Source organism: Halichoerus grypus, chromosome 2, assembly GCF_964656455.1.
Source record: "Halichoerus grypus chromosome 2, mHalGry1.hap1.1, whole genome shotgun sequence".
Lineage (NCBI taxonomy): Eukaryota > Metazoa > Chordata > Mammalia > Carnivora > Phocidae > Halichoerus > Halichoerus grypus.
In genome coordinates, this window is record NC_135713.1 from 198,130,097 (window position 1) to 198,273,240 (window position 143,144).

The following is a 143,144-nucleotide window of genomic DNA, read 5'->3' on the forward strand; positions in this document are numbered from 1 at the left end:
TTTTAAGACTGGGGAAACTGAGGCTCAGGGAGATTAAGTCAATTGCCAGAGATGGCAGAGCCTGCAACCAAACTCAGATTTATCTGCCTGCAGGGTTTTCTTCTCATAACATGACTGGGCCTGCTCAATGCTATCGAATTCCCTCTCCTCCCTGCCAGCTCAGGGTTCAGTTTATTAGCCCTTCTTTGTACTGACAACGGTGAAATCCTATATGACTGAAGCTCTGTCTTTAATCCCTTGTTCCACCCATCCCTGGCAAAACGCCAGTGATCACCAAGTGGGGGCAGTGGGGGGGAGGAGACACTTTCCTTCTGCATTTCCCTCCTATAGGCCTGATCAGCCCTTTCTGATGGTGCCTATTCTGCTTCCGACTTTCTGAAAGCAGGAGTAACCATAACTGAGTAACAGACATATACTGATGAGCAGGACCCTTATCAGCCTGGTGGATTTAGGGGAGCAGATGGCCACCTAAGGCAGTGCTGTCCCACAGAAATGCAACATATGCCATATATGTAATGAACATTTTTCTAATAGCTATATTTAAAAGATAAAAAACATAACACACACACCAAACACAAAAATAAATAAAAAGTAAAAAAGATGAAATTAATTTTAATAATATTTAAACCCAATATATCCAAAAGATTACCATTTCAACCTGGAATCCGTATAAAAATTATTGAGATACTTGTATATATTTTTTGTGTTAGGTGTTAAATCCACTGTATTTTCACATACAGTGCTAGAGCTATGTATCTTGTGAATACAACAGGTACCCCTCACAAGGATACGTGTTCTCCAAGGGCCTTCTTTATTCATTTAGCGACTTTTTGTCTAAAACTGTCTCCTGCTCCCCCTTTCTTCCTCTACGGACAGATACCCCGATGGGAAAAAATGGCTTCTCCCCCCTCGAATCCGAATCATCCTTGATGAGTGGTTTTTGCAGGCAGTTGAGATTTCTCGTGTGGTCACAGAGGGGGTGCGCCTATCTGCACCCTTTGTACTTGTCACCATGCCAGGTCAGGCGTCATGATGGGGGGGGGGCAGTTCAGGTTCTAGAAGCACCCTGACGAGTCCTTTTCAGTGTCTCGGGCCCACAGCGATGGCGTGGCCTCCATTGACCACAGCACCTCCGGAGCGGAGAGCAGCCCGATCAGCCAAGCAGACACTCGGCAGAGCTCGGACTTCCTGGACCGGATGGCGGGCCTGAGCCCGGAGACCGGCGAGGAGAAGGCCGGACACAGGATGCACTGCCGGGAGTGCGCATCCTGGGCACTCGCCCGCCCTCGGCCCGCGGCGCAGCTGCGGCAGATCCGCCGGGGCCGCCGCGTCCTCCGGGGCCTGGAAACGGCAGGAATCTCCCCGCCCCGGCCCCGCGTCCTCCCCCTGCAGGGGCCGCGGGGCGGAGTCGCCCACCTGTCATCCGAGACGCCCCACGTGGGTCGGCCCGGCTAGGGGGTTGGGGGTTGAAAAGGGAGGGAGAAAAGGCAGAGGCGGCGAGCGAGGCCGGAGTGAGAGTGGGGCTGAGTGAGGAGTGGAGGCGAGGGACCGAGGAGAGAGGGGAGCTCCTGAAAGCCGCACCGAGAAGGGGCGAAGAGCAGAAGGAAGAATAAAGGGGACCTGCGGCGTCCAGGGAGGAACAGGTAAGGGGGGCAGGTGAACGGAAGGAGGGGAGCGCCGGGCTGGAGAGAGTGGGGAAAGGAGAGAAGGCGGGCGAGAGGAAAGGCCTGCAAATAAGGGACGAGGTTAGATGGAAAGAAGAGCGGAAGAGCGATTCTAGGGCGTGGAGGGGCGAGGGTCTTCAGGGAGGGGCGAGGGTCTTCAGGGAGGGGCGGAAGGGGAACCCGGGCCGCAGTGCCTTTAAGGTTGCCAAGGCGACGGCTCTGGCCAGAGCGAGGCGCATTGACGTCAGCAGCCGAGCGCTGATTGGTTGCGGCCGGGACGTTTCCGGTGGAGCCGCCGCTGAGCCGCTATCGCAGAGTAGAGCCGGGCTGGGAGGGAAGCGCCGGGAGAGCTCAGCTAGCCGCAGCCTCGCCCCCGCCGCTCCGTGTCCGCCGCCGCCCGTCCCTAGGTGAGTGGGGTCGGTGGGGAGCCCCGACGCGCCCGGCTTCGCCGCCCCGCCGCCCGTTTGAGGGCGCTGGACCGATCCAAGATGGCGTCACGGGGAGCGACCTGCTGGGGGACGGCCGCACCCCCTGCCCCTCCCCGGCCCCGGCGGGCGCCTCCCCGCAGGCCTCACGCCCCGGGCCGCGCCCCCGGCCCAGAGTCTGCGGCTCCGAGGCCCCCAGGCCGCCGGGGCTGCTCCCGTGCCGGGCTCACCGGCCGCCCTGGCCGTGCGCGCTCCGCGGCGCCCGGGTCCCCGGCCCTCCGCGGCCATCGCGCCCCTGCCGCCTCCGCACCCGCGCGCCGCGGCCTTTTCGCTCGCCCTCCCCCATTTCCTGAAGGACATCAGTTGGATTTTACTGGAATCCGCCATCGTTTTCCCCAGCATTTCTGGCTGATCTTGAGACTCGGCAGTTGTCGTCGTTTTTCTTTCTAGTATTTCCTTGTCATCTCCAGCAGTGGCTTTCCCTCTCCTTCGTGGGATTCCACCCCCACCCCCATGATTTTAGCCTGGCTTCTAAATTTTTTTGTCCCTTTTCACCTCCCCTTTCCCGATCCCCGCCCCCCCTTCCTCCGTCTTTTCGCCACCATTGTGGCCTTCCGACTAGAGTAGGATGGAGGGAGGATAGGCCTCCCTTCTTCATTTTGTAGCCGTGACTGTGGCATGAGTGAAGTGAAGGGCACTCTCTTGTCCTTCCTCTTGAAAATAAGTACGTGGTACCTATTAACCCCTGCAGCGCAGTGCTGGTGTGATACCAGACAACTACTTTGATTCTCAAGAGATCGGTCTTTCTAACAGGAGAGAAAAGAGAACACTTGCTCGGGATCACCCGAAGGAGGTGTTCCTGGCTGGTCTGAGGGGCTGCGGTCTGAATCAGCGCGTTTCTCAAAAGTGTGTTAAGTATTTCCTCGCGTGTCATCCCTTTGAAACTGAATTTTTTTTTATCACAACTGAATTTACAAAAGAAAAAAATCTGAGTGTTTCCTTATGAGTATACAATGCAGTGGAAGTTTCAAAGTAGTTAAATAATTTTTTGGGTGGGGGTAGAAGCTAAATTGTTGGGCTCTTTAGTTTTAAGAACAAGTACGGAGTTAATCTAGGTATATTCGATTAAAAATACTAAGACAACATGTTAAGTTTGGATTAAGGGGTTCACATGATGACCGCGTTAATCTTGGGGCATTTTTGTTCATGTGCTGCCTTAAAAACAGCAGTGTGTTCTTTTTCATGCATTATTTTGTTTCAAACAAAGAGCCAGTTTCACTTCTTAGACACAGTTCTCTCATTTCTACCAGCTGAAGACCTGATCTTTGAATGATTTCTCTGATCAGTTGAATACATGTACTGGTATTCCCGAAATATGTCTGAATATTTTGAAACATAAAAGATCTGATTTATCATTGTTCTTGGTGGCCTTTGGTATTTTTTGAAATGCAGAAAATTATACTGAAGTGGATTATCAGTTCATATGATTGTCTGACCTGGAAAAGTGGCTGTTATAAATCCAAAGTAAATGAACTTTTTTTTTTTTTGGATTGTATATTTCTGAAGTAGCATGATTCTTTTTCTGTGGATTTTAATTTATGTGCTTGTCAGGGAGCTACAAACTTTCTCATGGTCTGTTAGTCTGTTATTGACCTTTATCATGGAAGTTGTCAAAACAGAATGAGTAACAGTGTAGCACTTTGGCTTTTGACTCTGGTATTTCTTTTTTCTTTCAAATTTACAATTCCATCTCTGATTTTGAGTGCATTATCTTTGGAAAAGATTGATTTGTATTGAATTCAGTTGGGGAGGGGAGAGCACCTCACTTTTATTTTCTAATCTTAATTGCTTTTAATAATTAGAAGTTGGAAGGAAAATAATTTATGACTTGTTAAATTATTAAGCTTTTAATTCCGAGGTAAAGTCAGCTGCTCACTATTATATTTCTACTTATTTTACTTTACATCAAGGTAGTTTGAATCCTCTAAAATTGATTAAATGCAGTTTATCTATTGAATCTTCATGTAAGTTTAAAATTTAACCTGTTTTAGCATTTTTCTATCCAGCTGAAGAAATGTTTTGACATTTACCTGTCCAAATCTTTTATGATTTACTTGGTAAGGTTTTTTTGTTTGTTTTGTTTTCATTTATTTATTTTTTTCTGTTAAGGATTTTTTTTCTCTTACCAGTGTGTTGGTGTGCTGTTATTTAGGGCTGGAATTTTATAGAAGAGTCTGGAACAAAAGGCTGCTTTTAAAAGTCATTTGGGGTTCCTTTTGTGTTTTTAAATTTTTTGATTACGCTAGTAGTTGGCTGATCAGATCCTTTGCTCCAGTGGTTTGCTGGGTGACAGTAGGTCACTCCCCCAGGATAGGAGTTACGTATAGGGAATGTCAGATGTTCTTCATTGTGCTTACTTGCTTTCACTTAGAGCCAACTTGTGTGCCCTTGTAATTCTCGGTCCTGTTTACCATTTACACACTTCCCACGTCATCATGATTTATTTTGCAGGGGGAGAACTGAATGAAATTCCCGTAAGGGCCTGACTCCTCAGCAGTTCGCCTCTGCAGGGGATAGTGGCTCATACTTCCTCCCAGGAGGTCAGGTTCTTGCCTTTTACTGTTGCTGGTGCAGAACCTAAATGAAACACTTCTTTGGGAGAATGCTATTTTCCTACATATTTTATTTCTGAGCCCCCACTTCCCTGTCTGAAAAAAAAAAAAATCTACCTAGGAAAAAAAAAAAACCTTGTGAATCAGTTGCCTGATGAATTTATTAAGTCAAAGGCCAAATTGGCATTTGCTCTTTATAGTTTCCAGAAGCATACGTGTGGTTTTTTCCTCGTAGACAACCATGGCGTCTGGCAGCACTGCCACCAGTGAGGAGGAGCGCAGCCTCCGGGAATGCGAGCTCTATGTCCAGAAGCACAACATTCAGGCGCTGCTCAAGGATTCTATTGTGCAGTTGTGCACTGCTCGACCCGAGAGACCCATGGCATTCCTCAGGGAATACTTCGAGAGGCTGGAGAAGGTAAAGATAAATGTGGGGAGGAGATGACCCTGACCATTGTTAAGTGTAATGCTGTAGAATGTCGCTAATTTGTACCATTTGGAAGAAAAGGAATTCTGACCGAATAGGAAATCTAAAACAGAATTTCAAAAAAGAAATGCAGTGAAGGCATTTATAGTAATTTTTAACTTTGTCATCAGGAGAATTTATCAGAAAACAAACTCATATGCTAAGTTTAGTTGGGTAACAGAGGGCTTCTACACATAGTTCCTTGTAACTTTTAATCCATAAAAATGATTAACTAATTAGATACGGCTGATCAGAAGTAGCAGTTGTATGACAAGAGAAATCCTTAAGTACTTGAAAGCAGTTAATTCTTTCGTCTTCCTCAACAAAACAAGTAAACTTGATAAACCTTATCTCACCTTTTAAAACCAATGTAGTGAAGCATTTGAGTCTAGCTTCTGAGTGATCTATCAGAAGTTCTGAATTAGAGATGTCCATATTAGTACAGATACTAATATATCTCAGATGAGTTCACTATAAAGCGGAGATACTAACTCAGATTGATGGTTGTCAGAATTTTACTTTATTTACAGTTTCAGTCAGGATGTGTTTCCTCTTGAAAAAAAATTAATTCATTAGTTTTTATTCTTTTGTTCATCCTCATTGTGTGTATGTTACTGTGACCTAAGCATATGGTGTATGCTTTTCTAAGCAAAAAGATAGTCAAGGACAATGCTTCAATTTCACTTCCCTTAAGAAATGATGAATGAGAAAGTCTGGAACATTAAATGTTTTGAGTACTTTGATTTGTTTTTGTAAATCAACGAGATGAATTTACAGGTTTTCTTATGTGTATTGAAGTTTGATGTGGTTCATAATGATTATGAGCCAATTGGGAGGCATTTCTTGGTTATATGATCATTAATTATCTAGTTACATAATAGAAATATTTGTAATACATCCCATTTGTTTGGAAAATCTTTTAAGTAGCATACTTTATTACTAAAAGAATCTGTTTATACTAGGATTCAAAAAATGTTTGGTTAGCACAATGATCAGACATTTCCTACTGTTTTCTTGAAAAGCTGTTAAAATTGGTGTTTAGTACTATGATTAAAATAATTAACAACAACAAAAAACAACTCTCCACCTCCCATGAAAGTAGCCTTGCTGTCTTAGAATTGGGGTAGAAAGTCTGGTTTTCTCCTTTTTAAGCAATTTGCAAATAGTTTGTGAAATCCTGTAGAGCCAGGCTGCCATGGGCCTTCCTTGTTTTGAAATAAAGTGCGTTCCTGGAGATCTGGTTCTGAAATGGGTCACTGTAAGGTGATCCCTCTTCGCTTCGGACATCAATAGAAACCATCAGATGAGGGAATGAAGTGGATGAGACATTAAGTGTGTGTCTTTTTATAGGGAGTGTTGAATGTGTGGTGCTAGTTTCAAAGCCTGGGCTTACTGTAGCACTGTTTAAGCACTAACCAACAGGGAAAGCAAGAAATCATTATTCACATAGTTTTTTTTGCACGTGGGATTTTTAGATTTAATGTGTTTTGTTTGGCTTCTCTACCTCTTAACAAAAGTCATAGCTTAACCTACTCTTTCCTGTAACTCAAGGGTCTTGATTCACTTGCATACATTCCTTTAGCTAGGGTTGACTATAGATATCTGGGCTTTCAAGCAACCAAATTTTCAGCTTTTCAGTGGATCATTGTTCTGTACGTTAGGTGTTAGGTTTATATGTCTGAAAAGATACAATCACGTTCTTGTCATCTCCTTTCCTGTGTTAACCATGGGTCATGTTTCGGGTACCCTCAGCTACTCAATAAGAAATGTGCCAAAAAAGTCATAGTTGGTCCATTGAAAGCGTCTGCATTTTGCTTCAGACTGTCTCCTGGAATTTAAGTCCTCATTTCTGCATATATTTATTAGTACCTTGCCTGTCTGGTGGAGGAATTTTAATAGCTGTGTCCATTGTCTCCTGTGTGCTGGATACTGTCTGAAGCACTTTGCATACACACATACTCATTATTTCAAATGTGTGAGGTAGGTGATTATCACCGTTGTAAGAGGTAGCAGGTAAAACTAAGAAATGAAGTAATGTGGCTGTGGTCTTGCAATGTACTAGTTAGATTTTGTTGTGGCAGCATACAACCCCCCCAATTTCAGTGGCTTACTCCACATACAACCCCCACAATTTCAGTGGCTTACTCCACATACAACCCCCACAATTTCAGTGGCTCACTACAAAAGACCTTATTTCTCTATCATGTGCAGCTCTTCTGGGCTCAGCCCATCCTGCCTTCTTGACTCCACAGGTCTTGTTCCGGGGCTGAGTGGAAGGAGCAGTCACTATATAGAGCACGCTGTTGTCAAGGCAGGGAAGGACCAGAAGCTTGGGGGGCAGACCATAAGAGTGGACACAGTATGGCATGTCCGCTTACATTCCATGGCCAAGGCAAGTCCTATGGCCAAGCCTCAAGTCCATTTGGTTGGAAGTTTATTTCACCTACAGGGACGAGTGGAATGGCAAGGGCAGGGAGGGAACAGGTGATTGTTGAGAACATGGTAAGTGATTGGCCAGGGCGGTGTGAACTTAGAATTCCAGAACTGAAGGAGTGCTGGTAGCCAGTAAGTAGACCAGGAGGGTTTGTTTGGGTTTTTTTTGCTTTTGTTTTAATAAATGGGACAACTGAAGAGGGAAGAGACTGACAGCAGAATGACAACAAGAAAAAGGATATAAAAATGTATCATAATCTGTACTAGAATGTGATCTCTGTTAATGGCTCTGAGTGGTCAAGATTAGGTTATATTTGATTGCTGTTTAAAGAGAATCCATGAAACTGTTACAAATCAACATGCTTTTAGTACTTGAAAATTATCTTAAAAACTCATTTAGATGTAGTTCCAAATCAGATGTTATTTGTGTAATTTTTCATGAAATTTTTACGAAATGCCAATGACTGATTTTGGGGGGTGGAATGTGTTTTACTTATGGTCTTAAACTAAATTTGGGGAGACTTGAGTTTTATAGTTCTGTGTTAGTATGAAATAGGAAAACCTTACTGGTTATTGGAATTACCAGAAGGAAAATAAAGTAAGTTTTCTGAAAAATGTATTTTTAAAATATTGGTTACATATTTGCACATGGTTCATAATTTTACAGGTACAAAAGGGTATGACAATAAAATATAATGAAATATATGAAATATACTGCATTTCCTATGTAAATATGTGGTTAACATAGCATATAATATATAAGGCATTTTATATATGTAAAAATTATACATTATTAAGTAATAATGTATAAAATATTTTAAAAAGTCTCCCACTCCATTGTCTTCCTTGAATGCAGCCAGTTTTCCATAGATAATATAAAGGCGTTTACCTACAGATTCAATTATAAAAGAGCTTCTTATTTTCCAACAGGTGCATGGCATTCCATTGTATGGATAGACTCTTAATTTATTTAATCACTCCACTGAGGATCATTTTGTTTCCATTGTTTTACTATTATAAACAATGATACAATGAATAATTTTGTATATATCACAAAGTTTTGTATGTTAGATCCCATATATGCATATCTTGGAATAAATTTCCAGAAGTAGAATTACTGGATTATTTGGTCAAGAAGTAAATGCAGGGGTGCCTGGTGCCTGGGTGGCTCAGTTGGTTAAGTGCCTTCGGCTCAGGTCATGATCCCAGGGTCCTGGGATTGAGTCCCGCATTGGGCTTCCTCATTAGTGGAGAGCCTGCTTCTCCCTCTCCCTCTGCCTCCTCCCCCGCCCCCTCCCCCCCCCCCACTTTTGGGCACGCCATCTCTATCAAATAAATAAATAAAATATCTTTTAAAAAAAAGTAAATGCATTTGTAATTAAGTAGACAAATTATATTAGAATTGTTTTTATTATATTTTTTTGTTGTGGTTTCTTTTTCTTAATTTGAAAATTAGAAAATCCGGAGAAATGAGAAAAATAAATCCAGACCTTCCCTCCAGAAAAGAAAAAAAATCAGGCATGATTCTACTAATAGAAATTAACATCGTTAATACCTTAATGGTTATCCTCCTAGACTTTGTTGCTGCATTTATAAGTTCTTTTATTTGTCTTAATGCCAAAAGCAGGGCTAGCAGGGCTAAGTACCATGCAGGAGAAAAAGTAGGTATCTCTTTAATTTCTTTTTTTATTAAGTTTTTTTTTTAAAGACTATTAGAGAGAGAGAGAGCGCACAAACCAGGGGAGGGGCAGAGGGAACCAAACTTGTGGCTGAGCAGGGAGCCCACATGAGGGGCTCAACCTCACAACCTGGAGATCATGACCAGAGCCAATACCAAGAGTCTGAGGCTTAACCTGACTGAGCACCCAAGCACCCCTTCTTTTAATTAGAAAGAAATTTAAAATTTCTTTTTTATCAAAAAATTTTCTGAAATTATCAGTGAATCCTAATGAGTTCATTTAGAATTTGAAAGATGGTTTAGAAAAATACTGGGGAATGAGTCAAACGAATATGAGTGTTGTAGAGAACACATTCTTATTTATATCAGGCATAATAACTCATTCTTCACTGCAGAGCTAAGAGGAATTTCTCTCTAAGCCCTGGATCTGAAAAATAAGAATGTTAAAGAGTTTATTTCAGTTTTTATATGAATTGGTTTAATGAGTTTTTACAAACAAGTAAACTTTCTTGGTTTTAATTTTGGCGTAAACCCTGATAATAAAGAAGGCTTCTAGCTCTGCTGGGAGAAGTATTTTTAGATCTGATCTTAAGATTTTATTTATTTGACAGAGAGAGACACAGCGAGAGAGGGAACACAAGCAGGGGGAGTGGGAGAGGGAGAAGCAGGCTCCCCATGGAGCAGGGAGCCCGATGCGGGGCTCGATCCCAGGACCCTGGGATCATGACCTGAGCCGAAGGCAGATGCTTAACGACTGAGCCACCCAAGTGCCCCGTTAGATCTGATCTTATTTAAATTCTTGGTTACCATCACATCATTTTGTTATTTGTTTCTGTCTGAGACTCCAGCTAGAATATGAATTCCTCAGGCTTAGGACCCTTTCCTGTTAGTTTTGACACTGTCTTTTCCTAGCATAGACTTGACATGGCAGATCTAGAGATACTTACTGAATTAATGAAATAATACGGTAACCTAGACATTTGTGTATTGCTTTGCTGTACCTGTGTGATTATTTCTAGGTAACATTCTTTTGATGTGTGTGTGTGTGTGGGGGGGGGGGTCTTCATGCTATCTCTAGTAGCATACAAAAACCCCAGGATTTTGTTTTGCAGTTTTATTACTGTTGTGTGCATTACAAAGCATTGTTGTCAATGTATTACCATAACAAGTATCTAATTTTTCATTTGTGGGTTGTGTCTGTATTAATGGCTTTTGCTCATTAATAAGTATAGTATCTGTTATTGTCTGAGGAAACATTATAGTCTTTTCAGAGTATTTCTTTTCAAACTTGACTCCTTTTTTTTGCATTTGGAATTGGCATTTCCCCCTTTCACATTGGTAATAGAGGAAGAGTTTTGAAGTGATGGAGATTGGTTCTCACTGGGATATGAGCATACCAAATTTATATCCTGAAGGATCTCATTTTATAAAATGATAATTTTTTTCAGGAGGAGGCAAAACAGATTCAGAATCTGCAGAAAGCAAGTTCCCGTGCAGATTCGAGGGAGGATGAAATCTCTCCTCCTCCCCCCAACCCAGTGGTTAAGGGCCGGAGGCGACGAGGTGCTATCAGTGCTGAAGTCTACACGGAGGAAGATGCTGCATCATATGTTAGAAAGGTAGTCTTGTCACCTATGCATTGGGGCAGTGTGTTCAGGACCCACGTGGTAGTCGGCCGGCCTCTGTGGATGAGTGCATGTACCATTTTGCAGAGTAAAACACTGACAGGATGGATTGTACTTCATCCTGTACAGGTCTTGGGTACTGGAGAAACAGGTTTTCTGTAATAAGATGCCATCAGAGGAAGTAACTAACAGTGATTGTAAAATAGTGACTGTATTTGGAGGGGGTTTCCTTTCCATGTTGTGTTGCAGTAGAAGAAGCAGGCAGTACTCTTTTTTTCTTTTGAATCATGGTTTGTTTTTTGACATCCTAGAATTCATGTTGTGACTTTTAACCTTTTATCCTATAAGCTTCATCCTTTTGACTCTTCCTTAGAGTTAGCCTGCCATTTTGAGTTATGCTATTAGACCAAAGGGGGAAGAGAATTGTCCTGGCAAGAGGCTTGTGAAGTTAGTAGTACATAATCACAGTTTAAAAAATGACTATCATAAAATGCTTAGTTTTGCCTCAGAATAATGACCTTAGTTAAGGTGTTGATGGTTTGTTTCTTTAGTTGTTGACTGGAAACCAAATACCAGCCTTTAAATACAGGCTTGGTTGTAGGCAAGGGGATTAATTAGCCAATATTTATTGAGTACTTTGTATATCAAAGATATTACAAGTGTGTTGTGTTAAATACTTAACACAAAGCAGTCTTGTTTAAATACCGTAATCTATCTAGACATTTAATTGAAATGCATGTTCAAACATGATCTGCTTTTCGTTTATGGACTTGTTATTGGACCTTCTATTCTTTTCTAGGTTATACCAAAAGATTATAAGACTATGGCTGCTTTGGCCAAAGCCATTGAAAAGAACGTGCTCTTTTCACATCTTGACGATAATGAGAGAAGGTAGGTACAGGTTCTTTGTTACACTGTTATTTCACTACAGTTGTGGCCCCAAACTAGTTTCATCATTGTTGCAAGTTTTAAGACTCTTAATAATTGTTCACCTGTGGACAGTCCAGGCTGAAAATCTGGGAGCTTTAAGTCTAAAGTTAATGTTTGAAATCTATAGAAGACGCACATGAGATGTAACTCAAGGCCTTCTGTCTCTTGCAGTGATATTTTTGATGCCATGTTTCCGGTTTCCTTTATTGCTGGAGAGACTGTTATTCAGCAAGGTAAAGGCTGCTGCCTCTGGGTTCTGTAGTACTGTGGGAATGTAGGATTTCTCTATTGAAGTTTGTTTTCCTCTTCCAGTCTACCATTTTCTTCTGTTATAATATGATTGGATTTTCCTATTTCTTTGAGTATAGTTGACAAACAATGTTATATTAGTTTCAGGTGTGCAACTTAGTGGTTTGACAAATTTATACATTATCTATGTTCACCATATTTGTAGTATCATCTGTTCCTTTATCGCTGTTACAGTATTGTTGGTTGTATTCCTTATGCTGTGTCTTTTATTCCTATGATTCATTCATTCTGTAACTAGAAGCCTGTACCTCCCACTCCCCTTCACTCATTTTGCCCAACTCCCCACCTCCTTTCCCTTCTGGCAACCATCAGTTTGTTCTCTGTATTTATAGGTCTGATTCTGCTTTTCGATTGTTTATTCATTTGTGTGTGTGTGGTTTTGCTTTTCTTTTTTTTTAGGTTCCACTTATGAGTGGAATCATATGGTATTTGTCTTTCTCACAGTCTGACTTAGTTCACTTAGCATAATACCTTTTGGGTCCATCCATGTTGTTTCATGTGGCACCATCTCGTCCTTTTTATGGCTGTGTAATGTTCCACTGTGTATGTACACCAAGTTTTCCTCATCCATTCATCTGTTGATGGCCACTTTGGTTACTTCCATATCTTGGCTATCGTAAACAGTGCTACAGTAAACATAGGGGTGCATATGTCTTTTCAAATTAGTGTTTTCATTTTTTTCTGGTTAATACCTGATAGTGGGATCATTGGATCATATGGTAGTTCTATTTTTAATTTTTTGAGAAACTTACATACGTTTTTCCACAGTGGCTGTGGCAGTTCACGTTCCCACCAACAGTGCGATGAGGATTCCTTTCTCTCTGCATCCTCGCCAGCACTTTGTGTTTCTTGTCATTTTGATTTTAGCTATTATAACTGGTGTTAGGTGATATCTCACTGTGGTTTCGATTTGTATTTCCCTGATGATTAGTGATGTTGAACATCTTTTCATGTGCCTGTTGGTCATGTATATATCTTTGGAAAAATGTCTATTCCGATCCCCTGCCCCATTTTTTAATCAGATTATGTTTTTTTTGGTGTTGAGTTGTGTAAGTTCTTAATATATTTCAGATATTAACCCTTTATTGGATATATGATTTGCACATATCTTCTCCTATTCAGTAGATTGTTTTTTTGTTAATGGCTTCCTTTGCTGTGCAGAAACTTTTTATTTTGATGTAGTCCCCTGCTTTAGGAGACATATCTAGAAAAATTTTGCTATAGCCAGTGTTAGAGAAATTACTGCCTTGTTCTTTTACAGGATTTTTATGGTTTCAGGTCTCACATTTAGGTCTTTAATCCGTTTTGTGTTTATATTTGTGTATGGTGTAAGAAAGTGGTCCAGTTTCATTCTTTTCCATGTAGATGTCCTGTTTTCCCAGCACCATTTGTTGAAGAACCTGTCTTTTCCTCAGTATATATTCTTGCTTCTTTTGTCATAGGTTAATTGACCATATACTTGCAGGTTTTTTTCTGGGTTCTCTCTTGTGTTCCATTGATAGAACAGAAGAATCCATTTTCTGTACCGTACCGTTTGGATCACTTCAGCTTTGTAGTATATCTTAGAATCTATCTGGTATTGTGATACCTCCAGCTTTGTTATTCTTTCTTAGGATTGCTTTGGTTATTTGGGGTCTTCTGTGGTTCCATACAAATTTTAGTATTATTTGTTCTAGTTTTGTGAAAAATACTGTTGGTATTTTGATAGGCATTGTATTGAGGCTATAGATTGCCTTGGGTAGTAGGGACGGTTTAACAACATTAACTCTTTCAGTCTGTGAACATGAAATATCTTTCCATTTGTTTTTGTCATCTTCAATTTCGTTCATTAGTGTTTTATAGTTTTGGAGTACAGATCTATCACCTCTTTGATTTATTCCTTGTATTTTATTCTTTATTGGTGCAATTGTAAATAGTGTTTTTTAAATTTCTCTTCCTGCTTTGTTATTAGTGTATAGAAATGCTATTTATTTCTGGCTTTTATTTTGTATCCTGCCACTTTACTGAATTCATTTATTACTTCTAATAGTTTTTTGTTGGAATCTTAAAGATTTTCTATGTATAATATTGTGTCATCTGCAAATAGTGACAGTTTAAACTTCTTTACCAATATGGATGTCTCATTTCTTTTTCTTGTCTGATTGCTGTGGCTAGGACTTCCGGTACTATGTTGAATAAAAGTGGTGAGAGTGGACATCCTTGTCTTGTTCCTGACCTTAGAGGGAAAGCTCTCAGTTTTTCACCATTGAATATGTTAGCTTAGCTGTGGGTTTTCGTATATGGCCTTTACTATATTGAGGTATATTCCCTGTGAAGTTCATACCTCCTCAAACTATTCCAAAAAATAGAAGAGGAAGAAAAGCTTCCAAATATATGCTATAAGGCCAGCATTATCCTGATACCAAAACCAGACAAAGACACCACAAAAAAAGAGAACTACAGGCCAGTCTCAGAACATAGATGCAGAAATCCTAAACAAAATATTAGCATTCAACAATCCATTAAAAAGATCATTCACCACAATCAGGTGGGATTTATTCTGGGGATGCAAGGATGGTTCAAAATTCACAAGTCAATCAACATCATACACCACATCAGCAAAATGGTAAAAGTTGTATGATCAACCTAAGTGATCCTGTTTCTTTCTTAAGTTAAAATCCTTTGAGCTAAAAGGTACACTTTCCCTAAAGGACTACTACTTTTCTAGTATCTGATACAGTTTTGTTTATAGTAACTCTTAAAAAATATTCTTACATTTTAATTTTGTTTGTTGTGTGGGATTTCAGAACCATATGTATTTCATATATCCCTTATATTGATTATTAAACACTTACAAAGTAAAATAAAGTAGGAAGTAGCAAAGCATTTGCATTCTTAATCATACAGCCCATCTGTTTGTAAGGTTCTGTGCCTTCTCCTGATTCTTAACCTTTTTGCCCTGTATATAGACACGGATCTAACCTTATATGGGTCCCCCCCCCCCCGCCACCTTGTAAAATTTATTCTTGAATATTTTCATTATGGGTCTCCACAATCCATGTATTTTCCAGGTTAGTGACAGTCTGATTATTTTGTTACTTACTCTTTGAGTTGTTTCTTGTTTTGTTGTTACAAATGATGTAGCAGTTAATATCTTTGTACACATGTAGCTTTTTTTTTCCCCCAGAGATACTCTTCACTATGAGATGACTAAAAAAATTGATCAGTTTTATGGCTTTAAAAATATATTGCTGGACTTTTTTTCCCTGAAAGGTTGTGTTAATTTATAAAAACATGTATTTTAATGTATAAAATAAATTTATTTACTATTTTACATTAATTTGGTAGTTCTGATATATGTTTCTTTAATTTCTGTTGTACATCTAACATTTTTACTCTCTTTTAGGTGATGAAGGGGATAACTTCTATGTGATTGATCAAGGAGAGATGGATGTAAGATTTAATGATAGCAAAAATATATTGGTAATCGTAGAAGTTAATGTGTTGATATTTATTACTGTTAAAGAGTTTTTGAAGGGCTTATATAACCCTTGTATGTCAAATTCTATCAACATCTTTTGCTAAATATTTTAATGACACAGAGAAACTTTAAACTACTGAAGACAATTTCTTTAGCTAGACATTAAAATTTTTTTTTTTTTTTTTTTGAGAGAGAGCGTGCATGCGTGCTTGAGAGTGGCAGGAGGAGGAGGGGCAGAGGGAGAGAGAGAATCTTAAGCAGACTCCATGCCCAGTGTGGAGCCTGATGCGGAGCTCTGTCTCACAACCCTGAGGTTGTGACCTGACCAGAAATCAAGAGTCAGATGTTTAACCAACAGCCACCCAGGCGCCCCTTGGTTTAAATCTTGCTGGAGTCACGGTTGAGGCGTGTGTGTGTGTGCTGTGTGGTAAGACAGATGGAAGGGAGAGGCTCAGTCCTACGTGGTCATTAGCTCTGAGACTTGATGTAGCTTTCTTGATTCTGTGAGTCTTGTTTACAAGTGAAATGCGGATAATAACAGCATTGCTGCCCCAGGATTATTAGACAGTTCAGTGTCTTCTGCAGGGGAGATGCTTAGCATAGTACATGACACGACACTCTGTGAATGTACATGGTTGTTAATGCTGTTTACCTTCTTGCCCTGATCATCCCTATGGGAACATTTTTCTTGTAATTAAATCGGGTAAATCACAGACACTGGGTTTTTTTAACTCACTGTCAGACAGCAACTGTTTTGCTCTGCTTTGTAAAAACATACTCTATTTTTTGAAACAAAATTCAGGATTCTGCCCCCTTAGAAAGGTTGGGGAGTTTTTAATAGTTGTATGTTGTGTATGTGGAAAAAACTGATTCTTTGTCATTTGTGTTTTAGGTCTACGTCAACAGTGAATGGGCAACCAGTGTTGGGGAAGGAGGGAGCTTTGGGGAGCTTGCTTTGATCTATGGGACACCCAGGGCAGCGACTGTCAAGGCAAAGACGAACGTGAAACTGTGGGGCATTGACCGAGACAGCTATAGAAGAATCCTCATGGTGAGACGGCATGGCTTTGGGAGTGCGATTTAGGATTTCAGTCTGTGTGACTGATGTTTGAGTAGTGTCACCAGATCTTGTAGAACAAACATCCGGCCAGAGAAGGCGTGGGAGACAAATGTGGTGTGTGTGTAATGGTTAGCTCATGTTCGGAAGTCTGTCCGTTTGCTGATCTTCACTTACTTTATCTTTACACTTGAGGTGGCTTGATAGATGCTACTCGTAAGTGCACTAAGTGACTTAAAGCCATTCAGAAGTAATCCACTTCTCTAAACTGCAAGTGGGTTAAGTAGTGCAAATGTCCCCTTTCACTGAAGGAATAAACAAAATAATAAAACCATTGGAACGTTCTGCTGATACAGTGAGACTTTTTGAGAACTTTGTGACAGATTTATAGAGTAGCTTTAGATGTTTAAGTGCCAGCTAATGGCATTAGTCATCTTGAATGATTTCCATAAATTTGTACAGCGCCTGTCTGGCTATTTGACAATATGCAGTTGGATGTACTTTGAATATTTTCTGTATCTGGGGGATGTGTATGTATAGATAAGTATATATGTGCGTGTAAGGGTATTATAGAGGACTGTGTTTCCCTCTCGCCTTCCCTCAGATATATTTAACAAACCTTACAGATAAGACAGCTTGGTTAGGTTTGGGGCTAATGGCACTGTTTTTGGTGGGAGGTCTAGAAGTGGTAGCAGCTTTATTTCCTTCCTTCTGTGGAGAATTGGGGTTGTGGGGAAGAACCCTGGGCTGGAAGTATATTCAGCTATAGTCACACATGTAACTTGGCTGTTTTTTGTTTTTTTTTTGAGAACTGAGTATTTATATAGCATTTCACTAATTGGTGGTATTAGGCACCTTCTTTGCCCTATGCCTGGTGTTATACTTTGTTTTTTTTTGAGGAGGGGTGGGAAGGGGAAGGGAGAAGCAGAGAGAGAATCCCAAGCAGGCTGCATGCCCAGCACACAGAGCCTGACCTGGGGCTCGTTCTCACAACCCCAACATCATGACCTGAACCAAAATCAGGAGTCGGACTCTTAAGTGAGACACCCAGGTCCCCCAGCTTGGTGTTACTTTTAAGAATGAGTTACACAGCTTTTTATTTAGCTGAACAGAGGGTTTACCGTCACCGACCTGAAGAAAAATAATCATGTATCAAGAAGCAGCAGCAAGTGTTGACTTTTTTTTGTTTACTTAACACTTAGTATTTTTATTCCACAGCATTATGTGATAATTACACATTTTTGAGATGACTTTTATTTTTTTCATTTATAGGGAAGCACTCTGAGAAAGCGGAAGATGTATGAGGAGTTTCTTAGTAAAGTCTCTATTTTAGGTGAGTTTTGGAAGATTGCACAGAGAATCATTAAATTGAAGTGTTGGTGATAGTTAAGGAAAACCTGTTGCATTTCATAAAAACTGCTCTGGTTATTAACTCGCTTTTTTTTTTTTTGCTAATAGTAATTAAAAACACGTGGGATACAAAGTTGAAATTTGACTAAGTTAGAAGTAATTTTACAGTATATTTAATTTGCTAGTATGTGACAGACCTCTTAACTAGAAATGGTGGACCTGAGAAAAGCTTCCTGGAACTATGCGCTCCTCATTCCTCTGGGGGAAACAGAAAGGCTGAAAGTGTCCTCCTTTGACAGTGGACATTGGTAGTCATCCCCCTGTGATGTCTGTCTCTGTTGCTCTGTTGGTGAGTTTATTGGTTCAGGACAGTGAGTGTTGCCAAAAATGCCTTTTCTCTGTAGAAAGATTAGGTGTCATTTTCTGGCTTTCTTTGAAAAAGTGCTAGAAGTTTGGTAAAGTTTAGAGTAAAGCAGGTTAACTTGAGATAGTCGTGTGTATTTTGTTTTGTGGCCTTACAATATTGTTACAACCTGTTCTTCCCTGGGAGGAAGGGTGTGGTGATTCTTAAGTAATAGTCTTCTGCCATTGTTAGAGCTAATGGACTTTTTCCCTTATTTTTCCTTTCTCTGGAAGGATTACATTTACTTAGTGACTTGGGTTTTAGTTTGGCCTTTGGGAACTAATATTGTCTAGTTCTCCTTGTTGGTTTCGTAAATAAATTCAACTTAGGATTTAAATAGATAAGTTATTTCTATGAACCTTTGGAATAGTACGGTTGGTAACACTATGAGTTTTGGGTCTTGTAAGTTTGATTTGCATTGATGGTGTTCATTAGGAAGACTTAATGATTACATTTTTTTACTCCTTTACCATTGAGTGCAGTTGATAATTAACATGGCCACTGGACTACTGAAGTAAGGATCTAAGGGTTATCTGTAAATAATAGGAAGATCTTGCTGAGACTTGAGGTAATTGAAGAGAGGTGCCGTGTTTAATCTGTAACATTAGAATATTGAATGGGCATGGCTATTTGATTCTCTTTATAGTTTTGTTTTGACATTTTTAGCATTGATAGTTAATGTAGAGAAATTCTTTTGATTCTTGCCTTTCAGAATCTCTGGACAAGTGGGAACGTCTCACGGTAGCTGATGCATTGGAACCCGTTCAGTTTGAAGATGGGCAGAAGATTGTGGTGCAGGGAGAGCCAGGGGATGAGTTCTTCATTATTTTAGAGGTAAAGGCAACTGTGTTTGATGCTATTAAAAAAAAAATTGTATAGCATAAGAGAGAAAAAAGGGCCTAACTCTGATTTATAGTTTGATTTTTTTTAAGAATACCTGACAGTTTTATTTGAAAATTATCTTTCACTTTGAAATGGTGCCATTTGGTTTTCTGCCAGGTCACCACATTTTATTTATTTTTTAATTTTTTAAAAGATTTTATTTATTTTTTTGAGAGAGTGAGAGAGAGAATGAGCAGGGGGGAGGGGCGGAGGGAGAGGGAGAAGCAGACTCCCTGCTGAGCAGGGAGCCCAATGTAGGGCTCCATCCCAGGACCCTGGGATCATGACCTGAGCCGAAGGCAGACGCTTAACGACTGAGCTACCCAGGTGCCCAGGCCAGCACATTTTAAATGAGTTTGAGTCAGAATTCTGGAAGGGCTATTCATGAAGTAATAGCCAAATTCTGGCCTACTCAGTCCTTACGCAAGCCGAATGAAACTCAGTCATTTAGCATAACTTAATGGTTCTGTACCATCCTTGTTAAAATCATGTCTGGACTATTTGGCAAACAAGGATTAAAAGCGAGTACTAAATTCTAGCCATTACTATGTTTGTTTGTTTTTATATTTGCCAAATTTTAGTTTCTGAAACTAAAAGTTTTCCATAATCTTTTTTTTTTTTTTAAACATATAATGTATTATTTGTTTCAGAGGTACAGGTCTGTGATTCAACAGTCTTACACAATTCACAGCGCTCACCATAGCACATACCCTCCCCAATGTCTATCACCCAGCCACCCCATCCCTCCCACCCCCCACGCCAGCAACCCTCAGTTTGTTTCCTGAGATTAAGAATTCTTCATATCAGTGAGGTCATATGATACATGTCTTTCTCTGATTGACTTATTTTGCTCAGCATAACACTGTTACTATGGTTTATATCTTCACAATTCATGGAAATGTAGAACATACTCTTGCCTGCCAAGCAGAGCCAAAGAGCAGATTTTCTATGAAAGTGGCTCAGTAGATGCTAATTGGATAATTCAGGAGTCGAGGGACTCTTTCTCTGAAGGGCCAGTTGGTAAGTCATCGAGGCTTTTGTGAACCATAGGGTTTCTGTTGCAAAGACTCAGCTCTTGCCATAGTGCAAAAGCGACATAGACAGTGTATAAGTGAATGGGTGTGTTGTTCCTGTAATGTTTTATTTATAAAAACCGACAGTGAGCTTGGGTCTGGCCCTCTGGCTGCAGTTTGCTCACTTGAGTGTGAGCCCTCTAGGTTCCTCAGTGCGATGAGGAGACCCTCCCAGTGGGGGCTGCTGGGTAGATGGGGCTTGACGCTCATGCTGTGGCTCTTCTCAGTCATCTTTTATATGGGCGGGAGGATTGAAATCACTGCTAAATCCTTTTTTTTTTTTTTTTTTTTAAACAAAGTAGTCCAAATTGTGTTGGATGTTTAAAATGTCACCGTGGATTTGAAAGTATTTGTTTTGCCGTTCGGTGATTCTGTGACAGGGCTCGGCTGCTGTGCTCCAGCGTCGGTCAGAAAACGAAGAGTTTGTTGAAGTGGGAAGACTGGGGCCTTCTGATTATTTTGGTATGTGGATTTCCTTGAAATAAATACGTAGCTTAAGGCGCCTTTCAGTGAGATAGCATAGTTGTTCTTAATTTTGTCTTTCTCCCTAAGTTTATTTTTTAATTGTAGTCTTTTTGGCTCTCAGAGAGTGTGAGATTTTGGAGCGCCTGCCTTTACCCTGTTAATAATCAAGTTACTGGTTGTCTTCTCTCAGTTTTGTTTTTTTTTTTAAATGCACGTGTGGCCTGTCTTAAGTTACTGAGTTATTAAGACAAATAAATCTTGTTTTCTCATTGCTGTCAGAAGTGCACCCCCGTGCATGCGTTTCCCATCGATGCTCACCCCGCCTCGTGTGTCCCCCCCTCCCTAGGTGAAATCGCACTCCTGATGAACCGCCCTCGCGCCGCCACGGTGGTGGCTCGTGGCCCTCTGAAGTGCGTGAAGCTGGACCGGCCCAGGTTCGAACGCGTTCTCGGCCCGTGCTCAGATATCCTCAAACGGAACATCCAGCAGTACAACAGTTTTGTGTCGCTGTCCGTCTGAGATCTGCCTCCTGTGCCTCCCTTTTCTCCTCCCCGCCGTCCGGGCTTCACCCCTGCAGACTGCTTTCTCTTCCTGTTCGCAGCGCCACGTGGCCGCTGGTACCGCAGCTTCTCGTCTGTTTATATTAAAAGTCGCTTTCATTGCACCGTTTTTAATTTGGAGCATTGACCGAATGCTCATACACAGTTAAATAAATAGAAAGAGTTCTGTGGAGACTTTGCTGTTACTGCTTCTCTCTGTGCAGTGTTAGTGTTCAGCCTAGGCAGTGCGTGCCCTGCTTCCTGGTGAGGGCGCAGCCCTGCACCACGTGAATTTCCGTAGAGTAACGGTGTAACAGTGCAAGATTTGTTTTTTTAAGTGACATAATTTTCCAGTTACCATAAGCATATTTTAGACTGTGGCCGTATATGCTGTGTTTCTTTATAGAATAAATGATTTCTCATTAAGCTCTGAGGATTAGGAAAAACAGATCTAGAAAAATCTTAGTATAGTAGAAAGACATCTGCCTGTGTTTAAACTAGTTTAAGGGTGGAAAAATGCCCATTTTTGCTAGTTCTTGGATGGATAATGATCTTTTGAGTTTTGTTTTTTTTTTTTTCTTCCCTCTTAACCAGAATTTTTTCAAGCTCATCCGCCTGGTTTTGTTTGTATCTTGTTTAGTAGTGTTTCCTCCAATTCTGAAACGTGTGGGTGTGGCTACCTGTACCCGCCTTTGGAGTTTGAAACCAAATCATAGACTGCAAATGCTGAGTTCTGATTTAACTACATCTGCCTCAGCTCAGAGGTTCTGATTAGACCTTTATTTATCCAGCTAGTGCCAAATACTGATCACCAGATGCTGAATTGGGAATTAGAATTTGAGGTCTACACTCTTGGTAGTTCACTTAGAGCTTTTGGCTAAATGTACGACGTCCTTCACTTGGCTCCGGGATTCTCTCCTGTGCTCCAACGCTGCCTGCAGGAGGTTGGGTTTGCTGGGAGTAGACAGGATAGATGGAACGGACGTCCCCAGTAGAAGAGTGGAGGCGATGTTGGTGAAGGAGAGATACCAGGGGGACAAAGCTCAGTGTTGGGGACTCTGTCCCACTAACTTCCTTGGGACATGAGATTTGGGAAGAAGTGTTTACTTTGGTTTCACCTTTTTCCCTTCTTTTTACGTCAACTAGAATTGGGGGTGGGGTGGGGGTGGGGTCGGGCATGTCTGTGCTGTTTCGGTGGTCTAAAAGGCTGTCCTGCTGAAAAGGTCTGCTTTTCTGTTTAGCATTTATTTTCTCTGGCAAACTTTTTTGTTTTTTTTAAAGTAAACTTGTGTTTTGAGTCTTAATTGTTTTTCAGTATTTTCCAGCCTTATCCTTCTATGTTACATTATTCCATGTGCACCAATGATACCCAGCAGTTTATTTGTATTATGGTTGATTTTTTTTTTTTTTAAACGAAATTTCACAGTTCTGTAACGTTAGGCACTTTTATTTTCATTGTGATTTATATATAATGTAGGGTTCTGTTTGGGAGTGACTGCAAGCATTTTTCCATCTGTGTGCAACTGGCTCTGATTATTAATCCCCTCTCCTACCCTTTCCCAGGTAATTTAAATTGGTCACGGTAGATTTGTGTCATAGATTTGAACAGTTTTTAGGTTGTTACTAAGTTTGGAGTTTAGATCTGGGAAAGAGGTTTTATTTACACTTTAGTGTGAGATAGCCACCTTATTACAAATTTTTTTATTTTTCAAAATAATCTATATTAAATGAGGGTTTACTGATCTGTATTTTGTGTTTAGCTACCTTTTTCTATTTAAAAAATTAAAAATAAAAGTTACGTTCTTATTAGCTTAAAGCTTGATTTGATCTTTGTTTAAATGCCAAAACTGTACTTAAATGAATTATTTAGAATGCCACAAATTTGCACAGTTTTCATATATGTATATAATCACGTTCATGTATATTTAGATACATATAACACTTTCTAAATGAGTTTTGCTCTTAAGTCATTTGGCTTGCTGTTTACTCCCTTTTGTAGTTTTTAATCTAAGGGATTTTAAGTCTCAATTTAAAAATTATCACATTTAAAGCTTTCTCTTTGTGCAATCTGAGTATATGTGAGAAATCATAATTGGCATAATTTGTCTTAGTTGATATTCAGGGCTTTGGAAGTCATTATTTCTGGGCGTGGTAAGTGAATTTAAGAGATCTACTGCTCTAGAAAGTATAGATGGCCAAAGGACCATTTTGTATCGTTTCCTGGTTACTAGTCTAATTATACTGTGTGTGCTAATATACTCTATTCTTTTTGTTATAGATTGTCTTAACAGTAGGTCAAGTAATAAAAAAAAGATTAAATAATTTAAATCCTTAAATGAATCAGTTTTTCTTCCCCTTCTCCTTTCCTTGTCTTCTTCCCCCTCTCCCCCAGAAACTTTTAATCTGGTGGGCAAGAATGAAAATCGAGAGTGAATTATGGGCTTAGTGTTTTGAAAGAATAATGTTTGTTTTCAGTGTTTTCCAATCCATTCCAAAGAATGAATCTCAAATCCTTACTTGAAGCATGATTGAGTTGAAGCAGATCTGTTTACTGAGTAGTGGAAGGAAAAGATTCAATCAAAAGCCAAAAGAGTTCCTTTTTTATTCGAGACAGACTGGATCTCTGGTCTTGGAACTTTCCCAGACTTCATGGGAAATGTCATTTCTGGATCAGCATACTCTCTGGTTTAAATTTAATACATGTCTTTGGGTATTTAGGTATGCTTACTTATGTATATTTTACATTCATAAAGTCTTACTTCTGATATTCCTCAGATTTCTGAGATGATTAAGTTGTACTCATTAGTTTATTGGTATTAATTCCTTCATATCCAGTGAAGTTGGAGATGTGTCATATTCTGGAACATTCTTTAATTTGTGCTGCTTTGTAACCGATGCACTTTGTCCGGATTCAGTAGCCCCTTCCCTCAGCCCGCTGAAGGGGAACATTCAGAGTCACCACAGAGTTAACGGAGGAGAACTTCCTTGGATTGACTGTACTGGTTCTAGTTTCGTTCTCCTTCTAGAACTCTGGCTCATGTGGAATTGTCTTTTGTTTTTTAATGACTTAAATATTGACATTTTATTATTTATTTATTTTTAAATATTGACATTTTAAAATTGAAGTAGCATGATGTTCATTTTCTTAATACTGCTTTATCTACACAGTCACGAATTAATAACTGAACCTTTTTGTATTTTTGTTCGGCCCCGGCAGCGTGTTTCTAGATGGGCTAGAACAGCATCGAGAGGCGGTGGCCAGATCACCAGTTAATGTGTCCCCCAAAGTAGCCATCATACTGCTGCCAGGAAAGGCTGCAGATAGGAGACTCTAAAAGGGCGAGTCTTAAACCTCTCCCTTTAACCCTGTGGCGCTTTCACATAGAAATCAGTATTGTTGTGTACATTTAATGTTAAAATTTAACATTAACTTCAGAGCTGTGACTTCATCCTGAGTCGGCCTAAAACTCAAACCAATGAGCCGTCATTTTTTCGTTGTGTGCAAGTTCTGCCAATTTAACTTAAGTAGCTTTGTGATTCTCAAAGTCACCACTAGATGGAGAGCTTTTGTTTTATCATCTTGGTGAATGTCAAAGGCGTTAACAGTCGGTCCTCGTTATTCATGGTGTTGTATTTGCGAATTTTGTGAATTTGCCTACCTGCTAAAATTTATGAGTAACCCCCAAGTCAGTACTCGGAGCACTTTCCCTGTCCTTCCCGGACATGAGCAGAGTGGCAAAGGCTTCGATTGTCCCGACGTGCGCGTGCCCCGCGGGGCTTGAACGAAGCGCCGCTCTGCCTTGTGGTCCCGGCTGTCCGGCTGCCCTCCCGTGTCCGTGTCCGCCTCGCGGTCTGTCCGGTGCTGCTCCGGCATTTTTGTGCTTTCTCTGGGTGATTTCAGTACTTAAAATGGCCCCCAAGTGTAGTGCTAAAGTGCTGGCGAGTGTTCCTAAGGTCGAGGAGGCTGTGATGTGTGTCTTGTAGAGAAAATAAGTGTATTAAGTAGCTTCTTTAAGGCGCATGAGTTACGTTGGCCACATGAGTTCAGTGTTCTTAACAGTGCCTACCATGGTGTCTACACCATAACACGTCAGACAAGATTACGTATTGATTTATTTACAAAAATGTTGCAACTAGAGGCTCCCGGGAACCTCAACCCTCTATTTCCTCCGGGCGCAAATGGTTCCGTCTCCACTGATTTGGTGTCCGTGGTGACTTTACAAAACTACCACGAGTAAGAGAACCAGCTGCACCTTTTACAGTCTTCAGACTCAGATTGTCCTCCTGGCTTTTGGGCAGGCAAAACCGAATTCCTTCAAACCCCTTTCCCTACCAATTTTTGTACGGACAATTCCCTTTCCTTTTTTTCATTTTTCATTCCATTGTCAGTAGTAACGTGAAACATTTTTATAAAGAGAATTTTTATGTGATGGGAAGATGAACGGTGGTCCAAAATGGACATGTTGGAAGAACCTGACAGTTAAAGGAGTCTTTTGTTCTCTGGTATTTTTGACAAATGATAGAGTTTTAGTCTTTGCATTAGTGAAAAAATAATGGGGTGTTTTAAGTAAAAAATTAGGTAACTTGGTACTTTACGTATTGTGGTCATACTCCATTCTATTACTCTTGGTAAAATACACCACAGTGTTTAGTCCATTTGAAAACCAGCGCATTGTCCTAGAAGTGGCCGGTTTGAGACGGAGCTGTGGCTTACCTTCCTCAGGCTCAGGGCTTTGACACCCAGACCATTCTGTGCTGTTCCTTGAACATCTTTGCCTGAATATTTTTCTGCCACTCCTGTGTGCAATTACCAAAGACAGTAGTGTCTCGAAGTGGGAGACTGTTCATGAAGTGGGAAGCCCTGAGCAGCGCTAGAGCCTGCGGGTGATGAAGTCTCTGGGGGAATTCGGTTCTACTAAGGGGTTGAGTTTTTCTAAACCAACTTAACTTCACAGACTGATTGAAGTACTGTTGGGTTTTTGTATGACAGTGGAAAGAACACTTGGGAGTAGGTTTAAATCATTAAGTTGTGTGATTTTGTGAGACCATTTTTTTCTGTGTACCTTGGAGGTAAGGGATTCTCTGTGTGTGTTCGAGAGGCTGGGAAACCTGTCCACTGACTGTCACCTGGGAAGAGCTTCGTGAGTGGCCCTGATGTTATTGTCCCGGAGACTGAGGCTCAGGGGTACGTAATGCGCCAGGGATGTGGGGTACCAGGTGGGTCAGAAAGACCCGTGTCACTTGTCAGGGCTTGGACGACCTCTCTGCTGTCTGACCTGGCAGCCGACAACTTCTTTCGAACCGCCCCCCCCCCCCCACACACTTCTAGAATGTGAGCCTCTGGCCCCTATCGGGGAAGTGGATGTGCTGAGATCGGTCATTTGTACTTGTTGACTGGCTCATCACTCCATAGTATGAATACATTCCTATGATTTGGGTTTTCAGACACGAATTACAGAATAAGAAACAAAGCCTCCCATGAAAGGTGTCTCGGATGTTGGCAGTCAGTAGAGAGAAGGCTGAGGGGATGGGATCCCTGATGCATCCATTTTTAAGGGAGGCTTCAAAAGTCAACTTGAGGGGACCCCTGGGTGGCTCAGTTGGTTAAACGTCTGCCTTCGGCTCAGGTCATGATCCCAGGGTCCTGGGATGGAGCCCCACATCAGGCTCCCTGCTCAGCGGGGAGCCTGCTTCTCCCTTTCCCCCGCCCCTCCCCCCCTGCTCGTGTGCTCTCTCTCTCTCTTGCTCACTCTCAAATAAATCTTAAAAAAAAAAAGTCAACTTGATTTGAGTCCTTTTTTGATAAAGCAGTGAGGGGAGGGGCATCTAGAGTGTCAGGCCTCTTCAGAGAGCCTCCTGCTTTTGGGGGCGGGTGGGCGACAGTCCTGGGCCCTTATGGGAAAGAGGATTGTGGTGGGTGGGCAGTGGGAGGCCCTGGCTTTTCTCCTGCCCAAGTCCAGGTTCACGCACCTGCTAGGCCCATTCCCCTGCTGTTCCACCTTCAAGACTACACTGGTTTTCCCTTCAGTACAATTCCTTCTCTTGTTGCTGAGGGCTAAATCTGACATACTTGATGTTATTTTGGTTGGTATTTAAATACTCTTCAGATTGAAAACATCCCTTTTCAGATATTCTGAGCAAATTCCTCTGTTATTTTTACCCTTTGTAATAACGTTTCCAAGAAATTACTTTTGGAATGGTCAATAAGGGATTACTGTGTTCAGTTGAGCCACAGTGACTGGGACAGAAATAGAAGGTGTGAAGTCTACTTTGAACCAGTTTGAGGGCTACCATGTTTAGATTTTTTTTTTTCCTTTTTTTTGGTCTGCTCCTGAGATGCCAGATGTTTTAACTGGATCAGAAGTGATCCTTGTAGATATAATAAGGATCTGGAGGTCAGCTAGGTGTCCATTGGTGTCCTTTAATTTTATTTGTTCTACTCTTTCCTGGGACAAGGCTCCCAAACCTTCCAAGCCCGACTCCTAATCCAGATTTCCCGGTGGGCTCAGGAGGTGGTCTGTGGCCTTGCTGAAGCAGTGCTCTCTGGGAAGGGCGGGGCCAAGGAGGTCCACTAGAGAAGCCGTGCACCAAGGAAGAAAGTTCAGTGGATCCCTCTTCTTTCGCTCTTGTGGAATCATCCCAGTGCCCTACCTCTTTCAGAGCTCATGACCCAGCCCCTCCAGCCTCGACGGGGATGCGAGGAAGCAGTGGTCCGCTCCCAAGTCCGCCTCTGGCTCCAGGGGTAGTTCCTGAAATCTGGCTTCATCCAGCCCTTAGCTTGTCAAGTTAGCCTGGCTAGAGTCTGGGGCGGACTGTTCCGCTGGGTCGGTGGCTATGACACTCTGCTCTCCGTGGGCCTCCACGCACCCCTCCACTGTCTGTAGGATGATTTGGAGTCTCCGGTCCAGGGCCAGGAGGTGGGGCTCGGTGAGGATGGGGCTGAGCTGGTCTTCTAGCAAAGACTCCCGCATCACGTCACTGAGTCTGTAGTCGGCCTGGGCCAGCAGCTGCAGGTGCAAAAGCGTTTTCTTTTTTATCCTGGAAGGACAGAATATAGGAGGCAAATAGGTAAATGCGAAGAGAAAAGCTTGCCTGAACCTCTTTCCCCACAAACAGCTGTCGTAGGTGATGTTCTGGGAGCCTTCTCCCCCAGTGTCTTCTCAAGCACGTGTTAATGAAAACCAGGGAAAAGGAACTAAGTGACCGTTAATGACATCTGAAGGAGATTTAAAGCCACCAAGAGAAGTTTCTGGTAGGTGAAATGATGAAGAGTTTTGCCATCTCAAAAGCCATAGGTACCCTCAGCCTCTAAGTTGTTTCTTGCCAACTTTATATTTCTCTGGGTCAGACTCTTAGAGGGATGGAAATGGGGTGGATTTTGATTGCTTTTTATGTGAGAATCTGACTTGCACTCAGATGTGTAAGCAGCTTAATTGTCTGACTTGTCATCAACAGCCCCTGCCTCGCCTACTCGGGGAGAGGGAGGGCTGGAGGGAGGCATGTTTAAATGAACCTAAGAAGCGGATGAAGAACATGCTTTGCTCAGTTTTCCAGCTGGAAATGAATGAGGTGGTTTTGCTAGGCGTGCATCCCGCGTTTCTAGTTAGCTCTGGAAACTGCAGCTGAGCAGGCGGACCATTTCACCAGCCTGGCTTCGACACCAGAGAGGTATGGAAGTGGGTTAGACATTCTCTAGAGCTTGGTGGCCACACAGAGTCCACGTACTTCCTTTCAATCTGACATGAGTTTATAGGACTTTGTAAGGATTTTATTTCTATTTTTTTAAAGATTTGTTTATTTTTGAGCGAGGAGGGGCAGAGGGAGAGAGAGTCTTAAGCAGACTGTGCGCGGAGCCCGACCTGGGACTTGATCCCACGACCCCGAGATCACGACCTGAGCCAAAACCAAGAGTCGGACATTCGACTGGCTGTGCCACCCAGGCACCCTAGGGATTTTATTTTTAAGGAATCTCTACACCCAACGTGGGGCTCGGACCCACGACCCTGAGATCAAGAGTCGCGTATTCTGCTGACTGAGCCAGCCAGGCGCCCCCAGTTTATGGGACTTTAATTAGGATTTTACTTAGATGGTGAGCAAGTCATATTTATGAGCTTCTCTGAGTGCTGAGCGAAGCAGAGATCTGATTAGCCGTGTCCAAGACTGTCAGACTCTGCAAGGATGAGCTCTTCTCTGAGTGGGTTAAAGATCAAAGTTAGTGACTGATCGGTTTAAAAGACGAGGTCCTCATTCATCCTGTGCGGACAGATGCAAAAGGGAGGCATTGCTGGGGAAAATTTGTCGGTGGACAAGAAATGAGGTCATTCCTGTCCCCCTACGCACCGGGGTCCTAGACCAGTGAACACTAGGACCTTCTGAGCTTGGTTGCAAGTGGGATGAAGGGTCACAATTGCCACCTGCCCTGGAGCTGGGAGCTCACCTGCAACACTGGGACAGCGGCGACAGGATGGAGAGTTCGTCCTGGGAGTGTCGTCCAAACCTGGAAGGGGGGACGGGCTTTCAGGGTGACCCTCCCCACACCTCCCTCCTAATGGTTTCCACTCTCCTCTACCTCAGCCTTGTTCTGACAGCCCGGGGTAAAATGCCCGGGATCAGCTCCCAAAAGCCTCTGTGCAAAGGGGTTACGACCAAGCATCATTCATTCATTCATTCGTTTGTTCATTTGTTCATTCATTCATTCATTCCCTAACTACAGAGGGCCAGACACTGAGGATGAGCCATGCACTCTGCCTCCAGAACTGAACCACTTAGGAGGAGAATCCAGCGTTACTTAGCAAAGATTGGGAGAAAAAGGAAATGGAACAAGGAGGGCAGGGCGACCGGGAACGTGACCGTGGAAGGGCCTCATTCTCAGGGGGCCTCTGGTTGGCCCTGAGCGGCCGCACCCGGGGCCACGGCGGGGACAGCGATGTTGGGACACTTACCCTCTGGCATTGTCAAGGTGAATGAGGAACCCATCGTCCCCAAATTTGGTGAACATCTCATAATGGTGCCGGTCCATATTTCCTGCAAAGGAGGGCAGGTGCTTCTGACCTCTGCGTCCTCCCCGGGCCTGGGGGGCCTGATCGCAGCTGAGTCAGGAGTCCGAACCCAGGGCCCCACACTGTTTCCCATGGTTATTAGTGACAGTGCAGGGGGAGAGGGGGGCTAAGTGAGCACACAAACCCTCATGTGGGTGGGTTGCACACCGTGTGCCCGCCTTCTGAGTGAGGTCCTCTCTAAAGAGGGGAGCATGTTGTCAGCCTCTGTCCTCTGGGACCTCCACCACTTCCGAGGCTCTGGGCCGTGTGAGGTTCCTCAGGCCTCACGGGCCAGGCTCCAGCTCATTGCCCAAGGTCACGGCGAATCCCAGCCCCACAGCAGAGGCCGCTGCCGCCAAGCGCCCGAGCGCGGGGACGGGGACGGGGACCCACCTATCAGGAAGTCGAAGATGGCCATGTCGATGATGTTGAGGAGACGGCTGCTGCTGTTGTACGGGTAGATCTGCTTCACGGTGTCGCAGTAAAGCGGATTGACCTCCCACCTGAGGGGAGAAGAAATCCTGGGGCTGGAAAAGCCAAGATGGCAAGGAGTTGGGGGCCCTCCTCCCACCTCCCCGCGCCCCCCTCCCCAAGATCCCTGCCTCCCGATCCCAACTCTGGGGCCTTGGCTTCCCGGGGTTTACTCGGGTTGGGCAGGTGTCGCTCTTGCGGGCTCCTCATGTGCTCTGTATGACAGCGAGTGCACCGCGGTGTTCTCATAATCTGCCTACTCGTCTGACCGCCCGCCTAGGCCGGGGGAGCCTGTGTCTTTCATTCCTGTACCCCTAGCACGTAGGACGCTCTTTGTAACAATACATGAACCAAAGGGGGGAGAACGGGCACAGCTGGCCCCAGGATCGATCTGAGATCAGGAAATAATTGGGGTTTGGGGGTCCAAGAGCCAGGCTGGTGGCAAGGCCTTGGTGCGGGGAGGCAGCCACTCCCAGGAACCAGACGGCAGGGCCGTGGGCATGGCATCGTGGCCAGGGGGCCAACTCACTCCTCTTTTCCTGCCAGCGAGTAGGAGCGGATCCAGGGGTTGGGCACCGACAGCCTGGGGGCCAGGTTGAGAGAAGGCAGGAACGCGGACAGGGAGCCTTCCAGCAGGTGCGGGTTGCCACACACGGCGTATTCGGTCTTGCACATGTACGGGCACTTGGCAAAGAAACACACGTTGCTGGCTGGAGGGCACGGGAGGAGAGAGAGAAGGAATAAGGAGGCAGTGCCCTGTTCCTGATCCGCCCCCCCAGGAAAATCCCCCAGGAGGGAAGGGAAAGCCTCAACTCACAGCCTGGGCAGAGGCAGCAAGAAGACGAAAATATTGCTTTCCCAGATGTCGGGCCTTGTGAGTGCTCTTAAACTGAGCATCCCGGGCACTGATTTTTCAAATGTCTCAGAGCAGAGAAAGTGTGGGCCCCAACCTCGCTGCCTCCCACCCAGATGATGAGAATGCTCTTTGCTCGCATGGGTAATATCTGAGTCCAGGGAGGCTGGCATTGTCGTTCACGCCCACCCAGGCTACTTGGCATTTCACCTACGACCCTTTCCCATCCCCAGTTCATCTGGTGTGATGCTTGGGTGGGCCGGGATGGGAGAGTCCGATGGCAGCATATACCCCTCCCAATGAGGGCCGGCAGGCGCTCAGACCACTGGGAACGCATCGGCGGCCACAGGGGCCGACCCTCCTACACCCAAAAACATAGCTCGGGCCAGTACTCTACCTGGAGAGACGAAGAAAACACTCTGCAGGATTTCATTCTTGGTGACCTCTAGGATTTCCTTGGTGACATTGACTAGCCTCCCCACTGTGGGTGGCACCCGTCGGAAGTCCAGAATCCTGGAGGAGAGAAAGCCCTGTTCACGTCTGGGGGATTGTCAGGGGGTCGGATGGTCGCCCCTTAGAAACGGGCGGGCGTTCCTGACCACGTGCAGCCCAGGGCACTCTGCAGTACTGAGCTGACCACAACCAGGGCAAACCTGTGTCTAAGGGGGTGGGAGAAGGCTTGGCAAAAGACTCCTGATTCCAGCAAGCCTCCTGGGCAAGCCTTCCCACAGTCCAAGCTATGTTCTAGGTCAGAGCTTTTCATATGTTACTGGGCATGTGAATGACCTGGGCTCTCGTTCACATGCAGGCTCTCTTTCAGCAGGTCCAGGGTGAGCCCGAGCTTCCGGATTTCTGAAGAGCTCCCGGGGTGGGGCCCCGGCTGCCAGTCCGTAGAACACACCTTGAGTAGCCACGATGGGCCAATGGGAGAGGAGGAAGTTTAGGCATGTGCTTTCACCTTTGGGTGAAATGGGATACATGGGAGTGGATGCATTCTCCCCGTTTCCAGTCAGGAAACTAGAGTGAAGGGCAAGGTCAGGTCCAAGGTGGCAGCCTGAGCAGCCTGGCAGGGTGGTTAGTTTTCTTTCTAGGTCATTCTTTTTACTACATTAGAGGCCTTGTGTTTTTCAAATGTGGGGTTGAACAGGAGATGTGTTGAGTTCAAAGGCATCACTGAGGTTCGTGAGGAAGACAGGATGCCGGAAGGAAGAAATGCCAGGGAGGTCCCACCTGAGGGTCTGCCCAGCACCCCTTGGCCCATCGGCCCTTGCGGTCAACGCCATGTCCCTGGGGCCCAACCCTACCTACCTGTCCAGGTGGAAAGCTGCGATCTCGGCATTGTGTCTCTGAAAGTCGATGAAGTAGAAGAAGTCCGCTGGTGTCTCTTCATCTCGCTGCTGTCTGGAAGGAAGGGGGGAATCCCGCCCTGGACTCAGACTTCGTCAGGAGCCTGAGCAGAGAGCTGAGAAGCATGACCAGAGGGAGAGGAAAACAGGCTTCATGCTTTTAATGTACGTGTGCCCGATGGAACGACACGCCAGGGACAGCCCGCAACTTCCACGGCTCCCGCGGCCGGGAGAAGACTCTCTGGCTTCTTGCAAGACCTTGTCCTGCAGGCACTCCCCGGACCACGTCCCCTGTTTGAGCCACTTTGGTGACAGTGGCTGATCCTTTTAAAAGGTAGTTGAGTCGGGAAGATACACAGACATTCTTGGGCAGGTATAAACAGAAGAGAGGGACCTGCTGGTCAACCAGAGGTGCCACAAACCCAGGTGTCAAGAGTTACAGGTGGGGGAGGAGGCGGGGCTTTTATAAAAGGAAAAGTGTCCTAGGGATGCCGTTTAATACAACTGATATTTGAAGACCAGAAAAGGTCCAGGTCTTAGGGTGACCAGGGTGAATAAATGAGCCTGTCCCCTCAGAGAAACCTCAGCTGGGTCCTGAGAGTGAGCCCAGCCAGAGGCTTGAGGGAGGCCGGTGCAGAGGATATTGATTTGCACACATTTTAAAATCGCTAATGGATTCCTGAAAAGCACCAGGCCTGCCCGAGTGTGAGGGGCCGGCTGGGTATGAATGTTCTGAAAGGTGCCTCCCAGGCCTTCAGGGCAGCGTGGCCTCTGGCCCCGAGCTTGACTTGCCTTGCTGCGAATACACATGGAAGAATGATGATCTAATTTTATAATCCGCCGTGGGGGACTGCGTGAGGGCTGCAGAAGCAATTCAAATGTAAATACCCATAATGTTGCAAAAAGCTATAAATACACAGCTCTGGCAATTGAACTAGCGATGTGCACTTTGCCAAAAAACACAAGTCCTGGAAACCACGGCGAGGGGCTGACAAAAGCAGGCATTCTGTTTTAAAAGGTGCGGCCACATGGAAAGGACAGGCCTCTGTGTCCAGGGGTGCCCCTATTCTCCTCCCTAGCGCCGCCGCCGGATGCCTGGGCAGCAAGGAGCGTGTCCACGGGTCCCCATCTCCACATTTTAATTCGTGAATTCCATCCATAAGAATCCACAGTCTCTCCGACACCTTTTAGAATTTTCTAAAACATCATTTCCCCATTTCTGTATGGCCTACCTAGATGTGACTTTAAATTTGAAAATCATTTTTAAATCAGTGCTTCTCAGACTTGGACAAGAGCTGACGTATTTTTCAGTGTGTATATTCTATAGATTTCATGAAAGATATGATCTTTAATTATGGTCATAATTTATATTATCCAAAGATAAACTCCTACTTTCCTTTTTTAATAAGGGACACTTTTTTGTTTGCTTGTTCGTTTGTTTTACATTAAATGACATATAGAAAAAAACGCATGCTTTTCCAAGAAGTACGTTTTAAAATGATGCTCTTTGGCTTTGGATGAAATTTTATACAAATGCTGATTAAAGTTTGTGTTATGGCCTAAGAATAGACAAAATGGCTTTTATGACCCAATGTTGGAAATTTTTGCATTCTATTCAGCAAGAAAACTGGTTCCTTTGGACAGTTTTTTATGTTGTTTGTAAGTGACGGGGCAGAGAAGCGGCGGGAGGCTGGGACTTCCGGGCCTTTCCTGCATTGAAAACGTGGCCAGTGTGAGTGGTTTCCCTCCCCACACGTGAAAAGTGAAAGTAAAGCTCTCCCGCTGTGTAATTAGCTTTAAGTTCATAAAAAAATCACAGCCATCTTAAGGTGCCAGATAAGAATGCTGCTCAGAGAATGGAACTCATGGATCTGATGAGGGGTGGTCAATGTGCAGATTTATCATTGTTTTTCTGCTTCCCTTTAAGGTCTCGTGTTTCCCCATCGGTGTTTGCGCCTTCTGCTTCCTCTCTTTAACCAGGGCTCACTTCTGAGTCTACACTAACCCTGCATGACTAACCGTCACAATGACTTAAAACAACGTAATGCCTCAAACATGGCGGCTCTGTGTCCAGGGGAGTGGTGCGCGCCCAAGAATCACCTGGCTGCTTCTGGAGCCTTGGCTGAACCAGCCAGGTGGGCTCACTGAGATCGCTCCCTTTCCGAAGGAACACAACTCTTTCTTCCCAGGATTTGAGATGCCTGAATATAAGACGAGATCCCCTCCCCAAACTGTCCACATCTACTGATTTTTGGTCGAAACTCCCTCACGGCTGCCACAGCTGAGGAAGGCGGTCACTTACCTCATGGGTTTGAACATGGCCTTCCCGAAGTCTGAGAACCTCAGAACCAGCTTGAGGTGGACCCCGCTGGGTTTCACAACTGTGAGGGGGGACAAGGGAGAGTGAACACTGTTTCTGGGCCTACCCTCGGGGCCGCGACCTTTTGTTCATTCAAAAAACCCAGCCAATTTCTTCTTTTTGCTCTTAATGTAATAAGACCCCAAAGACTAGCATTTGCTTTCGAAGCCTGCAGTGTAAATTCTAGTATTTCGGGACACAGAGAGCGTGTTTGGGGGCTCAAGACAATCCTCAAGTCTGCTCTTACGGGAAAAGGGTAAATGATGCAGGTTTCCCAAGATAAACACTGAAAACCCCAGAGGATGTTTTCCTAGGAACTGGTATCTTCCCCTCTGTGCTTCCGAGGGACCCGTATGGATTCCGATTGTGCCACCTGCTACGTCGTGTTGGACTAGTTTACCTGCATCTCTTTCTATTTCAGACTGCACACCCGGGCCGGGACAGGGTTTGGTGACTGGAACACCCGTGGCACTCCTACCTCACCCCGCGCTCAGCACTGCCTCCTGACACGTTGCGTTCTGGCTACTTCACTCGCTTTGCCCCGTCCAGGCCTTGCTATGAGCCCCGTGAGGGTTGGGACAATGTCTTACTCACCTTAGTGTTCTATAAAATGGCAAATGGCGGGCAGGTGCTAAATCAAAGCAAAGGGAAGCCTCGGGCCCTACAAACTCTCTTTCGAACCTTTAACACCTCATGGCACATATGGGAGTCTCTATGCGTGTTCAGTGTCTTAAAGTAAACGGATGAGGTTTACTTCAGATGCTGATGATGCAGGGGACCACACGCTCTCCAGCAGGGCCCTAGGAATAGCCCCTCCCAAATGCCTTTTCTTTTGTGTGGGTGGGTACGTGGGTAGGTGGGTGGAGAGAAATGTCGAGTTCTTAGAGATTGGGCAGAGAGAGTCATGTTCCTTCAACTTCCAACCAGGACCCCCACGGAGTGGACGGTGGACCCCTCATGTTGCTGCCAGGTCCCGGGTTCACAGCACTCTGGCAGTGAGGGGGCTGGACAGAGCTGGGGCCGGGCCACTTACTCTGGGTGCAGTCACATGCTCCAAGCAAGGCCTTCTCGTCCTGACTGTAATCTGAAAAGGAGGAGAAGGGCAGTGAGAACGTCCAGCCTTGCTCCTAGGAGAGCTCACCATGCAGGACCCTTCATTCTGGTTCAGACCACAGAGGGGGAGATGGTGAGGCAGCCTGGGGCCCTTGTCCATTCAACAGGGGATGGCTCCGGGCCCCAGCTGGATGCAGCCTTCACCCTGCTTCATCCCAGGCCCCATGCCCTCTAGCCCTTCAGTGGATGCTCCAGCAGCACCTGGCAAATGATCGAGGCTAGTTTGGTCCCTGTTAGTGATTAGACTGTTGGAGTGCTTGAGAGCACAGACCTGGGACAGCAGGACTGGGTTTGAATCCTGGCACCACTACTGGGTCTCTGGCCAAGTTGCTTAACCTCTCTGAGCCTCAGTTTCCCCACCTGTAAAATGGCCATGATAATATCTATGTCCTATAGTCACTGTATAAAAGAGAGTGGTCAGGTTCCTGAGAAGCACTCAATAAACGGTAGGAGCCACCATTCTTTTATGTGTGCAGAAACACTTTCTTAGGGCTCTCTGATGGGGTCGTGATGAGATTAGAATGATAAGATCTCATTCAAAGGGAAAAAGATCAGTGTCTGTTTTTCTTATTATCCTATCAGGTGTCAGAGCCAACCCTTTAATATTTCATGCTAGAGCCCAGGCTGAGATGGGTGTATGCAGCCTCTCCGGGAGAAAGTCAGTGCATCCTGCCTGACCCTGTGAATCTCACCAGCACTGATGGTGGGAAAGCGCCTCATGTCCTGGAGGAGTTGGCTGACGACAGGACTGGACCGGGAGTACAGCCCGTGGCGGCTGATCCCCAGGTGGAACTGGACCCAGCTGGCCTCGAGTCGGAGCTGCAGTGGAGTGTCCAGGGAGGTGAGGTTGAGCTGCTCTTTGTACATCTTGTGTCGTCTGAAAGAGCAGGGAGAGTTTTGTTTTGTTTCAGTCGGGGCTATAAGAAATGCGAAGACTTGCCAAAGCACCTTGTCTGGACTCTCTATTCATTCTTTCGTTCATTCAACAACAGTAGTCAGCACCTACTTTGTACCCGGCTTTATGCTGAGCTTAGGATACCATGGAGGGGGCAAAACAGGCACGTGCCTTCCTTGCCCTCAGAGGGCTTATAATCTGGTGAGTGCAATGGGCACCCGGTTGCACATTGCCATACACAAATACACAGATACCTAACTACAAGCCATGATCAATATGGCAGAGGAAAAGGGCAGATGGTTAAGAGTAAAATTAGGGACCTCATATAATCTGGGATCTCGGGGAGAATTTGAGATCTTTCTTGTTTCTTGAGACAGGCTTGTATTGCTATATACTTTCCTCTTAGGACTGCCTTTGCTGCATCCCAAAGATTTTGAACAGTTGTGTTTTCATTTTCATTTGTTTCCATGAATTTTTTAAATTCTTCTTTAATTTCCTGGTTGACCCATTCATTCTTCAGTAGGATGCTCTTTAGCCTCCATGTATTTGAGTTCTTTCCAACTTTCCTCTTGTGATTGAGTTCTAGTTTCAAAGCATTGTGGTCTGAAAATATGCAGGGAATGATCCCAGTCTTTTGGTACCAGTTGAGACCTGATTTGTGACCTAGGATGTGACCTATTCTGGAGAATGTTCCATGTGCACTAGAGAAGAATGTGTATTCTATTGTTTTGGGATGGAATGTTCTGAATGTATATGTGAAGTCCATTTGGTCCAGTGTGTCATTTAAAGCCTTTATTTCCTTGTTGATCTTTTGCTTAGATGATCTGTCCATTTCCATGAGGGGGCTGTTGAAGTCCCCCGCTATTATTGTATTGTTGTAGATGTGTTTCTTTAATTTTGTTATTTATTGGCTTATATAATTGGCTGCTCCCATGTTAGGGGCATAGATATTTACAATTGTTAGATCTTGTTGGATAGACCCTTTAAGTAGGATATAGTGTCCTTCCTCATCTCTTAGTACAGTCTTTGGTTTAAAATCTAATTTGATATAAGGATTGCCACCCCAGCTTTCTTTTGGTGTCCATTAGCATGGTAAATGGTTTTCTACCCCCTCACTTTCAATCTGGAGGTGTCTTTGGGTCTAAAATGAGTCTCTTGCAGACAGCATATTGATGGGTCTTGTTTTTTTATCCAATCTGATAGCCTGTGTCTTTTGATTGGGGCCTTTAGCCCATTTACATTCAGGGTAACTATTGAAAGATATGAATTTAGTGCCATTGTATTGCCTGTAAGGTCACTATTACTGTATATTGTCTGTGTTCCTTTCTGGTCTATGTTGCTTTTAGGCTCTCTCTTTGCTTAGAGGACCCCTTTCAATATTTCTTGTAGGGCTGGTTTGGTGTTTGCTAATTCTGTTAGTTTTTGTTTGTCCTGGAAGCTTTTTATCTCTCCTTCTATTTTCAATGACAGCCTAGCTGGATATGGTATTTTTGGCTGCATATTTTTCTCGTTTAGTGCTCTGAATATATCATGCCAGTCCCTTCTGGCTTGGGATCTCAGGGAGGTTTCCAGGGTCTCTTTGTGCGCTTTTCCATGAAAAAGTCTGTATGTTTATATTTCCCACTATTTTCTGACCTACGGAGTGAGGAGATGGGGGACAGAAAGAAGGTACCTGGTGAGAAGGAAATGGAGGGTGAGGATCCCTTCGGCAGAGCTGGAAGCCAAGTAGATTAACAATAAGTCATATAGGAAAAGAAGAATCCATTAGCCACTTACTGTTTGTCCCGCTCCAGAGCCTTTTCTGCCAGGGTACAAAGAAAAAAGTAACAGAACAATGCTAGTGCTGTATAGAGGCTAAGAGTCTAGTTTGGGAGACAAGTTGTAGGTCTATGAAATCATCAGAGAAAAAACAGAAAGCAGTTGTAAATTGACTGCTAAATAGGTGGTTCAGACTAAAACACCCCAATATTTTGGAGAAGGCAAAGATGCTTACATGATGAAGTGGTCAGATGAAGACAACTGTGGAGGAAGGTGGGCTTCAGCTGGGTCCTAAAGAATGGGTGGTATTGGGATCGAATGGGGCGTTACGAGGGCGCTCCTGGGTTGGGGATGATACGAGGGCTAGGAGAGTTTGGCAGGGGACAGGTGTATGTGAGGATCAGAGAGGCAGGTTGAGTAAATGGATGGTTGGATAAAAAGATGGAGGCCTCCAGCTGGAAGGCAGAGCAAGTGAGCATGATGTCATCTGGTGAGGTAAAGCTGACTGTGGGGGCAGGGAATGGGTGGGTGTTCCTACATATCCATATTTCTCCAACTGAGAGCATACCTCTGAGGTCTGTGATGGGACTGAGGTGTCTCTCTCTCTCTCTTTTTTTTTTTGCTATAACTTTTGAATTCTGAATTCTATCACTTCAAATTCTGTTAAGAATAAAGTATCTTGTAATACCACTGAATCAACATTGACTCATTGTTTTGTAAACATTTAATTATATATGAGTTCGTTTTGATTTTGGAATTTTCATTTTTGAGCCAATACATTTTCTTTGCTCAGGTCTTGGAGCATTTTAAAAGCTTTTGTAATTTGGGCACTGTGTCCACATTGCTAATGGATAAAGACCCCTGACCTACTGTCTTAGTCAGCTCAGGATGCCCAAACCAAACACCACTGACCGGGGAGCTTCAACACCAGCCATTTATTTTCTCACACTTCTGGAGGCTGGCAGTCCAAGATCAAGGTGTGGTCGGGTTTGGTTTCTCCTGTGACCTCCTTCTCGGGCTTGCAGATGGCTGTCTTCTTTCTTGTCTCCTCATGTGACCTTTTCTCTGGTGTCTCTTCCTCTTCTTATAAGGACGCCAGTCCTATTGGGTTCAGGCCCACTCTATATAGGAATCTTGGGGGGACACAAATCAGTCCTTAGCCCTTGCTCACCCACAAGGTTTGCTGCTAATCACCAGAAAGATCCACCCCAGAAGACTGTCCTCAACTCAGTTCAGGGGGTCAGGAGAGAGAAGGGGTGGGATGACAAGGTAACTGTCCATCGCGGAGACCTGCGACCTGAACACATTTCCGCCCATCTACGGAATTTGATTAGACTCATTGCTGTCAGGCAGGGCTACGTACTTCCATTCTTTCTTTAATCAGCTTCTCTGGGGGTTAAGAGAAGTACTTGGTATTAGTCTGCTCTGGCTGCCATAAGAAAATACCGCAGACCTAGTGGCTTAAACAACAGACGTTGATTTCTTGCAGTTCTGCGGGCTGGGAGGTCCAAGATCAAGTTGTGGGCAAATTCGGTTCTTGATGAGGGTTTACTTCCTGGCTTGTGGATGGTCACCTTCTCACTGGGTCCTCATATGGAGAGAGAGGAAGCGCTTTTCCTTTCCTTATAAGGATACTAATCCCATCATGGATCCCTACCCTCATGACCTCATCTAAACCTAATTATTTTCCAAAGGCCCCACCTCCAAATACCATCACATTGGAGGTTAGGGTTTTGACGTATGAATTTGGTGGTGGGAGGGGGGGAAGGGAGGACTCATAAATATTCAGTCCATAAAAAGATGAGCCTATTTTTCCACCCTTAACTCAACTGCAGAGAACACTTACTTAACATGCAAGGGAGAACATACTCCCCATCTAAAGGGGACAGCTGCTATTAAGTTTCAGTTAACAGTAGTCATGCCTTGTCATTGCTCATTCATTTATTCATTCATCAAATATTTGTTGACTGTTAGTCACTGATCTACATCCTGGAGCTAGGGCTGTGTACAAAACAAAGTCTATGTTGTCATGAAACTTACATTTCCTGGGAAATCATTTATTCTGAGTTTTCAAGAGAAGCTAGAAATCCAGATTTTGGTCAGAATGTAGAATCTCCTTTTTAAAGCACGTTGACTTAAATCTAAAAACATCCTGTATCGGCTGCAGATACACACAAAGGAAATGAAACCAGTATCTTGAAGAGATACCTGCACTCCCATGTTCATTGCAGTATTATTCACAACAGACACGGAAGGGACCTACATGTCTGCCAGTGGATGAGTGGATAAAGAAGATGTGGTATATATACAATAGAATAGTATTCAGCCTTAAGAAAGAAGAGAGTCCTGCCATTTGCAACATCGTGAATGAACCCGGAGGACATTATGCTAAGTGAAATAAGCCAGACACAGAAAGACAGATACTGCATGATCGCCTTACATATGGAATCTAAAATAGTCCAGCTTGTAGCAGCAGAGAGTAGAATGGTGGTTGCCAGGGGCTGAGAGGAAGGGGAAATGGGGAGCTGTTGGTCAAAGGGTACGAAGTTTCAGTTACACAGGATGAATATGTTCTGGAGATCTAACATACAGTAGTGTCACTCTAGTTAACAAGACGGTATTGTATGCTTGAAATATGCTGAGACAGTAGATTTTTAGTGTTCTCACTGTACACACACGGTAACTGTGGAAGGTGGTGGATACGTTAATTAGCCTGATAGTGGTGAATTATTTCACAATGTATCAAAATATTATGTATATCAAAATATTAAGTTGTACACCTTACAAACATACATCTTTTGTCAACTGTACCCTAATAAAGCTGGAACAACAACAAAATAGCCACCCATTCGTGTTCAGTGCCCTCTGCTGTTACGGCAGATGCCGATGTGATCTGAGTCAATGCAGGGGAATATTAAGGCACACATAGCTCTGGGGAAGTCCATGCACAGAGGAGACAGGGCAAGGCAAGGGAACTCTCTATCATTTTAAGACTTTGATCTCCAAGAGCAGAAGAGAGAAAGATGGCTGAGACCTCTCTCTCCCAAGTCAGCGAGCCTGTGGCAGCCATCCAGCTTGCGGTGGGGGAAGATTTGACCTACTGGTATCATTCTTTAAAATGACACACGTTGAACTGCTTTTATGAAAATCAGGGGAAAGGACAAATTGTGGACCAGGTCTGTGGGCCTCCCGCTAACTGTTCCTTGCGTTATTAACAATTATTTTTATTTTAACAACTAGTCGGGCCAGGGTCTCGGTCCCAAGCCTACTTTGAGGCTAAAGCTAAGTGACTGCTAAACTTTCTTGGGAGTCTGGTGGAAAGATTGCACAGTCCCGAGCCAAGCCAGTCACCCTGAACTAGAGCAGGACCCAACGCAAGTTAGGAGGAGAAAGAGACATTCCGGCTGAGCTGGCTTTTGGCAGAAAGGGTGGGCTGGGGGTGGGGCTCTCTTAAGTGGCGCTCTGAGCTGATGAATTCCAGCCACGGCAGCCGGGCATACGGCATCCAAAGGAAAAAAACACATGTGGCAAATTGAGTGTCACTTCTGGACGAGGACAAATTGCTCTTTAAAGCATTCACATTTACCGCAAGGCGGGGACACAAGGCTCTTTGGCTTGTTATTCTGCCCTTGCTGGAGCCAACATGACAACCTTGGGGAGAGGGTGGGGAGGGTAAAGAAAGGGTATCAGGTACCCTTCCTACTGTTTTTTTTTTTTTTTTTTTTTTTTTTTTTTAGTGATTAAGGTAGAGTTGTCAAGACTAATTTGTTTCTGGTCAGAAACTCCGGGTGCCCTTGGTTCCTTGGGGACAACCAGCAGGGTGTGCTGGAGGTGGTTGGGACAGGTAGCTTAGAATTGGCAGTGGTAGGAGATCTGACACCGTGGCAATTGGCAGATGTGACATATCAGGGTTTAAAGGTATAAAAGTGGTGAACACAGAGAGAATTTACCTGCTTTCTTTCCTGTTTGCTATACTTAAAAAAAAAAAAGTAGTTTTCTAGAAGAGCAGCTCAATATGGCAACGGTAGATACCACTATGTTGGGGGGCGCCTGGGTGGCTCAGTCAGTGAAATGTCTGCCTCCGGCTCAGGGCATGATCCCCGCATCCTGGGATCCAGTCCCGCATCGGGCTCCCTGCTCAGCAGGGAACCTGCTTCTCCCTCTACCTCCGCCCCTCCTCCCTGCTTGTGTTCTCTCTCTCAAATAAATAAATAAAATCTTAAAAAAAAATACCACTATGTTGTTAAACAGGTATGTGTATGTGTGTGTGTATATACATACATACCTTGTTTGAGAGCCTGGGTGCAGCCGCCATGTTTGGACTTTGTGATCATCTGAATGGAACAAGTCCCCTTCCTCTAGCTGGTGGGGGTTGGGTTTCCACCACTTGCCCTTTGAAAGCTGCAGATCCTGTTCCTAGGTGTCGCACGTTTGCTCTGGCTTTGGGAGACGGGGTCAGGTCCCCTCTGTGTCGCCCACACACACTATGGAGGGATAGAGCCTGGCCACCTAACTCCCAGTCCGGACTCTGGAACTCTGGAATTCATTCCCCATGCCCACAATTATTAGGGACTTTTTTTTTTTACTGTAAACAAAACCACTTCCCCAATCCCATTTTATATGTGGACGATCTGTAAGTGCTTTTTTCAAGAACCTTTATTACTCAATGCCTAATTAAGCCCTTGCTTCATTTCCAGACTCAGTTATTGGTTTGGTTGGTTGGGTGTTTTCTCGATAACCTTAAATCTTTTCCGTACGATGCTTCCCAGACTTTCAGCCCACTGGGACAGAAACCCTCAGCCTCAGAATTCCCACAAGCGCCATCTCCAATGCCCCCATCTCCAGGGTGAACATTTCCTGAACTTTCCCAAATAAACAATAAACACAAAAGCCACACACGAGGCCCCGTTTGGGGTGACAATACTGACATTGGCCAAGTTTTCCCCTGTGGAATGAGATCAGTGTGTCACGACGCAGACAGAAGCACAGTGAAGCAGACCAGCAGCTCATCAGCAGTGTGACAACAGAAAAGGACACAGACTTTTGTGTCACGAGGACCTGTCCTGCCTCTTACCAGCAGAGTGAGTGACCTTGAGGATTGGGTTATACACGCAGTCCCTCCTGGGAGCCTACGACCCCTGCATGAGATACATATTCTCATCCCCAATTCGAAAATGAGAAGACTGAGAACAGGGCATGGCCTTAAAAAAAAAAAAAAAGGTAGTTTAAGCCCTCTGAGCCTCAGTTTACCTATTGTGGAAAATGGGCATACTGACATCTAGCCTCATTGTGTTGTAAAAATGTAGTAATATCCAACCACAGAGAAGCCATCAAAGAATGGTTCTTTTTAAAAAATTATTATTATTATTATTATTATTTAAGATTTTATTTATTTATTTGAGAGAGAGAATGAGATAGAGAGAGCATGAGGGGGGGAAGGTCAGAGGGAGAAGCGGACTCCCTGTTCAGCAGGGAGCCCGATGCGGGACTCAATCCCAGGACTCCAGGATCATGACCTGAGCCGAAGGCAGTCGCTTAACCAACTGAGCCACCCAGGCGCCCCTAAAAAATTATTATTATTATTACTGTTTATAAAGACTGGAGATCAGGAGAGTACATTTTCAAAAATACAGTTGTAGTGGGTAAGTAGAAACAGCTGGCTTTGCAAGCCAGAGCGAAGTCCTTGGAACATCCCACGAGCAAGGGAAGGACATCTAGGTCATCTGTTGCATTAGACACCGCCAGGTGCATGCTCTGGCACATCTTCGAGGTCAAGGATCATCCACAGGACCTCAGAATTCCTCTGTAGCTTGTCTGTGGTCTCGGGGTGCAGACAGAGCACCAGTCTAGGTACCTTCGAGGCATTAGGGTGAGACGCTGTGTTCTACCTTTTGAGTGTTCAGGCAGGTCTGGCCTTGGGACATTGAGCTCATTGGGAGCCTGGATCCTCATTTGCTTCCTGGCAGGTGGGGAGACGCGAGCATGTGGAGGGTGCCAACCTCCCCTGTTCCTCCTGAGACCCTGAGGGTGCGGTATTAATTAGCCAGGTGCTATGGGTGTGTCGGGCAAGGAGGGGAGACAGCTGTGACTCAGAGGGCTCAGGGAGGATCTGGAAGGTTCTCAGCGGCTTGGGTGAGCTCCCCAAACTCCCAGTCCCTGACCCCATGGCTTCAGGTCTGAAAAACCTCCCTGGTGCCTGAAGTTCCTTGTCTGGAGGAAATAGAAGAAATAGAATTCACCACCTCCACTCCCAAACAAGGCATAGATGCCTCAATTATATTTACAGAGTCCCTGTGCATTGGGGTCAGGTGCTTCTGGGATAATTTTGGCACCAGGCCATGCAAATGTGTACACGATACTTTGGGTTGGCCGCTGAGGTGGGGACGCCAGGGCAACACCAGAAGGGGAAGGTGAGGACGTTGTTTGTTCTCCAAAAGCAAGGAGCAAGCTATTTGTCCCCAAAGTTACCAGGGGCAAAGCCCAGACTTCTGACTCCTTTCCCCTCCAGTTCATTTCTAATTACCTCCACGACCTCTAAAATTTCCCTTTTCTTCCTGTCGCCTGTGTCAGCTCAGCCCTCATAGCTCTTCCCTAGACCCTGGGATGTCCTCTTCCCTGATACTCGTTAACGCAGTCTCCCGCTCTGCCCTCGGGGCCTCCCTCACAGCCAGACAGACAGTACAACACAGCTCCAAGTGTGTGTCTCCCTGCAAAATCCTAGGGTTCACATCCCTCGGTGTCTCAAGAAATCCTTCCCAGCCTTCTGGGGCCAAAGTCTCATGGAACTTCCTCTTTGAAGCTTTTCCAGTCCAACCACCGGATATGATCTCTCTTTCTTGTGCCCACAAATTTCCATGCAACTACCATTTCTTCTGTTGCTCCTGCCCCATTCTGAGTCATAGTGATTTAGACTCATTTCTTGTTCCTTCTGGCACATCGTGGGCAGGGGCAATGTCTTCTTTGTCTTTGGTCCCCTTCCAAAACCCAACACAGCCCCTTGCCCATGGAAGGCACTTAACATTTATCACTGAAAGAAGTCGGAAGCTCTCATCTAGCACCAGCACATGCCATGGTTCGAGTATCTTTCTGTTTTAGCGTGCTGCAAAATATTTCAGGGATTGCATGGTCTATAATTTGAAACAAATCTGGTCTTGCCCAGATTATTTTACCCCAGTTGTCCACAAATAAAACTTTCTAACTAAGGGAACTCCAGAGGAGTGGGGCGATGACACACTGAGTCAGAGGGTAACTCGCAGAAAGGTGAGTGAGGATGGGACGTCTCTGAGTTTAAACATCACAGCATCATTTATAACCAAGACCTGACATACGGATATTTATGTTTTTAGCTGCACTGGGCCTAACTGACTTCCAAATAATTTTTTAAAAATTTTTATTTATTTTAGAGAGAGTGGAGGGAGGGGCAGAAGGAGACAGAGGGAGAAAATCTCAAGCAGACTCCATGCTGAGCACGGAGCCCCATGTGGGGTTCCATCCCAGGACCCCAAGATCATGACCTGAGCCCAAATGCCCCTTTCAAATAATTTACTGCAACATCATTTTGAAAGTCCTGGAGACAGCCCATTTCTTTTGCTGGTCGCTTTAAAAGGCTGATTCTCCAGAAGAAAATTAAAAAAAAAAAAAAAAATTCAATATCCCAAGACATAAAAATGAATGGGCAGCACAAATGATGTTTTTCTGGTCTTTGGAATTTTAGGGAGCTCTCTGGGTTTTGCTCCGACCTTTCTGGTCTCTTGGTCTGGTTCCCGTTCAGCCTTCCTTGATCCACCATGAAGTGCTAGAACTCCTGAAGGCTCTGTTCTGGCTCTCTCCCTCTAGCCCCACCTTTGATATGATCACACCCACACCCATAGCTTCACCTGCCACTTGTATGCAGAGGGCTCCCAAATTCATACCTCCAGCCCTTTGAGCTGTAGACCCCTACATACAGCTGCTTATTTCTATGAAGGACCAGAGAGCAAATATTTTAGCCTTGGCAGCCCATCCAGTGTGCGTCTCAACTACATAGTTCTGCCACTGTAGTGTGAAAGGAGCCTTGGACAAAACACAGATGAATGGGGGGAGCCGCATTCCTGTACGTACTCTATTGACATGAACAGGCGGCCACGGGCCAGATCCGGTCTGCAGGGTGTCGTTTGCCAAGCCTTGTTTTTAAAAGCATCTGCAGTCAACAAGTTCAAATCAAACTCAGGCTCTTCCCTCCAACCCGGGGCCTCAGCTGTGGTTTCTGCCCACTGAAGGCCACCTGTCTTGGGTCAGCGTCTCCCTGAAGCTGACCCTGGGCTTTGGGTTTAGGAGCAGACAATGTGCTAAGAAGGTGCTCCCTGGAGAAGCTGGAGAAGGTGTGTGGGAAGCAGGATGGGGGGAGGGAGAACCCAGACAAAGGTGTGATTTTAGGTGAAGGCCCCTCAATCAGTCTGATCCTTTGAGGAGGGTGGGGTGGGTGGGCTCTGCAGCTTGTTACATCTAGAAGTTTGTCCTACAGTGAGGCGAGGGAGCCAGACTTTTGTGCTCTTACCCCGGTCTCTCTCTCTCTCTTTCTCTCTAAAGTAAATCTTTAAAAAATATATTGGCAGGATTGCATTCCCTCTGAAGGCTCAAGGGATGAGGGCTTCCTGTTTCTTCCAGGTGTTCCTTGGCCTGTGGCTACATCACTCCAATCTCTGTGGTCACATGGCCTCCTCCTCTTCTTTCCTCTAGGGACACTTGTGACAGCACGTTGGGCTCATCCAGATAATCCAGGATTATCTCCTCATCTCAGAATCCTTAATCACATCTTTGCAAAGACCTTTTTTTCCAAATAAGGTAGCATTCAAAGATTACAGGGATTTGGTGTGGATATCTTTTGGGAGGTATTTTTTTTTTTTTTTTTTAACCTAATGTAAAAGGTAAAACTCCCAGGGACTCCTGGCCCCTCCTAAGGGTGAGGCTGGTAGCAAAGCGTGCAGAAGCTGGAGGATGGGTGCAAAGCTGGAAGGGAACCAGCCGTGTGGATTACACCGCTGTCTTCCTGGATGAGCCAGAATCCTAGCAGCCATTCTAGAAATTTCCCTCTCCCTCCCCGAAATGTCCACTCCATCGACTAAGTCATATAGATTAGGGGCAAAATGGATTTTAGTTATTTATTGAGAGAGAACAAGAGAGCAGGGGAGGGGCAGAGGGAGAGAGAGAGAATCCCCAGCAGACTCCATGCCCAATGCGGGGCTCGATCTCACAACCCTGAGATCATGACCTGAGCTGAAATCAAGAGTCAGACACTTAACCGACTGAGCTCCCCAGGCACCCCATGGCTTAGTTTTTCATTGTTGTAGTTAATAAATAATCCTGAATTCTTTATAATTAAAAAGAAAAAAAAGTCAATAGCTCTTGAAATCAAAATGATTGTTTTTTCAAAATGCAAACTCATCCTGTCAGCCTCCTGCCCAGAAGCTTTCCGCGTCTCCCCGTTGCTGTTCGATGAGCTTCTTTACTGTTGCTACAAGCCTGTGTTGGCCAACGTGATAGCTACGAGCCACATGAGGCTATTTAAATTTAAACTAACTAAAATGAACTAAAATTAAACATTTGGTTCCTTGGTCACATTTCAACTGCTCAGTAGCCACACATGACTAGCGGCTACTCTTGCGGACGGTGCAGATCATAGAACGTTTTCAACATCATGGAAAGTCTGATCGGATGACATTGGTCTAAAGCCATGCTTCTCTACTCCAATCACGAGGGTATTGATCCGTCCCAACGCAGGGACTTGGAACATGCTATCCGCTCTGTCCGGGGCACTGGTTCATTCCCTCTTTGCCTAAATCCTTCTCATCTGGCCGCCAGCTTCCTTCCTTGAAGGTCTGCATTGACCCTAGACGGGTCCCACGTCCCTACCTCTGTGTTCCATTGTATTATGTCTCCTCCTTCGTTCATGTCACTCTTACAATTTCACACTTGCTTGTGTTTGTCAGCCCCAAGCACTACGAAGGTAGAGTCTTTTTCTGTTTTCTTCTTGACACTGGATCCTCAGCATTTGGCGCATAAGAGGTGCTTAAGAAATCTTTGTGGAGTGTGTGAAAGTGCTCCTTAGCTCACACATAGCGGATGCACAGCTCTGTAAGCACTACCTACTGTATTTTTCTGGAAAGACTGTTAATAGAAATCACACGCTTACTCAAGAGAAGCTGATCTGCATGCTTTTTGGATATCACATGTTTGCTATAATATTAAAATCCCCAGACATTCTACCTGCCATCCTTCCTTCTTAATAACTGTGTCATCTTTTAAATTTCCTGCTTCTCCTGCATCAGGACAGACTGAGCTGATCTTGGGAAATAACCTCTGTCCTTTCTGCTGAAATAACAAGTCTCCTTTTGGCATCTGGACACAAATTCCCTTCCAAAAGCGGTGCAATGATGCCAAGCCCTCTCAAGCATAGCGATTTCAGTTGTGCACCACAGAATTTATATTTTGCTAAATTTGGTGGTTATGAAGCTGTAATGAGAAATGACACTCTCTTTTCTGCTGTGAAAGCTCACACTGAGGTCCCCTGCAGAGGAATTTGGTGATAATCCATTAATTATTTTCTAACTACTTGAATCCCTGTTCATTTCCTGGAGCTGTTCATTCCTGAGCAATTCTAGAAGGTGCTGTGCCAGGTGCAGAGGCATGACGGGGCTCCCTCTCCTGTTCCATCACCTGAGCCAGGACGGATGATCTTTGGAAGTTCGCGGAGCCCTGGCCATCTGCACCCAGGATCCCAAACAGAGGGAGGGAGGTGGGAATGGGGTTGTCAGGGACCCAGGCAAAATCCTCTCTGTTGGAAACTCAGCGTGGTGGTCCTTATGCCACAGCATCAGCAGAGAGAAAGAGCGAGAGTGAAATATTTCAGAGTCACGTTATTATCTTCCCAACTAAGAAGCTCTACATTTCTCAAGGGGAAGGATCTGCCTTGGATTGCTTTTGCTTCCGCCTCAGTATTTGGCAAAGTGCTGTGCACACAGTAAGTGCTCTATAAATAATGATTCCAAGATGTCTGAACAAGTTTCCTGCTGCAAAGATGCCATCAGGCCCCAAAACACTGGTATCAAAACTTGGTAGGGGGATCGCTTGAACACGGGAACTGCTCTAGATTTTGCTCTCTGTTAGAACGGAACTTACAAGGTTGGTTTTCCTCGTTTTATAAATTTCCAAAAGCACTCTGTGAGGAAGAAAATTTAAAAAGCATTATAGTGAGCCTTATGGGACTTGGCTTTCCATTTAAATCTGTGCACCTGCTTGATCCATATGTCTGTTTCGGTATTCTTATCCTTGACATTGGTCTTAGAAAGAACATTTATTCAGAGTTGTTTATTGTGGTGGTAATGAGTTTGGAAAATGCTTCTTTGGATTTTTCTATATCTCCTGAGACCAAGAAGGATCCAGGTTTAGTGGGGCCTGACACACATTTGGAGGACCATTTTTTAAGAAAGAGAGTACAAAATTATGAATACAAAATTAGGCACGAGAGTGGCTATTTATTTAAAATAAGAGATATCAACAAATTAAGAGTGCCTTGAGGATTTAGATCCCTTTCTTCTGAGATTCCATGTTTACCTAGAAATACGTCTTGACTGCGACCTGGCTCCCTCCCTAGCTAGCTTTCCTCCACACCCTACGGATCCCAGCACCCACCGGGGAAGTCGGGGACCCTGGCTGACACTTTATCGTCATCATGGTAAATCTGCCTCGGACAGGCAAGTATGCAATTCACAACCCAGAAATATTTACTTAGCACCTAGCATGTCACTTTCAAGCACATTATCTTAGGGCAGTCTTTAGGGGCTTTATCTACTGGATCTTCTCGATTCCCTTGGCCAGTAGCTGAGTGTGAGAACATCACAACAATAGCATCGAGCAGAAGTGATTGAGGCCAAGAAGGGCGTGGGCTTTTGGAAATGGCTTTTTCTGGGCGCCTGGGTGGCTCAGTTGGTTAAGCGACTGCCTTCGGCTCAGGTCATGATCCTGGGGTCCCGGGATCGAGTCCCACATCGGGCTCCCTGCTCAGCAGGGAGTCTGCTTCTCCCTCTGACCCTCCTCCCTCTCATGCTCTCTGTCTCTCATTCTCTCTCTCGCAAATAAATAAAATCTTAAAAAAAAAAAAAAAAAAAAGGAAATGGCTTTTTCTGTTCACCATTAGAATGGACTTGATTTCTGAGACCCAGGCCTTGAGCTCCTGCTGGCGGCATGAGCTCACTGTAGAATTATGTAGAATGACCAGCCTTCAGCAGACTGCTTGACTCACCATCAAAACCCTGTGGCTCATCATATACACAGGTCACGGGCTGCTGACTGATGTCTCCCTGCCGCTAGGTCGCATGGGTTCAACGAGCCTATTTCCCATTTTGTCCCTCTCTACTCATCTGCCCCCTCATCCGTTCATCTCTGTGCCCTGGAGGCCAAGGGAAGCCCCCAGGAGCTGTGATGTAATAGTGGTGACCCGGAGCCGCAGACCCCAAAGTGACCTCCCCAACTGCTCCTCATTTCCTCGTTTCACTTCCCAAGACAGAAATGCACTCACCCCCAGAGTCTGTCCTTCAGCTCGGAAGGAATATCTGCTTTCATTAGCTCGTGGATCAAAGCTTGATTTTTAGGGGTAGGTGACAGGTGGTGAGGCTGCTGTGTCTGTAAGTTAATGATGAGTTTGCAAATCCAGAGGGAGAGAGGGTGGAGAGGCAGGTCCCGAGTCCTGAGTCCTGGCTCTGCCACTCACGGCTGTGTGACCTGTGGCAAGTTACCTGACCTCTCTGTGCCTCACTCCATCTGAAAAGTAGGGATGGTAAATGTACCCAGCTTATGTGATTTGGGTGAAGATTAAATAAATTCATTGTTATCTATGTGAGTTATTATTACTATGATTTCTGGGACTCCATTTTCATAGGGCTCTGTATGCCTCATGCTGGTGGGGGAAGGAGGACTGTGAAGAATTTTGCACAAGAGCTGCTTTATTTCCCAGTTACCTGAGTTCTGCTCACGAGGGTGAAAGCAAGAGCTCTGGTCTACCTTCCCTAGGATGGCTCCTGCGGTAGGCTAACCAATGGCTCCCCCCAGAGATACCCACATCCTAATTCTGGAAACTGTGAGCATTTCCCTATATGACCAAAGGGACTTGCAGGAGTGATTAAGTTGGGGATCCAGAGAGGCGGTGATGATCCTGGATTGCCAGCATATCATCACAAGAATCGTAAGAGGGACACACGGTAGAGGAGACAGAGAGAGGAGGGGGAAGCAATGTGACCACAGGGGCAGAACCCAGAGTGAAGGTACCTGGAGTCACCAGAAGCTGGAAGTGGCAAGAAATGGGGGGTGCCTGGGTGGCTCAGTCGTTAAGCATCTGCCTTCAGCTCAGGTCATGATCCCAGGGTCCTGGGATCGAGCCCCACGTCGGGCTCCCTGCTCAGCGGGAAGTCTGCTTCTCCCTCTCCCACTCCCCCTGCTTGTGTTCCCTCTCTCGCTGTGTCTCTCTCTGTCAAATAAATAAAATCTTTAAAAAAAAAAAGAAAAAAGAAATGAGTTCTCCCCTAGAGCCTTAGGCGAGAACATGACCTTGCCCACACCTTGACTTTGGACTTCTGGCCTCCAGAAAAGTCAGAAAATAAGTTTCTGATGTTTTAAACCACCCAGGTTGTGGTTGTTTTTTTTCGCAGCACTAATACCAGCAGCCCCGGGCAGGCACAGCCGATGAGCCACCAACGGAACCCACCGGGCCTGGAGGGGTTCTCGGCACCGCGGTTCCTGAGAGCAAGTCCGGGGGCGTCCCCTCAGGAAGCACCGTTCCCGTGCCCAGGAGCTCACACTGGGGGAGGTGACTGCTGATCGGCTGGAGAAAGGTACCGCTTGTCCATTCCATCCCGAATTCTGAAAGCTGGCTGCGTACTAGACTCTTTAACCAGCTCTGGCCAGACAATGAAATAAGTTCCCACAAAGACACGGGAGCCCAGCGACAGGCAACAAGGGGGCGCCCAGCCAGATCCAAATCTGGGCTGCTGTGACCTTGCCCTGTGGCTCCCGAGAGCCAGCCCCTCACACCTGTTGGCCAGCGCCCTTCGCCACCCCCCCGCCCCCCGGTGCTCTCGCATATGGTGGTCAACGGTCAACAGGAGGGAGGTCTCGCTCTGTGCCCGCCACTTCACAAGCCCTGGCTCATTCCTTGTCACAACTACCCAATTACCCAACGAGGCAGGTCCATGTTAGCCCCCATTTCATGGGAGAGGAGTCCGACCTGAGTTAGGGACCTGTGTGGAGCTGCCTCAGGGTCACCGGGCTGGTGAGGGGCAGCTGTAGAGCAGGGACACACATCTCACCGACTGCCTTCTGAGGGCATCTCCTTGTCACCACTCTGGATGCCTGTCGCCTCCCGGGCCATTTACCACCCTCTGGCTCCTCGTAGCAGGGCTCTGAGCGAGGCTCGCTGATCACTCCGCAGGCTCCTCCCCGGGGAGAGGGACGTATAGGCCCACAGATGCATCCAGGAGGCCCATCCAGGTAGGGAGGGCATCACTGCACACATCCTTCACACTCGGTGGCGGGTACCACAGAAGACATTAGCTACATGCAGTTGGGAACTTAGGCATGAAAGGACTTGCTTAACTGATGTGGGAATCTGAGATAAAATAAGAAATCCTTGGTCCTCATGCTCCAAAGTGTGAAAAAAATAAAGATCTTATCAAAGTGGCTAGACTTATCCATTTTGGGCAGACCTTGTTGATTTTGGATGGCTAGACATCCGTGGCAATGAGGAGGGACATTCCAGGAGCTGAGACAGTGACCTCAGTGGGAAACCCACTTCTCTATCTTCATAACAACCTGAAGACCGATCGCCGAAGATGTGAGTAGACTGGACACTCTAGAGAGGAAGGCAAGAGCAATCCTTGGTCTCTGGGATCCCCAGACTCAAGTCAGGGAACCTGCAGATACCTTCCATCTGGGCTACGTTTCCCAGATTCTAGGCCTGGGTGTAGAGCTAAGCCCCAGCATGACTCACAAACATCACTGGTTGCACACAAATAAATTTGGAAAGAGTGGCACGCTGAAACCTCTCCGGGCGAGTCACAGTGGTGGGAAGACAGTAAAGGCTCTGCGAAGTCCTGCAGCCAGCCCTCCTGTCCCAAGATCCCTTCCTGTTCACAGCACGTGTCGGCACCCCCTGGACTCCATGGCGCACATGACACATTTGGGAAACATTAAAGATTAATACTGGACCAAGGAACCCCTCCACCCAACCATGATGTGATGATTCATAGAGCAGGGGCCCCATAGCTGTCGCCCATTTTTTCCATAGGACTGTTGCCTCTGGCGAAGACCAGGTCTTCTCAATGAGAGGCCATTTCACCCCTCAGGGGTGGCCATACTTAGAGACCTTTTTGCAATCGAGTTGGCAGGGGGAGGGGAGCGCTCAGGGACGCTGCTAAAACACCTTACGGTACATAGGAGAGCCGAGCACAACAGAAAATCGGCCCAAAACGTCAGTAGTGATGATGTGGAGCGACCCTGGGCTGGAACCACAGAATCACGAGCAAATAAAGCACTTAATCCTCTGATGATGACCTGAAAATTGCTGCGATGGGTTCTGGACTCTGTGCAATTTAGTATTTTCCATAGACAGCACACAAGTCTTCCTCAGGGCCTCCCACACTCCTCCTATATCTTCTGCGCAGCAAAAGTTAAAAATGTTACTTAATGGTTTAAAAAAAAGAAAACCCCAAATGTGAGTCAGCATTTACTGAGCTGTCAGACTTCTCCCAGCCTCACAAGCACGTGTCTAAAATACTAACACACCTGTTACCTGCAAGGGATACAGTATGGATCTGTTGAAATGTCATAATTTTGGTTCTTTTCATCCTCCGATTGTGCCGTCCCCAGATAAACAGATAGATGCCTCACACACACGCACATACTATGCATTCATACACGTCTCTCTCTCTCTCTCTCTCTCACACACACACACACACACACACACACACACACACACGCTGTTAGCAAATGATACTGACGTTGGGCGGACGTGGGTCTTCTCTTTCTTGGACTGTTTTCCTGACTGCAGAAGACAGAAATGTGGTCTAAATGCAGTCTTCGGAGGGGACCCAGAAAAAGGAGGAACCTTAAAAATCCACACCCGGGGTCCTCTGATAATCAAAGGTCGATCAGAACATACTTATTTTCAAAAACGTTTGAGCTCTGCCTTATTTCCTATCACACAGGCGCAAGCATTTGAAGGATAGAAAGGTCTGAATGTGGGAAGATCTAACTGCAAGGGGTTGCAATCGGGGTTTAGGCTGGGGGCACATATTTTCACGGTTTGCAGGCCAGTTTCCTTGTGGCTCAGCCACAGATGAAATTCTTTCAAGTCCTTGGCCTGTGAGCTAGGGCTAATTTGCATGGCATTCTTTTTTCCATCTGATTTACAAACTGAGAGAGTGATTGCAGATCTTGGCTTATTTTCCTCCTCGGCACGGAGCAATGACCCATGTGGTAGGATAATTTATTGAGATATTAATGTGTTTTTTGTTCTTGTGGAATTTTCCCCACCCCTGTTCTGAGCAGGTAGGTGGGCTTTTGAGTTTCCTTGTCTCAGAAGGGGTGTTTATGATTGAGGAAGAAGGAGACATTTAGACAGGCTACCCCACTCCTTCTCTGGCTTTTTTGATTTTTGATTTTTTGGAAAGCCTAAACTCAGTGAAGGGATACGCTGAACAGGGGAGTTTGACAGACTGTAGGACGTGCCTACTGAAGCACAAACTTTTGAGGGAAGTAGGCAGAGTCCGTAAGCTGCTTAGGAAAGGAAAGTTGGCTTGGGGTTGTGAGTCTGGTCTGTTTCCTGGGGGTGACCCAGGGTGGTGGAAAGTGACTGTGTGTTGTGCCTTAGGAAGGTGCGTTTCAGGTACCAGGAACCCACCTCAGCAAATAATCCTATGCTTGTGCTTGAGCTTGGCACAGATGAAACAGAGCCTCCCGGCCTCCCCCCCCCCCCCCCCCGCGCGGGGCACCTGCACAAGCCCAGGTGATGAACATGGACTAGCGGGTCCTCCTTACCTGTTCCACCACCTGCGACCTTAAGCACGTTCCCCCAACCCTGAGAGCCTTTGGGAAAAAGGGCTCCCATGATGACTTAGATTAAATGTCCAGCCGACCTAACAGGAAAGGGGGCTTAGAGTTTCATTTGATTTGGATTTCTCAGAAAAAGAAATCCATGTCACATTCCTTTCCCACTTGCGTTGGTGGAGTAAAAGCAGGTTCTGCTAGAGTAACAATGCAATCCTGAGATCTCAGTGGCTTCCCAAAACACAGGCTTCTTTCTCACTCATGCTACTTGTTTAGTGAAGGTCACAGCGTGATTCAGGGACCCGGCGTTAGGGAGACACCAAGATCCCAGCGTGTGGCCTTCCGAGGTCATCAGGGTCGGGAGAGGCCCTGGAGAGTTAACTACTGGCCAGGAAGTGATGTAGGTCACGTCCACTCTCCTACCACTGGCTAGGACTGGTCAGATGTTCCCCCCCCCTCCCCAGGCTGCCAGGGGGCTGGGACACAAGGGGAACACGTGGATTTTGGTGCCTCTGCCACAGTCTGGTGGTGTTTAATCCACATAGGATGCGTCTTTTTATTTAATGTTACTAACTTGCATTTGTGTAGAGCTTATCACACATGTATTTTGGGGGTTCTTTGCATGTATTATCTTATTCTAGTTCCCCCAAGCCCTGCGAATGGGTCACCCCTCCCTCCAGTCTCTGGAGGGAGAAATTAAGGTCCACAAAGGGGCAGTAACAAAGTGGTAAATGGAAAGGAGGAAGGAACAGCTTGGGTGTCTGAGCCGGACCTTTCGGCTCTTCCAGAGGCAGCAGAGAAGGTGAGGCTTTGTCAAGGATTTATTTAGACTGTTGGCGGGGCCTCCCTAAAGATCAGGGAGGGGGCGGTGAGAACACCAGACGTGCTATCTGTTCGCTGTTGGGAAAGCAATGGCGCGGTATTAAAAATTTAGTGAGATTTTGCCGAACAGGCTGATTTCTCGACACAAACTCATTTCTATCTGGTTGAAACACGATCACTTCCTCCTCTCCGAGCTGGTTTCACGCTATGTTGCAACACACCACTTGTTTTCACTCGGGACTAACTGGGTCCCCAACCCCATCCTGACCTCCCGGGGTCACTGCTCCGGCTCAGCGGTTGAGTAAGACCTACCCAGCGTGACGGGGGCTTCTGAGCTGGAGGGGACACGAAGCAGAGGAGACCTGAATCAGAAGGGGCAGATCGGGGACCGTCCCAGGTGCGGGAACCATGTGGACCTTTGTTCTAACGAGCAAAAATCAGACTCAGGAGGAACCAGTGACCCCAAATGGGTCTCTAGCTCTGAATAATAATAAGGAAAGTAGCTAACCTTTACACAGCACCTACCCTGTGCCCGGCACTGTTTTTTAGTGCTTTGCAATTTTAACCTATGGAATCCTCACGGAAATTCCATATGAAGTCAGTATTGTTATTAGTACTTCCTTAAAGACACGGGGACCGGTTTCAGGCAGCGAAGGTGACTTGTCCAAGGTCTTACCGCTAGGGAGTGGAGGTGCTGCGATTAAACCCAAGCCTGCAATCAGAATATGGGGGAGAGATTCTACCATCACTGATTTTCCCCCTGATTATAAAAGCAACATTTTTGTGGTGTAAAAATAAAACAAACAGCTCTACGGTGCATCACGATTGACGAGCTGAGCTATTTTTACAGCTTTGGGCGCTTACTGCCAACTTGCCCTCGGGGAAGACCACACGATCTGTGTGTCCGTAGCAGAGGGCTGGGAGCATTTCCGCCTCGCCCACCTCGGGGCCGTGATGCAAGGGGTCACTCTGAGAGCACAGCCCCCAGGCCTTCTGCACTCGAATCTCATTTCAGCTGTGCTGCCGGGACCCGATCTCAGATAGGAGGCAAAGTTAAAGTCAACGTTGAATTTCTGCCTTGGAAATCCAGTTTCCTCTTGTAACCTCACCTGCCTGAGCCTTTCTCCTCCACCAAAGATGGGTGCAATAATAGTACCTCTCTTACGGGGTTGTTGTGAGGATTAAGTGAGATAGTTTGTGAAGGAGGCAGCGTGGGGCCCCGAGGAGTAAGTGCTCTTCGGGTGTCATCTATTGGCAAGGGAAGGGTCTGCAATGAGCAGAGAGCAGCCTGTTTAAGTGGCTTAAGAAATGCTTTGTGAAAAGAAGAGGAGAGAAGAAAAAAAAGTCATTCCTGGAATCTGCAGGATTCTTGTCATTTCAAGTCATGTCATTGAGCAAACATTAGCCGACCGGTTTTTACTCAGAAGCGTGCGTGCGCGTGGGGTGGGAAGTGATGTGATTTCTGAACGAGGTAGGCTAATTGCACATTGACCCAGTTCCGTGTTTTGTCCGTCCGCAAGCACTAGGTATCTGACATGCGGGTGACCGTGGGGACATCAGTACACGTATTTTCTGTCTCTGGAGCCCCAGATATGGCTAAGGCAAGCCAAGGTGCTGGCCGGCCTGGAGGCCCTGGTTTCCTGGCAGGGAGTGGGAGCTGACCAAAGCTGCTGTTTTGTCATCAACCACGAATCCCACGTAAATGGATAAGGCTGGAGACGGACCGGGGGGCAAGTCACCCATAAGGAACATGAAAGAACAACCCACGAGTGGTTCTTCCCTATTGGTGACTCAGTGCTGTATGGCCCAGGCACCCCACTCAGGGTGTTACATATGTGACCTCACTCTGCCCTCCTGACACCCCTCGGGGTGGGTATTCCTGCCCATATTGCCGACCAGCACACCAGGTCTCCAGAAGATGAGCCTCGGGCCTCTCGGCGGCTCGTGGCAGAGCCGAGATTTAAACCCAGAACGGCCTGCCCACAGAGCCTCTGAAGTGCTCTTTTTCTCATTCATGCACCAAACATTTATTAAGCACCTACTATGTACAAGCCAGCCTTTTAGATACCTGCTTACATTGTCAAAGAGGCAAGCAAGCCTCCATCCTTCCATTAGGCTCCTGGGGCTGCCGTAACAGTGACCACACGTTTGGTGGCTTTCCAGAAATTTAGTGCTCTCACAGTTCTGGAGTCCAGGAGTTTGACATCGAGGTATCAGCAAGGCTGTGCTCCTTTGGGGGGGCGGGGAGGGGGCCGCATGCGGGGGAGAGTCCGTTCTCTGCTTCTTCCCAGCTTCCGGGGGCTGTTGGCATTCCCTGCCTGGTGGCCCCATCACCCTGCTCTCTGCTTTCTTGCTCACACTGTCTCCTCTTCTGTGTCTAATCTCCCTCTGTTTTTCCTTATAAGGACACTTGTTTTAGGATTTAAGACCCACCCAGATTACCCAGGATGGTCTCCTCATCTCAAGAGTCTTAATTACATCTACAAAGACTTTTTCCTTTTCCAAATAAGATAACAGTGACAGATTCAGGGGATCAGGATGCGAATATATCCGTTCAATTCAGTACAATCCTTAAAAAGCTTGTGATCTAGTGAGGTTATGAGGTTATATGCTGAGCATATCAATAAACAAGAAGGTGTTAAGTCCTGTTAAGAGTCCTGATGAAAATAAGGCAGGAGCTGGCACATGAGGCCCTGGGACCCCTTTAGGTCGCTGGGACAGGAAAGCTCCCTGTGGGGGGGCAGATTTGAAAGGAGACCCCTTTAGGTCGCTGGGACAGGAAAGCTCCCTGTGGGGGGGCAGATTTGAAAGGAGACCCGAAGGGCAAGAAGGAGCCAGCTGGTTATCTGGGGCCCAACGATTCTGGCCCATCTGCTTGTTTTTTGTTTTTTTTTTATACTTAATGAGTAACTGATGTTTTTGGATGAGTTGGGCGCAGCACCCCCGCCAGGAAGTCAGGAAGAAGCACTTTCATGTATGCAGATAAAATAGTTTTCCTATCACAGATTATAAAGTAACCTTAACAGATCACTAGCTCCGTTATTGCCAGAAAGAAGGGCTGCAGCTTGATTGTCATAAATCCAAGCTCATCATTGCTGGCTGACCTCCTCAGACCTTTTAATGGATTCACAGCTCATAACAGAACAGAAAGCCACCTCATTCAGTTACATTTTGCACTGAGTTTAACCCGCAGGGGCCACTACTAAATTCTGCTGCTCAAATTAGGCATTCAATGGTTGCTTTGTTGATGGTTTCTTAATATCAAAGGTAGGCATTTGATTATAACCTCTTTTAATATTTTTCCAGCCCCAAATTTTGCAGTCACATGCTATGGCATATGGCTTGGCAGTATTGATTACCCTTTGGCCCATCTGTCATTGCGGATCCAAAAGTATTGTGTGAGGCGGATCCAGACTGCCCTTGGACCTTTGGCTCCTCGCTGGACGGAGGTCGGTGGCTTTGAATTCACTCGCCCATCCCGTTGGACCACGACCTTCACATAGAGCCTTCTGTTCCTACTTCCAAGTTTAGCCAACTGCCAAGTCTCCTTCTCTGTGCTGAATGATAACCTTGAGAAGCGGCCCTCCAGGTGCTTCCAGGCATTTTATCCTAAATACAATGCCACTCAACATCGATCTGCTATGGGGCGCGTGGCTGGCTCAGTCGGTGAAGCATCTGCCTTTGATTCAGGTCATGATCTCAGGGTCCCAGCATTAAGCTCCCTGCTCAGCAGGCAGCCTGCTTCTCCCTCTCCCTCTGTCCCTCCCCCCCGCTCGTGCTCTCTCTTGCTCACTCTCTCAAATAAATAAATAAAATATTAAAAAAAAGAAGAAGCTCTGCTAAAAAAGTGAGATTGGTGGAGACCTGCCCAAAGGACGTGCCTGCTACCCGTTCCTCTGGAACCTCAATGCTGTCAATTTTCTCCTTAGAAAAGACAGACCAGTAGGCCTACCTGCCAGGACTGGGCCACGTGGGGCCCGCGGGGACATAATTGTATGGACTTGCTGTGGGCCACAGTGCCGCTTATGCTGAGGAAGTCTTCCAAGGTGGAGGACCCTGGTCCTTATACCATATCGTGTCCTCTGAGGTGCAGAATGTGAAGGAGGAGGAGAACAGGAAATTTCCAGGAATCCCTGTGCCCTTCCTGGGCCATGGGCTAGCTCTCGCCCTATAGACATGACTGGTGGTTCTCCTGAGCACAGCTAACTCTGGGGTGGGTGCGTTTTCACAGAGGTGTATGAGAAGTTCTTCATTCTAGGGCCCGTGGTTCTTATTTTCCCTTTGACTTGTTTTTCTCACTATTTTACATTTTTTTACAATGAGACATATCATAATTATCTTTATGATATATCTAAAAGATTATCTACTAGGTAATATGTTATCTTTAAAATTTTTTTTACAATAAAACAATGGTCACTGACAGCCTGTGTATTCATAATGGAACGTGACTGCAAGGGGCTGCAGGGTGGTCTTGAAAAAGACCTAATGTCCATGACCTAATCCTTGGGACCTGTGAATGTGACCTTGGTTGGAAATAGAGTCTATGCAGATGTAACAAAGTTAAGGAATTTTGAGATGAGATGGTCTTGGATTCTCCATGTGCGCCCCAGATCCAATGACACGTGTCCTCACAGGAGAGGGACATAGGTGGCGGAGAAGACCCATACGCACAGAGACAGAAGAAGACGAGGTGATGGGACCATGGAGGCAGGGCTGGGAGTGATGCGGCCCCAGGTCAGAGGATGCTGGCAGCCACGATGAGTTGGAAGAGGCGAAGAACCGGTTCTCCCCCAGAGCCTCTGGACAGAGTGCTGTGCCCTCTGCCACGTGACCCCTGGGTTTCAGAGTCAGCCTCCAGAATCGTGAAAGAATAAATTTGTTACAGGAGCCCTAGGAAACATGCCAGTGACCGGATTCCCTTCTCAGAACTTGCTCAGGAAATGCTAACATCCAATGGCTCAGGGGTGTGTCTTCTGACTTCTGAGAACTGGGACATCTTGGGCGTGCCGCGCGTCTGGTCAAGCGTTCTCTGCCGAGGGGTCCAGGCCACTGAGCGACATAGTGTGGGGCATTAAAATCCATCCTCGATGGTCTATTTCATTTTCTGGCAGCAAATTATCCTGGACGACCTCCGGTTCTCGCTGTGACATTATAATGACACAATGATTGTGATTATAATAAACACAGCACCCACAGTTTTCCCCGTGTTGCTTTGATGCCATTTCACGGAGGGAGTTTTTGCGAATTTCAACGGAGGGTGTTCCAAGAGGTGTGGTCTCTGAGGGTCTCAGCAGAAGACAGCGCTTTTCTTCCCAGGGGTCCTACACAGGGTCGGCTGCCCAAGGCTGAAGCCAAAGATGCTGCTTTATATCCAAACACATATTGACTGGATGTCTTTCCATGGGAATACTTGGGTCAACCTCTTACTGGCTGTAAAGACCCGTCCTTTTCTACGGTGAACTAATTACAGACGTTTAAAAGAGCTTCAGGAAGTAGAAAGGACTCTACATATTCATGCCGTTAATCATATTAAGTTATTATCACAAATGCCCTGGAGATAAATGAACAGATAATGGTCCTTGGAAATTTGCTTATAAAATACAGGCTCTTAATACACCTGAGAAGTGAAAACAAATTTTCATCATTGTTCTATTATGTTGGTTCATAGGAAAGGAAGCGTTTAAAAATTTACAGAACAAGGGATGCCTGGGTGGCTCAGTCGGTTAAGTGTCTGCCTTCGGCTCAGTTCATGATCCCAGGGTCCTGGGATCGAGCCCCACATCGGGCTTCTTGCTCTGCTGGGAGACTGCTTCTCCCTCTCCCTGCCGTTCCCCCTGCTTGTGCTCTCAATCGCTCTCTGACAAATAAATAAATAAATAAATAAAATCTTTTAAAAAAATTTACAAAACAAGTTTTAAACACTTGGTGAGATGATGCTGCGTCCTGGACCCATTCAATCAGACTGTCTGTGGCCCTGGGGAAGATTAGGACCATCGTGGGAGGGATGCAGGGAGACAGAAAGCCCAGTGTCAGCTTCGGACCTCAAAAATGATCTCCAGAACAAGGGGGAGCTTCAAGTCTGTCCATAACCAGGTAGAGTAGGAAGAGTCTGAAGGAAGAGCTAAACAAACACTTGGCCCTAAGGAGGGGATTGAGGCTGTCTCGTCTGGGAGTGAGAGAGTTTTCAAGGGCTTGAACAGGGAGGCCCAGAGGCTTCATGAAGCTGGAAGAACCACAGTGGGAGGAGGGGACAATTTCAGAGATGACTTTGCCTGTGCCCCAGGAGCTGAGGGGGAGCCAGGCCCAAGCCAGCAGATCAGCCATGACTCTTCCCCATCAGTTACCTCTGTGTTAGTCTGCTCAGGCCGCTGTACCAAAATACAGCAGACTGGTGCCGCTTAAACAACAGAAATTTATTTCTCATGGTTCTGGAGGCTAGAAGTCCAAGATCAAGGTGTCAGCAGACTTGGTTTCTCCCAAGGCCTGTCTCCATGGCTTGAGGGTGGCTGCCTTCTCTGTGTCCTCACATGGCCGTCTCTCCGTGCATAGGTATCCCTCGTGTCTCTCCCTCTTCTTTCAAGGACACCAGTCATAGTGGATTAAGACCCCACCCTTGTGACCTCATTTAACCTTAATCTGAATTATCCAGTCTCCAAAACCAGTCACATTCTGAGGTGTACTGCAGGTTAGAACTTGAACGTATGACTTTTGCGGGAACATGACTCAGTCCGTAGTGGCTTCTTTTGATTTTTGAAGTGTGATTTTTGAAGGGTTATGTTAGACTTCTTTCTCACTGACATATGGGGCTGGCTCTTGCCACTTATAGCCGCTGGCTCACTGCCTGACAATTCACCAGCAAAAGGGACCTCCTCTGAGCCTTTGCTCAGTGGAACACTACTAAGTTATTAGACCACCTCCTCTCCAATGGCCAGGGGACCTGAATCTCCCCAGATGGCCTTTGATCTATCTTGGCCAATGAAATGTAGCAGAAGTGACACTTAGCAGGTTCTGGCCAGGACCCCCAGGGGCTGTGCTCACGTCTCTCTCTTGGTAACTTGCTACCACCATGTGATGAAGCCCGGATTAGCTGACTGGGGGATGACAGGCCATGGAGAGCCACGGTCATCATCTCAGCCAAGGTCCCAGATAAGGGACCCCAGGGGAGAGGGCACATCCCAGATCAGCAGAACATATGCAGCAGTGGACCATAGATGTCTCAGTGAGCCCAGCAGAGGCCAGAAGAATACTCAGCTGAGCCCAGCCCAAACTGCTCACTTGCAGAATCATGAACTAATAAATTGTTCTTGTTTTTCCTTTTTTTTTTTTTTTAATGGTTCTTGTTTTAAGTCAGTACATTTTGGAATGATTTGTTGTGCAGCAAAAGCAAACAGTATATTAGCCCTAAAAGATGCTCTCCTATGCTCAAGGAGCCAGAAGCATTGGCAAAGCCATGGTGGGGGGGCGTGGTCATTAGCAAGTGCCCTGCTCTCATTACTGATAACAGCTGGGGGGTGGGGCGGGGGCACATCAATTTGAGAGAAAAGAAGAAAAGACGTTTACTCTATTTCCACATATTCCAAATCAGTGGTTTTCACAATTTTTCTAGAAGTGGAACCTTCCTTACAAAAGAAATCTTACACAGAATCCCCAATGTTTAAAACAAACAAAATGTATAATTTATCATTATAAATCTAAGTTACAGGGTGAAATATGTAAACTTTTTTTTTTGTAAACTTATTTTTAAAAGCTAATCAACAAGAATGAGAGGGGTAACACGATTATGAACTCAAGCATTCAAACTTGGGGGTAATGGAAGACAGAAATAGTCTTATTTCAGTACCTGATTAATTTCCACACATTGTGTTGGTAGTAGAGCACAAAAAATCCTGATCAATACACATAAGTAATGGGGATGGGAGACCGTTTTTAAAAGCTCACCTTGCAATCTCAGAATACTCCTCAATTAAACAAAGATAGGAGGAGAGGGCATCTGTCCGCATAAATTACCAATGTGCTGTCACATGCATAACACAATCAGGTGTGAGTTTTCTCATCTTAAGATCATCTTAAAGTACACTCTTTCAAGACGAAAATTAATCAATCATTTGCAGAACCTGAGAAGCACCTCCTGAAACCCAAAAGTTCATGGAGTGCACCTGGAAAATGACTGCCCCGTATTTTCACTCTGATAGACTTTGAAGAAGAAATCTTGGTCAAAGATGTGCCATGCTTGGAAAACAGAGCAGCCAGGAGCCTTCAGGGATCACAACTCACCCTCTTCGTTTCTGAAGGGAGGCAGGCCTGAAGAAGGCAAGCGATTTCTTCAGGATTGACACACAGACGTCTTGGCTCCAGGTAGAATCTCTTTTCAGGAGACAGACATGAGCCCAAGAATGAGCTGGGTCCACATCAGTTTCTTCTTTGGGCTCCCATGAAGGGAGTAAGGTTGATTTAAGCCCAAATACATAAAGATGCCTAGCTTCTTGGGAGGATTTTAATGGTTGGTATAAAAAGTCTGCACGTTAGGAATTTGTTATAAATGAATTTGGTTTTATTTTTATATTTTTATATTTTAAGATTTATTTATTTGAGTGAGAGAGAGCAGAGTGCAAGAGAGCACACACGAGCTGGGGTAGGGGGGTGAGGAGCAGAGCGAGAGGGAGAAGCAGACTCCCCCCTGAGCGGGGTGCCGGAGGTGGGTCTCCATCCCAGGACTCTGGGATCACGACCTGAGCCGAAGGCAGTTGTTTGACCGACTGAGCCACCCAGGCACCCCCGAATTTGGTTTTAAAAAGCCTTAATTATGGGGAGACTGGGTGGCTCAGTCGTTAAGCGTCTGCCTCGGCTCAGGTCATGATCCCAGGGTCCTGGGATCGAGCCCCGCATTGGGCTCCCTGCTCAGCGGGAAGCCTGCTTCTCCCTCTCCCACTCCCCCTGCTTGTGTTCCCTCTCTCGCTGTCCCTCTCTGTCAAATAAATAAAATCTTTTTTAAAAAAACCAAAAAACCTTAATTAAAACTCCAGAACAGTGTCCACAGGAGTCAGAAAGTGCCTTGCGCTTAAGCTGAGAAACTTTCCAGCATCACTGGTCAGGACTGTTCCTCCAGGACCCCTGCCCACCCAGTGTCACTTTGGGGGATTGCTCTTCCCCACACTGAGCCACCTGCCTGAAAGGAGAGTTTCCAAGGCTCCGCCTCCCTGACGCCAGTGATGAGTTGGAGGGTGGGCAGCCGCCTCAAAGGTGGGCCAATCATAGCTCTCTACAGCCCGGCTGTTTTCTCAGACCCGGCCAATCAGCATCTCTCCTCAGAATCTTTCTTTTTGGAAATCGGAGAAACCCTTTTCTCTCCAGTCCTAGGACTGTTGGGACACGAAGCGGCAGGAGGGGATTCAAACTAGGGAGACAGAAAGGACACCTGCCCCTGCTGAGTTTTGGTTACTGGAGTCTCTACATTTCCTTTTCCAGCTTGCATTACTTTGAGTTGGGTCTCTGTCACTTGAAACCAGCGTACACTTTTCAAAAATCTTAAACTATTTCTTAGGGAAATAAACATATGCACAGAATGCAAACTTGGCATAAAATGTAAGGGAAACACAGACCTCCTCACTTGAACTCAGTGGGGTCCAAAGACCCCGTTAAAAATCCCCCGCAATGGAACAGTATTTAATAAGGGGCTTGATTTGATTGTGGTTGGTCTTTCTCTAGCGTCTCTGACTGCTCAGAGGGGCACAGAATGCATAAAAAAGCGGCTACTGGTTGTGCATCATTCTTAATTCAGAGCGAAAAACACGAGCTGAGCTGTTAAGTGCAGACAAATACACGATTCCTACAGAATTTGCAACTGTTCAGCCACGGAAGAAAATGAGTCAGAAATAGAAAACTCCCATTTGAACTGATGAAACGGATACCCGTGGGACACTTGAATTGGCCAGGAAAGACCATTTGTCCCCGCATCTAGACTCCCCTTTTCCGGCAGCATCATCAGACATATTTCCCTCCGACCCACGAAGCTTGCCCAGGGATTGACAGCACGTTTGTTATCTGCGTGCTGGCCTTGACTTCCCAGGGCCAGACAGCACTGATTTGCTTTTGCCAGCAGAGATCTTCTCTAAGCCCCCAACCTCTTCCAAGTTTTCTAAAATTCCACCTCTCCCACGGCCAGCTTTTTTTTTTTTTTTTTTTTAACAGCCCAGCTTCTTGGTCCATGGGCCACGTGCCAACGCTCCTTAAGTTTCTTTTACTCTCCATATTTTGCTGAATTTTATTACACGTTCTTGGCTGCTTATCCCCTCTTCTCTGTTCCCTGCGGCTTCCCAAATGGAACTGGTCTGTTACTAGGGGATCCAATAAATTAGACCTTTTTCTGACTCTTAACTTTGCCTCTTGCCCAAGCCAAATTCTACCGGCCGCCCCCCGTGCTTGGCCTCTGAAGTCCTGGATGCCAGCATCTTTCTGGCTCTCAAACTCAGTCTGTCCTGATTTCACATTTCAACCCTAGCACATTCTGCCAAGTGACAGGGCACAAAAAGAGGGAAGCGTTTTTGTTGTTGTTGTTTCCTCCTCGCTGTGGCTTCCATTAGGCATATATCTGTGTGAGCCTCCAACAATAGGCTCACAGATGCTCCTTTGCCTGGTAACTTCTGTTCCACTCAAGTGGCAGCTATTGAGAATGGCATCCCCCCTCGGCTTTCGGCCACATGCAAGCCTCCTTCAGCGGAACCCACAGGCTCTTGTCAGCCTCCCGCTTAATGAATAATCACAAGAAAAACACAGGTCGGCCTCTGCCAAGGGGCAGCGCAGGCATTGCTTTGGCTAAGTGGGGGTCTCCGTGCTTCCCACGTGCTTTCATGCAACACTTCTTGGCTGCTCTTCTTCAGAGAGGACAGGAAACTAAGGAAGTTCCCTCCTCCTGGCACCTGACACCTTCTCAACTCTGCTTCAGGGCTTTTATTTTTTTTTTTTAATTGACTTTATTTAGGCTATTGCAATAAAGAGAACACCCACCCCAGATCCGAATTTTAGGATGTCTCGGTAGGGTGGTTTTGTCTTAGAACTTTATAGGGAGGAGTTGGAAGTTATAGGTGGGGTGATTTTATGGTTGGCGTTGTTTTGGTTTGAAGCTTTTTTTCATATGACGTAACAGGCCATTTACTAACAGCCCCCAAATCCTGATGTTGTCTGTTCCCAATTATTTGCTCCACTGGCTCCCCCTAGGCGCCCCCCCCCCATGAGAAACCATGAAACAGATGTATTAGCGAGACCACGTGCAAGCCGGGGGCTTTTCATGCCGGGAGCAAAGGGCTATTCATTCTCACAGGAAGTTCCAGACAGCCGCCCTGAAGCTGGATGGGGCCCCATCATAAAAAAATAATATGGTGCTATATGGGGGGGAACCGTATAGTCAGGGAGGGACCAGAGTGGGTTGAGGCAGTCGGAAAAGCCTTTCCAGAAGAGGGAAAGCGAGGGCCTGTGGACATCAAAGGATGCACAGCGGAGATGCTGATGGCTAGGCATGCATCCCCGAGCCAGACCCTCTGGGTCCAAAGCCTGCCTGTGCTTTGCTGGCTGCCTGACTTTGGAAAGCAAGTTATGCAACCTTCTTGTCCCCAGTTTCTTCTACGAAAGGAAACCAAGAGCAGTACTGTATTTGTTTGCTATTGCTGTGTAACAAACTACAACAGACCTCCCGGCTTAAAGTCGCGCCCGTCCGTCAGCTTGCAGAGTTAGAGGTCAGCTGTGTTCTCTGCGCAGGCTTTGCAAGGCTGATGTTCAGCTGTCGACCAGGTCGAGTTCTTGTCTGGAGGCTCTGGGGGGAAAATCTGCTTCTGCTGTTGGCAGAATTGATTTCCTTGTGGTTGTGGGACTGATGGCCCTGATTCCCTGCTGGCCATCGCCTGAGGGCCAATCTTAAGTCCTAAGTGTCCCTTGCCACATGGTTCCCTCCATCTTCAAGTCGGCAATGGTCCATCAGATCCGTATCATACTTTGAATCCCTGACTTTCTTTTCTTCCATCAGCTGGAGAAAACCCCCTGTTTTTTTTTTTTTTCTTTTTTAAAGATTTATTTATTTATTTGAGAGAGAGAGAGTGTGCACCAGTGAGGGGAGGGGCAGAGGGAAAGGGAGAGAGAATCCTCAAGCAGACTCCCCGCTGAGCATGGAGCCCGATGCTCGGCTCCATCCCAGGACCTTGAGATCATGACCTGAGTCAAACACTCAACTGACTGAGCCACCCAGGTGCCCCCAAACTCCCTCCTTTTAAAGGGCTCCTGTGATTAGGTCAGGCACACCTGGATAATCTATCTCAAGGTCAACTCATCTGGGACTTTAATTACATCCATAAAATCCCTTTAGAGCAGGAACTAGATTAGCATTTGGTTGCATAATGAGGAGAATGTGTGTGTACACCAGAGCTGGGAATCTAATGGGGCCATCTTGGATTTTGTCCACCGTATGCACCTCCTTCTAAGGAAACTGTAAAGCCCAAGTTAGCAAGTTTATGTGACATACCTGGGCCAGACCAAGCATGTTTCAGGTAGGGGGTGTGCATGCAAATAATTAGCCAGTTGAGTTCCCAGGACTGATGAGAACTTCGCGCGGTGAAAGGAGAGTGTTGGGGGTTGGGAACAAGGGAACAGCTGACTGACGTCCTCCGGTGCTTGGCCGAGGGACTTGATTTTGATATACTTGGACATAGGAAATGCCTGTCCTCCTTGGACGAACACCCCTGAGATCCTCCCTGATTTCAGTCTTTGCTGCGGTAATGGCGGCAAAGACCGGGCTCTGGAATGAGGGAGAAGGGACCCGAAAATGGCCTCTGGATCAACCCTCTCAGAAACCATCTGTTTGGAGTTTGTGGCCCTGAGAAGACAGGAGAGATTTCCTCCAGCTACAAGCCCAGGGACGCAGAAACCGCTAAGATAATAGCTCTTCCCAAATCAGTCAAGCAAAGCTCTAATTGGAAAAGAGAAATGGAAGTCAAGATTCCTACTCCCTCTGCTAACCACACACAGGTCTGGTCGAGGTCCATTTGCAGACCGAAGGAAGCCATTTCCTTTCTTAGCCTGGCATCACTGGCAGAAGAATCAGACAAGGGGCCGAGGGCCTGGTGACTCTGGGAGAAAGGCAAGTGGCCACCATCCAGAAGGAAGAATCTGGACATTTAGCTGCTTGGCGAGTTGAACCGCCTGCTCCAGATCAATGCATGCTCCACATGGTCTGGGGCCGGCTGGAGACCAGCAAGAAAGAGACAAAGAGGTGCAAGTGAGGGGAGAAACAGAGGGGGTGAGAATAAAGAGAATGTATTTTTCATTCCCAGATGCCATGGTGGGAAGAAGCGTTGCCTTCAAAACCCCCTAGACCAGACAGTTCTCATTTCCAGCTGACTTCTTTTTCATCTCTCCTGGCTCCTTCTCCCCTCCCCTCCCCCACCCTGCCACCCCTCCTCTATCTGCCTCGCCTGCTGGATCTTCTCAAAGCTTCCCTGGAAAAACTTGAGCCAATTTACTCCCCTTAAACAACTGTCATCTTTGAAAAGCTGCCCAGGCTCTTTGCTGTGATTTTCAAAGGGAAACTCGGGGCTAGGCTTGCTTTCAGTGACAGCAAGTAGGTAGGAGGAGAAGGAAAGACAGGTGCTTCCTGTCTCTGGGCTGGTGGGAAAAACACAGATACACACATCCACGCTTCTGAGAAATGCTGATGTTGTAATTGTAGGAAAATACAACCTTCCCGCTACCTGAGGGAACATCAAGAAGGAAAAGCAGAGAGTAGGGAACTTGGATTTGCGTGGTGGCTGCTGGAATTGCGACACCAGGGGGGATGACCCTGTTTGACCTTGCCTGTGAAGACTAGAGGGTTACAGAGGAGCCAACCAAAGCTATGTGGGCAAAGGGCCAGGCCAAGCTGGCCACTTCTGACATGTCAAAGGACAGATGTTGTCTGGCTTGGGCAGCTTGTGGGCAGAGAAGAAACCCAGCCCACAAACCCAGGAAGCCCAGCCTCTAGGAGGTAGATAGCAACAAGGTGAGCAGTTTCCTGTGTGCCAGGTAAGCCCTGCCTTCCGCTGTTACTTTGAAAAAGGAGAAGGCTTCATCTGGCTGGTTGGTTTATGGCCTTGAAGTCGTGCAGACTACATCCCCTTGCTCCTTGCCCTCTCTCTGCTTTTCACTATTCCAGACAGGTGCCAAATACGTCATCATGCCTGATGGAGCCTGGCGTTGGCTCGCTCGCTGTGATCAGCGACCAACGACCTGACAGAAACACTTTCCGTGATTGCATTTTTAACTTGGCTTGTGCCACACTTAGTTACATTTTGAGGGAGGAAGGAGAGGACAGGAGGGAAAAACAGTGGGTTGAGGAAGTTTGCAGAATGCCTGAGCTTCAGATAGCACGAGGGAGTCCACGCGGCACACGATATATCCTTTGCACTTCAACTTCACCAAATATTGACATCAAATTAACAAAGATTGATTGAAAACCTAAAACATTCAAAATGATGTATAAGCTCCATCTTCCACTAAAATCAAAAAGGAACGTGCTGGGGGGAAAAAACAGGTCATTACCTACCTTTTATTGGTAATGAGCTCACGTTGTAGAAAGATAGCTTCCAACTTCATACCATCACTTATTAGCGTGGTGGTTAAAAAAAAAAATTACTCAGACTAATGGTCTCTTCCGGGCAAGGGGTGAAGAATGCTGATTTGGCTTTGGCTTATCTCACTACCTGAAACTCTCCTGGTGTGGCAGATGGCTTGCTGCTACAATTATTTTGGATAGCAGTTAATGTTAGGTAATTATTGGCATGGTGGCATCCATATAGGTCTACAAATCTCTAGTTTTTAAATATTGGCTGGGTTGTGGCTGCAAACAAGGAGGCTTGTCCGTGCAATAGATACACAATTTGTAAGGTCATTCACTGTTTCTTCCTTTGCTGTCTGTTCTAATTATTTGCTTGCACAGAACTCTGGAGCCTTCCCTGGCCCAGAGTAGCCACAGAAGCCCATAACAGCAGGTGTGTGGGCTTCCTCAACACTCCCATGTGCTTCGTATTCGTCAGGGCACTAGCTGGCTTCAGGTAATGAATGACTCTCTCTGACAACAGAACTCTGAGCGTGATTCAAATTCACACTGGCTACTGAGTCTTCCACGTTCCATTTTTAACCTGACATAAGTAATAGCACATAGGCTTATTAGTATCATCCCACTGATGTTTACCATACAGGTCGGGGGAAGGTAGGTGTTCTCTGTGTCTGAGGTCAAGTTTCAACCCTCGAGAGTGCAGCTTCCTCTCCCGTTACAGCCCACAAACCTCACTTGAGATCTCAAGGTATTAAAAGGAAGAGGAAAATAAGTATCACAACTGTCACACTCAACCAACCACACAAAACTACCCTGTTAGTTCCGAATAGAGCTAGGTCAGCAGCCCCCATTGGTCGATCCTCTGTTAAATGACCAAAATCATTTCTGGCCAGGAAATGTGTTTTTGTGACACATGATGGTGTGGAGATCAAGCTCAAAATCGATTGTGGGACACATTGGTGAGAAAGATTTTTTGCTTTTCTGCCAAAATATTCCCCTGGACTTTCCTTCAAAATCCGAAGGAACATAAAGAAGTGCAAGGTCACAGAAATATGAATACATGAATGCTGATCTACGATTACAAAAGCAAGCAACTTTGCTCACAGTCCCCTCATTCTCGAATCTTCTACAGATGTGCAGACAATTTTTCTAAGGGTAAAATTTCCTAGTCCATTGATCCCGACGCCCGCATTATTGATGAAATCAAGGTAATGTTGAACATGACAGTGTCTGAGAAGCAATCTCAAACTGCCTTTTTATTACACACAATTAACAATGAAATGGAGAACCACCTCCTTTCTAATATAAAGTCATCAGCCACAGAGCTGCAATCAAAATTCACCACAGCGATTTCAGCCAATAGATCTCCATTTCGTCCCTTTCTGCTTTCTGAACGTCCTCCCTCCTTCAAGCCACAGCCGGTCTTAGCACTACAGAATAATGAGCAAACAGTTAAAATGGGCTAGCACTGAGCTTCTACCGAGATTTACGGCCTACCCATCCTCCGCAGGGACTATAAAACCCTCCGATGACATCTCACTTTGAAATCTCTTGTATTAAGAAAAGTAATGGGTGTGGTGCAAAAATGAACTCTAGATGTGAGTGATATTTAGACAAGTCTGTACTTCAAAACAGAGTTCTAGCTCATGTGAAGGTCTCTGTCATTAGCTGGGGATCTCAGTATTGACTATTTCTCCCTCTCCAAACCACCCCCCTTCCCGCCCTTTTACAAATACATCTTCTTAATTGAATCCTAAATAGGTCTGGGCTCCCCACCCCCAACATTTTGCTTTGGATTTTTAAAAATTCCCAGGCAGATTTTTATCTCCTCTGTGAAAGCATCAAGCCACAGATCCAAGTCAGCCCAGATTACCCCAATGCTAAAACCACCTTCAAGTTAGAGCACTAGCCAGAGGGACAAGCCACGTTTTAAATAGAACAGGTCGGTGACCAGGTCAGGGAACTAAACCGCTTACTTTCTGCCCCAGCTGACCCCTTGTGATCTCTGCCCTGGGCAGAGGAATAAGTTAAGAGAATGAGCTGAGTTTTCAGGGAGTAACATTGCTTTCTGGAAGGCGCCCAGGTCTAAAGCTAAGTGCGGAATGCGAAGCAGCTCCGGAGTCGCTCTATTTGGGAACCTATTCTGGAACACCCAAGTCCTGCAGCGGCTTCCCACATCAGCACAAGGAGAAAGAGGGGGACAAGGGCTCAGGGGACAGCAGTGGGGCTCCGGAGTGAACAAAGCTCCAGGCGAGAGGCGGAGAGCCTTTCTTCGCTGTGCCGCTGAAGCACAGAAACTTTTTCTCCCGCCGAGATGCACTCGCGGCTGAACTCTGCCGTCCGCCCACGGCTGCTGGGGTCCGGGCAGGGGACACGCGCGGCGCCGGGCGGGGGCGGCGGGGCGGAGCGCGCGCGGGGGGCGCCCGGCGCCCGGGGTCCTCACCTGTTCCAGCGGGCCACCTTCCTCCGGTAGTACCGCAGCGCCTCCTGGCTGGCCAGGAGCGAGTCCTCGGGCCCGAGGAGCGGCGGCCCCTCCGGGACGCGGTACAGCGGGTGGGCGAAGAGGGCCTGCAGCTTGGAGCCGCGGCCGCCGCGCCGCTCAGTCCCGGGCCCGGCTCGGGAAAAGTTGCGCGCGGCGGCGCGGGGGGCCGGGGAGGCGGCGGCGGCGTCCGGCGCGGGGGGCGAGGCGCGGCGGGCGCACGGGCAGCCCCGCGGGTGCTCCCGGGGCCGCAGCCGGCGCCGCACCTGGGGCCAGAGGTGGAAGTAGAGGTCGGCGGAGAGCAGCGCGCCCAGCAGCAGCAGGGTCAGCAGGCGGTCCCGGCGCAGCCCCGGCATGGCCCCGCCGGGGCGCGCGGGCGTCTCCGGGGACCCGGGGCGGGCGCCGGGCGCCGAGGGCCGGCCGGGGTCGACGGGGCGGGCGTGCTCGCCGCGCGGGATCGCCCCCCCTCCCCTTGGAGGGGTGTCGCCCCTGGAGTTGGGGACCCGCGGCGCGGGGGCTCGCGGTGCTGGCGGGCGTCCCTACTCCTCGCGGAGTGGAGACCAGGGGATGGTGCCTCCGGGCCCCTGTCTCCGGCACCTTCTCTCCCCGCGCCGTCCGCCCGGGAGCCCGCGGCAGGGAAGGGCCGGGGTGAGGCCGGGGGGGGGGGGGGGAGGGGGCGGGTGCCTGCTGCCCCTCGCGGGCGGAAGGGCGGCGGGGCTGGGGGCGACCGCGAGCGGGAGCGCGGGATGCGGGCGGCGGCGCTTGCCTCCGGGCGGAGGAAGGCGGCTGCGGAGCTTGGGGCGTCTCTCCAGAGGATGCTGTCGCCGGGCGGGCTGCGGCGACTGTTCCCCGCGGCTCCGTCTGCGGGTGGCGGGGACGCCCGCGCCCCCGGCTGCTCGGGGCGAGCTGGTCTGCGCGCCCGACTCCTAGAGGCAGAGGTGACGCCGGGCCTCCCCCGCCTGGCTCCGCGCCCGCCCCTCCGCCCCCTCGCAGCTGGCACCTACCTCTGGCGCAAGCTCGCCAGCCAACTCCCGGTGCCTCTGCCGCCTCTGCCCTTGCACCTTGTCACCCAGCCCGCCTCTCGCGCCCATCCCCCTCGCCCCAGGCCTCCCACTGTCCCTGCTCGGGGCTCAGTCCGGGCACTTTCGGGGACTCGGGGTGTGTGTGTGTGTGTGTGTGCGCGCGCAACCTTTTATTTTCATTTTCCTTTTTCAGAAAAAAGACAATCCCCCGAAAGTCTTTCTTTAAGATTTGTCAGGTGTGTGTGTGTGTGTGTGTGTGTGTGTGTGTGTGTATGTTGTCTTTTCCCTCTTCCTATCTTCCCCCAGGGCACACACTAGGTCCACAACAACTGCATGTCCCGTGCCTGGCAGCTAGTAGGCACTCAGGAAGCACCCACTTAAGGAATAAAAAAGTTTGTTCTTTAAAAATAAGGCACCAATTTTACCTAGAATCTTGGTGATTTCTTGTTTGGATGGAGTTTGATTCCAACTGTGCCTGCCCTTTACAAAGAGGAAATTTCTCCTGTACTCAAGGAGGGAGGAGCTGCCCCATGACCCCACTCTGAACTTTTGCATTTAGCTTGGTGTGAAAGTGGCCCACCCAAATGAATCACTGGAGGACACATGTTAGACTTTCTCCTGATAGCTTGTGAAGTAATTTATACTCCCTCACCTCATTTCCCTTTTGAGGAAGAGGGAGGGGAGGGGGCAGGCCAGGCCTGGATTCCTGGCTCCTCTATTTAGTGGGGGAGGGCGGGATTGAAGTGCAAGTCTGACCAGAGAGGCAGCCCCACTGTGCTGAATGTTCAGGAAAATGCATCTTTGCCATGAGCTGCCTGTCCAGACATGGAAGCTTCCCATGTATGTTAATCTTACTTCTTTAACCACCTCCTTCCCTTGCTGGAGTCAGGAATCCTCAGACACACTTTGGCTTGTGGGTTCAGATCAGAGTTTTTTCCCCCTGTGGTTCAGCGGGAGATTCTTGTGCTCTTTGCCATCCCCTCATCTATAACTGAAGATAATAATAGGACCTACCCAGTAGGGTTATTGTGTGCTTGGAACAGCCCCCAGCACGTGGTAAAGTAAGTATGATATATGTGTTTGCTAGAAATATTATGACTTCTCGGTTCCTGTGGCACACTGGGTTAGGTTAGATACTATTTATGAGTGGGACAAGAGTGATAAAGTATGGGAAAGGAGGATGTCAGACAGGGACTACTTTCAGGAGCACATCACGGCCTAAAAGTGAGAAATCCCAAGATGATACTCTTGCCACCTGCTTCCCTCTGCTGGGTATGGTAGTGGGTGTTTGTCGGTCTTGTTGAATGATCTTCTTTTTATCTGGAATGAACTTTTAACTGGTCCCCAGTTTCTGAGAAACGTTGCAACTCCTGATGCATCCGATTAGGCATCATGGCCAGGGGATGAAGAAATCAGGCACTGACCGGGGCCACATCTGCACTCTGTGGCAAGTTGGTGTGCATTTTTCTGGGTTGGCAAAGGACATGGGCATGAGGCCATTCCCCACCCTACGACTCCAGTTCTCCCCTACTCATGGGGTCATGTTCCCTTAGTAGACTCTGTTGTCTGGCATCAGTTCAGGGAACAGTATTTCTAACTTGATTAGAGATTATCTAAGCACGTTTCCCCTGCCCTATCAAGGTCAAGGGCAAAACTCCCCGTGGAAGTAGATGTTAAGTGTGAATGAGGTTGGGGTGGGAGAGGGGATATCCTCGGGGCAGGATTGGCCAGTCAGATGCAGGTGTCCTCAACGTCCTCTTCCCCCTCTCAGAAATGGGCTCTGCCCTTCTGCTCCTGCTCTGACTCTCCCCATCTTGGCCCCTGGCTTCCTCATCTACATCCCTTCAGTCCACATCCAAGTTATCCCCAACTGACGTTTACCAGAGCCTGGTCAAGCCTCCCATTGTAAATCCTTCCCCGCCTTTCCGTTCCCACGGGTCTCGAATGCAGTCAGGGTCTCCTCATTTCTTGCTTAGACGCTTGCAAATAGGCTCCTAACTGGTCTCTCAGCTTCCAGTATGGCCCTATTGCAGTGTCCACCTGTGTGATGATAGAATCAAAACTTTTGCCAGAGTGAGCTTTCTGGCATGCAGGTACAACCACGATGTCCTATTGAAAAGCCCACATGGCTTCTCATAGCATCTGGATTAGGCTACTCACTGTGATGTGGCTCTTCATGGTTTGGCTTCTGTCTCCCCTTCCTGCTTCATCTCTCAGCTCTCCTATGCCCTTCAGGTTTCACCCCATAATACTTTTTGCAGTTCCCCAAGTGCTTCATGCTCTGGTAGACATGCCTTTATTCAAAAGCTCTTTTGCTTTCCCCACCTGGAGAATGTCTATTGTCTGCCCAAGCTTTGGCCCCTTGTCCCACTTTCTCAGATGCTTTTCTTCATGCCTGTTAAGCTCAGTGCCATGTGCTTTCATCTACCCACATAGCTTTCTGCATACATTCCGATTAAAGCATTGACCAGGTTGTGTTTAGCTGTTTGTATGAGTTAGAGATTGAGTTATACCCCCCACCCCACCCCTGCCAATTTATATGTTGAAATCCTAACCCTTAATACCTCAGAATGTGATCTTATGTGGAAATAGGGTCACTGCAGATGTCGGTAGTTAAGATGAGGTCATACTGGAACAGAGTGGCCCCTTAATCCAATATAACTGGTGTCCCTATAAAGAAGGGAAATTTGGACACGGAGCTATGCACATCAGGGGATCTCCATGTGAAGATGAGGGCAGAGATCAGAATCATGCTTCTACAAGCCAAGGAACCCTAGACATGGCCAGCAAACCACCAGAAACTAGGTAAGAGGCAAGCAGCTGATTCTCCCTCAGAGTGCTTGGTAGAGATTATCCCCGTCAACATCTTGATCTCAGACTTGTGGCCTCCAGAACCATGAGACAATGCACTCCTGTTTTTTAAACCCCCAGTTTGTGATCCTTTGTCACAGGAGCTCTAGACACTAACACAGTACTCATGTCTGTCTTCCTCACTCAAGTGCAGAGGGAGAGTGTTACTTATCTCTGGGCCCAAAGCTCTGAGGACAGGGCCTATCACTTGCAGGAGAAGTATGAGCTCAGTGAATGCGGGAAAATCTTTGAGGGCAGGGATCTCAGGCTGTCTCTGAAACTGTAGGGTATCACAAAAAGCGTACATGGAAGGGGCTTCACTATGGGTGACATTAAAATGACATAGTTTTAGGCCCTGTAGGAGACACAGAAGAAGTATCAGACATGGCTCCTGCTTTCAAGCATCTTTTATGATTATTAGAGAGAAGAGATCTGTCCATACCTACAAGACAATAGAGAAAAAGTCTGAGGCAGTATGCTGGCCAGATCAGGGAATCCGTGCCTCTGCATGCATTAAGGGATCAAATGCAAAGAGCACTTGTGTTTCCTTTCAGTCTAGCTAAACATCAAGCTCTTTACTTCTAGGAATTAAACCATAAGAACAACAGAGTCAATATTTAAACATAAGGGTTTCTTAATCTGTGAAGGTTATACTCTGTTTTTATCTTGCACACGTCTGCATGTTGCTTAAAACACAACTAGTTGTTTCTTGTTTGTGTGGTTGGTTTTCCATGCTGGACTCTAACTCTTGAGTACAGGGCCAGCACGCTTTCTTCTTTTTCCTGCTTCTATAGGATCTCGTGCATAGCAAGGCATCCAGCTGAGAATGAACACATTCCTATGGGATCAGTGCTGTTTGTGTATGTGGGTCTAGGTGTGTTCATGTATGGGGGGATGATTACGAAGTGTATTTAAAGTAAAAATCTGGACTTATAAAATCTGGCCCTAGATAAATGTTAGCTGTTATATTTAATTGGAATATCTAAGTTTTAGGAATCTTAATGGACCTATTGAAAGGGCAATAGGTACGAGACACATAATAAACTCTGTGCTAACTGTAGTTATCTGTGTCTTTAAGAGTTGTTACCATACAGATTTGTGAGGGCTGTGTAACTGTTAACTTCTAGCTGTCTCAGCTATCCCTGAAAGAGGAGGAAGACAGCTCGATTACTGTGAATGACGGATCCCGAATCCAGTGAGATTAAGAAATGCTTTGGTGTCATACCCAGTCTCTTCTTCTATTCTGAGCTAGAAAGAACAGAACTTTCTTTTCATGACCGAGACATAATGCTTCAGTCTAGGCCAGACATTTCTCCCAGTGCAGCCTGTGCATCAGAATCACCTGGGGTGCTTACAAAAATGCAAATTCTCAGGGTCACACGCTAGATCTAGTGAATCAGAATCTTTGGAAGTAGGCCCAGGAATGTGCAATTTTGATAAGCTGATTTTTAACAGCTTATAAGTTTCTGTGCACCCTGAAGTCCAATTCTGGTAGACACTGAAGTTGGGGAAACATTGGTTGAGAGGATAGTGCTAATGATAACAGTCATAGATTTGATTCCAAATGACCTAGCTAGGATCCACTGTGCAGTGTTGGCCATCCAATTTGTGTCATAAGGTCATGAGGGAACTTCTAGAGAGAGTGTGTTTGGCCCAACATGATCTATCTTGGCTATTGTTGTTGGAGAAAAGAAACAGGCAACCCGGATGCCAAATGGTGGGTATGTAATGTGATCTTGCTATAAATGTCATGTCTTTGCTTATTAGTACATTTCCTTTGGGAAACTGAATTACCTTCTCTGGCCTCGGTTTTCTCATCTGAAACATGAAACACAGAAATGAATGATCTCTGAGGCCCCATTCAGCTCTAAAAAAATAACTTTACCACTTTTTCTTATATTAAGCATATAGTAATCAAGCTTTTTTTTTGCACAGCCTATTCTCACTATATACCAAATAATTGAGATAGCAAGCCAGCACATTGTCTAAGAAGAGTAAGAGCACTGAACTGAGAATCAAGCTTAGATTTTGGTCCTGGCTCAGTGCCATAGGGGCAAAGTATTTACTGTCTTTGGGCTTCATTTTCCTCACATGTGCAATGAATATTTTAAGTTAGACAATTTCAAAATTCCCTTCCAGAATTAATTTCCTCCAGGAATGATGATGAAATGTCGATGAAAACTGAGAGAATCCGTTGCCAGCAGACCTGTTCCAACAGAAACATGAAAAGCAAGTTTTTTCAGATGGATGGCAAATACTACCAGAGGGAAACTTAGAACATCAAGAGTGAAGGAAGAGTAACAGAAATGGTAAAAATCTGAGTAAATAGAAGAGATTATTTTTCTCCTCTTAAGTTCTTTAAAATATGTATGATGGTCAAAAGCAAAAACTATAATTATGGAGTTTTAATACATATAGACATAATAATCACAACAACATAAGGAGAGGAGGGTAAAGGGACATATATGCTGGTAAGGGTTCTATATTCCACCTGAAGTGGTGAAATATTAGGTCTAGGTAGATTGAGAAAGGTCAAGTTTGTATATTTAATCCCTAACATGACCACTGGGGGGGAAAAACACTAAGATGTAATCAAACTCAATAGACAGATTAAAATGGAACACTAAAAATATTCAAATATTACATAAGAAAGCAGGAAAGGGGAGAGAGTGGGACAAAAACCAGAGGGAACAAATAGAAAACAAATTATAAAAGGGTAGACTCAAATGCAAATAGAACAATAATAATGCTAAATGTAAGTGGTCTAAATACACAAAATAAAAGACTGAGATCATCAGAATGGGTTAAATAAAACAAAAACAAACAAACGAACAAAACCCAAGACCAAAAAATATTAAAGAAAACCCAGACCAATGCTAAGCTGACTACAAGAAACCTGATGTACATATAATGACACAGGAAAGTTAAAAAGGAAAGGATATAAAATGATACACCAGGCAAACACTCATCAAATGAAATCTGGAATGACTATATTAATATCAGACAGAGTAGACTGTAGAGCAAGAAGGATACCAGGGATAGAAAGAAACATTACATACTGATAAAAGGGTCAATCCACCAGTAACTATAATCCTAAGTGTGTACATTTCTAACAACAGAGCTTCAAAATACATGAAGTAAAACTAATAAGCCTGAAAGAAGAAATGGACAAATCCAACAATTACAGCTGGAGACTTAAACCTTTTTTTCTCTGCAATTAATAGAGCAGGTAGATAGAAAATCGGCAAGGATATAGAGGAACTGAACAACACTACCAGCCAACTGGATCTAACTGACATCTGTAGGACACTCAACTCGAACACAGTGCATATTCTTTTTAAGTGTAGATGACACTTATCAAGGTTGACTATATCCTGGGTTATAAAACACTCACAAATTTAAAAGAATAAAAATCATACAAATTCTGTTCTCTGATCATAATAGATTAGAAATCAATTACAGAAAGATAACTGGTAAGTCCCCAAGAATTTGGAAAGATAAACATATACTTACCATCTGACCCAGTAATTCCATGACTAGGTATTTACCCAAGTTAACTGAAAACTTATATGTGCATAAGGACCTGTTTATGAAGGTTTATAACATCTTTATTAATAATTGCCAAAAATCAATAGTAACACAAATGTCTTTCCATGGGCAAAATAGTAAACAAAGTGTTGTACACCCATACAATGGAATGTTACTTAGCAATCAAAGTATTGATAGATACAACAACATGGATGCATCTCAAGGTATTACGCTGAGTGAAAGAAACCAGTCTCAAAGGTAACACGTTGTATGATTATGTATATGATATCATGGAAATAGGAAAATTATGGCAACAGAGAATAGGCTATTGGTTGGCAGGTGTTAGGGGCAGTGACAAAGTTGTGACTACAAAGAAGCAGCCTGAGGGAGTCGCTTTCAGTGATGGAACAGTTCTGTGTCCTTATTGTGATGGTGGTCCCATCAGTCTATACATGTGTTAAAATTCACGGAGCTACACATTTGAAAAAGGTCAACTTTATTGGTCATATTATTCTTCTAACTCTATATTAAAAACAAAATAAGATTAAAAAAAGTTGTATGCATTTATCCAAAAGAATTTTCCCTGCAGTCTGACTTATGATAACAAAGAATGGCAAAATATCTAATGGTCTATCCATAGGAATACGTAAGGAAGTTGTGGTATGATTATACAATGGGAGACAGCAGTTAATATGAAGCAACTACAACTATATTTTCTCTGCATGGATATACCTTAAAGTTGTAAAAGGATATGAATACTTCTATATGATACACATATGTGTGTATGTATATGTATCTCTGTGTGTGCTCATGTGGGCCTGGAGCAGTATGATACTATTTAGATCAGCTTTGAAACTGGTGGAGTCATTCTTGATATTCTTTATGGATAAATATATACGTAAAATGATAAAAACATGCATGAGAGTGATGAACACAAAATTCAGGATAGTGGTTACTGGTTATATATGGGATCAAAACGGAGGGGAGGTTGTTGTAGATTATACATGGGGCTTCGATAGTATCCATAATGATTTATTTCTCAGAACAAAGAGCTGAAGGGTATATTACAAAATGTTAAAATTTGACAAATTTGGGTGGTGAGTACATGGATGCTAGTCATACTGTTCTTTCTACTTTTCTATACACTTAGAATATTTCATTAAAAACATGATGTGCCTTGTGGCCTCCTGTCCTGGGTTAGTCTATCTTCTTCTTCTTTTTTTTTAATTTCTCATATTCTTTTATTCTGTATTGCATCCAAACATTGTTTTACTCTGATCATAATCTCCACAAAATTCTAACTGCTAAATAAAGCCTAGTCTCTAGATGCCAGTACTCCATACCTAACAAAAATGACATTTTACAGAGCTTTTAGATACTCTATCTTCTTAAAGAGACGGTTGAGCTAAGGTGTTGAGCTTTGATATTGAGGTTAAGCGGGTTAATAGAGGTCGGCAGTGAAGAAATTTGCACTATTTTCTTTTTAAAGGAGATACATGATAGAGGGCAAAGAATATGTGGAAGAACAATCTTGACTTAAATGAGCTGTATGTGTATTTTGAATTGGAAGAAATCTATACCCTCATGTGCGTAGCTGCCTTCAGATGATGTCATTTTTCTAGGTGGCACCCTTGTATGAGCTTCATACACCAGACTGAATAACAACAGATGTGTATTCTGTGTGGCAGTTTTTACAGCACAACTATTTTCAGAAGACGAGAGGTTGGGATTTGGAGGGGGTGGTCTTTGGACAGTCATGTCTTAAAGTATTTTAATTTTGTCTGACCACTCCTAATCCACCGCATGAATTCACATCCAGTGGGTGAGACAAACATTAAACAAACGAAACCCAAATAAATATCTTGTTCTGGCTCAAAGTTCAGTCTCAGACCATCAATACAGCTAAAATAAATTGAAATTACTCCAAAAGGCTTTGAAAATTAACACTGGTCTTAACTCAATAACTTTCAAGGGAGTGGAGTAGTGAGAATCTGGTTACTGAGCTCTAGGATGATTAGAATATCTTTCTAAACAACCCGAATGCACATATCTCTCTTCACAAAGTCCATGCTTTATGGTCTCACGTTCTTCCTTTCTTCCCCTCCATCTCACATCCCACAAACCCAAACCCACCATGCCCATTCTCTGCTCTTTATTCCATCCACCCTAGTCTTTTCATTGGTAGGGCAAATGTGCTCTGCTCCTGCTGGTTGCCATTTTCCTAGCCACTTCCTACACTGTTCAGCCCAACAGAGGTCTGTTAGCTGACTGGGTTATTAAAGAATCCTCCCTTCCTCAAGGGAGGATTTCAAATATTTGTAGTACAATATTACAATATTGTAGTCCTGTCAGACAAAAATGATAAAATTGTCAATTGTGATAAGTACAATTGCATTATCTCAACTCTCTTCGTGCTTTTTTTTTTTTTTTAATAGAAGCAAAGATGAAAAATGGAAAAGATGATTAATCATTTTGGAAGCAGGTAGATGACTATAGCCCATCTCTGTGCTGACCTGGTCATGCAGTCTTCTCTCTGGGTCAAAGTCCCACACATCACAAGCTTCTACTGTGTTCTCCTGATGGTAAGGAAAAGCACATGGACCCTATGGTCTCTACACTCTCCCTCTCTTCTTCCCAACTTTTATGAACTAAAAATTGGAACTGAGGGTGCAGCTCATGGTTTTACACATGCTGTCATAATGAGACAGGGTATAGAAAGGCATGGTTCTCCTATCCTTGAAGATACAGGAACTATAGTGGCCATGACCAGGTACATGTGCTGAGCACTCATTTCTTTTTGGTGTTCTAGGTGCAGCCTTAGTGAGATGAGTCTGTGGTCAGGACTGGGGCCTGTGGTTACAGATAGGTAAGCCCTCTCCAAAGTTGATGGCTCAGCTCTGCTAAAAAAGGCAACAGCTCTGACTAGGAGCAGTCCTGCACCTTACTTTCATGATGTGTATATATTTAATTACATAAATAATACATGAATGCTTTCCCTTTGTAAAATATGTGGACAATGTGCAAGATTTTAGAGCAATAAGGGAAAGTCGCCCTTCTTTCTCCCTCTTCTCGTCTTATTCCCTTCCCTGGAGGTAACCATTGTTACTCTGATATGACTCCTTCCAACACAACATATACTCAAATAGTTTTTCCTCTACCTTATTAGTAATCAAAGAAATGCAAATGAAAACAATTGACAAGGGATACCTTCTTTCTTATTGTATTTTCTTTGCTGAAAATGAAAGGAAATATCTAGAGTTGGTTAGGGCTTGGGGAAGGGATTGTAAATTGGAGCAATTGTTCTGGAAATTATTTTGGTCATGTAAATGCATTTAGACTTTATATCAGTTAGGGTCAGAGTCAGTTAGGAGATTGAAGGTGCACAAGTTATTTAAACAGAGAGATTTAATCAAAAGAAGTGTTAACTAGCAAAAGTGGCGAGCTGCCTCTAAGGGATCCAGAAGTAGCATGTGCAGAAGCCATTACATCTAGGCTAAGGAAGGACTAGGAGGGTGCTCCCATCCACAACTCAAAGCTGAGATTTAAATCTCTTTGAAGGGGCGCCTGGGTGGCTCAGTTGGTCAAGCGTCTGCCTTCAGCTCAGGTCATGATCCCAGGGTCCTGGGATCGAGTCCCACATCAGGCTCCCCACTCAGTGGGGAGTCTGCTTCTCCCTCTGCCTCTCCCCCTCCCTCCTGCTTGTGCTCTCTTTCTCTCTCTCAAATAAATAAATAAAATCTTAAAAAAAAAAATCTCTTTGAGGACCATGTGTCTACCACTGGAAAACCTAGCCATGGGTGGTGAAGAAACATTCATACAGCAGGCCATATTGATGTATAGACATGTCCATGGGATGGGGAGAAAGTGCCTAAGGCCATGGCCAGATCTACTTAGAAACAACTACTGGTGGTGGGGGGGAGAGTGTGTCTTGAGGGTGTGGTTGGAGCTGGTCTGTGAGGGCTGTGGGGCTCCCATGTTGCATTAGAAAGTGGAGGACTGGCACCCCAAAAAGGAGTGTCTTCCTGCCACTGCTGCCCTGCCCAGTGCCCTGCACTGACAAAGCCTAGCCTATCATGGGCCAACCTGTAGCAGAGAGAGTTTTGCAAGATCCAGCTCCAGTGTCACAAAACAGGGGAAAGAGGGGTTAGTTTGGAACCGAGAGACAAGAAATTGATAACTGGCACAGACTTTGACCTCCAAATTCCTTTTTTTTTTTTTAAGATTTTTATTTATTTATTTGATAGAGAGAGACACAGCGAGAGAGGGAACACAAGCAGGGGGAGTGGGAGAGGGAGAAGCAGGCTTCCCGCGGAGCAGGGAGCCCGATGCGGGGCTCGATCCTAGGACCCTGGGATCACGACCCAAGCCGAAGGCAGACGCTTAACGACTGAGCCACCCAGGCGCCCCTCCATTTTTTTTTTTTAATTTAAGGGGATAATTAAAAGTGTGCATAAGTATTTAGCTAAAGAACGATTATTGCAGTATAGAAAAAGAAAGGGAAACAAGCTCAATGTTCAAATACTGAGAATGGCTTGAGCAAAATAGTGGTTCATCTATAAGATGAAGACATACTCATTTATAATCATGAAAGATGTCTGTATTATTAGGTTAAAAAGTGTGTTAATAACAACTTTTATATTGTGGCCCATTAAAATATTTATACATATATTTCCACGTGTTCATAAAAAATCTTTGAAAGTTTTGGTATCTTATTCATCAACTCTTCGGTACAATATCTGGCTCATGTTGTTGTTTAGTAAATATTTGTTGTTTAGTAAATATTTTGTTTGTTGTTGTTGTTGTTTAGTAAATATTTACTGAACAAATATATTGTTTTAGTTTCCTAGGGCTGCTGTAACAAATTGCCACATGCTTGGTAGCTTAAAATATCAGAAATTTATTCCTACAATTCTGGATACCAGATATCTGAAATAAAGAGCTACACTCCCTCCAAGGCTCTAGAGAAGGCTTCCTTATCTTTTCCAGCATCTGGGGCTCCAATATTCCTTGGCCTGTGGTGGTATCTCTCTGCTCTCTGCCTCTGCCTTCACATGGCCTTCTCCTTTGTCTATAGTTTTCCTCTCTTATAGGAACAATCGTCTTTGGAGTTAGAGCCTACCAGATAATCCAGGATGATTTCATTTTTGAGATCCTTAATGTAATTACATTGGCAAAGAACCCCTTTCCACAGAAGGTCACATTCACAGGCTCTGGGCAGATTTATCCTTTGGAGGGGTGGTGAACCAGCACCGTTCAACCCATTACATGTATGAATGAATATATAATAACATTTTATAGTGGTTTCCTTGGGTGGTAGCGTTTATGAATAATCTGAATTTTCTTTTCTCCTCCTCCTCCTCCTTCTTCTTTTCTTCTTCTTCCTCTTTTTCCTTTTCTTCTTCTTCTTCTTCTTCTTCTTCTCCTCCCCCTCCTCCTCCCCCCCCTCCTTTTTGCTTACCAGTATTTTTATGACTTTCATGCAAAGATCTTTATATTACTTTTGAAATAAAAAGAAAGTGAAAAAGTACTTGGCATATGAAAAATGAGGAACTACACTGAGAAGTCCTGATTTCATCATCTTGAATATATGATTGAACCCATAGTTCACAAAATCCCAAACAGCTGTACCCACTTAGAGAAGGAAACAGTAGGAGAAAATAAAGAAACTCAGGAGGAGGGGCAAATTCATCACAGGAGACCTCTGTTCATTTATGCTCCAGGGCAAACCTAAAGAGTTCCCAGCTGAAATCCTCGCCTAGCCTTCTGGGCATCTGAGTTAAGCAAACCTGTGGTCTATGCAACACTCACCATCTATAGCCACAAACCAAGTTTGGAGTCTCCCTGCATTGTTCTATTTCAGTGCAGACGTCCCCCTCCTCCTTTTTCTCCTTATTCTCTTGCTCTGATTTCATTGATGAATTCCTAGGAAGATGTTGCTCCATTAAAATAAGAAGGTCTGTGATGTCAAAAGGCATTTTAAAAAACTCTCAACTTCTTTTACTGAGGCAATCTTTCCGGAAAGAAAGGAAAACAAGCAAATGTGGGCGTAATTACCTTTTTATTTCTCTTAAAGCTGTAGATGTTTTATTTCCAGCCTCTTTTGAAAATTAATCTTTTTTTTTGTTTTTGTTCTTAAGCTTAAAGTTTAAAGCTAGACTAAAACATGGATGAATATCAAATGCTGAACTCAAGATTCGAAGTGTCTTCTGGGTATGAGATTACTTTTTAAAATTCAGGTTAGGGGCGCCTAGGTGGCTTAGTCGTTAAGCATCTGCCTTCGGCTCAGGTCATGATCCCAGGGTCCTGGGATCGAGCCCCGCATTGGGCTCCCTGCTCCGCGGGAAGCCTGCTTCTCCCTCTCCCACTCCCCCTGCTTGTGTTCCCTCTCTCAGTGTGTCTCTCTCTGTCAAATAAATAAAATCTTAAAAAAAAAAAAAAAATAAAATAAAATTCAGGTTAATTAAAAATAATAATCACCTATTAATGTAAAGAAAAAGAGAGCATTTATTATGATCCTTAAAGTCATTGTCTGAGGTCAGATTGACACTTAGTAGTGACATTAACACGTTGAGATGTCAGTTAACATATTATAAATGAATAATAATGAATGAGTGACTAGCCGAAATGTAAGAACGGATCATGCTTTTTTTTTTCATAATTGAAATATTTTTATTTTATGTACAAAGAGTTAGCATGAAGGTAGGTATTTTGGATATCTGCAGTAAGGTGTATATCTTGGATGACCCATTGAAGGAAGTTCACTTAATCCAACTTAATGAACCTGTATCCTTTGCTTACCTGTGCAAACACTGGTGGCTCATATCGAGACCGTATATCCGGATCAGACTGTGCTGGTTTAAGCAGGTGCAACAAGAACGAGAACGCTGGCTGAATTTTCTCCACTCCAGTAGGGCTGCTGGTGACCCATCTTGCTTTCTTGGAAGCAATGCGGCAAAAAGATAGTAAGATACTAGATACTAAGAAAAACTAGGACAGTTTTTCTGTTAAGGGCCAGACAGTAAATATTTTAGGCTTTGTAGGTCAGATGGTCTCTGACGCTGTGATTCAACTCTGCCATTGTAGTAGGAAAGCAACCACTGATAGATAATACATAAACGAAGGAGCATGGAGCATTTATTGGAGCATTCCAATAAAACTTTATTTACAAAACCAGGTGGTGGGCCAGATTTACTCCATGGGTAGTAGTTTGCTGACCCCTGAAAGAGAACCTCAGAGAGTTGCAGTAATATACCAATAATAGTGGCTCTCCAGAATCAGAGAAAGCAGATTTTTATCTGCTCTGTTGTTTCCTTGTAAGAAGAAAACACCAACGTATTGGCAGATCTATGTGCTTTTTTTGGGAAGATTAATTTGGGTTAAATGATGATTGACGCAAAAGGAAGAATGAGAAAATGAGCTTCTGTATTTGTGAAATAAATGGTTTGATTCTCAGAAACAAGAATCTTTTCAGTTAATTCTATTGGCAATACTTTTGGCCATTATACTCGGGGAACACATTTAATACTTGCCTTGTAAGTTCATCTTATTATTATTTAAGAAACATTTTTTTAAGTAGGCTCCACACCCAGGGTGGAGCCCAATGTGGGGCGTGAACTCACAACCCTGAGTTCAAGACCTGAGCTGAGATCAAGAGTTGGATGCTCAATCGACTGAGCCACCCAGGTGCCCCATAAGTTCAACTTATTATATGAAGCTTTTGCCTTACAGAGTTATATGTTGAATGATTGTGGTTTATGCCATAATATAGCTGAATTGGGAAAATAATCAGTAATGACATACGCAAGGGATTTAAATGAATTACTTTACGTATGATTTATTCATCCTTGTTCATTTTTTTCCTACATAATATGTGATTGCAAGATAAAATTGAAGAGGAAAGTAAAACAATAGAAATGAGTGATATTTTGGAGGGATTGTTGATGGAATATGATTATATTCTGGATTAAAAGTGATAAAAAAGAAAAGAAAAGAAAAGAAAACAAAACAAAACCCAGGGAGGACTGAGCACATTAACTGGAAAGTGAATTGCTTTGAGTAAGAATACTTGTATTTGGTAGTGTTAGTTAGTTGAGGAAATCCCCAACTTCCTACATCTTCACTTTGAAATTGGATGATTTAATGCTCATTCAACCAAATCAAATAATACATGCTAACTCATGTAGACTCTTAATATCCTTTGCACCAGTTGGGTTTTCTGGGATGCAGAAATGCAGAGATAGGAGTGCAAAAGATTTACTGCCCAGAGGGAGCCATCTGACTGCAATGTGGATCTGACGGTCTCTACTAGTCGGGTGAGGAGCTCTGTAGCAAAGAGTTCCTGTTAAGGGAGTTCTGTGTTGATGGGGATTTTGTGCCATGCATTGCTCAGTCATTGGCAGGACTGCCCTAAGAAGTGGTCTTGGCTACCATTGCTTCACTCAGTTAATGGCTTTAGAAGTTGAAATGGAGCCAACAGCTGGAGGCTATCAACTAGCCATACAGCTAGGCAGTGAGTCCTTTCTTTAAGGGGGGTCTGAGGGGCACATCTCTAGGTTTGACACATTCTTTTAACTTTCTGACTCTTCCTTTCAAGTCTCATTAGCTGATTTATCTTCCTCTGCCCTTTGCAGTGAGGTTCCCAGAAATCTCTGCTCGTTCCTCTCTCTATGCTGTAGATTCTTTCTAGAAGATTTCTTCCACTTACATGGCTCTAATATGGCTTGTTATTCTCACCTATGCCAGGGATTACCTATACATTTATAATAATTTGGTGTATAAGATAGAATTACAGTTGGGGGCATAAAACATAAAGCCCAAATAACAATGGTTTAAATGTAAAATGAATTTGGATATTCTCAGTCCAGAGGTGGAATGGTGGCTCCCTGTCCAGAAACCCAGGATCCTTCTATCATTCTACCCTGAAATCCTAGTGTATGGCTTCCATATTCAAGATCACATCATCATCAAAATGGCTGGTGAGGCTCCAGCTATCACATCCTTGATCTTTGCAGAAGAAAAATGGGAGAGTGGAAGAGCAGAGAGAGCCTACCTCCCATCTGAGTCATCCAAATTTAAGTGGTTTTTCTGGAAGTCCCTTACAACATTCCTATTTACATCTTTGGTTACACCATAGTCACATGTCTACATCTAGCTACCAGGGAAGCTAGAGATGTAGGGTTTTTTTTGTTTGTTTGTTTTTTGTTTTTTTAAATTCTAGCCGCTGTAGGAGAGAAAAGCATGCAAGAAGAGGGTTGACATGGACTTTGAGGACCTATATCCATAGTATCTTTCACACTCCCAAATAGGTGTTTCCTGATCATAAGTTTCTTCTGAGTTGAAAACATGTATTCTTCTGTCTCTTAGACATTTCCGCTTGGATGTCCCAAAGGCAACTCAATTTGAACATGCGCTAAACTGAACTCCATTATATTGAACCATAATAATGATTATGTTTCCTCCTATATAATTATGCCACTGACTACCTGGTCATCCAAAATCCCTCATTTCATACTCTTCTTTTCTCCTCACTTTCCGTATTCAATCTGTCTCATAGTCTTGTGAATGCTTTCCTAATTATTTTTCAAATTTTCTTTTCTTCCCCATTGCCACTGCCAGGATCTTGGTTTAGGACCTCATCATTTTTAGGCTCGAGGATTTTTATACTGCTTTATTCATCTCAGTCTTGAACCTTCTGATCCATTCTTCATGCTGTTGCTGAAGATGTTTTTGCAAAATGTAAATCTGATCACATGGCTCCACAGCTTAAAATCTTACACTGTCTACACAACAAAGGCCAAACTCTTTAGGAAGGCAGGTCTCATGGTCTGATGACTATTCTCAGTTTGGCTTTATCTCTGGCCACTTCCTGTTGTACATCCTGTATCTCATCCATGTTGTTTTATACCTATATGCCATTGCAAAATAGCTAGACAGAGATAAGCCCCCTTAAGACATAAATCTTAAGTTCTGTCTTTCCTGTCATCACAATGACCCCCCACCCTGCCCTGGGAGCTCTAAGTTAAAACTCATGTTCTTCTAATGACGCTCAAAGGGGTTTTTAATCTTTAGGAAGATTACAAAAGGCTGGCTGATTTTAGGGGAAAGATGATGAGTTTGGATTGCAACATGTTGCATTAAGCTGATGATCTGAAATCCAAATGGAAGCAGAGTTAGGAGAGTCTGGGGGTTGGAGAGAAATTTGGAGATAAGGATTTTGATGAGGTCAGCATAGACTTCACAATATATTCTGTGAGTATGGCTGAGGTAGAGAGTTTTGAAGGAATGCTTCAAAGTATTGGACTGCAAATAATACAAATACAGCCAATAGCTGTTCACATACATCTAGATCTATTGTTATTCAGGCAGGTGGGTAGTTGCTGGTGCGGCAGTTCCTTGATGTCAGGGTCAGTCTTGGCTTCTGGACCCTTCTCTTGACCTTCCATCATGGTGGCAAGATGACATTGTCCAATGGTTCATGTTCTTATGTGGCAATATCCCAAGAAAGAAGGGATGGGCAGGAAGAAATGGTTTTCTCCTTATGTGCCTCTTTTATAGGAAATACAAGATTTCCCAGAACACCTCAAAGGTCTTCCCCTTATCATTGATCAGAAATAAGCCACATGCCCATCCCTCCACCAATCACTGTTAAATGGGAACAGTTTGCCATGACTGGGTTGAGCACCCTGTTCTGTTAGATAGCAAGTGAGAACGGCAACCGTTAAGTGCTTGCCACAGATTCTATCAAGACCCAGGACTGGATCACAGTTTTGAGAGGATGAACATGGAACTAAGATAGGAAAAAGACAGGTAAATAGGCTGGTGGTGTTGGTCAGGTAGCCCTCTTAACATAAAAAGAGGGGTCAGAAAATGGTTAATGGTGTCAAATGTAGAAATTCAAGAAGAATGACTGAACAAAGACTGAAGAATATGACATGCAGAAATTGTTGGTGAACTTTAGGAGCAATGCCTTCCATTGGATGCTTGGGTTGAAAGCAGAAAGTCATGGAGTAAATGGAGGAATCCAATGACGTGGACATACAGGTAGAACATGTACAATGACGTCAAGTTTTTGATGGTGAATGGAAGGCAGGTGAGAGGGCAGGGCAGCTAGCTGTGGGCATCAAGTACAGTGAAAAGTGAGAGGTATTTTACAACAGGGAGATCTGGGTTCATGATAGGTGGGTGGGAAGGAGTCAGTGGGGAAAAGGAAATAGAAAGCATGGAAGAAATGGAGAACAAGTGATGTCCCAGATGCTATGGAAGATAGAAGTGAAAAGTTCACTGTTTAGAGGAAGAAAAGCACATGATCAGAGGCTGGAGGGAAGGATGACAAAAGCTGGTGGATATTTTGAGAGGATGACAAAAGAAATACAAAAGCTTAAAATGGATCTTAGAGAAGCAGGAGGTTAGGCCATCTCTGGAACTTACTGAGGCCTAAAAGTGGAGAGTAGATAGAAGGAAGAAATGGGTTAGAAATGATGGACTGAGGAGAGAAGAGGAGATCTGAAACATCAAGAATTAGGAACAGTTGATAAGTCTAGAACAGAAATTAAAATAAGAGGAAAAAAAAAAAACAACTCCTGGGAAATTAAATTTGATGACCAAAGGGAAAAGGAAGCCAGAAACCTATAAATTTCCCTAAGAAGGGAAGGATTTATAGATGAAGAAAAATTTGATGTGGAAAATCCATTTTTGGCTTTTCCCAGGCTCCTGCTGTTTGTGAAATAACAAATAATTTTTCTCAAACCCCAAATGTTTCAATTTCCTCAGTTGAAAGATGCCATGTTACCGTGATACTATTTATAAAGTGAGGCTTTGTTTGCTCAATCTTACTCAGGATGACAAAGCTGAAAATAAGTCTCTGGGACAGAATTCAAGTCGATTAAATCAAGGATACATATAAGGTACACATCATCTGTGTCAGACACGAGGCTTTGAGATGACTTAAAATATAATACCCTTTAACCCGCCTTAATTGGAAAGAGTTAAATAATAAACATAAGAATCAGACAGATGGAGATGAAAATATCACCTTTTTTCCCCACAAACCGCTGTATTGGAGGGCAGGGTTAATCTGGCCTGTAGACTTGTTTACACTCCTCTGGATCAAACTTGCATCCCTCTCCCAAACTGGAGGCCTTCTTTGCTGGAATGATAAACTTTCTGGATGGCCAAGAAGACGTGAGAATTCAGTGAGAATACAGGTGAACAATAGGTGGCTGTTTCCTCAAACAGAGAATGAGCCCACTCAGATCCTTTTGCCAAACTCATGAATCAAGGAAGTCATGTTCTGCTTCCCTGGAAGGGGGGGTCATTGAGGGGGAAAGAGAGAGTCCTGAGTCTAATTAATGTCCTTCCCATGGAATGCGTATTAAGTATCCCTCCCCAAACAAGGCACTGTGTCAGGCGCAGGGGTTCAAGGGGATATAAAGATAAATAAGACATGCCCCAAGATTCAAGAACTTACAGTCTAGCATGAGAGAGAAGAAATAGCCTGGTGGACAGACAGAAACACAGAGACCCAAGGGCATAGGGCAGGTGGCATTTGGTGTAGGGGGAGGGAAAAGGAGTAAATGGAAGTTGAAAGGACCCAGAAGGTAGAGGCCCTCACAAGCTTTACTAAGGAGTTTGGTCTTTATGAGACAGGACATTAGAAGGCATGGGAAGCTTCTGAGCAGAGGAGTGGATAAATGGGTCGGAGAGTGTAGGATGGTCGAGAATGGAGGACAGGTTCAGGGTGAGAGGCAATAAAAACTTGAATAAGGCGCTAATCAAGAGAAACGTTGGAGATAGAAACCACAGTGGAGGGTTGGATGCAGGGTATCAACAAACACAGGGCAGTAAAGTATCTTCCAAGGCAAAGCAGGGAAATGGGAAGACAGTGCGTTTGGTTTTGTATACGTTGAGTTGGATAGTTTGGAAAGGTCTGCACTTTTCTAGAAGGGAGTTAGAAATAAAGAAACACACATGGACAACAGTAAATAAACGAGCATTTACTATGTGGAGAGCCCTGTCCTAGGTACTGGAGACCCAGCAATAAAGCTGTCAGATCTTGTCCTTGTGCTCATACAGTTTACAGTTGATCCACACCATTCCCATCTGTGAGTGGGGGCCCCTTGACCCTCCTCCTAACTCTTTGCCAGGCATTTCTGGGAATCTCCAAGCAGATGGGCCCAGCAACCAGTGTATGCCCTGCAGTGGCCACATTGCCCTGTCCTGCTCACAATCCCCTGCTCCAGCCCACTTGTTCGTCCTATTCCTGTGGCCCCAAACCTCTGCGCTCCTGAGGGCATCAGTGTCACCGGCAAGGGTGCGACTCTGGACTGGGCTTTGTCTGTACCGCGGTGTCTCCTGGGCTTTGCCAAGGTCCACATTTTCCGTCTGGACTTTCACGATACATGGTCTTCCCTCCCCATGGAGTTCCAAGGGACCCAGCGCAGTGGGGGGGGGGGGGGGTAGGCACAGACATTGTTCTAGTCTCCTTCAGGCTTCCGTTAGCACTTCTTTAGTTCATTTCCAAAATTTCCTCTTTCAAAATAGGGAGCTCCCGTGCCTATGAAAGGAAACAATAGAGGGGTATGTATGTATGTGTGTGTATATGTGCATGTGTGCATACATGTGTGTATGTGTGTATGTGTGTATGTGTGCAGGCAGGCATGTATGTGTGTGCATGTGTGCGCCCATAAATGCATGTGTCTGCACATGTGTGTGCATGTGTACATGTGTGCATATGTATGTACACATGTGTGTGCGTGTGAATATCTGTGTGTATATATGTGGGGGGGCGTGCGTGTATGTGCGTGAGTACATGTCTATCCTAGCAGCAGGCAGATCAAAATACTTGGCTACACAAGTAATTGCAACAAAGTAGAATGACTGTGGTGTGAAGGGAGGTAGGGGAACTCTGGAAGTAGAGGAGAGGGGCGCTATAAGACTCTAGGACAGAGATTCCCAAGTTTTGTGGGTCCACAAAGTTCTTATGGTCTTAGTAACTCTTTCCTAGCATCCTAGACCCAAAGAAATACCTAGGAGTTCTGCTTATTTAATGGTCAGGTTCAAAACACTAAGTATTCAGGTCCTAATGATTTGGTAGCTGTTTTTTTTTTTTTTTAATACACATAAATAGAAAACATTTTTATTTTATTCTTAAAAACTATTATAATTGACCCTTGAGCAGTTGGACTGCATGGGTCCATTTATATGCAGTTTTTTTTGTCAGTAAGTATAATACTGTAAATGTATTTTTTCTTTCTTACGATTTTCTTAAATTTTTTCTTTAGCTTACTTTATTGTAATAATACAGTATATAATGTGTATAACATATAAAACACGTGCTATTTGTTTATGTTCTCGGTAAGGCTTCTGGTCAACAATAGGTTATTGGTAGTTAAGTTTTTGGAGAATCAGAAGTTACAGGGAGATTTTTGACTGCACAGGGCCAGGTGCCCCTGACCCCCGTGTTGTTCGAGGGTCAGTTAGTTCTTGCTAATGACATGCGTGTGTCTGTTGAGCTACACAACTTCTTGAACCTTGGAATCAGATTGGACACCGTCATTCACCCTCATGAGCCCTTTCCACATTGATTTCCATGTGGTGGTCCTTGCCTTTTTAAATCACATCAACTGCCCCAAATCTAACTTCTCTCAAATTTGATGTCACCAAAAGGAATGTAGTGATCTAATGTTGAAACTGCAAAATACTTTTAACTAGGACCTCTCACAGTGGCCAACAGATGTCGACCATCATTGGATTTCCCTTGAAATGTAAAGATATCCCAGAGTTCTCCTTGTGAGTTCATTACAGTGCCCTCGGGCACCTTGACCTATCAGTGTAGGGGGATCAAGGAGGGCCTCTGGGACAAAAGGAGGTTTGAACCAAGACACTAACAATGAGAAAAAGTAGTCCAGGTCAAGGGGTGCTTGTAGCAACCTGGCAAGGAGGGTAATGTTTGTGAGGAAGTCTCATTCATGAAGGAATGTGATGCGCTTGAGCAACTTATCTGCATTTTAGAGTATTTATCCTATCTGATTTTATATATAAATATATATATTCTTTGTAATATATATTATAATTATATATTGTAATATACATTATTTATGTTTTATATATTATGTATTATAATATATATTACTACATATATACAGTATACATATGTATATATACTCATATCCAATTGTTCTCTCACTGCTGTGGGGGACAAGTAAGGTTGCTCCCTGGGCATGAGCCATAGAGGGTGTTCAGCTGAGGCTGCAAATCTTGGATCTGTAGCAGAACCAGTTGGCATGGTTTTTGAATTTCCTCCAGCCATATTTGGCAGTCTGGGAACAGGAATAGAGAAAATAGATGGTTGGCTTTATTCAGCGTGAGGAATTGGCAAAATAGATGTGGCCAAAAATCAAGGGGTCTGAGGATGTGAAAATTTAGAAAGTTCACTATCTTAACCTCAAAACCTGATTTACACAATGCTTTGCAGGGAGGTACTATTGGCAGGGAGCCCTCTGTGGCTCTTCATCCCTGATTTGTAAAATCCTGTGATGACATGTCTGGATATAGGTCTCTTTTAGCTTCTGATGCTGGACCCCTAGTATGGTCATTCACAGGAGGGTCTCCTTTCACTCTTGTAAATATATATTTTTCTACTTGTTGTTTTCTGTTTGGAACTAGAGCTCATGTTCCCATTATTTGGCTGTTAGACCTTCTGGACTGATCTTTTCTCTTGTGTCTCTTCTCTCTCCACCTAATATTTTTCAACTCATTATTTCTGTTTGGTTTTTTTCCCGGAAAAGAAACTAGGATGAACTTTATCTTCAAGTTCACCCATGGAAATTTTTATTTGAGGTTCTTTATATTTACTTCTTTGCTCTCTGATAAATAAATTTTTGTTTTATGGGTACATTATCTTCTCATAGCTCTCCAAGGATGTTATTTAGCATTTAAAAAAAGTCCTGCACTCTGTTTTCCTTCCTTCCTTCCTCCCTCCCTCCCTCCCTCTGTCCCATCCTTCTTTTCCTCCCTCCTTCCCTCCTTTTCCCATCCTTTCTCCATTCCCTCTGTCTCTGTCTCTTTGTCTCTGTCTTTGTCCTCCTCCTCTCTTCTTCTTCTTCTTCTTTTTTTTTTTTTTTAATAATTAGCCCAAGTTCTGGGCATATTGAGAAATAAGGCAAAAAAATAAGGTAGATGTGAGATCAAAATACCACTTTTGTTTAACTATTGGAAAGTTCAGGTAAGGATATGGCTTAGAGTGAGAGCCAAGTGGGCCTGACTAAACCTCAGATTTGTAGACTTCTGTACTCAGTCATGGACAAAGCTGGACCGAGAGAGTCCTCCTCTCATGGTAAGACTTACATTGGGGAAGAGCAGGAGAAAACACTCCCTCTGTTAGACAGACTGTCCTCCAAAAGGAAAGGGTAGAGCTGAACAAAATCTGGGCAGTTGTTCTTCCTCAATTTACCATTCCTGCTCTGTAGGAGGATCAAGTGAGAGATTGGGAGAGGCCAAGAGTGTGTCACATTTCCAATTGGAAGGAGACACCAGAGCTTGGTAAGTTTCCCTGCTAATGTCTCCTTGGAGCAGAGGGTGATTGCCTGGCTTCTGACATTCTGTACCTAGGAGAAGGTGGAGCAGGTGAAGGTGTTGGCTGTTATGAATATTGACTTCCATCTTATCCTCCAGGATTACTCCTTGTGTCCCCCTCCCACACTCTGTGATACCAGGGGTCTCTAGTTTCTGAGTCTCTCTGAGGTCCTCCCCAGTCCTCTGCTTTTGTTCATGGCCTTGTGCCCTGTTAAATAAGTTACTCCTCCGCTTGCTTTCCATTCTGTACAACTTTGTTGCTCTCTCCCACTCATGGATATTCCTTCTCCTGGAGTCTCTGTCCTGGAGAATTTATATTTTCATTCCTTTTCTGTGTAAAGGGGTGCACAAAAGCAGAAGCTCTGGATTCTTACACTCACTTTGCCACAAACTAACTATAGGACTTTGGACACTTGTTGTAAGGTTTAAATGTTATAATATGTGTAAAATGATCAGATCCATGACTGACACAGTGATAAACGTTAGTTACCATCATCATAACCTCATTGTCTTCTTAGTGGAGTTTTGGGCAGGGTAGGATGTAAATGTGAGTGTTCTATCACCATCTTTGTAGGTGGTCTTCATGATTCTCACTTTTACTGGTGTTTCATCCAGACTGTCATTTCCATGAAGGCGGGGTCCATATTTCTCTTATCCTTTACTATATGCATTGCACTTGGCACACCACATAGCATGTAGTATGTGTTCAGGCAATATTTGTGGGCTAATTACTGAAAACAGATTCACTCATAATGCTCCTTGTAGGAGGCAATATTGTGCAGGACTTAAGAACATGGGCTTTTGAATCAGCCTTGTTGAGCTTGAATTATTGCTGTGTCATTCACTGGTTGTATAACCTTGGACACTTTCTTAATTTGTCCAATTCTCAATCTCTTCACATGTAAAATGAGGATGAAAATAGTGCCTACCTCCTACAGCTAATATGAAGACTAGAAGTAATAAATTCTGTGAAGCACTTAGTGTAATGCCTGGCACATAGTCATCACTCAATAAATATGAGCTGCTATTATTGTTGTTATTCTAATTGTTTCTTTTCTACATGCCAGTCATGGGGCTAGGCACATATAGATGCATCATTTATTGAGTATTTGGGGTTTCCTGTACTTAATACCAGAGTAGTAAAGAGTGTGGTTTCTAGAGTCTAATGGCCTGGGTTTGAGTTCAGGCCTCAGCTGAATAATCTTGAGTGAGTTAGTTAAGCCTCACTACCAATGTTTGGAGAATGAGGGTAGTCATGAGGCAACCCCCATAAAGCCCTTAGCACATAGTAAGCTCTTAGCACATAGTAAGTACATGCTCAGTAAATGCTAGCGATGATGATGATGGAGAAGGTGGTGATGACAGGGACAGTGATAATGGTGACGGTGATGAAGAGGACCCTGATAATTATGAGGATGTCAAGAAAGATGGTTGGGACAACAGTGATGTCTATGGCCATGTTGATCATGATGCCCATGACGAGGATGCCTATCCTGTCTTGAGAAGTGCTAGAGGGCAGAGGGGTTAAATATCCATCTATCTTCCTGATTGTGTGACCTTGGACAAGCTACTTTCTCTCCTTAAACTTCGGCATCCTCATTCATAAAAACAGCAACTATTCCATGGGGCTGTTGGGAAGTTAGGAAGGGACACTATATATCATTAATTCCAGGCTGCATATTGTTCATAGCTTCACATTTCTGCAACCAGGGATGCATCTTGCAATTCCTGCCAGATAGTTGAGCATAAGTTTGACATTTATGCAGCAAGTATTCATCATTGGAGATATGACCACAGCGCCATATTTTTTCTTGCAAAACAATGACTGGTTCACGAGATCTAAGAAAGATATTCAGGAGTAGATAAAAGCCATGTTATTTATTTATTTTTTCCTGAACTACATGCAGGAGGCTTTCTTATCCCATGCCAAGTAATGCAATTGAAAGCAGGAGAAATTGTGAAATTCCACAGACCCAGATGAAAGACATTTCAAAGCAATGAGAAACTGTTGTGATTGATTGTAGCAGGATCAAGACAGCATTAACATCAAAACTTGCAGAATGGGTGTCAGTGTTAAAAGAATAGCCAAGAGGAGGATCTTTGATAGCGTGAAGGGTGATTTTGTGTGGAAAGACGTGAACATTGACGGCTCTGATTTGAAAACCAATTTAGAACATTCAGACTGCGAATGTTTGATTTCTCTTGTATTTTTTTCTCATTAAGACATGCAATATATAGTAAACAATTGCTAAATTGTAGGTCTAAAGCAGCTCTTTCGATAGGTAGACAGTAAAAATTCATCTCATAATTTTCTTGCCAATGTCTTATTTACTTTTAACAGGTGTAGAAAATAATGGTATGTCCTTTGGCTGATGGCATTTCAGATTTGACGAAAAACAGCAATACATGTAGAATTCTCTGCACCGTGCCATGGTTACTTTATTTTTGTCCTATTTTACCTCAGTAAGATTTACAAAAACTTAGAAAAAATATATTCCTGTTGTAGCCAGTCTTCAAGAGGCTTCCCAGTGGTTCCTGCCTCCTGGTTTTCGTGCCTTTACGTGATCCCTTTCCACACTGAATAGGGCTCGGTTGTGTGGCTAATAGGACATCTCAGAAATGATAGAGCATGGCTTCATAGGCTAGGTAATTCAAATGTTGTCGAGTCCATCTTACTGTCTTAGATCACTCATTCTGGGGGAAACCAGCTACTGTGTCATTAGACAGTCCTAAGTAGGGGGTATATGATGAGGAAATGAGCCCTTTTGCCAAAAGCCACAGTGATTATAAATATTTATGTAAATAGCATCATTCTCTTTGTGTGTTTCTATAACCTACTTTTTTATACAATAAGCTTGTGAATCACCTTCCATGTTAATAAATAGAGACCATTATTGGGAATGAATGCAAAGTACTTCTTTGTAAGTATCTGCCATATTTTGCTTATCTAATCCCTTATTAATGGACTCTTAAATGACTTCTAATTTTTCTGTCCTGTAAAGGATGCAGCAATAAACATTCTTCTATAATTGCTAGACTTGCGACTGCTAGTTAAAAAGTATGCTCATCCACATTCTGATATGTGTTGGCAAGGCACCCTCCAGAGGTCTTGCCCGCCACTGTTTTATTTTTACGTAATAAAATTGATCTCTTTACTTTTTGAGTTCTGCTACTTCAAAACTTAGTAGAGTATTTGTTTCTGTTCTACCACAGTAATTTGTTTCAAAGATTTGGCATAGCTTTGTGTCATTTTTCTGTAATTTGACTAAAAAGATAAAACTTTAACTAGAGCACATAGGCTTTTGATTTCCTTCTTTATTAGGAATAAAGAAAACATATTTTCTTCAAGGGTCAGGTGGTTGAGGTAGGGTTTATTTTGGATAAATCTGTATTTACTATTCTTATTTCTACAAGTTATTCGTGACTCATTCTTGGAATAAATGCAAAAACAAGCACATAGAAAGAGATAAATAAAAAAACTCATGTTCTTCAACCGTCTCTCTACCATCAAATCCACTCCAGAGGTAATTGGTTTTATGACTTTGGTGTGTACCCTTCCGTTCATTTTCTTTTGTATTTACATATATAACATGTGCATAGAAAAACACATAGATCTGTTGTGTGTTGGCTTTAATATAAATGTGATCATCATATATATTTTGCAAAGTGCTTTTTCCACCCAGTACTATGACATGGTGGCCTCTGACAGTTTCTTTCTTCATTTCCAGACTTACCTCATTCCCCTTAACGGATATAGAGTATCTCCTAACATGGATGCACCATAGTTTATTTAACCTTTTCCAGCTGGTGGACATTTAGGTTGTTCCACTATTAAAAAAGATAATGCAGTCAGAAACTTTGTATTCATGTCTCTTTTGGGGACTCTTTCTCTAGGAGAGATAATAGAAGTGGAATTATTCCATCAAAGGAGAAGCATATTTGAAATATAGTTTTATTTATATCAATGTTTCTCCACCATTTTTTCATTATTACCCCCTGCTAAGAGAAAATTAAGTTAAACAAATATAGTAAATTTGGGATGCCTGGGTGGCTCAGCCGGTTAAGTATCTGCCTTCAGCTCAGGTCATGATCCCGGGATCCTGGGATCCATCCCACATCGGGTTCCTTGCTCAGTGGGGAGCCTGCTTCTCCCTCTCCCCTGCAGCTCCCCCTGCTTGTGCTCTCTCTCTTTCTGACAAATAAATAAATAAATAAATCTTTAAAAAAAAATCCAAATTAGTAAATTAATGACTTAAATTAATTAAAATCAAAATAAATTAAATTTCACCCTGATGAGACAAATCAAGTGCTAAAGAATAAGAGGTAGAGTTGAACATTGTCATATCTAAGATATTTTTTGCCTCCAAGGACCATTTTTTGCCCCCTGGAGGGCAATATTGCCCCCGCTGAGAATGCACGATTTGGATCAACACAAGCTGACAACTTTTTTGTCGGGTGAACATATTGAGAAGACATCTCTTTCTTGAGAGGGCTGTAAGATGCCACATTTAGGTCTTGAACTCTTGCGGCAGTCAGGCAGTCAGCACTTGTGGCTTGCTGGAACCCTTAAAAAATATTTACCGAATTGAACCGAATGTTGACAACACAACGTCCAAGAACATTATCATGTTTGCCATGAAGCAGAGCAGAGAGACACTGCTAATTTGTTCTCCTTCTTCAGCCATTAATTGGTATTGTCAAGAACCCCTAGAACATCACTACATAATTCACAGAGGGAAAACACACGGAAAAGAAATAATTGAGCTAGAGGCTGTCACTCCTGGGAGCTTGCTCACGCATTCCTTTTAAACATAGCTTTGCATGTTTAAGGAGAATGGAATCTGACCCAGGAGGCTCAAGTCCTTTGAAATGTGCTTTGCAACAAGTAGGATGGCAGGAAAACCAAGCCATTGCTTTGGTTATGGGAGAAAAACTTTGATGGCTTTGAAAGAAATTGGGGCCCTTCAACATTGGAAAACTGCAACATGAAAGGCATGACATGTAGACACAATTACTTTTAGCTCTGTAGCATGAACCTAACAATCATACCCATGTGAAAGGAAGGGGGTATTAAACAATCACAGAAACAAGACAGAAGTCATTAGCGGGGAGGCTTGGAATAGGGACACAGACATGGTTGCTATCCTGGTGCTGTGTGTGGGTGGGGGGCTGTGGCCGCAGGAAGGGAAGGAGGCTTATGTGTTACGTGCCTCTGTGTTTTGGAAAAGCTGTGTTCTGATCTTTCTGCCCTGCACCGGCTGTGTTATCTTGGGCAAAACGCTTGGTGACTCTGGTCCCCAGCTGAGCTGCAGGGAGCTGGAAGCCAAAAGGTTTTGCTCAAATCACTTGGGTGGAGAGATTTAATGTCAAAACATTTAGAACTGCAGCTGAGAGCTAATAAAATGCTAATGTTGGAATGAGGAGGCTTCCTGGAGTTGTAAGGAACGTTTTTATGCATGTGTGAATGTTTTTATTTCCATAGTTATGGTTTCACTTTAATGTAGATTAGAAAAAAATACAAGCACTTCAAACCACTGATTTCATAGACAGTATTTATTGCTTAGGATGTAGCTTTTAAAAAACAAATTCATTGTAAATTGATTTAAGTAAAAATAATATGTAAGCGTTGTATATGGAATTTTTTTTTTTTAAAGAGTGAAGATGTTTCTGGAATGAATAAAGTTTGGGAACAGTGATTTATGCCGTTCCTCCCTGCGACTGGCTACACTAGCTACCATTTAGTGTGCACCTGTCAGAAGTGGTTAAAATCATTCACTATGTCTTCTGTAGCTGGAAAGGAAGAACGTGGAAGGAATTTCCAAGATGATTTCAGTGCCCTTGTTAGGTATCCAAAATGCAAAACACTTCTTAAAAATAGTAAAAGCTACCGTCTATTGAGGGTGCACTGAGCCGAGCGCTATTCTAAATGTTTTATGTATGCGGTTTCATTGAATCCTTACAACAACCCTAGGAACTAAATTCCATTATGATTATCATTGTCACCATTTTACAGATGAGGAAATTGAGGTCCAGAGAGCACTTTGCTTAAGGGTCTGGAGCTAGTAAGTAAAGAGGGCAGGATTTGAACTCAGGCAGACGAACTCTGGAGCCCGCCCTGTTCTCCATGCTCATTATATGATTCTACACAACTCCCACCATGAAACATCCCTCCTGCTGGAGCAGTGGGGGCCTCATTTTTTTTTAAGACTTTATACTTTTTATTTTTTTTATTTTTTTATTTTTTAAAGATTTTATTTATTTATTTGAGACAGAATGAGAGAGAGAGAGAGCACATGAGAGGGGGGAGGGTCAGAGGGAGAAGCAGGCTCCCTGCCGAGCAGGGAGCCCGATGCGGGACTCGATCCAGGGACTCCAGGATCATGACCTGAGCCGAAGGCAGTCGCTTAACCAACTGAGCCACCCAGGCGCCCAGACTTTATACTTTTTAGAGAAGTTTTGTGTTTAAAGCAAACTGAGAGGAAGGCACAGAGATTTCCCATAAACTGCCCCCCCCCGCCATCACTCCCCCAATGCATGGCCTCTGAACATCATTCCCTAGAGGGGTACGTTTGTTACACCTGATAAATCCACACTGACCCATCATCTTCACCCAGAATCCATAATTTACCTTAGGGTTCACTCTTGGTGTTATTGTGCGTTTATGGGTTTGGATGAATGTATAATGACACATACCCCTCATTATAATATTATACAGACTATTTTCACTGTCCTCAAGATCGTCTTGGGGCATTTTCACTTTGCCTTGAGGGGGGGCCCAAGATCCAGCATTTCTAACAAGCTTCCAAGTGACATAGTTCCTGCAGGTCCTCGGATCACACTTCGAATAGAAAGAACCTTTTGTTTTTGCAGGAGGCATGGTTCTTGTCCTTTCTCCACTTACACTGTCTCCATGGCATCAACTGAGCTCAGCGTGTGCATGAAGTTGGCTACAAATTCATGGCAGTGAAACAGGATATTTGGCAATCGGAGGGGAGCCAGATTCAGCACATATGTGTCTATGGATTTCTCCTTTCCTTCAGTTTGTTGGCTAAAAAGGAGGCATATTTAGCATCTCTCCAAGAGAAAAGCAAACAATGGCCTCAGATCCACAGGGCACAAAGGCGTAGCCCTCTCTTTTTAGGGAAAAAGGGTTTCTAATACACTTGGAGAGGGTTCAGCATTGGTCTTGGGCTGCAAACTGGTTTTTAACTTTATGTAACATTTTGGCCCTTTTCCTAAGTAGAAGTGTTTCGAAATTGTTTGACGTCCCTGCTCTGGGATGTCTATAAAGAGACAAATTGTCCTTTCTTATGAGCTGACTTGGCAGGAAAGCATGGCCTGTCCCTCTTGCTGTCCAGAAATCTCCTAAACTTATGGCCTGCAACCTCTTCCTTTTGATCTTTTCCCAGGGTCCGCTTTGAGACTGGAGTCAGCCAGTCATGCTCTCCTGGTTTGCATTCAATTGTAGAAAATTGTCCTAGGTGTAACTCTCAGCCCAGAAGCCTCAGTGTACGAGAAGAACAATTTATATTTTTGAAATTCAGTCTAATTTCCATTTCAAGCCCCCATGTCACCAGGGTAGAAAACATTTAATTGCAGTTAACTTGGGGATTCTTCCTACTCTAGGATTGTACTTAAATGTGGGGGAGCTAGATGTCTGATGATCTTAGCTACTCTTTCATGTATTCTTTTTATATTTATTTTTATTTTTTTTTAAAGATTATTTATTTATTTATTTGACAGAGAGAGCACAAGAAGGCAGAGTAGCAGGTAGGGAGAAGCAGGCTGAGCCACCCAAGCACCCCTCTTTATATATATATATATATATTTAAAGATTTTATTTACTTGAGAGAGAGAGAGCCAGTGAGAGAGAGAGAGAGCACGAGCAGGGGAGAGGAACAGAAGGAGAGGGAGAAGCAGATTCCCAGCTAAGCAGGGAGCCAGGATGTGGGGCTCAATTCCAGGAACCCAGGACCATGATCTGAGCTGAAGGCAGACTCTTAACCGACTGAGCCACCAGGCACCCAAATGTAGTCTTTTTATAAGATGAGACATCTGCCACCCATTCTGGTCCTCCCTCATTGGCCTGAGCATGTCACCATAGAGACTTCCTTCTTCCTGTTTGTATAGTTCCTACATGGCTTTACTTGCCTTCAAGATTTCCAACAAATATTTTATCTAAGCTGAGAGTCCTTTCTAGGCCTAGGCTTTTAAAACATTAGAGCCAGAAAAATATTATTTTTTCCTACTGTTTCTTTGTTTACATCATCCCCTGAACCAATAAGCATAAAATAGCTTTGCTGTGAAAAAATGGAAGAAGGCCCAAAAAAGAGAGCATGGATTCAATTTGAAATAGATAACCTTGCTACAAAATCTAATGCCCTAGATGAATGTCATGCAATCTGTGTAGATCTAGGTGTGTTTTTTGACTCTTTTCCCACCCTGGACATGTTTTAATGATGCCATTATTCCCCTAAAAGTTAATCCTCATATTTGTTCTTCTCTATTCAGGTTCACGCATTGTCTGCTAAAGAAGTACGGAGTCCCACGTGGAGGGAGATCCAGAGCTGGAGAAGGAAGGAGGATAGCAGAGCACACCTGAGAACTTTGCGGGGTCATGGCTTGGGAAATGCAACTTATACTGATTGGCCTAGCCTATGTGAGTTTGCAGCAAGGGGAGATAAGCTCATGGTAATTAACCAGTGATTGAGATAATACCAGTAAGAAGTTTGCTTCACCGTGTATTATAGGGTGGTGGTTAAAGATATTGGCTTTGGAGTGAAAAAACCTACATTTGATTCCTGGCCCTGGCACTTCCTATACAGTAGACTTTGAGAAAGCTATTCCACCTTGCCGATTTTTCAAATGCCGGTAATAGGAGTGTGTGGTAGGACTATTTGCATGTTTGAATGAGGTACCGTAACGCGTGCTTGGAGCTTGGTATAATGAGTGCCCGGCTTTTTGCAAGCACAGAATAAATGGTAACATGATATAATCATACACATAGGGTTGGTTTTCTGAAAACTTCCTCAGTTTAGTTATCTTCCAGGAAGTCCTTTGTTTGGTCCTTATTTATGAAGATGGGAAAAACCTAAGAGGGACCAAAATCTCTATTGAACTATGCTTAAGGCCTATAAGTAGACATGGACACTGATGTAGATTTGCCATCATTCCTTCTACCATAGAAATTATGGTGCTAACACATTTTATTTTGAGCATGTTGATTTAGAAAACTTAAGACCCTGGTTTTAATATACAAGACTTGATGCAACTTGTAAAATATTCCCAAATGCTTGTTGTGGGAAGACTAGGTTAGGCCATACTTGTGGAATCACAGCTGGAATCAAAACCAAAAAGTAAGACACATGGTTTGTAGTTGGCAAAGGAAAGGATATTTTCACCCTAAACCTGCAGCTCATTTATATGAATTGAGGCTGGATATTTATAAGCTGCAAAGCTCTAGACAGGTTCCCAAAAGTCCATGAGCAGGGACTGGTAAAATTTCTAGAGCTCTAAACTGAGTCTTATCATTTCAGAGTTCCTAAATATGGACTGAGTCTCAGTCTGTTGTCACTAGCATGGTTTTTGGGCCTCTGCTCCAAATTTCTAGACTCCTTTTATCCAGGAACCTAAGCTTGGGAATGACAAACATTTACGAACCTCTGAGTTCCAACAGAGATTGGTTGCTATTATGTCACCCAGCTAATCTCTTGGGATGTCTCCATGGAGCCCCTCTTCCCATGTATAGACCCTCCTCCACCTTTTATATGTTCCCCTCATCCTTTCTTCTACCTTTGCTTTTTCCTTTCTAGCCTACTCTTCAACAAAACAAAATAAACATCATAGAGATTGACCAATATCATCTGGTATGGCAAAAGTTATATCTTTGTCTAGTAGTATAGTAAACTTTACCTCTTTCCAAACTTCTTGATATTTTTTTCTTAAGATTTTATTCATCCATTTGAGAGTGAGCACAAGCAGGAGGAGAGGGAGAGGGTGAAGCAGGTGATATAAGAATTCTAACTTTGTATGCATTCAATAATATGTCATCAAAATATATAAGGCAGTACAATTTTCATGAAAACAATAAAATATAATGCAGTTGAAAAATATATGTATAAGGCAAATATGGACAGAACCACAATTGTATTGGAAGATTTAGCACATCTGTCTCAGTGGCTGACAAAATAAGTGAATAAAGAAAACCAGCATCAATATACAAAATTTGAAAAACACAATTAATAAATTTGCTCTAAGGACATGTAGGGAACATGTAGTCAACAACTTAAGAATACACATTTATTTCAAGCACACAATAAAAATTGATTGTTATGTGGAAACATAAAGGAAGTCTCATCAAATTTAAGAGTGCAAATCAATGTTTCACTTCTAAACAAAATTCAATAAAGTTAAAAATCAACAACAACAAATGATGCTGGAATAACTAGACATGCATATACAAAAAGTGAACCCCACCCTGTACATCACATCATATATAAAAATTAATTCAAAGTAAATCTTAGACCTAAAGGTAAAAAGCTAAAATATAAAATTCTAGAAGAATCCATGGGAGAAAATCTTCATCGCCTTAGGGTAAGCAAAGATTTCTTAGGATAAAAAAGGGCACTTATCATAAAATAAATGAATATATTGGACTTCATCAAAATTTAAAACTTTTAATTCAAAAGACAGTGTTAAGAAAATGAAGAGGCAGACCAGAGACTCAGAGAAAATATTGGCAATACATATATATGACAAATGATTTATGTCAAAGATAAAGGGCTATATAGCTCAGTGGTAAAAGGGCAATAACCCAATAAAATTGGGCAAAAGATTTGAATGGACACTTTATAAAAGAAGATATTGTAATGGTAAAAAAGCAATGAAGTGATGTTGAACATTATTAGTCATAGATAAATGCAAATTAAAACTACTAGGGTGGCTAAAATTAAAAAGGTGAACATTAGCAAATGTTGGTGGGGATGTGGAAAAATTAGAACCTAATTTATCACTGCTGGGAATGTAAAATTGTAGAAACTCTTTTATTATTATTATTATTATTATTTTTTGTAGAAACTCTTTAGAAAAAAGTTGGACAGTTTCTTCTCTTTTTTTTTTTCTTTTTTAATTGAATTTTTTTCCCTTTGTCTATTTCACTCCTCCCCCCACCCACCTCCCTTCTGGCAACCACCAATTTGTTCTCTGTATTTAAGAGTCTGTTTTTTGAGTGTTTCTTTTTTCATTGTTTGTTCATTTGTTTTGTTTCTTAAATTCCACAAATGAGTGAAATCATGTGGTATTTGTCTTTCTCTGACTGACTTATTTTACTTAGCATTATACCCTCTAGGCCCACCCATGTTGTCGCAAATGGCAAAATCTCATTTTTTATGGCTGAATAATAATCCATTGTGTGTGTGTGTGTATATATATATATATATATATATATATATATACCACATCTTCTGTATTCATTCTTCTATGGTGGACACTTGGGTTGCTTTCATATCTTGGCTATTATAAATAATGTTGCAATAAACATAGGAGTGCATATATCTTTCTGAATTAGTGTTTTTGTTTTTTGGATATAAATATCCAGTAGTAGAATTACTGGATCATATGGTAATTCTATTTTTACTTTTTTGAGGAGCCTCCATACTGTTTTCCACAGTAGCTGTACCAATTTGCATCCCCACCAACAGTGCACAAGGATTCCTTTTTTTTGCATCCTTGCCAACACTTATTTCTTGTGTTTTTGATGTTAACCATTCTGACAGGTATAAAGTGACATCTCATTGTGGTTCTGATTTGCATTTCCCTGATGATTAGTGATGTTGAATATTTTTTCATGTATCTGTTGGCCATCTCTATGTCTTCTTTGGAAAAATGTCTATTTAGGACCTCTGCCCTTTTTCCCCCCAAGATTTTATTTATTTATTTGACAGAGAAAGAGAAAGAGCAAGCATGCACAAGCAGGGGAGTGGCAGGCAGAGGCAGAGGGAGAAACAGCTACCTGCAGAGCACACAGCCCAATGAGGGGCTTGATCCCAGGACCCTGGGATCATGACCTGAGCCAAAGGCAGACGCTTAACCAGCTGAACCACCCAGGCACCCCTGTGCCCATTTTTTAATCAGATTTTTTTCATGTTGAGTTGTATAAGTTCTTTATATGTTTTGGATAGTAAGTTTCTTATAAAGTTTATACATTTATCATATGATTCAGAAGTTTCATTCCTAGGTATGTACATAAAAGAAATGAAAACATACATCCACAAAAAGAATTGGAGATCTTCCTCAACTTATGACGGAGTTATATCCCAATAAAGTCATTGTAAGTTGAAAATATCATTCAGTTGAAAAAGCGTTTAATACACCTAACCTACTGAATATCATAGCTTAGCCTAGCCTACTTAAACGTGCTCAAAACACTTCCATTAGCCTTCAGTTGGGCAAAATCATCTAACATAAAGCCTATTTTAGCTCATGTAACTTATTGAATACTGTACCAAAAACGAAAAACAGAGTGGTCACGGGGGATAGAATGGTTGTCCATGTATCGGTTGTTTACCCTCCTGATTGCGGGGTTGAAGGGAAGCTGTATCTCACTGCCCCCCGCTCCGCATCATAGAGAGGCTCAGACCACATGTTGCTAACCTGGGAAAAGACCCAAATTCAAAATTCAAAGTAAGTTTCTACTGAATACGTATCACTTTTGCACCATAGTAAAGTCTAAAAACAGTAAGTCGAACCATCATAAGTCTGGAACCATCTGTACAGAGAGTTGTTTATTGTAATTTTATTTATAAGAACAAAAAACTGGAAACAACCCCTATGTTCATCAGTGAATGGGCAGATTGTGACATACCCATTCAATAAAATACTCCTTCAGTGATAAAAAGAAACAAGCTACTGATAACATGTACCAACATGACTGTGTCTCGAAAACATTATGACGCATGACAGAAGGTCAAGAGTATATGACTTTATCCATGTGAAATTCGCTGGCGATCAGAACTAGTCTGTAGTGACAGAAGGCAGTTTAGTGGTTGTCTGGGGCTGAGGCTAGAGACGGAGAATATTTTCGAGTGAAGAAAATGGTCTGTATCTTAATTGTGGTGGTGGTTATGTAAGTGTTTACACTTTTCAAAACTCACTAAACCATATATTAAAAGTGTGTTATATGGTACGCAATTATAACTAAATAAAATTGATTTAAAAAGAAAAAATCAATAACAAAAATATTAAGAAGTACACTTCTAAATAAAGCCTGGGAGGAAGAGGTTACAGAAAGAGTAGTAGGAATCATTAAAAAAAAAAAAAATCACTGTTCATATGGAACTTAACTTTTTAGTGGAATTCTAGTGTAAACTAGTGTAAATTTAATGGGAAATAAGATTGTTTCCAACTTATCCCTGTTATTGCTAAGGTCGGACAAAATTTACAGTGAGGTAAATAATTGGAGAGAGGTGCTTACAGAGTTCTAAATGGTTGAACCACATATAAACCCTAGTCTGGGGTGAGAGCCCCTATTAGCTCTACTTGCTTAAGTTATATATGCCTCTCACTGAGATCATAGCTCTGTCAGAACAGGCACATTATACATCTGCGTTAACTCTTTGCATTTCGCTCACAAGGTGTACAGCGTTGTGGGGCTGAGCCCTATACCTGTTCCCAGACATTGGCTTCCAGGAAGTGGGGACAAGGAATATTTGAGTCAACTCCTAATAATGAGCATATTGACCTTTGGAAGAAAGTTACATTCAAGTTATCAAAGGACCCCCTGCAAATGTTTGCCATAATTATGCTACATCTGTAAAATTTGCCTCTCCTTAATTTTATGTTTCTAAGAAACATGCAGCAAAGGGAAAATGCCTGTGATATAATGCTAAGTAAAAAAAAAAAGCACGTTACAAAATTCGATAGACACGGTCATAACAACTGTATATGAAACAGATGAATAAGAAAAAGGAGTGGGAAAATGTAGCAAATTCTTAACCCTGGTAGTGCTAGGATGGTAGGATTCGGGGTGAAATATATTTTCGTTCCCCTATTTTTTTTTACCAAAGCAAAGGAAATTCAAATGCATCAATTCTGTTCAATGGCAGGGCCCACTTCCTCCGTTTCAGAAATGCTTGTGTGCGAGGCAAAGTGGGAGGGAAGATTGAGTGTGTTGACTTTTGGCAGACAGGAAGGACTGAAATTCACCACTTGCTTTTCAATCTTTAAGTACACAATCAAATTATACAAAGGTAAACAGCAGGCATCCTTTCCAGCCTTGATTCTGAGAAGAGACGTACCAAAAGCTCTCCTTCCCAAATTTCCTCCCTCACTGACCTGCCATGACCTAGAGATTTCAGGGAACAGGGTTCTGGTCGGGAGCAGAAAAAATGGGAAGGCACATAAATCCTAGGGGAGCATAGGAGCAGGGAATGAGTGGGATTGTCTCATGAGATAACTTCTTGCCCAGAACCAAGAAGGAAATCAGCAAGACCTTACACCCTGATAATTCAGGCTGCCATGGGCTCGGACACTTCCTGTCCACAACAGCCCAAGGGAAGGAACTTGGACTTCAGACTTAGATAAACGTGGGAGGAGAACCATTCGGCCTTGGGCAAGTTACTTACCTTCGATGACCCTCAGCGTCCTCCTTGAAAAAGGTGGGTAGTAATAGCTATCAATATTATCCAGGCTTTTTTGTTACAAACATCAGAAACTCACTCAAGCCAACTTCAGCACAACCCTGGAGAATTTATTTGATGGCTGCGGAGTGTCCTCTAACTTAAGAAGAAAAGGAAGGAGGAACAGAAGGCCACTAGCAAACCAGGGACGATGATGTCTCCTTTCTTTTCTTACTTTTCTCTTGCTCATGTCTTCATGCTTCCACCCCACCCTCCAGGCTGGCTTCCGAGCTAATTATGGGGGAGGGTGGGGGGGGGGGAGGATTGCTGTATAAACTTGGCTGTGAAAGTGGTTATTTTAAAATACTTGTTTGGGGACTTTCCGTATTGGTGACACAGGTCTTCGGAATTGTTTCTCCTATTGACTAAAGTGCCTCAGAGTTTCTGCTTCTTGTCTTTGCTGCTACGGTAGTCTGCCTCAGGTGCATAGAAAAAGCCACACCATGTTTTCCATTGCAGCCTAGGATGTGATTTGTCCGTGTCTTCTGCACGCTGTTTTGTCCACCACAAGCTTGTTTGTTGGCTTGTAAACTTTCAATGGCTGGTGAAGAGTCGGGAGGAGTGGATGAGAAACCCCCCGCCCCCACCCTTTTTTTTTTTTTAAACTTGCACAACAGTGGAGGAAATTGTTCATGATGAGGACTAAAGTTTTCTGAATTAATATACCCCTTTCTTTATATGCATGATTACAAAGAGATTGACCAGAGAGGGGAGGGAGGGAGGGAGAAAGACTAAAGCCAGAAATACTAACAGGTTATGATTTTCATCTTACCTCTACGGATAAATTCTATCCTGGAGTCAGGACAGGGGTCCGTGAAATGCAAAATTTCCACTTTTAATAACTATAAAGAAGGTTGTCCTACCTTTTCATAGTTAAAACTGACAGCCTTGACCCACAGAGAGGCTGGCCTTTTCCAAGTTTGGAGAAGAGACACTCGGATTGGACCAGCTTGGGCAAGCTGCCCCTTTCTAGACGGATCATCTGGGGGCCAGGGAGTGAGGTCACATCATGCAAAATGGCTTCCAAGGAAGGGCTCACCACTCTGGACAAGGGGCCCAGCGACAGGACCATGGGATGCTGGACCTCCACTTCGTGAAGCATCTGCCGCACATCCTCAGGAGGTGAAGATTGGATTTATGTTAAAACCCGGCACCATGTTTGAGATTAAACAAAACAAGCATTTATTTCCTTTTCTGAAGCATGACCCTGTTTCCTGAGATCTTGGAATGACTTACCCAATGCTGGGTACTCTTGGTTCTGCTGATGTGTCTGTGCCAGGGAGGGGGTAAAATGGCACGTGTTCCTAAGAACCCGAAGAAACTGCTGAAGTAAGCAATTATCTTTGAAACGGTAGGACAACCTTCTTTATAGTTATTAAAAGTGGAAATTTTGCATTTCATGGACCCCTGTCCTGACTCCAGGGGTAGCTTTCAATTTTCATTTCATTCATGAAATACTCACTCTTGGTAATACTCCAGGTCTACACAGAGCTAAACCTTGACCTCCCAGGTTATTTCGATAATCCTCACAGGAGTCCTTTGGAAAGGGCAGGCATCATAATCCCCATTTTGCAAACATGTTCAGTGGAGCTCAGGGAAGTCACCTTGGAGACTTGTCCAAGGTGACACGATTTAGGGGTGCAATTTCACTCAGGTCCTGTCATTCCTAGCCTAATGTCAGGTTCACTAGACAAGGGAGGGTCCTTTTAGGAGTTTCACACTCGTCAGTAGCTCCAGACATTTATTTCAGCAGAACTTGGTGTCTGATCAAGGCTTGGCAAGGTTTGTTCAATCCATAATGACTGTTGTCTGCGGGCTAGGCAGATGGGCCCTGCCCTCGGGCACCAGGGCTATAATATTGCTGAACAAATAGTTCTAGGGCTGTTTAATTTATTTTATCCTAAGTCCTACTTAGAAAATGTATAGAGTATTTTGCAATAGATCAGAGAGAGAGGAAACTTGAAAACTTTCCTACCCTTTAACCAAACATTCTACTTGAAAATCTTTCTAATTTTTCACCATTATAAACAACTTTGCAGTGAACCTTTTTTTTCTTCTTCTTCCTACACACATCTTTGTAGTATTGTTTCTGGCATTTTCTGAGGATAGACTCTTAGAAATGGAATTTCAGATTCCAGGTATATGGGCATTAATTAATTAACTAATTAATTAATATTTATGGGTTTACAACCATAGCAGCAGTATATGAGAGTGTGTTTGGTCTTGCTTTCTTGCTAACAGTGGACATTATCAACATTTGTTAAATATTTGCTGTAATAATTTTGATCTCTTTAGAGTTTAAATGGGGTGTAGCATATTTTCATGTTTGCTCATGATTTGTATTTCTTTTCCTATAGTCTGTTCTTACCCTTCACCTAGTTTTGTTTGTTTCCTGTTGAGATGTTTGCCCATTTCTTATTGATTTGCAGTGACTCTATATTTGATATTATTTCTTAATCCATCGTAGCAGCCAAAAATATTTTCTTCTGGCTGTTATCCATTTGTTTGTTTTTAACCTTGTTTTTGGTGACATTTGTAGTGTAGATTTTCTATTTTTATGTTGTCAAATCTGTCAGATCTCTTCATTTACATCTCTTCCGTTTTATATCTTGCTTAGGCAGGCTTTCTTAGCCTTAAATCAATAAAAATATCTTTCTTTTTTTTTTTTTAATGCTTTTGTAGTTTTGTGGTTTATCTTTAGGTATTTAATCCATCTGGAATTTGTTTTTGTGTATGGCACGAGGGAGGGATCTAACCCGTTTTTTCAAAACAGGAAGTCTCAACACAGTTATTAAATACTGTTTCTTTTTCTCTCCACTTTAAAAAATGCTACATCGTATACAATATGCTCACATATTCATGCTTCTGTTTCTGTGCTGAAAATAATTGATTCCAATGTGTAACTGTCACTCAATCAGTATTAGGCAGATGTGCAGTTTCCTAATACCAAAACCAAATTACTTTTCTTGAAAGGAACCGTTCTGTCTCAACTCTGATAATCTTTTACCACTCAGATCTTCAGCATTTATGGCTTATTTTCTTTCTTCTGTTGCACGCTGTTCTATGTTACTCCTGAAACATCTTACCATGTGAATAGGCCTGATTTCTCCAATAAACAGTGGCAAGTCTGATAGCTTTTTCTCTTGCATATTCCCCAAGACTATTAGGTTTTATGTGGAGCCCTGAACTTAGCCAATTTCAACAGACTTTGCCTTTGGATTATTCTTTAGGCCTTGTTTTTGTTTGCTTCCAGGAGAAATCACAGTATCCTGGGTTCTTAAAAGTGGGAAGGAGTCGTAAGTCATCAGAAGCACATACAAGTTCCTAGGTCCCACTCCTAACATTTGTGACTTTTTGGTTTGAGGGTTAGCCCTAGAATCTGCACTTTTTAAACACCAGGCCTTTGCTTTGCCTGGAGGCTAGTCTCTCATTTGTAAATAAGGTGACAGTTGAACAACCAGAGCTGTGAGAACAAAACCTCTGGTGTGGCAAATTATTCTCTAGTGCCGCTGCTTCTAGTTTCCTAATGAGATGCTACAAATAAACTCTTGGGTCCTATTATTCCAAAGACTCCTTGGACATTTACTTCAATGAAACAAGCTGGAGATCTTTTAACAAAACGGAACCAGCAAAGCCAAGAAAAGAAAGAAAAGTCCAAACGCACTAGGTCGTGAAACTTCTCTGTTGAGTGTCTTGTATCTTTTCAGAATAAATGGGGATTAGGCATAACACCCTTACAAGTCTCTCTCCTCTGAAGGCACCATCAGAAGAAAGATTCCAATGCTAACATCAGTCCGTTGCCGTGGAAGCTGACCCAGAATGAACTGCTGCTTCCTTTTTCACCACCATCTCTTCTGGAAATTATTAAGAGATAGATGCCAGAGACCAGAATTTGAGAAAATGCCAGGAGTTTGTCTGATCTGGTTCTTTAGAGATGCAAATGTGCGAAAGGAATTATGAACACTGTGGATGGAATCATAATATTTTATCTTGTCATCTCTACATCAAGGCTTAATTGGGTCTTGCTTAAAAAAAAAAAGAAAATGGGTGTTCTGTTTGTCAAGAGGAGAGGAGACCTCTAGATCTTTTACTTCTGATAATTCAAGTCCAGACTCAATAAATTAGTTCATTTATAAAGGATTCCTTTTCTCCATGCCAACGTGTAGACAGTCCTCTACTTACAATGGTTCAACTTCATGATTTTTTGACTTTACAATGGCATAAAAGCAGAATACATTCAGTAGAAACTGTACTTCAAATTTTAAATTTTGATCTTTTCCCAGGCTAGTGATAAGTGGTACAAAAGTGATCTCAGGCTTTTTCCTTTGGCTCTTTTATAGAGTGGTGCCTAATACAGTCTGAATTGTGTCCTCCCCATCCACAAAATTCAAATGTTGAATCCTAACCTCCAGAAGCTCAGAATGTGACCTTATTTAGAAATAGGGTCATTGCAGATATAGTTACTTAGGATGAAGTCATATTGGAGTGGGGCCCACACACAGGGAGAAGGCCATGTGAACATGAAGGCAGAGATCAGGGTGATCCACAGAAGCAAAGAATTGGCAAAAATCTCCAGCAGGCCACCAGAGGCTAAGAGAGAGGTATGGAATGGATTCTCCTTCCCTGCCCCCAGAAGGAACCAACCCTGCCAACCTTGATCTTAGTCTTTTGGCTTCCAGAACTGTGAAAGGATACATTTCTTTTATTCTAAGCCACCTGGTGTTTGGTGCTTTGTTATGGCAACCCCAGGAAACTAATACAGACCTAAATTTACTTTCTTAGAAAGTAGTTGATTTTTCAGGTACGGGTGGTTGAACCAGAGGAATCAGCTTTGAGGCCAGGTCATTGGAGACAAGTGAGACTTACAACTTGATTTAATTAAAAGCAAACTTTTATTCAACACTTGCTCTGTCAAGTGCTGGACTGGATGCTCAAAGGGGCTATAAAGATAAGACACAGATCACTTCCTTAAGGAACAGTCTAAGAAGGGATAGGAAAATATGAGAAAAGCAGATATGGTTACATGAGAGAGTCCTGTAATATAGGCCCAAATGCTGCTGGACTTAAGCAGATCAAATTATGTTGGGAAGATTAAGACAAGTTTTGTTTTGTTTTTTAAAAGAGGTCATATTTGATCTAGTCCTTAAACATTGGTAAAATTTTTTTTTTTTTTTTTTTTAAGATTTTATTTATTTGCGAGAGAGACAATGAGAGACAGAGAACATGAGAGGGAGGAGGGTCAGAGGGAGAAGCAGACTCCCCGCTGAGCAGGGAGCCCGATGTGGGACTCGATCCCGGGACTCCAGGATCATGACCTGAGCCGAAGGCAGTCGCTCAACCAACTGAGCCACCCAGGCGCCCAAACATTGGTAAAATTTTGACAGGTAGAAATTGTTGGGAGAAGAAGGGGTGAAAGTAGTGGGAGAAAATTTCAAAGTTGTTTTATTCTGTTGTGAACCTGAATGGTGGGGATTTGAAAATACGATGTTAATGAAATCCCATTTATGGCACAAAATTTGGAATTATTCTTACTCCCCAAATTACAAACACAGCTTGTTGTATAACTTCTAAATGGGTAAGGCTGAATGGATAGTAAACTGTGTTCAAATTATTAGTAAATGTTGAGGCCTCTTTTGCCAGTAAAGCCAATTACTCACTCTTCCATGTCATTACTGTAATTATTCCAGAAACCAATCTGTTGTTTGTACGGTTTGGAAATTCTATGAATGATTGTGGCAATTATTACGCTATTATTTTAACACTTACAATTTTTAATAATGTAAAATCTTTACATGTCATGTAACAATGTTATCTAAGCTTTTATTATGTGTTGGTGCTAAGCCTGATACAGAAAAATGTGCTTAAAAAAAGATCAATAACTTTGCAACAATGTTAGATGTGGGAAAATGCTCCAAAAGTGACAGCGCAGTGGTTATCATACACAATAAGGGTAATTTAGAAGAATTCTCTCTGCAAAACATGAGAGCTAATGTTGAAAATAAACAAAACAAGTGGATACACCTTAGGTTCACAAAAACTCTGTAATTGGACAAAATAATGAGGGAACATGGAAAAACGGATAGCTACCCATCTGAAAGAACAATTTTGCTTGTAGCTTTATGCATTCAGAGAACATATACTCCAGACTTTGTAGATGTTCCCACAGGATAATTGCTCCTAAGATACGTAAATCGAAGAAAACGCATTCCTTGCGCAAAATGAGACTGCCTCTAGCTGAGAAGGTCCACCAGGGGTGGGAGGCAGTAAAGGCAGGAAAGCTGAACGAGCTAGAGAAAAGGTGAGTGGTTTAGCTTGGTGGGAGCATGGAGGAGCGGGAACCGGGATGGAAAAGGGTCTCAGGAGCACCCACGGACTGTCTCCATCTCCCAGGTAGAATAGGCAATAAGGGCAACCATTGAAGGTTCTGAACAGCGCAGTTGTAGTGCATCTGAGAAGGTGGATGCTCACCCAAGCTGCACATTAAGTGAATGACTCCTCAGAGCCATCCTGTAAAACGTTATCACTCCCTACACGGGGCAGACATCACGTGAGATATACCCAGGTCCTGAGATCCAACACAGGCGTGCTCATCACATTCCTCTCCTGCCAGGATACAGTATGTCATTTTCCCCGATCCCTGCCTTGGCAGAAGGAGCAGTGACAGGCGCTTGTTCCCGATTCCAAGAGTCTCAGAATTCTAGGAAATCAGAGAAAGCAGCTCTGAAATGCATTTGGTCCATATAAATGGCAATTCTTTTTCTTTCTTTCCTTTTTTTTTTTTTTTTAGGGTACATTACTGGCTCAAGCACACAGCTGTTCCCTGAATCAAAGATCAACTTGTGAGATTAGTTTTTAATGGTGGCATAGGGGTAATTGCTTCTGTAAAACATCTGCTCCGTAATTAGAAAACAAAGATTTCTTTGCCCCGACTGAGTGTAATTACTTTTGGCTACCAGAGGAAAAGTTTCAGGATCATCATCAAAATGCAACGAGGATTGTTTGCAGGGATATTTTTCTTTTCTATTTTTTCTTTCTAGAAAAGTAGCAAGGAGACTGTAGGAAGATCAGTGTTTATTAGTGTTTTATAGGCTGTAAGAGAATAAAGCAAAACTCCCAAATCAGTGTGGGCTTATTAATACAGTTGATGCAGACCCCAAGGAATTAAATTCAGTCAATTCAAAGGAATTTCATTTTGAAAGGAAGTGAGGGCATATTGGAGTTAGGGCCTTTTCCTACCAAGTCTATAAATAGCGGTAATTCTAGGGCATCATTCACCCCCTTGAGTTTAAGGTCTGCTTTGGCCAAAAATGACTATTTTGGGTACCTCGGGCTTGCTCTGATTTGCTGTTCAGATCCATGTCCTGTGGCTGCAGGCTGGCTATGGTTCCACCCCCCTAACAGAGTGCTACTGTCATGTTTGTCAGCTGTCTCTCTCTCCTTCTCCATATGTCACTTCCTCCATACTCGCCACGGTACGCCTCCGCTTCCTGAACTCTTCGTTCTTCCTACAGTTCTCCCTACAACATACCCAGGCCCTGATCTGACTCTCTTCATTCAGTGTTGCGAGCTTCTCAGTCTCAACCTTACTTTGCTTTCCCTAGTTTCCTACATGCATCCCTTCCCGATTTTTCACTTCTGCCTTGCAAGTTTCCCAAAGCAGATTCCCTCCTGGAGCTAGTGTAACAAGTTGAAGGACATTCGTTCCTCTCTCCTTGTCCTTTGCAAGCCACTCTTCCCCTGACCAGGACTGTCGGTCCTGCCTGTAGTTCCGCCGTACGACTCACTACATATTCCTTCCTAGGGTACCTCATCCTGTTCCTTCCATGACCTTCTATCTGTGTGAATTTGCAGTGCATATACTAGTCTTCTGAGCTCCAGATCCATGTAGCCAACCAACTGAATAGCTCCTCTTCAATGCTGTGTTTCCTAGGGCTTCTATACCAAACTCCTACAGGCTGAATGGCTAAAAACAATAGAAATTGCTAGATAACATAGTGATGTTAGAATTACTTTTATTGGTAAAAATAAGAGCTTGTCAACTAGCATGAGGACTGTTACGAATGAGCTCTCACTGGAGAAAGGAAAGTATTCGGGTTTTGAGTGTTGGCAAACACGGTTTGGAGGCACATCTTATCCTGAGCAGGGTATGAGAAGCTTGCAAAGTGATAGCCTGTTCTCTTAGAGTGAGCATCTGAGGTTGGGTCCTTGAAGGATCTTGCATTCAGTATCTGACGCTTGAACGTTTCTGGGTGCCTGAATCCAACTGAGAGTAGCTGAATGGTGCTTCTGGAATGTTGTGGTGATTGTCTTGGCCACAACTTTTCCAAGTAAGGTAGTGTTCATAGCTCCCAAAAGGCAGAGAGCTGGGACTTCATTTGAGTCTACAGCGCCAATTGCATGAACTGCTTTATGTCTGCTTGCCAATAAGTGTTGAATAAATGTCCACGCAGGAGGAAGAATTTGGTCTGACATTTTCTTTCCTTATGACCTAGAAGGAAGGTTGGAAGAGAATAGCTAAACCTTCCCCACTCTAAATTTTAGCAGCTGTCATTACCTACAGAAGGAACTTAGAAGTTGTACGAGACCCTTAGGACAGCTCACAACATATGTATATGTAAAAACAATAGACCACTTTGGTCATCAACTTATAATTGAAACAGACTTCAAACAGACAAGTATGAAGTTCTTTATTTGGACAATTTAGAGTTGTTGCTCTAAAGGAAAATGTCTTTTAAGCCCCAGGAAATATCTAGTGGAAGGTGGAAAGAAGGAATTCAAAGATTAACTGATGGCTGCATTAAAAGCCAAGAGAGCAAGGATGCAGATGCCCACTCTGGGGAGACAGCTGTGGCCGAGCCAGAGTCCTCTTGAATCCAAGGGTTGGGAAAAACATGTCCCACTGCAATTATCTTTGCCCATAAGGATTTGTGACTTATTTGCCTCTCTCTTTTTTTAAAAGATTTTTTATTTAAATTCAATTTAGTTAACATACAGTATATTATTAGAGTTTAGTGATTCATCAGTTGTATATAACACCCAGTGCTCATTACATCACATCACCCTCCTTAATGCCCATCACCCAGTTACCCCATCCTCCAACCCACCTCCCCTCCAGCAACCCTCAGTTTGTTTCCTACAGTTAAGAATCTCTTATGGTTTGCCTCCCTCTCTGTTTTGATCTTATTTTGTTTCCCTTCCCCCATGTTCATCTGTTTTGTTCCTTAAATTCCACATATGAGTGAAATCATATGGTATTTGTCTTTCACTGATTGATTTATTTCACCTAGCATAATACCCTCTAGTTCCATCCACATCATTGCAAATGGCAAGATTTCATTCTTTTTGATGGCTGAGTAATATTCCATATATATATACATACATGTATATATATATGGAATATATATATATATATCATATTTGCTTCTCTTAAATCAAGACCAGACAAGGGCCAGATGCCAGCAAGGCCATGACAGCAGTGACCTACCAAATAGTAGGACAGTGGGGTTAAGGACAGACCCATCCGGCCTGAGGAAACAGCAGTTAGGGTTCAAGCCCTGCCTTGTCATTGTCTTCCTGATCCATGTTTCCTCTGGTTTGAGATGCAACGTTGGCATCTTGGGGACCAAAAGGCAAACAGCGAACAACTCCCAAGAGGAGATTTTATTCTGGGGTGAACACTGTCTCAACTAACAAAATATTTCACTGTGCATTTTAATCTCTGGACAGGACCGTGGTAAGAATGAAAAGTGGATCAATGAGGGAAGGATATGCCTCCACTCCTCCTTCCCTACTTTCATTTTTAAATGTTTCTAAACCGATCCCACATTGACTTCCTTTCACTCCAAGGCAAACTGCTTTATTTCTTATTCAGTTATCACAGGATACTGATCTGTTCCTTGGCTTCTGGATAGATGGTGTTTGCAAACTTAGCGGGGGCACAACGAAGAAAGAAGAAAGAAAGAAAGAAAGAAAAAAGAAAGAAAGAAAGAGAAAGAAAGAAAGAAAGAAAGAAGAAAGGAAAGAAAGACTGGCTAGTCCAGAAAGGAAAGGGCTAGCGGCAATATGATTTTGATAAACTGAATGGAACAACTGGTAAACCTTCCTGAAGGCTATGGCTCTTCATTTTCCAGATGCTAACTTCTCTACCGGAGAGAATCATCCCTGTTGGGAGGTAAACGAGCTGGGTGATGGAATAGCAATGATGTACGCATTGGCTCTTCTCCGTTTCTGCTTCTGTGGCAGGGTTTGACATCTTTATACATGGCACAATGGCTCTGGAAACCCAGAGCACCTTTCTGTGCAATGCTCCCAGGCCATGCAGGTATTTCCAGAGTTTAGAGGTCCTAGACTACCTTTTTAAAATTAATTAATTCTCTACTTCCTTATTTATTTTATTGAGATATAGTTGACATATAACATGAGTTTCAAGTGTACAACATGTTTGCTATTTGTACATATTGTATGGGATCACCACAATAAGTCTAGCTAACATCTGTCACCATACATAGTTGCAATTTTTCTTGTGCTGATGACTTTTGAGATCTACTCTCTTAGCAACTTTAAAATATGCAATACGGTATTATTAACTATAGTCATTATGCTATACATTAGATCTTCATGACTTAATTATTTTATAACTGGAAGTTTGTGTCTTTTTACTCCCTTCATCTATTTCTTCCATCCCTCATCCCTTGCCTCTGGCAACCACCAGTCTGTTCTCTGTATCTACAAACTTGGGTTTTTTTTTTGTTGTTGTTGGTTTTTCAAAAAATCCACATGTGAGATCATACGGCATTTGTTTTTCTCTGTGTGACAGTTCCCTTAGCATAATGCCCTCAAGGTTCATTCATGTTGTTGCAATAGCAAGATTTCATTCTTTCTTTTTTTTTTTTAGAGACAGAGAGAGTGCGGGGGGGGGGCGGGGATAGGAGCAGAGGGAGAGGGAGAGAGAGAATCTCAAGCAGACTCCACACATAGCACAGAGTCCAACATGGGGCTCGATCTCACAACCCTGAGATTATGACCTGAGCTGAAATCAGGAGTTGGATGCTTAACCAACTGAGCCACCCAGGCACCCCAAGATTTCATTCTTTTTTATGGCTGAAGAGTATTCATATATATATATATATGAATATATCTATATCTACATCTATATATGTCTTTATATGTCTATATATATAAAGACATATATATATAAAGACATATATAGATGTAGATATAGATATAGATATGCACATCTTTATCCATTTGTCCATTGATGGACACTTAGGTTGTTTCCATAGCTTAGCTATTGTAAATAATTCTGCAATGAACATGGAGGTACATATATCTTTTTGAATTAGTGTTTTCATTTTCTTAGATAAATACCCAGAAGTGAAATTGGTGGCTTATCTGGTAGTACAAATTTTTTTTATTAAAGTATAATTAACATACAGTGTTATATTAGTTTCAGGTGTACAATATAACGATTCAATATTTCTGCACATTACTCAATGCTCACCATGGTAAGTATACTGTTAATCCCCTTTGTCTATTTCACTCATTGTTCTATTTTTAATTTGTTGAAGAACTACCCTACTGTTTCCACAGTGGAGGTATCATTTTACATTCCTTCCAAAACTGCACAAAGTTTCCAGCTTCTTTACATCCTGATCTACACTTGCTATCTTCTGGGTTCTGTTTTGTTTTTTAATAGTAGCTGAACTAATGGGTATGAGGTGGAGAGCAACTACATTTGAAAGTAGCTTTGTTCTCCACTGGACAACCTGATGATGATATTTTTTACCCATGTGAGTACGAATAAAGATATTTCTCCAGTCTACCGTTTAGTGGTTGACTATGGTGCTGTTGTTACATGAAGAATAGGCAGGTGGATCCAAGTTGAAAGACACCATCAGGTGCCTGTGGCATGAGAAAATGGGAAAGAGCCAAGCAGGGCACATCTTAAGGGAGCAAGGGAAGTTCAGTGCAAGTGTGGACAAAGCCCAGCTGAGCTGGTGAATGCTGTGTGGTAGACTGGTCAAATTATATCCCTTGGACTCAGATCCTCATTAAAGGCCTGCACCTCAGAGACATTTTTACCGACCGAGGCTCATCATTATGAAGACCGGGCATGATAACAGTAATTTAAATGAAGTTAAAAGAGCGGTCTAAATTAGAGCAGGTACTCATGTTTCAACGGCTCTCAAGAAGAGTCTCCAGGGGATGAAGAAAACTCACTGGCGGAATAATGAGCAAAATCATCTTTTGAAGGTGAACTTTACCAGCCCTGGCGAGCAAGGTTTAGAAACAGGTAGCTCATCCCACGGCTCGAAGGGTTCTATTGTTTTCTTTCAAGTCATTCCAGTACAGAACAGTTTTCAGCAGCAGCTTGGTCTACTCTGTGACTCAGAGCTTTGCCTCAAATGCTACCTTGTCTCTGCTAGAACAGCTAAAAGGCTACCTAGTCCCCCATGCGGGGAGCTTCAGAACCACTCTCTTGAGGAATTCCTGATGGAGAATGTGGCTTTTTTCCCCCCCTGCACCTGTCCCTAGAAGGTGTCCCTTCACTGCTGTCTTTCACACACTCCGTACCCATCGGGGTGACGGTAAGCTCCTTTGGGAGAAAGGGAGGGGTCCTTTTCTTGCTGCACTTTATGACACCCAACAGAGGAAACGCACAGCATAGGTGTGGGAGTTTGGCTGACTTGTGGTAAAAAATAAACACGGTTTCTTGTTTGCCTCTTATTTTCGTTCCTAAGTGATGAGGAGTTGCTGGTACTTCCTGCCAGGACTAGCATTTTATGCAGGAAAAGAAGGTGTCATCTGGGGACCAAAAAATATCCATACCAGCAACCTTGCAAAAATCTTCACTTCTCACTCATCAGTATCATTGCTTAAAGTAATATTGAGTGTCTTAAATTGGGCTAAATCACTGTGTTACTTGGAGTGTTGAAAGAGTGACACCTTGAAGCATTATAATTTTCTCATGCATCCGATTAGCTTGAAGCAATTCCAAGTCCAGAGAATATTCAGCCGTCCATCCGTCCCTCTCCATCCATCCATCCACCTCCATCCATCCGCCCATCCTCCATCCGTTTTTTGGTTGCCTCTTTACTTCCAACTAATTCTCCACAATCTAAGATTGATCTTACACGGTCTTGTGAATTTTTCATAATTCCAGTTGGCTTTCCAGCAAGACTGCGACCTCCTGAGCGATGGGAGACCATCTAGTACTTGGAAATGTTTCCATCAGAGTGTAGACCAAAAGGCCAGGTGCCCAATAGGTGTATGACGTATTCGTGTTAAAATTGAACGAGACCCGGGAGCTGATCTGCCCCCCTCCCCCGGCAGGGGAAAGGCCTCCAAACCAAGCCCTCCTCCTGTTTTCCCTGCAAGACTCCTGCAGCCTGGCTGTTTTCTGACTGACGTACAAGATGGGCAGAACTGCCTCAATTACTCAGAACACTCGGTGCTACCTCAGGGAAATGCCTGCCAATTGCAGGAGAGTCTGCTGACATCCACTTTTCGTTCTTGGAGCTTTCAAACCTCCCGTCTGCCCTCTGTTATAGCCACAGTCACCTCTGAGTCACCTGGTGGGCTCACTAGCATCATTGGTAGTCCCTGGTAGCAGCTGCCCCGTCAGTGCAAAACCACACTTAGTGTCCAAAGCCTGGGTGCCATGTTTTATTTTCATTCTTCCACTTCTTCGCCAGACATTTATTAGTAACCTTTGAGTACCAGGCATTGGACTGGGCACGGGGGAATACAGTGGGGCATAACACGTAATCACCACGCCTTAGGAAAGCAGAGCCTTCCAGACAGACCATAGACAACCACAATGCATTGTGATAAACCCCATTAACAGTGGAGCAAGGTAGAGAGGAACCAATTCCACCCGCAAGCCAGGGGAGGCTTCACCGAGAAGGTGATTTTCCAGTTGAGTCCTGAGGATAAGCAGGAGCCCCCCAGGGGAGAAGGAGAGGCAGGACAGTGGTGGCAGAGGGGATCTGTGTGCACAGGTGCAGAGGAATGGAAGAGTCCAGGATGGCCAGCGGGGAGGCGCGGTTTGGTGTGAGTGCAGGGGCGTGAATGTGAGGAGGTGGAGCTCAGAGGAGGTGGGGGGAGCCATGGGAGGGGAGGCTGAAGCAGGTGCAGAAGGGCTGTGGGTGGGTGGCATGCTGAGGATTTGAGCTCTTGTAGATAAGACAACAGGGAGCCATTTATGAAAGGGGGAGACAGAATCGCATTTGTGTCCAGAAAAATCTTTCTGACAAGAGAATGGCTAGAGAGCTATTGTATGCATAGAGAAGGGATGGTGAGTGTGAAGTTCAGATAGTAGAGGGAGGCTGGAGACGAGGGACATACTTAGTTTGAAAGATGCTTAGAAGATTGGAGCCATAGGTGGGCGACACACACACACACACACACACACACACACGTTAAGATCGACTCCAAGATTCCAGTGGCAACAGCTTGGCAGCTTTATCAAATGAGATGGGGAATGTGGGAGAGATTGAAGATGTTGGAGGGAGTGTGATGTTTTGGGCTGGACATGCTGAACTAGAGACACCCAGGCAAGTCTGGAACTCACAGGGAGAGGCACAAAGGTACAAAGGGTGTTGTTTCAGGCTATAGAACTCTGCACTTGACTCACAGATCACAACTTTAAGGTAAAATGCGAAGCTTTCTCTTCTTGCGCATTGGATCGGCTTGGGTGCGAGTCTGTCACTGTAATTTCCTAACAGCCTGATCTGATGCACGCTAACCCACAGCTCCCAGCCTGCTCGCACATCTGAAAGATGGAGGATATTAGCATCAATCCCTAGTGTTGATATATGGATCCACAGTGTTGTGGTGATGTGCTGAAACACAGGAGACCGTCTACAAACACCGTAATCAGCACGGTGCAAAGCTCTGAAAAGACCATACTAAGCACTCAAGTGGGCTCTGTGCAAAATTTAGTTATTCCCCAAATTCTCAATTAAAAAAAAAAAAATCCAGAAATCCTTCTGGCTTTCAGCTAGGTGCAGGGTTTCATTATGCTTACCAAAGCCCTATTTCCTCACCTTAATTATTCCTTGAGGAAGGCTGTAGCTTCTGAAGGACACTGGGCCCTGAGATTCAGCTCACGTGTTCCCTTTCCTGGCACTCCAGAAAAACAAATGTTGGAAAAAACCCCAAAGCCTACCGTCCACACAGCAGTCCTCAGCGATTCCTGCAATTGCTCAGTTACATGGCTATTCACGACATGCAGATTATAGGGTTACTCAGCTAAAGGCTCTGTGGCTCGACCAGATAAAACTAAATAAAAAAGAAACATGCAAACGTTGGACGTTTTTCTGAGCATATGGGCAGCAGTTACTTCTAGTCAGCAAGAAATAGGAACAAAACCAAACCAAACCGTGAGGGGTTTTTTTTGTTTTGTTTTTTCTGTTTTGTTTTGCTTCTCAAGGATGTGGATTATCTGGGACCCAGGAGCACTTATAAGGAGCAGCTTTGTTTGAAAAGACCTTGTATTAAATAAAAAGGGCAGGATTTTTGCAATGTTTATGCGGGCCTAGTTTGGGTGGTTGTTGGTAGACCTGTGTTTTGGAACTTGCGTGGGGGTGGTGGTCTATAGATCTTGAGGCCAGCCTGGGCAAATAAACCCATTCCAGCAAACAGCACCACCATCTCCTCAGTTGCCGAAACCAGAAATCTAGATGAAAGATGGAAACCTTTTGCTCCCTCACCTGTGACATCCACTCAAACATCAGTTGCTGCCAGTGTACCCCAAACCAGGCCTCTGACCCATGGCTGTCTCTCCCCCAATTCTGCCTCTACCTTGGGCCCAGACATCATATCCCTAGCCTGGACCATGGCATTGCTCCCCTAGCTAGAGTCTCTTGTCTCTGATTCTCTGGTTCTCTCCATACGGTAACTAGGGTCATCCTTTTAACAGGCAAAATCGCATGGCTCTCTTGTGGTTGAAACCCTTCAGTGGATCCCACTGCCCTTGAGGTGTGGTTGAGCCTTTGCCGTGGCCTCTGAGGCCCCTCCCGGCACCTGATGACTCTTCGCCGTCACCTGGCACCACGCTTCTCCCTTCGCTGTTTCCCACTCCAGCCCCATGGGTCCCCCTCTCAGTTTCCTGAAAGCATTGTGCTCACTTATCATTAGGACTTCGTAAGAACAGTTCCCGTGCCTGGAAGATGCCTCCACTATGGTTGACTCATCTTGGTCTCAGTTGAAATGTCACTTCTTCAGAGAAGCCTTCCCTGATTTTCCCAGGAAAGTCTGGTCCCCCCACTCCCCCACCCCCACCCCCCCGCCGCCAGTATGCCGCATGGAATCCTGCATCTCCTGGTGGAGATCCTTCATGGAGCACCCTTTATTGCAAGTCATTGCTGGTCGGTCCTTCCCACTAACCGTTAGGTCCTTCTGTGTGGGGGAGCAGAGACCACATCTGTCCTGTTCCTGGACTGCCCCTAATACCTGTCAGTGCCTGGTACCCTATAGGGACTCACTCAAACATTTGCCAAACGAATGAATGTGCCAGAGGGATAGGTACTTGCCAGTGATGTGACAACGTCCCTGGGGAAGAGGCTCTCGGAGCGCCCTCCCCACACGCAGCAGGGAGTGCCCATCCCCACAGCCGGCTCGAGGAGGGGACAGTAGAGTAGAGACTGCATCAGGCCCAGCGACGGCGCGGGTCACTGCCATGTTCTGGACCTCAGAGCTCGGTGGGGAGGATGCAGGCAGTGGGCTGCATAGGGGCAATGGGGGCGCAGACCGGGGACGCCTTACGAACGGGGATGTTGTCATGCTCACTGTCAATGCCCAGGGTCTGAGCTCAGAAGGCCCCGTCTTCACTCTTCCTCACTTCCCGATCCCTCTGCCTCCCTCCCCTACCTGTCACCCACAGGACCCAGAATCCCATGCCGATGTAAACCCCCAGGGATGGGAAAGGGCCTCTCTCCAGATTACCAGCTGTGGTCACACACCCTCCCCCCGCCCAGGCAGGCCCGGTCCGACCAGCTTCGCAGATTTCCTCTCCTTCCTGCCACCTCGAAGCACCTGGGGGGGTTTCTGAAGGCACCCATCTTTTACTCTATCCAATGACGTCTTGGAGGTCACAATGACAAAGCAGACGGAGAAGTTTAATTAACAGACCATTAAAAAAATGACAATTTCTAGAGTCTCAAATGAAAGGTGCCCCTGAAACGTAAAACTGGAACCAATCCCATTTATGTGGGATTTCCAGGCTGGCTTCCTCCTCGTAAATAACCAACCGCAGCAGCTTTCCTCCACTGGGGAACGGCACCAGCCTCTGTCGGTCCCAGTGCCTCCCAGACCAGGCTCCGGGCACCTGGTGGGGCTGTGGGGAGGCCTGGGGGAGCCGCTCCTCATAGCAGGAGACTTTCTTCACTTTCAGGGAGAAAAGTTGGGTGTCAGAGAGAAAGGCGGAGTTCCCAGGTGGGTGTGAGTGTGTGTTTGTTGGCTGAGGGGCTGCGGTGGTGGATTTTGCAGCCCCAGTCCTATCCCTCACCCTTCCTCTCGAATTCATTACACACGTGCACGTGCACACATATGTGCACACGCACCCACACCCACCCACGAGCACCCGCACACACACATGTGCATACATGTGAATCCACACGCACCTACACGCACACCGATACCCACCCGTGAGCCCACGCGCACACCTACACACGCACACGCATGCACACGAGTCTGGATTTGAGACTTAGCATCAAGCTTTGGAGAAGATAAGGAAAAAACAGACAGCTACTACTACGTCCTCATTATGTGCCAGACGCTTCCTGCACCTCACCTTGATGAGAGGCTCGCCCTGGTCTCCCCTCCTCGCCCGAGAAAGGCTGGGGCACGTGGGTGGGGAGCTCAGCGAGTGGCAGAGAGAGTTGAGCTGCCGGGCGTCCAGTAGCCCATTCAAGTAACAAGGCAAAAATGAGAGTAAGCGTTTCCTCACTGCGATGGTAGAAGCGGGAGTCCCAAACCAGAGGAAACGCCACCCCCAATTCTGTTCCCCCGACGAACAGCGAGGGGCAGGTGGTCTCGCTGCGAAGGGAACCCCAACAAAAGGCCCTGTAGTTTTATGGACGCTGAGGTCAGAGGGGGGGGGCTGGGAACGGAAAAGTACTGGGGACTGAGTCTGGGTGGGGAAATGTCCTGGTTTCACCCCTCGTTCTGCCCGGCAGAGCCTCTGAGGAAGAACCCTGTCTACCCAAGGCCTCGGGTAAAGAGACCCAAGAATGAAGGCGCCCGGCTAGGTTCTCCAAATGTGAGAGGCCCGAGTCTGATTGCGATTCCCTGTCTGTGGTCAGGCCTGAAAAGTCACACCGAGGCCTCTGACCAGGAATCAGACTGCTCAACATCCCATGCATCTTGCCCCAGGCCACGGTTGTGAGGGGCAGAGCCCGTCCTCAAGCCGACCTTAAGCTTCTCACCATCCCAGGAGCCTTCTCCCCGTTCCCCTGCTTTCCTCCTAACTTCCCCACTCACGGAACCACACGCCGCCAAAGGCCCAGCGGCTCCCTTGCGGGGTTCTCGCCATGGAAACTGCTTGCCCCGCCCCCCCACAGCTGCCAGCAGGTGGGTGCCCTCACTTTTTACGTCGGAGCCCCAGAGGGCAGCAGCCAAAATTGAAAGATGTTACCTCCAAGCAATGGCAGATGAATCCATTGGCATTTGTCAGAGAGGCATGGGTGAAGTTATCAAGATAGCTCAGAAAAGAGCAAAGAACACATAAAGCACAGGGCAGAATGGGTAAGAATGTGTGTGCTGGTTCTGAGCAAGTGTGGAATAGAAATTGTTGCTCGTCAGGGCTGTGGGGCAGAGGACAGGCCTGGGAGAGCATGTCCAGACTCTAGAGGGTGCTCGTCAAATGCCCACACGAGAGAGGAGGCAGGCGTGTGATGGTGTTCTTGTACTTTCTTGAAACTTCATACTAGTGGATTATTGTAGTGGAACAATAGTGTGGATTAAATGAGGTTAACGCCACAAAAGCTTTTAACACAGGGCCTGGAACAAAGTGATTACTCAGGATTTGCTGGCTGATGCAATCATTATTACTTCTCACTGATGAATCTTGCCTTGCTCGAAGCCGATAGTAGAAGAAAGCTCTGTCTACATAGGTCTTGCCTTGTGTATTAATGGGTTCCTGCAAAGCTGTATATAAATCAGATGTATTGTCAGTTGTGAATTAAATTGATAGTTCTTCCTTTTAATGCTGGAGCACATGGGCTAAGTGTTGGAAATCTCCTCTGTGGGTCTCAAGCTTTCATTGGCTTCCATTGTGATTGCCCAGAGCTTTTTCTCTGCTCCGGTCTGGGTGGAAGGCTACACCTTGTTTAAAGGAAAACATGCCCCGGTTGGGTAGCACTGATGTCAAGCCCTCACTGGCCCCCATACAGAGCTTGGCTTTTGCTATGGAATCCTCCCGTGGTATGGAAACAGCAGGTGGGAAGGAGTGGCTCACGGAATAAAAGGAGAGAATTCCGGAAGCTTATACACAAACAGCCAGGTTATGCACAAGATATGCAGGATGGTTTCTTAACACAGATGGCCAGTTAGCCTGCAGGCAGGTAGAGTAGTGATGGGGGCATTAGACAGCCCTCTACCATGGATCCTTCTAGAAAAGGAACTGGGTAAGTTCTTGACTTCTTTTGCTGGTAATTTCATCCCCAAGAAGGTGGACGAAACCACACAGAGGTCTTCCACTTGGCACTTAAACCAGTAAGGAAGACTGGCTGGGAACATAAGGGCGAAGGCAGCTTTGGGGGAGAATGACCACTGGGTAAGCAGATTACCACAATGGTAAGAGCATAGGTTCTGGAGCATCATCTCCTGGGTCCAAATTCCGCTTCTGCGACTTATTAGCTATGTTCTTTTACCCTGCCTTGACTCTGTTTTCCTCTTTGGAAAGTGGGCATAATAGTAGTACCTACTTCATAGTGAGCTTGCTGAAAGTCAAAGAATCGATACAGTTAGTACATGATAAGTATCAGTATGCGATAAATTTTAGCTGTTAGTGTTATTGTTACTTGAGTTCATATTTGTGATGCAAAATTTAGATGGACATAATCATAGACCTTATGGAAAAATTTTAAAAACCTGAGGTCAGCAAAGCAGGTACCTTAGCCAGAACTTATAAAGGGAAATCTGGGTTAAGACAGCTCAGCAAGCTTTTCCTGTAAAGAGCCAGATAGTAAATATTTTCAGCTTTGGGTCTCTGTTGCAACTAGTCAACTCTGCTATTGTAACACGAAAGCAGCAGTAGACAATATGTAAACAAATTGGCATGTCTGTGTTCCAATAAAACTTTATTTATAAAAACGCGAGGAGGGCCGGATTTGGCCAGAGAACCATAGTTTGTGGATCTCTGGCTCAAGCAAAATGGGAAACACTAAAATATAAAATTCTGCCTGTGTTAATTGTAAGTGATATCAGTAAGATGAAAAGCAAGCAGGCAATTAATCAACACAGCTGCAGAGGGAGCTGTTTGCCTCAGATTGAGAGAGGACGTGTTTCCAAATGACATATCTGATAAAGGGTTAGTATCCAAAGTATATAAAGTACTTATACAACTCAACACCCCCAAAACAAATAATTCAATTAAAAATGGGCAGAAGAAATGAACAGACATTTCTCCAAAGAAGACATCCAGGTGGCCAACAGACATGAAAAGATGCTTAGCATCATTCATCATCAGGGAAATGCGAATCAAAGTACAATGAGATATCACCACATACCTGTCAGAATGGCTAAAATCAAAAACACAAGAAACAAGTGTTGGCGAGGATGTGGAAAAAAAGGAACACTCGTGTACTGTTGGTAGGAATGCAAACTGGTTCAGTCACTGTGGGAGACAGCATGGAGGTTCCTCAAAAAAATTAAGAATAGAATGACCCTATGATCCAGCAATCACACTACTAGGTATTTACCCCCCAAATATAAAAACAGTAATTTAAAGGGATACATGAACCCTTATGTTTGTTGCATTATTATATACAATAGCCAAATTATGGAAGCAGCCTGAGTCCATCCATAGGTGAATGGATAAAGTGGAGATATATGTATATATCCATCTGATGTCTTCTTTGGAAGAATGGAATATTACACAGCCATAAAAAGAATGAAATCTTGCCATTTGCAATGACATGGATGGAGCTAGAGAGTATAATGCTAAGCGAAATAAGTCAGTCAGAGAAAGACAAGTACCATATGATTTCACTTGTATGTGGAATTTAAGAAACAAACAAAAAAATGAGTAAAGGGGAAAAAAAAGAGAGACAAACCGAGAAATAGACTCTTAACTATAGAGAACAAACTGTTGGTTACCAAAGGGGAGTGTGGTCGGGGTGGGGGGGGGCTTTTGACCAGCACCAGTTGTTGAATGGAAGTGTTGGATCACTCTACTGCACACCTGAAACTAACAACACCATGTGTTAATTATACTAGCATTTAAAATAAAAGTAAATTAAATTAAAAAAGAAACTCCAAGAAAAAAAAAAAAGATAAAAGAAAAAGGACATGTGCTCGAAGAGGAGGAACTATAGTGTCTTCTGCGTAGCATACTGTTCAGAAATATATGGAGGTCTATAGCTATATGATGCTATTAACAAAAAGGTGACGCCCTCCATGAATTTGTGAAAAAGGTTAAAGATTTTTTTGAGAAGAAAGAATAAGTTTTGTTTCTGTTTTGGGGGGTTGTTTAGTATGTCCAAAAGATGGAAGCAAGGAAAGGATAGAGCTCCTTCCTAGGGACAGCGCTATAAGGAAGAAGACGCCATGGCTTCGGTAACCATGGCAACAAGAGAAGGGACCGGAAGTGGATCAGGTGGCCTGTCAAGAGGTGTCAGGCAATGGTGGGAAATGACAACCCAGTGAAAACTATGGGAAAGAGATCGAGGCCCAAAGGAAACCCGGCATGACCAATAATGGCAAGAGAATGAAAAGCAATCGAAAAGTGCCTGGATGCAAACACTAGTTGTCTCTAAACGGTGTGATTTGGGTCATTGTTATTCTCTTGATTGGACTTTAGAGTAGTTTTTATTATAAGCATCCATTACTTTTATATATTTTTAAAGATTTTATTATTTATTTGACAGAGAGAGACACAGCGAGAGAGGGAACACAAGCAGGGGGAGTGGGAGAGGGAGAAGTAGGCTTCCTGCTGAGCCAGGAGCCTGAAGTGGGGCTTGATCCCAGGACCTTGGGATCATGACCTGAGCTGAAGGCAGACACTTAACGACTGAGCCACCCAGGTGCCCCGATCCATTACTTTTAAAATCAAAGGAAAATGAAAGCCAGTTAAGGTGGAGGAGGTTTCTTGGAGGAGCAACCTTAGGATGGATGTTTAAAAATTATAAGAAGATAGATTTCACCCAGTGAAAATAGAAATTTCTCACTGTAATGGTCTGACCTGCACACTAGTGAGTGTCCATTGTGGCAGACATTGATTGATCCCCCATCAGTCATTTTATTACTTTCTTTCAGTGGTGGTAGAACTTGCTTCCCAGCTTTCCTTTTGGTTATAGCATGGGCAAGTTGCACCATCCTAGCCGAGAATTGCTGAAAAATCTGCTGAGTGGTTCCCAGGAAAGGTTCTCCTTGTGTGTATGTGTGTGTGTGTACACGTGTGCATATATTTGTAGCATGAGGAGAAACTTTGGCCTTCCTGTGTTGGATGTGCTCATGTGAGGATGTGGTGTTTGGTGCAGTGGCAACTGCTTTGTCACCACAAAGAGTGAATCCCGAGGTTGCCATCCAACACTCTGGTGATGGTAGACCAGGAGATGGAAAAAGTGGGGTTCTTGATTCATTGAACCGTAGCCATCCCTTCCCGCATCTTTAGACTTCTGAGGAAAACCTATTGAGGATTCAGTTCTAGTTAAGTATTGCAGCTCCTAATTTTCTCACTTTCCCCAGAATATTCACACAGACGCATGTTGGTGGCTCTCAAATTATCTAAATGTTAAGTCAGGTTTGAGAACGTTTCAGTGTTCCTGAGTCTCTGGTCTCTAACTGTTTTAATGCAAAGTCTTGCAGTAAGGTGCCAGAATGCAGTTTTAAAATTTTTATTATTTCATGTCATTAGATTTTGTTGCTTTAACTATTGGGGGGAATAAAGGCATTTTAATGTGACTCGCTGGCTTCTCTTTCTTGTGGTTGCTGTCATCCTTTCTCACGCCCAGCTCTGCATCCTGGAGATTCCCTTCAGTGGTGCAGGAAATTCCCATTCTCTGCAGGTTTGGACTCATGGGCAGGTCTTGGGGAAACACCAGTCTTTGCATCTCCTACAAGGTGGAGAATAATGGCAATGACGTACAGTTTGGGGGGCGGGGAGCACTTGGTCTAGCATAGCAGGTTCATATCCTGGCTCTGCACTGAGCAATGATAATCTTGGGCAAGTTACTTAACATGTCTCAGCTTTTCTTGGCTCATCGATAACTTGACGGTGATGTTAATGTGGTGGAGGTCATGAAGATTAAGGATTGGTAAAACCTTTAGCACTACACCTGGCACATGGTACAAACCCAACACATGGGTGCTGCTCTTCCCCATCCATAGGCAAACAAGGATGGGTTGGTCATGCTGCCAGCTGATGAAGTGAACAAGGTTGGGAAGGAGTGCCCGAGTGACGATGCATGAAGGTGGTGAACAGAGGATTTGTTAACAAAGGAAATTCCAAGACCCCACCCAAACCCTCTGAACTGAAATCACTATAAGCCTGGGAATTTACATTATAATCAGGCTTCCCAAGTGATTCATATGCACACTCAAATGTTAGAATCATAAGCATGTATGTCTAGAAAGACATCACAGTAATGGTTTTAAGGAAATGCATTTAGGAATGGTCCCACTTGAATTGACATGAGTCCAGAAGGTCACAGGTAGGGTAGAGGGATAGGAGCCAGAACCATCTTCCCTTATCCCAAAAATTTCCCTCTTCCCCAGACCTCTCTCTCCTCTTGAAATGGTCTTATTTCAGAACACCACAGCTACAACCCTTTTGCCTTCAGATCTCCCCCTAAGCCTAAGGTTACTGTCTGTTAGGGACTAGGCTACAGTTAGTCTCTTGTGGTAGATGGGATTATTGTTTTCAGTTCTTCCCTCCCTCCTACCTATGACCTTGCAGTCAATAGAAATGGAATGAGTGTATTTCTCTGCAGGCTAGCAAGTGAGAAACATGGGGGTTGTAATGATAAGCCAGTAAATTTTAGGGTAGCTTGTTACGCAGCGTTTTTGTGACCAGAACTGACTAACATATTTCTTAAAAGTGGAAAGAATTGGGGTTTGTCCGTGTTCTCACTGAAAGACTTACAAACGCTTTTCCAAGGAGAAGCTTGCTCACCATTGTGGCGAGGGCCTGGAAAGGGGAGAAGATCTGCCCAAACTGATAGCATTTGTGCACGTTGATGTCTCCAAAGCGACTGCGGCGCTCCTTCCGTCCGGCTAGTCTCTTCTCTGCCTTCATGTCCATGAAGTGCTGGAAGGGGCCCTGCTGGGGCAGATGGGCCACATGCACCTGCAGTGAGGAGCTGAGGGCCCAGGTAGCACGTGGTTACCGAGTCCCATGTGCTCACACCAAGACAAGGCGTACTTTTTAAAAACAGCCCGCTCTTGTTCATGCCTCTTGATTATTAGTTGGATTTCCATTTACCTTTCTTAATCTTCTATGGCCTTGGGAGACGGATCGAAGGGCCATCCCTTCTGTTTGTTGCTGGGACCCTGACATGCTAAATTGTGGGTCAGGGCACTGAGTTCTAGTTAGGAGCTTGCCACTCGCTACAGGAACTTGGGCACTCACCACCCACCCGTATGATGGATTATTTTTTCCAGACTTAAAATGGCACGGTTTATATGAAACTGGAATGTCAAGAATGCCATGGGTTGCAAGCTATCCTTCTTGGAGGCAAGGGGCAGGAGGCAGGGTGCGATGTATGTTGCAGGGTCCTATCTTGTGATTATAATCTGGCTTCTATTAGAAACTGAGGCACAAAGGAGCCCTGCCTGCATTCCGCTAGGAGAGACACCACCATAAGGTGCACAGTGGATTTCCCAAGCCAGAGAGTTCCCCTTCACGGCACCCTCTGCCTGGACCCAGCTCTCTGTTGGAGGGTCCTGCTGGGTGCCCACTGCCGCGACAGTGTCAGTCCCTGCCTTCCAACTGCCGTGATGCTTGCTTTCACCTGGTCTTCCCGGTTCCTGACGATCCCACCCTCACTCAGATCCCTCTCCTGCCCTAGCCTCTCCGGGCTGACAACAGAGCATCAAATTCTGCCTGCACACCAGTTTCTCCAAGGAGCTGCTACCCCTCCTAGCTCTGCCCGTGTGTGGCCAGTGGGAGAGTGGTGCCCAGCCTAGATTCTGACCCCGGGGCCACCCCGGGCATGCCCTGCCCTCCCTGCCTGCACAGGTGACACTTTTACATCCCACAGAGGCAGGGACACGGTTGGGAACATGGGGAGGGGACGGATTCCTGTTGCTGATGACCGAACGTGCCCTCCTTCCCGGCCGACACACCTGCGAGGGTGGGGGCTGCTGAGGAGTGGGCGGCTGGACACGCCGCAGGAACCTCATCCCAATTAGGGGCTTGGGCCATTTCCTGCCGCCCACACAGCAGGAAACAGATGCGTGTTATTTTACTTCTCTGCAGCACTGACCATAAGGAGCCCGAAGGACACCATGCTAGCAGCTCTGGAGGCGGGCGGAGGAGCTGACCAAAACCAGGCGCCACTGGGGATTCCAGAGATCCAACATCCCACCTCCTGCATGGAGAAACTGAGACCCAGCCAGGTGGGAGGACTGTCTCTCTGTTACCGTCTCTTGCATCGAGTATAAATTCACTGCATTGCTTCAGGGTGGTGACTCTGTTCCGAGGAAGGCGGTGTTCAGAGCCCACCTTGAAGAGCGACGGCATGAAGCCGCAGGGATGTACATGGCTCCCGGGCACCCCGAGCACTCTGGACGGGGCCAGAGTCCCCCGGAGGGCAGAGCACGTCTGCAGGGCACAATGAGAGGCCTCCAGCCGGGCCTCCTGCCGCCCTCCTCCTTTCCCTGACTTGCCACGTTGCCTTCCTCTGGGAGAGGTAGCATCTCCAGCATCATTGTCACCTTCTTAACACAGCGCAAGCCTCGCTTTCTGCCCGGGTCTTTCCCCCCTCCACCCCTGCCCTGCCTCCCCCCCACCCCCACCCTCGCCTTACTCCTCCCCGGCCTCACTCCTATTCCTCTTTCAGGGCTCTGATTTTGGCTTCCAGTGAAGGGCCACCTCCACCAGAGTTAAGCCCTAGCCCACGCCCCCCCCCCCAAACTCCTCCTCCTCTGGGCTTCCCGACCCTTTACCCCAGGGATCTGTGTCCCCCACTTGACTTCTGTGAGTGTCTCACTCCACTTACTCCTGCTCCTTTGGTCCTTGTCAGCTCTTTGTTTGCTGAGCGTACCCCTGTGCGGGGCACGCTGTCATTCCTCAGTGTGCGAAGGGTAAGGGGAAAAAGGGATCCTTGGAAGACTCACGTCACGTATTCGTAAGCTTTTTGCTATTGGAGGAGAAAAGTCCCAGCTTCGTCCCATAGCTTTGGTGGTGCTCAGACTCGAGATTAATGGTGGGTAAACAGGTCCCAGTGGGACCGGCAGCTTCCAGTCTGTTCCAGGGAAGTGAGGAGAGAAATGCCATGCTGTTAGGATCCATGCACAGCGCTAGACCTAGGGTTCATTTCTTTGTGTTTGACCCCACCCACAGAATAACAAGGGAGGTTCGAAGGAAGCAGACCCTCAACCCAGAGCCAAGAATGAAAGCCCTCGTTAGGAGAGACACATGGAACCTATAGGATAGTCTGATTTGCTTTTTGGAATATGATATGCACAGTGGGCAGTTGTCTTTGCTAGATGCATTATTGGCAAATTGTTTTGCTGATGCCACACGAGTTGAGTTAATTATTGCTCTGGGGGTTTAACTGAGTAGAGAAGATCATTACGGGCTTCAATACGGTCATTTAATTAGGTTAATTAAATAATGAATTATGTGACCCTCTCACTTTTTTGGATTTATGCAGAATTATTTTTTCATATCAGCGTAGAAGTCGGCAGACTTTCTCTGGAGGGGCCAGATGGTAAAAACGTTAGGCTTTATGGCCATATCATCTCTGTTGCAACTACACAACGTGGTTGTTGCCGCACAAAAGTAGCCACAGATAACAAGTAAATGAGTAGGTGTGGCTGTGTTTCTGTAACACTTTATCGGTGGGCACCAAATGTGACTTTCATATCATTTTCATGTATCACAAAATTTTATTCTTTTGATTTCTTTTTTTTCCGCCATTTAAAAACGGCAAGACCATTCTTGGTTTGCAAGTCATCCAAAACAGATGGCAGGACAAATTTGGCCTAATGGGCTGTAGTTTGCCACCCCCTGCATTAGTGGATGCTTCACTACAACCCCTGTTCCAAGGAGACAAGTGCTAATTTCCAAAATAGAAACAAGGATTCTGAAGTTTTCTCAGCAATTTCAAAATCACTGTGCAAGATAGACATCTGGCCCGTGACCAAGCCTTAAGCAAACCAAGCCGAGGTTGGCTGGTCTAATCCAAAGTCTAGGGTTCCCAGGGAACTTGAAGCCATCCAGTTCATATTCTAGACCTTATGCATGACCACATTTAAACCAACTTAGGGATCGAAGGCTCATTTAGAGATACAAGGCTCTCGAGTCCTAGAGTAAATGATCTCATCACCGTGACCCTTAATCACTGATTTTCACACTGACGATTTTGAAGCATGCGATGCAGTCCTGCCTCGGTGTAATTTAACTTCCTAATGATGTTGGACAAAATTGCTTCTTCCCTCCCCGCCCCCCCACATGCACCAAAGCCATAACTAATGGCAAGACTCCACCTCTAGGTTTTCCTCTACTGAGCCAGCCATGACCTTAGGTGTTGCTCCTTTCCTTTTCTCTAGATTTTAGGAGCCAATGTTGTGGACAGCCAGGGTGGGAGACCTGGGTCTGGGTGGTACTTGGTCATGTGGTTCCTGAAAGCTTTCAGCAACCCCGGGATGAAGCATTGCTCTTCCAACAGAATTTCAAACTAGAGAATGAAGTAGGCTTGACATAGCAGTTTCCCCAGGATGCCAGAGTAGGTAGAAAAAAATAATGCAGGGGCGCCCGGCTGGCTCAGGTCATGATCCCAGGGTCCTGGGATCGAGCCCCGTATCGGGCTCCCTGCTCAGCAGGGAGCTTGCTTCTCCCTCTCCTGCTCCCCCTGCTTGTGCTCTCTCTCTCTCTGTGTCAAATAAATAAATCTTAAAAAAAATAACCCAGAATGACTTTTTCTAGCATCTGCTGGAATACTTAATTTTTGAGACCATAGTAAGGTTCCGACATTTTAAAAATCTTCATTGGTGGAAGTAGGGTGGTGGTGGGCTAGCAGAGCCCAGCCCAGGGTCTTGTACACAGTGGATTCTCAGGAAGCATTTATAAGACAAATGAAAGGGGGAAGGCGTTTTGGGGGCGGGGCATGAACTGCCAGCTGAACTCCCTCTCCGGTCTCCGTAGGGACATGTGTTATTCTGGGGGGGAAGGTCCCCGCTAGACCCAGGCAGACCAAATCCTGTCCTAATTTTACACCACCAGCTCTGTCTCAGACAGCTGTGCCACAGGCTTAGTGTTATCTTAAAAGAGGAATCCAGGGGCGCCTGGGTGGCTCAGTCGGGTGAGGGTCTGGCTCTTGATTTTGGCTCGGGTCATAATCTCAGGGTCGTGAGACAGAGCCCCGCCTTGGGCTCTGAGCTGGGCTTGGAGCCTGCTTAAGATGCTGTTTCTCCCTCTGCCCCTCCCCCCCCCCCAAAAAAAAGAGGAAAGCAGCTTCCCTGGGCTTTGCCAAAGCCTCCTCAGTCAGTGTTTGCTTTCTGCGGCATTGGCAATCAGTCCTGCTGGAAGCAGGGGCTGTTCTGCAGGTGGAAGGAGCCAGCCCCCACCGAGCTCAGGATGCGGTCCCGGGTTGTGCAGGGTGCCCCTTTGTCGGGAGAAAAGCTCCAGAGGGTTAGAAGGGATGGGAGGGGCGGAGGCTGGGGCTTCATGTTGTTCTTTTTCCTTACGCAATAATATGACAATTTCGGCAGTTTTTATGTTCTTCTCCTTGGTAATTTTTTTTGGGGGTGGGGTGGGGGAAGAGAATGGTCGCCAGGGAGATGGAGGGGAAGTTGGAAAGAGGCTGCCCTCTGGGACTGATTAAACCCTGGAGATACACGTAGTCCTAGAAGACGGAGAAAGTTTTTAAAAAGATTATTTACAACTTAAAAAGTAGCTTCGTGCCCTCAATCCAGAAAGCACTTCTCGTCTGGTCCAGGAAGGGCATCTTTGCATCTTGGCATTAGACTCTGAGCTCTTGAAGACACAGTTTGGGTTCCACTGGTCTTTGAAGCCCCAGCACCCATCCTGAAGCTTGGCATACAATAGGTGCTCTATACATGCAGGTGACAGTAAATAAAGACTGAATGAATGGGTGGAAGACATGCAGCTTTCTGGGCAATGTATTCTGTGCTCAGCACGATCCCAGCTACTCCCCACCCAGAGGCGGGCTGTCTGCGAAAAGGAACAGCAGTCCAGACCTGGGAGAGCGGCTTGAAAAGGTGTGAAATGTGTTGAATTTCAGTCTCTTTGCTGCAAGTAAATGGGAAAATCCTTTATCCGCCGCTCACGCGTCTGGCCCGTCTTGTCTTCAACAGTTTCTCTTTAAGGGGAATTTGGCTTTCAGACTGTGGGAAACTATCAGACTTTGGCTCCAGCAGAAATTCTCATCCCTGGTGGTGTTGGAGCCTCCTGGGGGAGAGGGTGGGGCTTAAAAAATTCCAAAGCAAGGCTGCACCCCAGGCCAAATGCACCTGTGTTTCAGCAGGTGGGACCCTGGACAAGCCCTCCAGGGGATTCGACCGTGAGCAGCCAAGGCTAAGAACCACCGAGGGAGAGTTGAGTTCACGTGTGCTGTCACAGCTTTACCAGACAGCGCTCCTCTGACTGCAAGTTAGCGGCCAAACCAGGAGGGGCTTTTAAGGGTGGAAATAATGATCCTGTGGATTATAGTATTCGATTGGAGTCAGCACTTTTTATTTTGGACAGTGGCTTCAATAAGTGGAAAAAAAAAAAAAAAACAAACAACCCTGAGTCTTTGTATCAAAAAGTCATCTCGTTGGATTTTAAAGCTTTACTGCTTTTTGCCAGATTTGAACGGGATTGGGGTGGGCGGGGGTGGAGTATTTAGTGTTAGAGAAATACAGTGATTTTTTTACAGCAAGGTTTACGTTATTATTTTCTGAATCCGCAGCTCCTAGCGTGGGGCCTGCCATGTAGTAGATACTTAGAA

At 44.5% G+C, this 143,144-nt stretch overlaps 2 protein-coding genes and 2 long non-coding RNA genes across 9 annotated transcripts; 2 read left to right on the top strand and 2 right to left on the bottom strand.

The window, feature by feature from the left end:
* The first annotated feature begins 1,428 nt into the window (after positions 1-1,428).
* On the top strand, positions 1,429-23,707 carry PRKAR1A (protein kinase cAMP-dependent type I regulatory subunit alpha). Of its 3 annotated transcripts, none has more exons than XM_036075589.2 (11): positions 1,429-1,643; positions 4,937-5,119; positions 10,727-10,897; positions 11,703-11,794; positions 12,005-12,066; positions 15,528-15,574; positions 16,495-16,653; positions 17,932-17,992; positions 19,125-19,246; positions 20,748-20,829; positions 21,179-23,707. In XM_036075589.2, the coding sequence occupies exons 2-11, from the start codon at positions 4,943-4,945 to the stop codon at positions 21,349-21,351; spliced, it is 1,146 nt and encodes a 381-aa protein (XP_035931482.1). In that variant the 5' UTR covers positions 1,429-1,643; positions 4,937-4,942; the 3' UTR covers positions 21,352-23,707. The 3 variants fall into 3 exon arrangements, with proteins under 3 accessions (XP_035931482.1, XP_035931481.1, XP_035931484.1); XM_036075588.2 differs by lacking the exon at positions 1,429-1,643 and adding an exon at positions 1,914-2,071; XM_036075591.2 differs by lacking the exon at positions 1,429-1,643 and adding an exon at positions 2,293-2,995.
* Positions 23,708-27,772: 4,065 nt separating this feature from the next.
* Positions 27,773-75,117, bottom strand: FAM20A (FAM20A golgi associated secretory pathway pseudokinase). 3 transcript variants are annotated; one of them, XM_078065992.1, is made up of 11 exons: positions 74,121-75,113; positions 37,244-37,428; positions 36,472-36,522; positions 35,382-35,460; positions 33,042-33,134; positions 32,131-32,246; positions 31,410-31,590; positions 30,803-30,936; positions 30,314-30,395; positions 29,809-29,868; positions 27,773-28,409 (listed from the first exon to the last, which is right to left on the bottom strand). In XM_078065992.1, exons 1-11 carry the CDS (start codon positions 74,510-74,512, stop codon positions 28,145-28,147), a joined length of 1,638 nt encoding a protein of 545 aa, XP_077922118.1. In that variant the 5' UTR covers positions 74,513-75,113; the 3' UTR covers positions 27,773-28,144. The 3 variants fall into 3 exon arrangements, with proteins under 3 accessions (XP_077922118.1, XP_035931479.2, XP_077922119.1); XM_036075586.2 differs by having other exon boundaries at positions 30,803-30,912; positions 74,121-75,111; XM_078065993.1 differs by lacking the exon at positions 27,773-28,409 and adding an exon at positions 29,161-29,624 and having other exon boundaries at positions 74,121-75,117.
* On the bottom strand, positions 50,698-53,754 carry LOC144380882 (uncharacterized). Its single transcript, XR_013445171.1, has 2 exons — positions 51,374-53,754; positions 50,698-51,155 (listed from the first exon to the last, which is right to left on the bottom strand). It is a non-coding gene; the product is annotated as an uncharacterized LOC144380882 (long non-coding RNA).
* A 15-nt stretch (positions 75,118-75,132) lies between the features above and the next one.
* On the top strand, positions 75,133-111,316 carry LOC118525086 (uncharacterized). Of its 2 annotated transcripts, XR_004911966.2 has the most exons (5): positions 75,133-77,983; positions 80,168-80,337; positions 83,992-84,138; positions 103,783-103,973; positions 106,640-111,316. It is a non-coding gene; the product is annotated as an uncharacterized LOC118525086 (long non-coding RNA). The 2 variants fall into 2 exon arrangements; XR_004911963.2 differs by lacking the exon at positions 103,783-103,973 and having other exon boundaries at positions 75,137-77,983.
* The last annotated feature ends 31,828 nt before the right edge of the window (positions 111,317-143,144 follow it).

Excerpts from the sequence above, each read along its gene's own strand:
- FAM20A (XM_078065992.1), bottom strand. The coding sequence starts at position 74,512 with ATGCCGGGGCTGCGCCGGGACCGCCTGCTGACCCTGCTGCTGCTGGGC. Across the intron at positions 35,461-36,471 it reads AGCATGTGACTGCACCCAGA|TTGTGAAACCCAGCGGGGTC; the intron begins GTAAGTGGCCCG and ends CCCCCCTCACAG. Across the intron at positions 30,937-31,409 it reads TCGCTGGCAGGAAAAGAGGA|CCCCAGGATTTCTTCTCCCC; the intron begins GTGAGTTGGCCC and ends TGGCTTTTCCAG.
- PRKAR1A (XM_036075589.2), top strand. The coding sequence starts at position 4,943 with ATGGCGTCTGGCAGCACTGCCACCAGTGAGGAGGAGCGCAGCCTCCGG. Across the intron at positions 11,795-12,004 it reads CTTGACGATAATGAGAGAAG|TGATATTTTTGATGCCATGT; the intron begins GTAGGTACAGGT and ends TGTCTCTTGCAG. Across the intron at positions 19,247-20,747 it reads AGTTCTTCATTATTTTAGAG|GGCTCGGCTGCTGTGCTCCA; the intron begins GTAAAGGCAACT and ends ATTCTGTGACAG.